The following is a 144,179-nucleotide window of genomic DNA, read 5'->3' as shown; positions in this document are numbered from 1 at the left end:
AAGACATTGTTAAATTCAGAAGCCTGTGGCCACAGTAAATAGGCAGGAGCTGTGCACTGGCAAAAGCCTCAGTCACTGAAACCCTTTGAATCCTTTCTTTGAGAAAGTCATACTGTGAAGAAGTTCCTTTAACCCTCACTGTATCAAGACTTTTTGAGCACATGAGATTACCAAGGAAAATCATTGGTAAGTGAAATAAGGCAGCAGGATGTTATCTCCAGCACAAACGTGCTACCTTTCTCATCTGGTGCCGATCAACCTTGGAGCACTACGTGTTAACTGGTTGCTGATGAGTGGGTAAGATTCAACATAGGACTGATCTGCTCATCTCCATAGCTAGCACTAACAACCTGAGAAGATCTCCTTTCTGTTCCTAACTGTATCAGAGGTGATGAAGATAATACCAAGGCCTGATGTAGCAGGTGCTACCTTTCTCTCCTGGATTTTGATCCTGAAAATAAGATCTCTCACCCATAATCTTGATGTAAAGAAAGGATAACCAAAGACACTTATGTGGCACTGAGAGATGTGGTTTAGTGGGCACAGTGGTGATGGGTTGATGGTTGCACCCGATGACGTTAGAGGTTTTTTCCAACCTTTATGATTTTATATCACATTTCCCTTTGAAGCACAGGTTAAGTGCACAAAAATCCAATGACAGATTATTGACTGAAATGATTGGTGAGCCACCTAGGGGAAGTGCTCTACTGGACCTTCTACTTGTGAACAAACTGACTGGGGATGTGAAGACTGAGAGAAACTTTGACTGTGTTGGACATGAGATAGTATAGTTTAAAATTCTCAGAGAAGTGAGCAAAGCAAACAGTTTAATTGGAAGCCTGGAATTCTTGGGAGCAAATTGCAGCTTGTTTGGAGATCCACTTGGTAGGATGACTGCCCTGGAGTCAAGGAGTTGTGGGACAATTTGACCTCTAAGAGCAGTCACTTCAGAACACAGAAGTGATCATTCCAAATCATAGAAAATTTAAGAAATTCAGTACGAAGCTGAACATGAACATGACGCTTGAATGACTTTAAACACAAAGGAGAACTGTATAGAAGGAAGAAGCAGAACGAAGACTATCTGAATGGAATATACAACTATTGCAAGACTCTGCAAGCTGGGAATTAGGAAAGCTAAAACTTAGCTGATGTTACAGTAGCAAGGGATGTGAAAGGCAACAGAAAGGGCTCAAATGATAACAAAAATTAAACCTAAGGAAAATAAGGGCCAAGTAATCTGTCAGAGGACCCAGAAATGAAAGGTACCAAGGTGGGTAAGATGTTCAATGCCTTTTCTGCCTATTTTTTCATTTCACTTCACTTCACTGCTAAGAATTAACCAGAATTCTGATGCTAACAGTAGAATCTGTGGAATTGAAGCTGTAACCACAGCAGAGAAGGGGTGAGCAATTAAGTCAGCTGGATATAAACAAGTAATGTGAATAAATGGAATGCATCCAAGGGTGCTGAAGAAGCTAGCCCATGCTTCTGTGAGTCTGCTGACCATCATCTTTGCCAATTATAGGGACTGAATTTGTCCCTGAGAGACAGAAGAAAAAAGGCCAACATAATACTCATCTTCAAGATGGTTGAGAGTGAGAATCCAAGAAACTGTAGTCTAAGCAGCTTAATCTCAGTCTCCTGGAAGATTTCCTCCTGAAAACCATTTCTGAGCTTGTGAAGGGCAAGAACATGATTAAATAGAGGCAGCATGGATTTGCAGAATGGCAGACTGTTCCTGATCAACCCAATTGACTTCCAAGGTAAGATGATCAAGGGGAGAATATTAGCATTTTTTGTCTTGAATCTAGCAGAGATTTTCCTGTGGACTTTGATAGTATTCTAACAGCCAAAATGTTGAGATATGGACAGGATGAGGGAATGATAAGTTGGAAGGAAAGCTGACTGAACTGCCAGTCTAAATGGTTGTGATCAGCAGTACAAAGTCCAGCTGACAGCTGGTTGCTAATGGCAGTCCCCCTCAGGAACCAATTCTGGGCTAATACTGTTTGATGCCTTCATTGTTAATGATCTGGATTATGGAAGAGAGTACACTGTCAGCAAATGTATGGATGATACTATCTTGTAGGGGAGCAATTGATGTGCTGGAGGGTACAGCTGTTGTCCATAGGGATGAAGACAAGTTAGAGGAATGGATTTCCAAGAAACTCACCAAGCTTAGCAAAGGCAAAAGTCTCATGTTGGGCATGGAGTAACCCTTTGCAGCTGCACAAGCAGGAGGTTAACTGACTCGAGAAGAAGTTAACCTGTCCTTCTGGACACAGAAAACACAAGTCAGCAGCTGGAGTAAACAAGGTGAAGCATACCCTACACAGTGTTAGCAAGATGTATAACAGCGGGTCTGTGGAAGTAATGACTCCCTTCTATTTGCTACTTGTGAAACAACTTCAGGACAAATGGTTTTGGCAAACCAGTCAGAGAAGACATTGATGTGCTTGTGTGGATGCTACACAGCATCACCAAGGTCACACAAGTGTATGAGGAGATGTGTTATGGGGGATATAGAGAAGAGACCCACACTTTTCTAGGAGGTGTATGATCTTAGGAAAAGAGTCAATGGAGGCAAGCTGCAACACTGGAAATTCTGCAGGAAAATATTTTCACTGTGAAGACAGTGACAGGTTTTCATTAGATGCGGAGCCTACATCCTTGGAACTATGCAAAACCTAGCCGAGCAACTCGCTTCAGTTGGAGGTACTTTGAATGAGAAGTTGGATTGGATGACCTCTTGATATCACTTCGAACCTGTCGATCAGATGGACAAATCAGAGAGCAGATGGCGACAGTTTGCCATTGCAGATCTGCTAGATGGTGAGGCACCTCCACATTTCATTGCCAAAAGATGAAAGCTGAAATTCGATATTGAAAACTTCATGTTTCAATGTAGAACCATAAAACCAGCCTGAATCTCATTTTGAATCTGGCTCATAATAATGGAATATGAAAAACATGGCTTTACATGCAAAGAGTTCATGTTTCTCAGCTGAAGACAAAACGACCTAAGATGGTTAATTGGGGTTAGTTTGAGGGAAGTTCTGCTTCCTGTTGCCTTCAGATGAGATTGCAGATAGTAGAAAGGGGCAGATAGTTTGGAGTAGCCCTGTTGTTGTTTTTGGGTCTGCAAATTGCTGTTTTCCTTTGTGGGTCTCTTATCTATGCAGTAGTTAACACGTAATTGTCTGTTGATAGCTAGTGTGCATGACTGCAGGTGACACCTATTTTGAGTAAGATCAGAGTTGTCTTCTAACTGGTATTAATTCCTGTATTACAAACACTCTACTTAACTTCAGCATTAGCAAAACTATATCAGAATGTGATACTGCTGCACAGAAAATGTTCTGCCAAGGTATATGGAGCTGTGCATTACAATAATTGCATAAAGTGAAAAGCTGACATATAGTAGTCAGCTTATTATAAATTTCTGTTATAAAGTGTGCACATCCTAAACAACGGTTTGAAAAAAATGCCAGCTATCTCCTTATGATTGCGAGCAAATAATTTTTATAAGAAACAGTATGAATCTATTTCATGTTCCACTAAAAATCTAATGAACATGAGACATTTTTGAATGGACTGTGTGACTTTTCTTTATCCTAGTATAATCATGGGCAGTTTAGCAAAATAGATACAGATCTCTAATGTGGCAACAGTTTCCACAGCTATAGATAACAGGATAAATACAGAGAAGTAGATAATTACAACCTTTATGATAAAGAAAAATGTCCAGCATATTTTTAACCTTTGATATCTAGAAAGCATTACTTGGATTTTGTCTTAAATTTAGCATTGCATCGGTAGTTTGATTAAAAACAGATTCTGTTTATGTGACAGAACAGACACAAACTCTCTTCTTTCCTCAGTAGTTTGTTTAACAGATCCACACACTAGCTTAAATTTGATTAGAGATATTGGGAAGGGGAAAATGGGATTTGCCAAGTGGGGAAAGAAGAAAATATTTATCAGCTTTCAACACTTGGATTAAATTATATTATGCTTGGTAAGAAAGAATCTGTGGCTGCTCAGTTTTGTTTTAGAAGAGTGTCTATGATCTAAAAAAAAACGTTTAAATGCATCTAGTAAAAGCGTTGCTCCTATGCTGATTGCAAGAATGTGCTTGTACAAAAGAAGATGTAACTAATGAGTTTCTTTTCTCATAGCTAAGAAAAATAAGTAAGTTTTGTTTAAATATCTTTGAAAATTCAACATCTGCATGTTTTTTAAGCTCTAATTTAAAGCCTATGATACAATCTGAAAACATTCGAACAGATGATCTTCCTCATGTGCCAGGGCTTTGACTGCATAAAAATACTTTGTTAGTTCATGTTGAATATTCATAAATGCCAAGTGTAAAAACATCATTGTAAAAAAAAAATAAAAAAAAAAAAATATATATATATATATATGTATGTATGTATGTATATAAAGCACTTACTGGATATTTTAAAAACCTTAATCATTCCTATCTTTCCTTTTTTCTGTTTTCACTTAATGCCTGTTTTGAGCACACTGTTTCGCTATAATTTCTGCCATGGTGATGTCTCTGTAGGTTCATCAATAGTTCCTCTACAGCGAGAACTGGAAGATAGTCTATATTTGCTACTAGTTTACTTGATCATGTCCTGGAATATCCCCAGCCTTCAGTCAAACCCATTGAATTTCTCTCCTGTTTTAGAGTGAGTAAAGGCAGCTGATAGGCCTGGAGTCATAGTCAATGAGGATCTAGTCAAAACCATCAATACTGTCCAGAAAATGAGTCAACTAATTTTAAAGCAGGCATGTACTTTTAGTCAGATGAATCACTCTCTAGACTCCATTGCTGTAGACATGTCAAGCTGGATGAGATGGATTCTACCATTACATTCCCTGGATGTTTGTGCTCATTTGTTTCAGAGTGAATTGAAGCAGTAAAAACAGGTTGGTATTATGGTTTGCATTGCAGTTGTGACCACTACAGTCTGGGCTTCATGGAGATAGCTGTAAATTACCGGCTTAGCATTGCCAGCTGCCTGCATGAACTCTTCCTACACAGGAACTCTTCATACTCCACACATGAGCGTCTGGTGCTTTCAGCATTTAAATGCAATGCATTCCTTTGGTGTTATTTTTTTTCTGAAAAACTGACTTTAATAAAAGGCATATTTACACTTTAGAAGGCTTCCTTTCTGAATAGCTCTAGAACTTTTAAATCGTATTGAATGTCTGTTTCTAAAACAAAGAAGCAAACAAACCAACCAAGCAATTAGACTAGATATACTTCCAGTTACTTAGGTCTGAATCATTCCACGTCTAATATGAGTATCCATAACTAACATCTAGCTATGCTATTTTAGGTTTGGTTTGGGTACTTTCTGAAGCTTTTCAGAATGCCATGCTTTTAAATGTTGTCAGAAGTGTACCATGTATGTACCAGATAAAAATTTGGATTCAACATAATTATATAATGCGTGCTGAATTCTGTCTAGGATGTGAACTTGTTTGCTGGTATATGTAAGGAGAGACATCTTACTGTCCTGGACCTCCTACCTTCATGCTTCTCGAGAAGAAAGAAACGTCTAACAGTTGGGTCAATGCTGTGAATGTGCTTTAGATAGAGGAAATATAAGTCCAATGGATCAATGTTCATAGGAGAGGGTGAAGCAATCCTGATCTTCTAAGACCTGTGGCTTATACTCTGTCATTTTCTCTAAACACTATGCCTTTTTTATGTGCTTGTCCCTCATCTCAACTGGACTAGTTTAATGCTCGATTCCACATCTTCTCTACTGGGCTGCTGGCAGCTGGGGGTGAATGGATGAAAGGCTGATGAAAAAATGCATGGCTCGTAGCATTGGTAGTTTGTAGGTCCTTATAAGCAACCACCAGTACCACTTTTCATCACAGATGGGGTAATCCTTAAAGGCTCTACTTTCAGACTGACAAAGTGCCATGAGTATGCAGAGGCAATATGAGCTGACATCCTCTACTGACTATTGTTTGCTTTGCATAAGTAGAGGAAGAAATTAGTAGCAGCATGAAATGTAGGGAATTGGTATTCTGTATTTTTTTTGTTTTTTTTGTTACTCAACTCTGAGCGTGACATCTGGATGGGAACTTCTATTTCCTTCTTGTGATGTCTCAAGTATCAGGTCATGACAGGAGTGCTGCCTCCCCCACTTACTCCAAGACTGAAATCCTCAAAGCCCAGGTTATTTCTTCCCTTGATCTGCATCCCTCCGCATAATTCTGGATGCCCTCTGCCTTAAGGAAGATGTGGCCCCACATGAGCTGCTGAGGTTTCCTTAGCGGTGTGGGAGGAGAAGTGGGAGTGAATTTCACAGAAACCTCTGATCAGGATGCTCCTTGAGCAAGCTGGTGGGGAATGGCTGCATTCCAGGGGAGTTTCCTAATTGCTGTGCCACTGAGGTGTGCGGGGGAGCATATCCTGGCTAGTGCCAAACACTCCAGCTGCCTTTGCCAAGGCACTGGCTGAGTGGTTGTTCTTGAGGAATGATTCGCCCCCGCAGATGAGGCAGGGAGGGAACGTCCTGTTGTGGGAATCTCATTCATGCTTAAAGGGTGAGCTATAAGATTTCAAAGCTGTGTCAAAATCATAAGGCCAGGACTCCTTGCCCTGTGGCAAAAGTTTAGGTTCGCAGAGATGCAAGGAATCTTGTGCCAAAACTTCTCTCAACTGGTGAGCCTCTGCAGTGCCTTTCAGCATCCAAGAACTGATGCCAAATAACAAAAATGTGTGGTATCTCAGCATTGTGCCCAGTATAACAGCCTCAAACAGTTTTTACACTTGCAGGGATTTTTTTTTCCCCACTGTGTGAATTCAGTAATCTGGTTTTGCACCTGCGATGAGCCCCTTCCCTGGCCATTAGCTAATTACAATTTGAAGAATGCTGCACAGTGCCCTTAAGTTGGGTTCTGTAATAAGTAAACATTCCATATTGCTTACGCTGTGTCATTCAGTACAACACAAATATTGATGATTTGCCCACGTTTTCTTGGGCTGCATTATATGTGCACAGTATATTAAAGATGATTTCAGTAAAACAATTTGTTCCCGTGATTTAAACAAAACTGCAGAGATTCTTTGTCCACAGCTTTGTTTACATTAGAGATTAGTTCCATTTTGAGAAATAAACATGAAATCCAGGAAAAAAATGTCGTGGAAGAGGAGATGCATCTCCATTGCTGACTGCTTGTCTATATCTTTAAGGAATTCATTTTATGAAGACAGCAGCTTGCTTAACACCAAGTGAATAATGTTATGGGGAAAACTGTTATAGAGGAAAAAAAGGCATTGCAAGTGCCAGTGTATAAAAACTGAAGTAAGATTCAAGCAGGAGAGCTGTAATCAATTTTAATTGTGACTACCAATGGTGCATCCATTATCAAATCAAGATGTCAAACAGAAATTATCACAGGTATTACTGAAAAAGATCCTCTAACTCCAGAAGCTTTGGCTGCACATCCAAAAAAGAGCCTTTGAAAGGAGAGGAATTCTCACAGCAAACTAGTTTTTCCTTGCTGTGCTGTCTGTGGCTACACCACAATCTTTCTAGCTGGACCTAATGGAATAAATAATGACAGCAGGATATTATCTTCACCTGGTGAGCTTCAGTTTTGGTGAGACACGCGTTTGCTGACAACAGATAAGTCTTGGGGCTGAGACAGCATTTATACCCTTTTCTGACTGTATGTTAATCTGTCCCATCTTTTTCCAGTCTGTTCTAATAGCTTTCTGTGTCCTCTGTCCTATTCACATCCTCAATTTGCCAATCCTTTTTTATTTTTCCAGGCTATTCATATGGACTCTAATCTCTCTCTTCCTCTCTTTCTGTTTTTCTCTTTCTTTTTTCCTCTCTCTTCCCTTCCATCTTCCTCTCTTTCTATAGTACATCCTTATCCTAGGAGCTGAAGGCTCCACTACTCTTTACAATCACTTCCATTTCCACTAGTATCATTCCAGTCTTTATCTCTGATCTTCTCAAGCCAAACCATGCTGACTTCCTCTTTTTTCCTTACCCATGTCCTTCTACCTGCTCCAATCTCATACCCTAGCAGCCTTGTTTCAGGTCTTTCATTATCAGCCAACTTGTCAGATCAGTCATCACTTGCTCCGTAGAGAATCTCTTCATGATATTTTGCCTCCTTTCCTCTGTCCTTCACTGATCAAGATACGTACTGTACTTTTAGTATCTAATTCAGCAGAGAGAGAAAGAAGGGGAGGCCATGTTAGGCACTCTGCGTTGTAGAGCTGTTGGTAGGAATAGCCTCTGGAGTTTCTGTATGATCACTTAAAATAAGCAGAGTCCTTTGAAGAAGCGATACATAATAATGAAGACAGATGCTTGAAACAGACCATGTCAGCACCCTTGGTATTGAACCTGTCAGAGTAACTATAAGCAAATAAGACATTTCCTTAATAAACTGAGGCAGCTTCTTAAGGCTCGGGTGCTGCTGAACTTTTTTGGTACTGTTCCGGAGATCTTCAGCATTCAGTTTAACCTGAATACCAGAGGAATGCATCTCCTCATTGTGATTGTATAAAATGTTCAATTTCAGGCAAATAGAAATACCAGTACCCTCTTATTTATTTATGACCGAAATCTTAGAGTCACATCATACCACTTTGCAGTGAAATTGGTATCGTCACTAGTGACACAAGCAGGAGTCCTCTAGGAATTAACAAACAGAGTGGCCTTGTGTCATGAATATGCTAAGCAGTTCTTGAGTGACTCCACCTAAGTATGATGGAATTTTGTTATTGAATCACTGTAAGAACTAAATAAGTGACAATGTGTTGAATGTCAGGATCCAGCTCTCAAAAGCATGTTTTCTCTTGGGGAAAGAGTAGAGCAGTTGAATAAAAGAGTATAAAAAAGAAGAAAGAACATTGACATGTTTTCACATGCACATCTCATTTAAAGCTTTAATATGCTTTAATTAAGCGGGAGATCTAAAATCAATATTGCGAGGTAGTATATAAAAAGGTGCTGTTTACACAGCTCACAAGTAGTGAGGAAACTATTTATCCCGCTCACTTAGAGAAGTAAGGGCTTGTGAAATCATGCTGTTCATACATCTGTATGTGTCCCACTCCCCCACTCCTCCAAAATAGCATCTGACCAGTTTCAACCATACACCACAAGTAAAGCTCTCACAGATGCTGCTTCTAGAGACTGTGTAGAGTAGCTGATATGGTGGGCTTATTCTGGGAGCTGTTTTCTCAGTTGCAGCAGAACTAGCCATAAAATCACAGTGCAACACTGAACCTGCTGTTAAAACCACACCAGCTTTACTTGGCCCAGCCTCTGTCCCCTCCTCTTCCTCCTTAGCTGTCTACTCCAGCTGTCATCCAGAAGCTCTTACTCAGGAAGCTTTCCTGCTCTTGTTTTAATGTGTTTGTGTAAATGCTTTTAAGCATGTAAACTCCACCGAGGGAAAGGCTTTGTATGGTTTTCTCTCCTATTGAACACCAGAAAATCCATATAAATACTATGACCAAAAGAAACCTGATTCGGAGCATGTGCTTCCTATGGTTTTAAATCAGTAAGTCTTAAGACACAATTCCAAAGGAAATCAAATTTCTTTAGATTGATATTCACTGAACTGTGTTTTAATTAATCTAACTCACACAACTTTTGTTTCCAGCAGGACAATTAGTATGTATGAGAATGACAGCTTTGGTATCCTTCTGGGAGATAATCAGCTTCATTATTTAAATAATCAGATGAAATCTGGGATAAGCAAATCTTAATTTTATAGTGAATTAGAATACCATGCCCAGTTTTAGATACTGCAGTAAGAAAGTGAATCAGCTGGAGACAGTTCAGAGGACAGTGACAAGAAAGATCAGAAGTGTAGAAATTATCACCTAAAAGAAAAAAAGAAAAAAAAAAAGAATATATTACGCTGGTTTAGTTTGACACGGGGAAGAAAGAGCAAAGACATTATAACACAAGAGGTTGCTACAAGGAGGAAGAGAGCAATCTATTTATCTTGCCCACATTTGATAGAACAAGAAGTAATAGGCTTAAATTACAGCCAGAAAGATTTATTTTAGAAAATTCAGAAAACTTTAATGGCAAGGATAGAGAATAGATTGCTTGGCAGGCTTTTGGGGTTTCTGTCTCCATTGGAGATCTGCAAGATCAGGGTACTTGAATAACTGCTTCCTGCAGGAAAAAGGATGGATTAGGTGGCTTACTAGATTCTTCCTAGCTCTACTGTGTATTTTAGTAGTAAGACTGTAGTTTAAAAGATAGGCTTCCTGTATTCTTCTTATGCTCTTATCGTCTTCAAGCACTGATAAAATCCTTCTGTGGAAAAGAGAGTAAACAATGCTATTAGTTCTGTGATCTTGTAATGAAAAATGGAAATACATCTTGGAATAAAGTACTTTTTGATATACCTTCATTTAGATAATTGTGCAGAAGCACTTGGAAAGTTGGCTATAATAGAGAAAAAACATATAATGTGATAAAATTCATTTGTTTAAAATTACTTTTTCAGCACCTGTTACTGTTGTACTGAATGATATCACTGTAGATCACTCATGTGGGAACTTCAGAAATCAATTGAATAAAATTGCCCTAATTGTATTCAGAATACTAAATATAGTTTTAGATTTTATATTATCATTTCTTCTGTTTCAAATATTTCACTTAACTGGAAGTATTAGAAGTAGCACTTCAGTTCTCAAAAATTGTATGTACCGTGCGAAATCCATTAAAAAAAAAAAAACAAAACTGAAGAGAGAAAATTTCAGAGATATTCCTATTGCAGCCTTTGTGTCTGAATCATCCAGAATCAAATGGCTGGGATGCAGAGGTTGGCTCCGGACTTGTAAAAATCCTGTCCTCCATCATTCGTTGGCTTTAGAATGTGGAGGTCAGAGTAGATGGTTTGTCCAGGTCCAAAGAAATCCAGAAAGATCACCCTTTTCCAAAAGACAGTGCACATCACTTCACCAGCTGAGGGCTGCAACTTGTTGGACTTGGAAACCTCTGCTTCTGCAGGTTTACATGTCCCATAGACTTCAGCACAGTATAGTTGTCTGAAGTTAATAAGGCTGGTCAGCTTTTGGAAGGAGTCTGGACCCTGTAATAGGGAGCTGTGTTCATTACCTTTAGCACTAAGATGCTCTGGCTTCTCAAAATTTTGTTGCTTCCACTGTATGAAGCTGATTGCTTAAAGCAAGCTTAATAGCACCTTGACACTGATATTTTTCAATCTGTGACCTGCAGATTTCTTGGAACATGTTTAAATACTGAGAGTTTAACAAGAGAAGAGTTCTTGGATAAAAAAAGGGTGAACTGTGGCCCTGCGTACTGAGGACAGGCGCCATTTAGCAACTTGTTGATGTAGTTAAGTTCATCGTGGATCTAAGTCTTAAGAGCACGTGTTTGTACAAAGAATACTTGAAAATGATGAGCTTAATAAACAGTCGGCTTTTTAATTGAGAAGCTCAAAATTAAGTAGTTGTAAGAAGCAAGAATCCTGACAGATTCTTGAAGTATTTTTTAAAACTAGCAGCTCTATTCTGGGCATTCATGTTCTCTAATGGTGATCAAGCACATATTCAAAGTGGTTTTATAGGTACATTTCCTTACATTGAATAGACACAATGGATTTTAAACAGTTTCATAGCAACGGATGGTTCATGATGGCCATTAACCTAGATAAGTGAATTTCAGTTTGTTGCATCCTTAATGGTCTGTGGGTAAAAAAATCTTTCTCTTCATCTGTTTCTAAGAATTTTATTGTAATTTTTCTTTCACAATTGTATTTTACAGAGCAGATTCATGTGAATTTTTGTAATCAGGAGTGGGGGAAAAAAAAGCATTCAAGAAAAGGGCTTTATGCTAAGAGCATTTACCACTGAAGAAATGTATGTTTCTCTGGAATTTAGTACTGATAGCACAGCCTAGCAGGTAATCAGAACTTTAAAAAAGTTGAGTACACACCTTGACATAAGCTTAAAATGCATTCCTAAGTCATAAAGATTTTCAGATGGCTGTTCCTATACCTGCTGAAACAGAGCCGGCTGGACTTTGGGAAGGTGGCCTGATGTTTGGTTTCTTGTATGTCACTCCTTTGTGCTGCTGGGACTCACCATATCTATTGCTTCTGGAAAAGAACATCCTGCTCACTACACACTGCTAGTGCCAGGGCAGGGGAGGAAAACCCCATGACACCTGATGGAGCTACTGCCAAGCCCTGGGAAGGGTAAGACCCAGGACCTGGGATTTGGGGATTAAGGCCGGGTACCATCACCCTGGGTCTGTGCTGTGCTGGCAGAGCCTCCCAGCGGAGCAGCAGCGCTGGCTGCAGGAGGACAGCTGTAAATCTCAGAGGAAGTTGCACCATCTCTCCTGGTGACAGAAGCTTGGCAGAAGTGCCTCACCCACCCTGCTAGCCAAGGCAGAACCGGCAGAGCCGTTGTGTCAGCACAGCCTGTGCACGGGGGGGCTGAGACCTCCCTGCCCTGCACACAGGCCTGGCACGGTGCAGGCATTTGGGAAGAACCCAGCAGAGCGTGCATGGGCTGAGGGCCATCCTCAGATTCTCCTAGATGATTAAAGAGCAGCATAGAGCTGTGTTTTGAAAGTACTGCTTCAGTATGCTGGGACGTACTACATGGTATCTCGGTCTGTCTGCACATGGTGCGTATTTGCATGAACCTTAACGAGACTGACAAAAGTAAGAGGCAAGTTTAGAGAAAATTGGATTAAATGACTTAATTCTCCACAGTTGAAGACTTTAAATTTTAATCAAATCTTGAGTCTGAGACTAATAACTTAGAGTGAATGTTTAAAATGACTAAAACTTAAAACTGAACATGTATATCTCATGCGCATTAGCATCAATGTGTTTGCATAGCTGCAGTTCCCAGAAGTAGGGAAGTAGCCTTCCCAAAGGCCAGCGTAGGCCTTGCCCAAAGCTCTGGGTTGGGCTTTGCTGTGTTTTGGCCCAGCTTTGCCTCAGCCATTAGCCTGTGCTCGTGCAAACCCCAAAGCCTGTGTGCTGTGCAGCACCTTAATGAAACACTTTTGTCCTTATGTTCACAGAGATGGGGTGCAGTGGCAACTCCAGCCATGATCAATGTGCAGGATGGACAAAAGGCTGTTAAATTCTCTGCTGTCCACCTGAAATACAATCTTTACAGGGAAACAAAAACAAAAACCCACCAACATGGGACAGGTGGTTTGGATTCCTGCCTGTTAGGCCTCTTGCCACAAGGCCTTCTGACCTCTTGAGTACTTGGGACTTGATAAATAATGTAAAGTCTCTGGATTTCAAGGCTTCTTTCATTTGGGGTTTCTTTTCCATGTGGCTCCTATATGTCCGAGGGCTTTTGCATTAGTCTAGAATAGACTGCTGATGGACATTGGAACTCGTGAACCCTGGATCCCTGATAGTTAAGATTCTTCTCACGCAGGGTTCTTCTTACAGGTATCTCACATGAAATATCTTCTCATACATCAGGTTATCTGCATGCCTGGGAAAGAATTTGTCTGTGAGGGCAGATGTTAGGCACTGGTTGTCCAGCTGCCTCCTGAATGAGTGAAAAGCTGAATCACAGATAATTCCCCACATGTACAGCGGTCTGTGCCTGGGGTTAATTCATTCTCCTGGTCGCTATTCATACCTGTTAACCACACAGCAGGTGCTGGCACCAGCAGCATGTACATGAAAGTGAGCAGGGCTGTTGGGAACTGCCTGTGCTGGACATTTTGTTTGTTGTCAGGAGATAATGAGGGATTGCCTTGGCCTCAGTGAAAGGTATTTGCATTTGTTAATTGGAGAAATGGCAATAAAACCTTGTAAACATTATTTTCTTGGATTTGCATATCTAAAAAGGGAGAATGCATTCGTGGTAAACAATAAGAAACTTCTAGTAGCACATTCTTGAATGTATGAAATCTAGGCTACAACTTTAATATTCTTAGTGAAGTCACCATAATTCTATAAGGACTGTGCATTTGCAAGTTTGTTGTGACCTTTAGACATGACTAATGTAGAACTGTGTAAATATAAATTAACTGATGTTTGACTAATAGAATAAAACATTCTAGAAGAGCTGTGCAGTACACAGATATAAAAGCTGAACAGGTTTGAGTTTTGGTAAGCTTAAGAAGTCATTTGGTATGCTAAAAGAAATGATCACCTTTCCCAAGACGACACCTTTACTTTGTGACAGCTTGTCCTGTCAGGGCAAAGATGCAGTGTCTTTAAGAGGGGTGATAAACCTCCAGCAATGTCTTGCTTTCAGTCTACTTTTGGAGTTCATTCATCTTAGAATCACAGAATCACAGAATGACCTGGGTTGGAAGGGACCTCAAGGATCATGTAGTTCCAACCTCCCTGCTTGGTAGGGCCACCAAACATACACAATTACTAGATCAGGTTGCCCAGGGCCCCATCCAACCTGGCCCTGAACACCTCCAAGGACGGGACAATGATCAGTGCGGTGTGAGGCCAGCAAAGGTAGCAAACGTCCATTAAATTTCATCCACTCTCATCTGAATCTGATGACCAAAAGTCTTCACTATCTCCATTTTATCCCTGTGCTATCATCTCCACTGTTGTAATTTTGGTTGAAATTGTCCAACGGATTGAAAAACCACCAGGGAAAGCGGGATAATAGTTAAGTGAGTTATGTGTTTGCATAAGCCTCATGTCTTTAGGACATTACAGGACAAAGTTAAGAGCCTGCTGGATGTTGGCATCTGCAATATTCAACAGCACAGATATTTTGTTTCACTGCTAATGTTACTGCTTGTTTGTGGAGGAAACAAAGCAGTTTGCTTAACCGCACAATTCTCATCAGTCTTCATCATGTGTGGCATTTTGTTTGGAAAACATGTAAAAGTTAAAGCAACTACAGTCTACCTCATGTTGTCAGTAGTTAGCATTTCTGATCAGAACATCCAGTTCTTTCTTCTCTCTTTCCTTTTAAAATTATGTTTTTATTTCAGCAGTACTTTCTACCAGCAGGCAAAGCTGCTGTTACACTCTACCCAGCTGTGAAATCAATATGATTTTCATTACAAAGATAACAGAAACTCTCTTAGAAAGACTGTGAATTGCCAAAGGTCAAATAACAGTCAGCGGCAGAGCTTAGAATGTAGATGTCCTAATTAAAAAATCTTGTGGTATAAATATATTAATGCAGCGCACCCTGAGAAATGTTTGCATTTAAGATGGCAACACTTCAACTACTGCGTTGTTCCTTTAATTACTGTGTGCACGTGAGTCCTATGAAAACGTTATAATTCTTTCTTCACAATATGACTATTTCTTATAAAATAGGCGCTCAGTTCTAGTTTCTCTTTCTTTTTAATTCACAGTTATTTCAGCATGATTGGATTAGGGAGTGTAACAGTGACAGAACAGAGAACGTCTCTAGTAAGATTTCTGTTGTGTTGGACTCTAAAAATTACACATAAACCGAATGAGTGAGTACATCAGTTATTTCTGATAGACGACTTCATTAAAAACAAGAGGAAGTGCACGGTAAAACTGAAAGCAGCACTTGAATCTTTCAGCCGGAGCAGCCACTTCTCTATAAATTAAAATCGGCTCTTAAAACAAATGTTAGTTGCCATCTAAAGATTGTAATCTTTTTTCTTGTTAAACCTTCCTTCTTCCATCTGAAACTTATATCTCCATTATTATCAATGAAAATTCCAGCAAAGCAATTATTTCATTGCTTCTGTTTGATTTCCTTCCCTCCTATTTTCTCTGTCTTTTTCTTCTTTTTCTTTTTTTTTCAATTTAAATTCTGTCTTTCTACTCTGTATGTTGAATCAGTAAAATCAGATTGCTAAATATTGTGGATTTTAATAGGAAAAGTTCTCCACCTTACAGCTGAAGGGTTTTTATGTTATTGTGCTCCCTCTGCTGGATAGTACCTATTAATTTTTTATTCCCTCAGCTGTACTAATATCTGTGTTGCATAAACAAAGCGATCATACTGCCTTAATGAAAGAGGTATAAAAAGTGGGAATGCCTCGCTTAGGTCTCAGATGACATGGAATGTGACAGTAGTAGGCCAGGAAAAAACCTGTTTTCTGGCAGCTAGAAGCAATCAAGACCCCTATGTGGATATCTGAAGAACAGTTATTTACTATCTCTTGAACAAAACCAGATGGATGCTAAATAACCTTCTCTCATTTGTTTAACTTAGAGAGGATGATGTTGATTCTCATGCTCTGGTAAGTACAACAGTGTCCTGAGATGTCCGCGTGATGTTATTTGAGTCTCAGTCTTAGTGGGGTGGTTCTCATAACTTGTTTCATCCCTTGTTAAATCTTAAAAAGTCACTGCTGTGCCAGCATTTCTTCCGTGGATAAAATGAGTATTCTTACACTCAGTGCAAGGCAGGCGGCAGATTGCAGATTTCCCATCACCACTGCAGTGACCCAAAGAAGAGGAATAGCAACACTCCAGGTTTTTTTGGAGAAGCTGTGTTCATCTGTGTTGCCTTTGACCTCACGTGGTGTTTTGGCCTTGTACTCCTGCTTTCTTCTTTCCTGCTGCTTTCACACAGTGAGCCTGGCTTCCTTCTGCTGTCCTATGGTGATCTGGTGGACACAGATCCCACCCCATAGCACTCCCTGTGGAGCCACCCAGCTCCACTCCCACAGGCATGGCCACCCTGGTCCTGCAGGCACCCTGCTCTCTCCCATCAGTTGTATGAAAAGGAGATGGAAACAAAACATGCACTTTGGATTTGCCAATCTGAGCTTCTGCCATGGTTTTACCAGGAAAGCTGGATGCTGTGTTCATTATCTTTGTAGTTTCCTCAAAATTTAATGTGGTACAGCAAATGCCATTGCATATTGCTAACACTGAACTGGAAGTTGTTTTCAGCTTAGCTTGGCTGACGTACAGATATTACTCCAGTATTTCCATATAGATTGGACTGATAGTGTATTTATGTTTTTATTTCTATATGTATATATATAAAGCAATATTAAAAGCTTTTCATGATCCCAAACAATCCAACAGTGAAATAATCTGCATAGTTATCTTCTCTATGAATAACCCTTGTAAATACAACCCTTAATATGCATGAACATTTTCATTTCCAAAAAAGAATTACTTTTACAAATCTATTTCTTAAAACCCAAACTGTTCAAAAGAGTAAATATCCAGTTCCTGCAGCCTTCAGTTCCTCCTATTTGGATGAAAAGATAGATGTTCAATGTATTTTACATTCACTAAAATAATAAGAGTATACGGTGCCATTGCACAAATATCCCACCTTAAACTAGAAGGGCCTAAACAGAATTGGTGTCACACATGGCAGAGCGTGTTGGCCTTGGATGCATCCTTCTCATGGAGGAAAATCAGGGCACCAAGGATTTCTGCAGGAGTGGAAGGGCCTCATGGTTCAGGTTGAAAATCGTTTGCCTCAGTTTTGGGACCCTGCTGAGTTACAGCCTCTAAAACACTTAGCAGTGCTTGTCTCAGCAACAGCACACACCATATGCTTTGGGAGCATTCCCAAGTGGAATATTATCCTCACTGCACTCCAGCATGCTCGTTAATGCTCCCATTATTCCATTCAGTGGGACTAATCCAAAGGCCCCTGAAGTTGTCAAAGCTGTCTTTAAGGTACTCTGGATAAAACCTGGGATTGGGTGATTTAAGTCACACTGACGGAATCATTCTCGAATCATAAATGATAGTTTATATGCTGGTTTCTTTATTCCGAGCTACCCGTTCTCCTCCGTCTTTTGAAAAATAGTGCTGTGAAATGGAAAAGGGAACAGAAAGATTTGAAACGCTGCTATTTTTCTCTCTTCCTTTTTTTTCTTTTTCCCCAGAGAAGAAGTGGGTTGAACATACAGAGGCATTCCATGCAATGGTAGTTCAAATCCAAATGTATGTATTGATCAAGACCTTTCCCCAAATGTATGATCAGTTCGTGGGAAAGACCAGAGATATTAAAGTCGATGTGAATAAAGGAAGTGCTGAATTAAGCTGCTGTTGTTCTCCATCAGTTCTGGTCACTCCTTATTGCTTTCTGGTCATAAAACATGTTTAATAGAAAAAATATATATATATTGCAAAATACCCTATTATATTTAAGAGGAGAAAAATTGGACTTTGCCAGGAAGAAACCCTCCTCAGATGCCAATATTTTACCAGATCATAGTATTTCTTTACTGGAAATTTTTCTTTTCATTCCCATTCATTTTAACAGCAGATTTTAATCTTTCTTTTGGAAAAAATAAAATAAAATGAAAAAGGATGAGACGTGTGGGGACTGAGGAATAATGGAACGGCAAACCAAGCAGACAGAAGACACTGTTTCAAGTGAGTGTGTTTCTGGCAGTGGGAGGGAGACTGAGACCAAACAAGGAAGAATGGCTGGGGAGGATCTACTCAGGATTCCAGTGATGTGCTAACAGCTGTTATTACAGTATCTGGGTTTTTGAATTAAATATTGATAGAAATAAATGAAAAAAGAGATTGAGTAAATGTGTGTTCTGCCTTCCTAAGAGTATCAGACTCAACACTCTTTTATACAATTAATAGTAATAAACACTGACATCAGCTGACAGGAAATAAGAAAGTTCCTATGGCAACTAAAAATAAGCACAGGAGGAAAAATGCATCAAGTGCTGTCAGCAGACAGCATAAAAAGCAAATATATGGAGATAACAGCACAAAAGAATATACAGAGACGTGTCTCGTAAACAACATACATGCTTGGATGTTTTCTTCCAAACTAGGAACACTGCACCTTATTTACAGAATCTACTTATCAGCAGTTAAATCACCTTGCAGAGTGAGGCTCCTGGTTTATGTGCTGTGTAATGTTGAGGCAGGACCCATGAGTTTGAAAGCAGAGGTAAGGTGAGTGCACAGCTGTACTGCTGAGGGTACAGCTTGGCCGTGTGTAAGTTGCCATCCCAGTGGGAGAATTAATTTTAAGACCGTATAACTCTTGGACTTCTTGGATTACCTGCTTTTCCTATCTATCTGCTTTCTCCTACTTCCACCTCTATCACAAGAAGCAAAGCTGAGCCTGCCCCGGACCTGTGTGGTCTCTCCACACTCTCAAGTTTCAATTGCTCCTGCAGACCCTTCTGGGCTCTCTCTCTTCTGATACGTTTTGGCTGTAAAGTACATCTACAGACAGAAAATCATTTTTTCTATGTGAAGATCTTGCTATTTTCACAGTAAAATACTCCTGCAGTGCAGCACCTCCAACAGAGACCCTTGTCACAGTGACTGTGTCCTTGTGGCTCCCCATGTCCTGGCCAGCTCAGGAAACTTGGCTGCTGAGTAGGAATAGGCAGCCCCACATATAGCAAAGGTAGGTATCATTTCTCCCTTGGTAGCTCTGCCCTGTTAAGTGATAAAAACCAGTTTATTAACGTGAACTATGGCATTGTGAGGTGATTGAGGAGAACATCAATGCAGGACCAAAAGCAAGGGATGGAAGAAATGTGGTCATACTGCTCCATTGCTGGTGGGGACCCTTATCTTTACTCAGGACTTCTGTTGCATCTGTGCTGAGTGATGCCCTAGCTTTGAAGTCACTGCTCCTGTTGAAGAAGATTATTCCATCGTTACAAGGAAAACTTCATTTTCTGTCTTAGGGCTGTAGGAGAGCTCCTCCTGTAACCTACTCCTCTGCTCTGGTGGACACATGTATTATCATTGCTTCCATATAACTCATCTGGACGTGTGTCTGTATTTTTACCCTCCCCATTCCTGTTGTGCCATGCTTATGATATGGTATCACAGATGTAACCCATCATTATGTGACTCACGCTGCAAGTCAATGCATGTAACCACAGGCATGCGGAGTGTGAATAGATATCAAGCACTGATACTATTATAGCTTACTCTGCAGTTTGCTCACGTACTGGCTGCTGGGAGCAGTAAATACCCTACCTCAGTGTGGGATATACTTTCACTGCCTACAGAGAACCACATGCACAACCCCGGGTAAGTTTAGGACCTGATCATGAGTAGTCCACAGCAAAGCATCAGAAACCAGGTGATGTCATCAGCCAAAGGGAACCGCTTTCTCAAACTGGCTGACAAGAACAAGCAGACACAAGCCATGTTTTGCTCTGATATAATAAGCACTGTGAAAATATTAGCTGTTTTCTGATTGAGCAGGGGTGTGTACTACACATAATACTCCAGCAAACCAAATTGTTCTGAAATTATCTAACTAGGATGTCACTGCAAAGGGAAATGGCATGTTATATTCCATTCAGGGGATGGCAGTTGAGCTCTTAATCCAATAACAGGCTCATCCTTATTTGTGCCTTTGCTACCTAAGCCCTGGAAGCAGAGTGCAGCACACATCTGTGCTTGAGATAGGTCTAGTGCTGTGGGACATTTGGAGTCATACAGATACAGTTGGCATAGCTGGTTCTGTCCTTCCCACCTGTCAGCAAGCCCACTGCTCTCCTCATGAGCCAAAGGAACTTGTTGGCCATTTCCCCAGTGCTTCTGCAGAGCTGGATAACTGCAGTAGTTACTGTGGTTAGATTGCAGTGTATTTTTCATGCTCTTCCTGTGAAATGGCGAAATGGTGCAGCTCGACCCACCTTTCTCTCCTGGCAGATGGTAGATATGTAGGCTATACAAATGGGTGCAGCAGGAGTGAACCACTGTTGTTTTTTTTTTTCTCCACAACTAGGTTATATTCTTCACCTCGTGTGAACCAGCAGGGCAGCAAAGTAGGCAGTGCGTCTGATACAATCAACTAATTTGTATGAGTCAGACTCAGCATTTAGTTTACCCTCTCATATTCAATAACATTCTCTGATTACTGCGTTGAAATAAACAAGAATCAATGACAAGCAAACAGAGCATCAGCGACCTTGTAATTTTTGTCTCTAGGGTGAGCAGATATTTTTTATTTGATACGAATCTTAAGGCAAATATTAAGAAAGAAACAGAAGGAACAAAATATATGCTTTACAGGATTTCTTTTTATAAGTAACTTTCTTAAAGTAGACAATTTCAATGTATTTCTTATAAAAACATGTTTAGTTATAACGCAAAATGAACTAAGGCACTGTACATAATGTGTAAGTCCTGTACCAAAGCCTGCTATTAGAGGTTCAAAGTATGACTGCCAGAAAGCAAACTGTCCAATATGCCAAACTTTGGGGAGATATAGATTAAAAAGTAAATAAATAAATAAATGAAAACTACAAAGAACAGAAATCAATTTTCATTTGAAAAGTGTGCTCTGAACAATGCCAAAGATCAAAAGAATTTCCAAAGTCTTGTTTGTAGAAGGGATAAATACATCCCTCTTCTCTCTGTTGTCACCTTTTGCTCTAACAAAGTCCAGCTCCACTCAACCTGGAAAACTTTCTGACAGAATTATTTGGCATTACCTGCTCTGATGCAAAAATTCACCATAGCGTCAACACCAACTGTTGCTGCAAGTGCCACTCACTCAGCATGGTCGACCCAGCCAGTAGTCAGACCCTGAGAGGGATTTTGTGTCAATCATCACAATTTCAGCAAGCTCAGCTGTTAGAATTTTCCTTTGTATAGCGGAAAGATGTGGTGGCACTCACACACTGGGTCTGAGGCTCAGGTAATTCCTGCTGATGAGGTACTTGAATAAGCTCCTAAAAGAAACCACCTTTCAGCTGGTATGTGGAAAGGAAACCAGAAGAATGAGAAAACAGGAATGACTTTGCAATATTGGTGTGTGGCGCAATGTTATTTTCCTTTATAAAGTGATCAGCATTCTACTGAGATCATTATTATAACAGAATCACAGAATTACAGAATCACAGGGGTTGGAAGGGACCTCTGGGAACCACCTGGCCCAAACCCCCTGAGGTTACATTACCAATGTAAGGTTACGTTTGTTGTTTATGGGTAGTCTAGTTGGAACACAGTACTTTACAGTGATTTTGTAAGCTCTCAGAACACTTCTGGAAGTACTATTAAGAAATGCTTAAGAGGCGTAGGAAACAAAACAAAACTGTCCAGTCTTTCTCTGTATGGGAGATTTCTCAGAAATGGAAAGAAATTCTGACAGCAGTGGGTCAAATGTTCTGTTGGCATGGCTGTACTTTTCTGTTGGAAATGACTTTCCTCATTAGAAACAAATGCAAAATTTCACATGAAGCTTTTTCTCAGCTAATTTAGAGCAGGCTCTTTAATGTGTTTATTCTCAAGGGATGCAAAACATTTCTATTGCAACCAAAGATGTAGTTGATGAGTACCTTGCAGGACTGGGTCATCACTACTTCAAGGCCGATCACACATTCTGGGGACCTCAGGAAGTGCACCAGTGCAGTCTGCTCAGTGACTTTCTAAATAAATAAGGATGAAATGATCTTTATAAATGTAGCAGTCTCATTGGAAGCTCCTTGTCCACGATTAATCTGAAAATAACCAGAAATATTTCATTGTATTAATAAATAAAAAATATCAGTTCATTGCAACTTCAAAATTGAGGGCACATTTCTTTTTGTACTGAGAACACAGTTTTGTTCCTTGTTCCATGCATTTCTATTTCTTCAGTAAGTGTAATTTGAAAGAGGAAGAGAAATATATGACTGATGCATTAAGATCAATCATGATAGCTAATTTAATACACAAAAGGTTCTTCAGATATTCCGGGGAAGAAAATGTAAGTGAAAAATGCAGTATTATGGCTAGTACTCACTTGCTGTATTACAGTCAGAAGTACACAGAATCTTCATTTTCCTCATGATTATAAATGGCTTTTAACTTTACTGGCAAGTCCAAGCTATACCACATAGTTAGTGATAACCAGGTTATCTTGCATGTGCAGCCTAGGTTCCATGTTAATGTTCTTCATGCACAGGCAAGCAGGGGTGTGTCATGCCCAGAAACCTCCTGGTTACAAAGGACACGGGATGGAGGGGAAGCTGCCAGACACCTCCTTTTTGTAGAAGGCTGTGGTGCTAAGAAGGATGAAATCCTTCCAGGTTTATGTCTGTAACACAGCTGTTGATGGTTTGAGCTTCAAGGATGTTGGTTTGCCAAGTGATGGGCATGGACCAGATGAAAGAAGCTAGGAAGCTTTCAGTGGGGCAGGCTGGTCACTCAGATGGGACCTGCACCTCGGGCTGCCCTCAACAGCTCACAAAGAGGGACCAAAGGGGCTGCCCATGTCCACTTGGTTCTCCCTCTTGGTATCCCCGCCTGTTGCCGTGGCCTTCCAGTTCACCAGGCTAGAGAAAACAAAGTGACTGCACAGAGGTTAGCCTGACTTTTTCTCAATTGTCAGCCTATGTGCACGCAAAAGATGCTATGAAGGGTGGATGCTTTGTGAAGATGCATCAAAGAGGAGTTTTTACAGTTTGTCATTGGATTTCATTTCGGTGCTAAATCACATCAACCTCTGCAAGAAGTCAGGAAGAAATGGAAAATGTGTCACTGCTGTCATCTCAAGTTTTGTTTGCATTTCTTTACATTAAAGCTCTTGTTTCTGTAGGGCTTTTGAGGCTGATCTTGTTCTTGTCTCTTCTGTGTTTCAATAATGTACTGTTAGGTACTACATCAAGTCTTGGTGTTGCTTGTATTACATCTACATACTGCAAAATCATGCGGTCTGAATTATGCTCCTAGAAAAGCATATTAGCATCCATGGCATCCAAAGCCATAAGTTTATAATTTTCAGCTTAGCCATCATGCATTTTAAATATATGTATATTATTAATTATTATTATTATTGTTTGCATGTGTTACCATTGTCTAACTAGAAGAAATGTCTGAAGGATGCAAAGCTTTGAAAGTCAATCAGTAAAACATGATTCTGGTGTTTTCTGGATATAATTTGTGCAATTTTTGCTTCCTTTGGGTTTGTGCATTGCAATCAGTCTTTAATTAAGAGAGCACATACTTTGTTTTTGTACTTGCTGATAGATCTCTTCTGCTGAAACTCTTTAAAGTCAGACACCTGGCATGGAAACATAGTTCGTATAGATGACACATTCATGAACCCAGTATTTGATTTTATCTTTGTGTTCATTGAGTGTCCAATGCTTTATTAATTTCACATTGTGCAAAATTGCTTTAATTCAGAACTATTTGTTTCCTTATGACCATTTCTTTTATGGTCGTCATTAGAGTATCCAGCTGTTTCACAAGCAGTAATGAACTTCTGTCATACTACTTTGCTGCAATTAGAAGAGTATTATTAGTCCATCTTTTTTTCAGACAATAAACTGAAGCAGAGGAATATAAATAAAGACTAACTACAAATTTTGGACACTAAGAAAAAAGAGAAACGCTATTCATCAGATTCTGGTACAGTCTTTTGTTCACAGCACACTTCTCACTGATGTAATGTGTGAGGACCCAGTGCTCCTGCAGGACATTGGGAGGGTCTTGATTCAAATGAAAAGAGCAAAAGTGAAGCAAATGGAGTTTTAAGTACTTTGCCTCACACAGAACCTCTATCAGTCAGTAGCAGATTTCAGGCCTCCATGGCAGCATTCAACTGTCTTAACTATGAAATCAATTTTTATTTTACTGCAGCTTGTTTTCTTGAGTGATACGTGCGTCCCGCATAGAGTTAGGGTGGAAAATGCTCTCCAGTTCCTTGCACATGTTCAGGGTTTTGGTGTCAGCTCAGCCTCACAGTGGGATGCTTGCTGAGGCCCTTCAAGGATATCCTGGGAGAACCAGAGCTGCTCAGCAGAGCCTGGGGTGAACTCACAGGATTACTGGCCTTCTGGAGCTTGATCTCTTCCATTCTGCTGCCTTGGCCAGCCTGCTTGCACTCTGTCTGGCCTACTGGAACACCTCTGTTTCATCTGAAGAAGAAAGGACTCCTCCAGCTGTGTCAGATCTGTCTCATGTCCCTGGCATGGGGCGATGAGAAAGGCTCATCAAAGGGGTGCTGCCCTGTGGGTGTCCCTAGTAAAAGGGGGCTGATGCCTTCCCCTCTGCTGCTCTGCTGCAGCTAGGGGTCAGATCCGCTCCATGCTTTTATGTCCAGCTCTGGAGTCAGAGCACCTGGGACCAGCAACTGCAGGAAAAGCCTTGTTTTTAGCCTCCTTTATCCTGGGGCTTAGCTTGGACAGAAAATGCTGTTGATCAACTGCTCCTAAGCAGGTGCAATCAGAATTTTTCTCAATTATTAACAACTTGGCTACATTTGGACATTATACCCCTCCACACACAAAAGGCTTATCCATCACACAAAGGCTATGCAGTGCCAAGTCTTACTTCCTTGCCTCAAGTTGTCATACTGCCAGAAATTCTTGTCAGAACTGTAGTAAACCTGTAGTAAATAGTGAGGTGAGAACCAGACAGACTATAAGATCATTAACACTGGTCCTGTCCTCTGTCTTCTTTGTGGAGAGAGGACAGAGGGAATATTGTGTTACTGTGGTACAACTGCAGTTTATTTGACTTCGCTCAAAGAAACACCAAGTGAAATGACACTAACTTATTTTGTAAGCTTATTATTATGGTAGAATTTGCTTTAAGTAGCCAAAGATCCCGATGATTGGAGGTGGTTCTTCAGATTCGGGTAAAGACAATACTTGGTAGAATCAGTGCAGGATTATTTTAGCAGCATGAGGTTAAAATGTGTGTATTTTTACATCTTTGGGGATTGTCAATCATTTTGTACCTGTTTATTTCACAGTCAGATTCCAATTATAGCCTACTGCTAGGAAACCTGGCAATAAAATTTGGAAAATACAGCATGGAAGAGGTTATTATGTACAGAGGTATCATCAGAATAGTTGGTGAGTCTTCAGGAGGGAACAGGGGAGAGCAACACAAGTAGGCTGTTTTTCATTTCACTTTCTAGGCATGACCCAATGAACTTCTCACAACTGGGAAGATGATGCCAGTGAATTGCAGAAAGCAGTTTTGCACTCTGAGCACATTCATGCCTTGACTGTGGGTGTTGTGGTGAAATAAAAAAAGAAACCAGATTGTTATGGTAATACCGAATTAACTGGACAAGACGTAACTAGAAGGGCCAACACCCTGAGGCACCTTTCAACAACTTAGAACTCAAAACTTTGATATAATAAGGTTCTTGTTCCTCTCTTCTTGTTTACAAGCAGAACCCCAAATAGACAAGAAAAAGCATCAGCTGAATCTGAAAGCTAAATAATACCTGGATGTCTTCACAGAGATAGTTTTGCACATATTGCTGCAGGTAAGTGCTTTTCAGAAGTGCCTCGCATCCTACTCTTACCAGTTTTAGTGGAGACACAGCAGCCAGCCTACTGAAACATCTCTAAAATCCCATACAGTAATGAACTGTTTCATTAGGCACCAAATTCTTTTGGAAATCAGGCCTATTCTGACCGGAAGCAATCTGTCATATCACTAACAAGAGTTATTATTTCTTTTGTGTAATACATTAGTTTTAAATACAAAGCATAGTTTAAAAACTTGTGTTGTTTTTTGTTTGTTTGTTTGTGGTTTTCATCTGTAAACAGCAGATAAAGGGTCATTGATGTTACCCTCTTCTCTCACATGAGTAGCAATAGGAAGAGAGGAAATGGCCTTGAGATGCACCAGGGAAGATTCAGTCTAGATATTAGGAAAAATTTCTTCTCTGAAAGGGTGGTCAGATGCTGGAATGGGCTACCCAGGGAGGTGGTTGAGTCAGTGTCCCTGGAGGTGTTTGAGAAATATTTAGATGTTATACTAAAGGTCCTGGTTTAGTGGGGAAATTTTGGTGGGGGGTAGATAGCTGGACTGGGTAGTCTTGGAGGACTTTTCCAACCTTGGTGATTCTGTGATTCTGTTACCTGCCATAGCTAAGTCTGCTATTTTATCACTGAGGAGCCTGCTGATGTGGGTACAGAAGCACTGGATCACACTGTTGGAGCCAGACCAAAACCCTGCAGAGCAAACAGAGTGAAACCAGCTGTGAAGTGGGACCCAAGGTGGGCCCTGAGATGGGAAGGTGCTAATTCCATGACACCACTGCAGGACTCATAGCCACTGAACATAATGACTTCAAACTTCAAGAGCCTTTTTATTCCTCAAATGTAATCTCCAATTTCATCTGTTATCCAGCACCATTTTATTTTTAAATGGACAGAGTGAAAGGGTCTCTATGCCCTGCATAATAACCCAAAATGCTATGAAGCATTGTTCTATGTGCCAGGTCATGACCTGCTTTCACTCAGTAATTTTAAACCAATCTTTCTCACAGTTTCCTCACAAGGGAGGGGCTCCTGCAATATCTTGGAAAAATAGATAGATAGATAGATAGATAGATAGATAGATAGATAGATAGATAGATGATGGATGGATTGATGGATGGATGGATGGATGGATGGATGGATGGATGGATGGATGGATGGATGGATGGATGACTGGCTTCCTTAGCAGAGAACAGACTTTTCCTAATACACAAATATATTTCCATGAATACAGAACAGTTTGTACATGCACGTCTGTAGTATGTGTGGACACATTGAATTTCTGGGCAATGTTCACTTTCTGTCTTCAATAGGGGCTTTCTGGGAGAGTTAAATCACAAGTAATTTCAGTAATTTATTCCTAGATATATCTTATGGGTGGCACAGAAATGCAAATCAGTTTGGTAAGAATCAAGAGACATTTACTATTTGTACAAATACTCCCTGCTTACTGCTCATAAGGAGCAATTTCAATGACAAATCACCATTCCGTAAGTTGGTTATAGACAGACAGCTTACTGGACTCCTTCCAAGATACACTGAGACATGCAACAAAATACCAGAGTGTAATTACTTTCATTATGTATTCCAATTAATCTGAAAACAACTGAGATGGTAAAGATCTCATCCTGCTAATTTTTATGGACATAAAACCCAATATTATTTATAGAGACGGTGCCCTCTGTTTACCTGATTAAACTATGCACTAATCAGGCACAGCTTTTCTGGAAGCAGAGCTGGAGCATGGTAATTTGCCATCTTCCATAATTTTCTTTACTCAGTCAAAACACGAGTGTATATTTAAATCATGGCAATATTTTAAACTCGTGTATGTTTTGGAATGAATGACTTAAAGAAAATACTGAACTAGAAGGCCAATTTAAATGTCTATTTCAGAGGCACTGTCTCGAACCTGGGTTCCACTTCTGATAGGCCTCAGCTGTGTCATCGTTTGACCACGGCCCTTTTCCAATAAACATAAGCAAATATTTCAAGTTGAGAACTATTTGTAAAATGAGCTTGTCTTTAGTTTTGACGTTACTTCAGTGGAAGAAAGGGTATCTTTGCACTTGTAGGTATGCGGCCATTTCTGACTGTTGTCAGCTTGCTTGGACACTGTCTCAGAAGGCTCTCAGTTCTCTGTCTTCATTCTTTCTTTCCAATGCTTCCTTCTTTCTTTAAGAAGGAGATTAATTTTTACCTATCTGGAGTTTCCTATGCAGGGAAAGGAACTACAAGGAATCTAAAAGTGTAATGAGATGTTAATAGCAGAAGGCAACTAGTTTTAATGCAGTTGCCTAAATCCTACTGTGTAGCATGTTTTAAAAGCCTTTAGTGCTCACAGATGATGAGCACCAAAGTTAAAGGGAAAATCTCAGTCACAGTCTCCTGGAAGGGCAACCCATGCTGTGAACAGATGGAGGAGAAACCTGTAGCAAAACCACAGTATGTGAAGCACTCCGGGTGTCTGCTGGGCCTCAGGGCTCTCAGTGCAGTAGGAGGCTTTTGCTGCCTGAGGCCATGAGATACATATGTGGTTTTAGGAGAGGGAGAGCAAGCCATCCATGAGACATATGGCATGCCATGCATCCACAGCCTAGGCCTTCCTCCCAGCTCCTGATGCTGTAGTGCTCTGGAGGACCTCCAGCTGCAGTGGCAACTAGGGACTCCTGATGCCTTCCTGGGGCAAATCAGATGCCTGGTCAGACTGTGGACTCCGCCTGTCCCTCCAGCAGCTCAGTGGATGCAGGCTTGCATGGGAGTTGAGCACAGGACCTGCACAGGTCCTGCCAGCACTCATCTTGCCTCTTGGTTCCTTCCAAGCAGGAGTTCATGCACAGAGAGGCCTGCTGGAAACCAGGGCTGAGGTGGGCAACTGCAGCAGACCCCAGACCTCTTTTGTGCAGAGAGGAAAAACATTGCTGTGCCTACTGCTAATCCCTCAGTATTGCAAAAACTGCATTAATTATGCCTGGAGTCCCTTCTTCTCGCCTCTTTTTTCCCTCCTGGCCCTTTTCTCATTGACAACATACTCTGTTCACAGAATAATTACTCCACCACAATTTGTGTTCCTAGTTTGAAAGCACTACTTTTTGTTTAGTCATTTCCTGGTTGTGTGAATTGTCCCCTTCCTTTGAAGGTATTTATATTCTGTCATCTTTTCTCCCCTGACCTCTTTCTTTGGCAGTTCATAGAAACTGAGTTTGCTCTGTTTAATCTAACTCACTGGATACCTTCTAATGTTGTTTTCCATGTGTGTATTTCTGTGCCTTCACAACACTTCACAGCTATGTGTAGCTGTGGATCCAAACTGAAGTTCCAATGTACTTACCCACATTGCATGCCCTATTGCCTGTATCACCTTTATGAAATAGCAACACAGTTGGTCATCCCTCCTGAACATTTTCTTCAACTCTTAACATGAAGAAAGGTATCTAGAAACTAGGATATCCATTAACCTATCAACAGACTGTGAGTGAAAAATCAGTGTTCCATCTAAAATCAGTAAGGCTATGATTCATCATGTAACACCATCCTGAGACCTGATTACTGAGTTGTTTGGGCTCAGACTGCTCGGGCTGAAGACATTGATTCTAATCAAGTTATTCATAGCTTGCACTGACTGATTTAAAGCTTTTGTTTTTCCCATTGGAAGGTGGATGTGAAGTCTCATGATTAGCTGCTATTTGTAGGAGGAAACACCCAGAAGCCTTCAGACCCCTTTGGGACATGTTTAGAGGGCATGGTGGGTATGGGTTGGGGTTGGACATGGGAATCTTGGAGATCTCCTCAAGCCTCTATGAGTGGGCATGGTGTGATGGGTTGACAGTTGGACTAGATGATCTTAGAGGTCTTTTCCAACCTTAATACTTTTATGACTCTGTGGATGGATCAATAAATAGATGGATGTGACCTATGCAGGAAAATGTCTCATGTTATTTAGTGAATATGTACCCTCTGGAAAAAATAAAATTAAAGCAATGTTTATTTAAAATCATTGTTTTTCACAGGGTATGTTCAGTACAACACCTTCTCTGCTTGAATACAGTAAGTTGTAATTGCACCCCTTGGGTGCCGTTTCCTAAAACACATCTGAAGCTGTTTTCTTATTATTATGAAAAACTACTTGTAATGAGAAGATACGAGCGGTTTCATAGCAGGTGCAAAAAATAAGCCGTCAGTCTACCTCCCCTATCCTTTTAGAGTGGTTAAGTGGTGAGATTATTAAATATTGCCTATAATTGGATTGGTGTCCAAGATACTATAGTCCCATTCTTTTGCATTAAAAAAAAAGGAGAAAATACAAAAATGATGGGTTTCATATATTCAGAAATCTCATATAGCACAAGTCATATCTCTGGTCTTGACCTAGCAGTACACAGAAGGTGTGCCCTGTGACGTACTAAAAAAAATACCCTTATGGAGTTTCCCAGAAAGCTGCTGGTACAAATAATGCTTAAGGGCTTCAGTGGAACTAGAAGTTCTCCCTTAGAAAGTTACTATTTCTTGACATAAAGGTAGTCGAAACCTAATAATAAAATTATATTGTGCTTTCTAGCAAAAATGATTCTATGTTTGGTAGACTTCTCCTTGCAAGGCAAGCAGCATAAATCTTGCTTAGTAATAGGGTGAGAGAAGGCCAGAGATTCCCACCAGGTGCAGCAAGAGGCCATGGCCAACCATTGGACGATCAGGAAGCCCCAGCAGACAAAATAGGAAGCACCGTCTGGTTGTTGCACTGGGCTTTAGGGAACAAGTGGAGAAAAAGTGAACAGAATGCATCTGGAAAAAAAAGTGATCATTCTTTGGGTCTGGATCTCATCTCAAAAGGCCGCATTGCTGCTCAGACTGTCCTAAAGCACCCACAGGCTTTGCACAGAAATGTGTTCAGTGTGAGGAATGTGCATTAAGGTGCACAAAGCAGTCATCATCCCCAGTCCCACCCTTCTGCAATTACAGACATTTCTATAGGACAGGGTGACAATATCTTTATATGCTTGTCATCATAAATTCAGATTTACTATGGAAAATGTACAGTAGCTTTTCCTTACATACAAGACCCCCATGAGTTCCAAGACAATGGCATCAGATTCCACAGCAGCGATCTTTTAATTTCAAGACAGCGTTAATTTATTTAAACATCTTGCAATGATCTTCCTTCCCATCCTTCTGGTCCAAGAAGAATCACATACAACCGTAATTTGCAGTTACATGTATTTGTTGACATGACATTTGTTAATGATTTTTCCGCTATCCTTCACACTGAAGACAGCTTTCTGTTACACTCCCTGCACTGCCTGGCTGTACTCCCTAATGCTCAGCTTTCTGGTGTTCAGGATACTGCCTCACTTGGCACCATGAGAAGGGCAGAGCTGTGGGGTCACAGGGCTGTGGTGGGGGGGAGCCTTCTGAGATATGGAGAAATGTAAAGTGACAATACGATTTTGTATTCTTTGAATTCCGGTTCTTAAAAGCAGTCTGAGCAAAATATCTACTGTTAGCTGCCCTGTCAAGAAGAATGGGAAATGGGCAGCTGAAACAAATGAAAAGGACAATGGTAAAAAAGCTAATTACTCTTATTTCCATATAATTCAGAAAGATAAAATTGCCTGAGCAAACATGAGAGAAGTAATTAACTTCATGAATAACTTAAGGCTTACATGTTTCCTTACTCGAGAAAGACTTGTATAAGGAAGTTGAAGCACTGAGCTCGTGGATGTTCCTCTCCACACCCTTAAAGGTGTGCACTGCTCTCCAGCCTGAGCAGGGATGGATCTCACCCAGAGAAGCATCCTTCCCTGCTGTCCCAAACACTCCTGGAAGGGTGTCTTTGTGCACAGTGCCTGACCATGGAGAAGCCATGGAAGGGACATGGGATGTCTGAGTGCAGAGGGTTTGTGATGCTCTGCACTGATCCTGCAGCTCAAATTGCTGTGTCTCTGGGCAGTGACCTGCCTTGGCAATAAGCTTCAACAACAGGGAGCTCTGATGTATCTGGAGGGAGGCCCACAGGATAATTTGGACTGGAAAGAACCTTGTGGTCTGAGTACAGGAAAGAAGACTGTGTAGAGATGGAAGACCTCTTTAGGAAGGAACACCCTCTGGTGCCCAGGGACACCACTTCAGCAGATTAGGTTTTGGATTGCCAGGGCCTGCAGATTGCACCTAATCCATCCTGCTGATGTCTTGTTAACACCACGCTGTACACACCCATCTAATTTCCTAAAGAGGTTATTTACAACTTTGGTAATGATAAATTATGTAAATAAATTATGCAGTATGTGGGAAAAATACTTCCTTTTGTTGGCATTAAGCACAGAGTCTAAGATGTCCCCTAGCTCCCGTGCAACACAAAACAGCACACAGTAATTCCCTATCACCCTCTTTCTACCTTATGCAGTTTTCGTAGATCTCCATCAAAGCAGCTCTCAAGATTTTCTTTCCCGATGAACTTTTCTTGGGATGCCTTTCCTATGTTTCTCTCCCACAAACACCAGCCTGAGAACTGTTTACAAAATAGTCCACAGATCTCCTGGCAGACTCCAAAGCAAAACACAGTCCCCAGCCAAAGTCTGTGTTTTGGAAACTGTTTCTTTGGTAAGTAGAACTTCATTTTTATTTGATTATCTCCATTTGCTAAATGTGGTTAGCTAGCAATTTACAACAGCTATATTTCATCAGCTGCAAACAGAGGAGGGATTCTAATGCTGCATTTAAAAATGGGAGCAGGAGAAAGATGTCAGGAGCAGCCTTCACTGTCATCTTTTGAGTTTTATATTTTATGTTTTCAGAGGGCTCTGTGCATCCCACGCTAAGGCAACTGCTCTGTGGCGGTCATCCCCACTTTGGGAATGGCACTTTTCGTCATTCAGTTCAGAGCTGTCAGTTGTCCGTATGAAACAAACTCCTGCCTCTCAGCCACCAAAGATACTGTTCTACATATAGCCGGAATGGGACAATGTCTTTTATTTTCTTTTTAGTGGCCAATAATGGTGATCAAGATTAAGATGGAAAGCATAGAATCATAGAATCGTAGAATCATAGAATGGCCTGGGTTGAAAAGGACCTTAAAGATTGTCTAGTTTCAAACCCCCTGCCATGGGCAGGGTTGCCAACCACCAGATCAGGATGCCCAGAGCCAAATCCAGCCTGGGTTTATCCATTATTTACTTAGTGAAAGTTGGTTTCAGTTTAGGCTTTGGAAGACCTAGGAGGGCTTCCTCGCGTCCATTGTATTTGATGCCTAATTACCTTTCTTTGCAGTTTTGAACTTCAGCAGAAACCCTGGCTGCCAGACATGTGTGAGTATTTTGTGGGTGGGTGGAACTGATGGGAAGCTGCCTCAGATGCAGCCTCTGGATTCTCATTTAAAAAAGAAAAAAAGAAAAAGAAGTCATGCCTTGTTTAACCTTTTTTTTCCCTTAGGAATTTAGTAAAGCAAATCAGTGTTCATGTTTTCTCTCCCAAGCCTTTAGTCCTTCATCAGCGCTGCCACTAGCACACACCACATGAACAGACTGTTGTTTTTCTATGTTCACATCCCAGTAAAAGGAGCAGCCTGGAGGCACTTATTAAAGCTGATGGGCCCTTCATCCAGCCATAGTGTTACTATTCTGAAGATTGTTCACTCTCCTTGGTTTAAGTACCCAGCATGCTTGTTGTAGTGTTATTTAGTACCATACTATAGTGCTAGACCTTTTATCTGCCCAGACTTCTTTGCTAATAGCTGCAAGCCTTAATCGTGTAAAGTTAAAAGAAGAAAAGCATAAAGCATGTATTGCAGGTACAGATAACACAGAGGAGATAATAACAGCATTTACCTATGACTTTGTTCAGCACAATCTCTTACAGAGCATGCCGAAAATATGCAGACAGTCAATCTGTGCATGGCTTGTGTGAGTGCTCTGGATAATATTTCTGACTTGATCCTCAGCTGATTTAAGTTGGCATTAGTGCACAGCCTACACTTTTAAAGGGTTTCAGCTACGTGCACTGAACTCGTGTTTATCTCAGATTTAAACAAAGTGTAAAGACGGCTGAAGATCACAAGCTCTTCCAACCAAGAGTCCATTTAGACCTGCCTGAGTGACAGAAACGTTAAACCTGCTTCTAACAGTTATGCAGCAGATTGTCTTCACTGGGCAAACTGAACTTCTGGCCCAGACAAGTTTCCAGCATACCCTGAAGTTGGATGACAGGTTGTTTGTTTAGTTTTTTGGGTTTTTTTTTGATGTTACTGAAATGTTCCAGAAGTTCCCAGGACAAGAATCATAGCACGGCTTGGGTTGGAAGGGACCCCAAGGATATTTATTCTCTATTTATTCCATGGAACTCATAAGGAAAAAAGCAGAAAAAAAAGAAATAAAAATAGTAAGTAGAATTTGATTTAAATCATTTTATTTTGTGAAAGAGTAAATTACAGATGTAGCAGATAAAGTCATTTTTGAAATGAGGTTTCTGTATTTCAGATTAATCTACTTCATTTCAGAATCTATCAGCACAGCTACAGTACCTATCTGTACTGTTAGTCCTTAGTACAATTCGGCATTATAGTGAACACTAATAGGAATACCATGTGTATTCTTGAAATAAAAGTCTTTGTAGTGTCTTTTTTTCCTGTAATTTAGCAAATTAGGTCTTCTGTTAAATACTGTTTCAGAGCCCTACAGATACTCTTTAGTTTTCATTTATTATTTAAAAATTTAATGGTTTCTCTTTTCAAAATTGTTGTTTTCAGGATAAACCAAACTCTGTGCCTCAGCTTATAGTACACCCTCATCTCTAATACTAATTTTATTAATCATTAATGAGATGCAAATAATGTATGTTTCTCACATACACTGTTTAATTGCAGTTTACACTATCCAAATTACATATACTTCTTGCTTGAGATATACAAACCATTTCATTTCCACTTCTTGTTTAGTTTTGGTTAGTGAGAAGCTATTACAGATGTTGATGCTTTTCCCCATGCTTTACCCCTCTGCTGTTTGTGAGGGCGTTTTCCTCTCAAAATCACATTCATACATTTTTCCAGACACAGCTGATGGTGGACCTCTACCTCTGGAGAAATCCAAGAAGTTGTGGTGTGCTCCATCATCGGCCAAATTGATGCACATACTGTGTAGGACTTGCAGGAAACGTGAGCATAATTGAATAGGAAATGTTTGGTTTAGGATTCCGACTTTCAGTTAAGACCTTGGAAAGAATTTAAGGAAACTAAAGTATTTCATCAAAATGCTTGAAGGTCTTATTTCCTAAAGCACGAGTTAAAAATAAAAATCAATATTTTATTAAATAAGCTGTAAACCACAAAGGTTGACATCATCTAGTATGAGTTTTTGAAGAAGGGAGAGCCCAACTGAAAGGGTGCAGTGGCTTTGTGCCTCGTGTCCCCATGGGCAATCTGGGCCGGTTCCTGACAATGTACTGAAGGTTTCAGTGCCAGCAGTGGTGCTGCGGGACTGGGGGGACTCAAGGGAAGCAGAAACACATCCACACTCCTTCCTGCATGGAGCTGTGGTATATCCACTGTGAAGGACATGAAAGATTTCTAGTTCTTTTTCATTTCTTTTCTGCCTTTCTTCATAGTGTTATCTTTGTGTTTGGAAGTTCTCCAAGGTAGAAACTGCTAATGCTCAATTTCTGTGGCACATTAGTGGATTTGCAGTTTTGGCAGTTTTTAAGAATCAATCTTCGAACAGCAGCTTAGACGTTTTTCCAAATGCCTGTATTCAGACTTAAACAAAAATATTATGTATTTATATCAAGTATGTTATGTATCAAATATAAAGATATATGGGTTGGCTTTGTAGGGTTCCACTGAAGTCCCTTGCTGTGGTCCCAAGTCAATCCGCTGGATCTGCCTGGGTTTCAGTATGTTCTATCACCTCCACAGTTCTGCCTGGCTGTGCCTTATTGGGACCCTTTTAAACTTTGCCAAAGAAAGGAATCCCTGACACATCACTTACTGGCCTTATGCTATACATGGGCAGCTCTGAATAATCTATCTAAACAAAGGGAACATCTTGTCTCTGATTTGTATCCGTCAGTGCAGTGAATATGCAATTTTTCTACTTAGACACTATGCTGTTAGAGGATTACAAAAGTTTTATGAAGCCACAGGTTTATTTGACTTATCTTCCACTATGCAGAGGGTGTCTCCTGGCTTTCTGTTCCTCTGCGTCCTTCACCCTCGCAGCCCCTCTGAGCTGTCCCGTCTCCCCAGCTATGCACTGTGTATATGATGGCCTTTCTTTTTGCACTATGTTCGCTCTTCCATCTATGGTTTCCTCTAGAGATTGCCCTTGTAGATCTCGTTTTTGGTCTTCCCACCCTACATGGAAATTTGCTGCAGAAGAATATCGTCTCAGTGCCTGCTCTGCCTTAGGTTCAGACTGATGGTGTTGTCTTGCCTGTGGCAAGTCAGTTCCAAGACTAAATTATTCCACCTTCCATTTATGTCTGTAGAATTATAAGAATGTTCTGTTACTCTTCACACAGCACATGATTTTACTGACCCTATGTGAATCATAGAATAATAGAATTGATTAGGTTGGAAGGGACCTTTAAAGGTCACTGAGTGCGACCCCTCTGCAATGAGCAGGGACCCTTACAGCTAGACCAGATTGCTCAGAGCCTGGTCTAAACTGACCTCCAGGGATAAGACACCTTTCTGGGCAACCTGTTCCAGTGCTTCACTATCCTTACCACAAAAAACTTCCTTATATGCAGTCGAAATCTTCTCTCTTTTAGTCTGAAACCATTTTCCCTTTCCCTGTCACAACAGACCATGCTGAGGAGTCTGTCCCCTTCTTTCTTACATCTCTCTTTACAAACTGAAAGGCTTCCATCTAGTCTCCCTAGAGTCTTCTCTTCACCAGGCTGAACATCCCCAGCTCTCTCAGCTCATCCTTGTAGGAGAGGTGTTTTGTCCCTTGAATCACTTCTGTGGCCCTTTTCCGGATGTGCTCCAACAGGGCTATGTCTCTCTTGTACTAAGCACTCTACATTTGGATGCAGTGCTCCAGGTGAGATCTCACCAGCACAGAGTAGCAGTATAACCTCCCTCACCCTGCCGGCCATGTTTCTTTTGATGCATACAGAGCATACAGGCTTTTTGGGCTGTGAGGGAACATTACTAGCTCATGTCCAGCTTGCCATCCTCCTGTACCCCCAGGTCCTTTTTGGCAGGGCTGTGCTCTATTCTTACATTCCCCAGCTTGTATTGATAGGCAGGGTTGTTATGACCTAGATGCAAGACCTTGCACTTGGCTTTGTTGAACATGGTGATGTTCTCCTGGGCCCACTGCTTGAGCTTTTCTAGGTCTCTCTGGATGGCATCCCATTCCTCAGCCGTGTAGACAACACCGCAAAGCTTGATGTTGTCTGCCAGCTTACTGAGGGTGCACTCAATCCACTGTTTATGACTTCCATGAAGATATTAAAAAGCATCAGTCCCAGTAATGATGAGTCCTCCTTGTTGTACTTTTCCCCATTCAAAAGGTGTTCCAATCCTCTTGCCTTTGTCCTACACCTGTGCCAATTTTACCATGATTTTTGAAATGATGGGGACTGAACTGTCCCCACTGAAACAGGAGGGATGCACCATCTTCACAGTGCCACCATTTAATTTCTGTTTTGATTTTAATGCTTCCCTAGTAACTTTTTGAGCACTGGTAACACTGAACTGAGAGCTTTCCACATAGAATTATCAGCAATGACTCCTAGTTCTCTTTTCTGAGTGGTAATAGCCAATTTAAAACCCATCAAATTATATGTATGTAGTTAAGGCTGTTTCCCTCTATGTTCACTGTTTTACATTTATTGACATTGAATTTTGTCTGCTATTTAACTGCCTGCTCATTCAGAGCAGGTCCATTGGGCTGAATGTAGATGAATGGCCTCAGCCATTCATTCACATTTCATTGTGAAAACTGAGAGAAAGGGACATTTCTAGAGTTGTGATTCCTCAAATTCTAATGTAACTGTCTTTTACAGTTAAGAGAAATCCAGCCTCAAAATGCCTGTTTCCACTGATTACTAACGAGCCTCAGGTGTCTGTTTCTCTAACAGCTACGTTGAAGATGTCCATAGTTAGGTGAGATTAATTCTGTGTGTTAGACTGAAAGCTGTTTCTGTAATACTCTGCAGTCAGCTTTAGTTCACGTTGTCCCAAACCAGTTCACAACATCAGTAACCTTTGCAATGCTGCTTGTAGGTGATGGTGGGACCCCCTTGGAAGTCACTCTTTTTGGAAAATAATAATTCTTTATTCCTACTCTTTCTTCTTGACTTGCTATGAGGTCTTTATTTATCTCCCCTCTCAATCTTGTCAAAACCTTTTTGCAAACACAGTCATCCTGTAGCACTAACACCACCACAACCTGTGATCACACTGACTCTTTCAAAGGAGCTCCGTGGATTTATGAGGCAAGATTTTCTCTCCACAGAAGCCACTGTATTTTCTTCCATTTGTATCATGTTCATCCTGTGTCTTTTAATGTTAAGCTTCATCAAAAATTTCCCAGGTTAGTGTTCCCAAGTCATCATTATGGATCTGTTCATCTCTGGACCTCTCCTAATTTTCCTCTCCAAAACTGGGATCACTTTTGCCACATCTTATTCCCTGAACACCTGTTAAGTAGTAGGTTGTGCACTGCAGCTTGCAGGTCTTTTACAGCCCTGGGGAAACACAATACAGTCCTGCTGATTAATTACTGCTTATTTTATTGATCTGTCCTAAATCTTTCTTTACTAAATTTGAGTTACTCCTATTTGCTTCTCACCAGGAAAGCCCATGCTATGGGAATCTCCCTGAAATGCTCTTTGGTATTTAGAGTCCACTTAGTTTTTCCCTTTCTGAAAGCCCCTTGGGCCTTATTGATTATCTTTCAGGCTGCTGGTTTCCAGTGTGTTTGGGAAAGGTTTGAGGATTTCTTTTTATTCCTTTAACTAGTCTCTCAAACAGTTTTTCTGTTTTCCTCATGATTTCACTGTTTCCTCACAAAAACGTACTCTTTATAGACCTCCTAGGGCATGGGTGTGCAACCTTTTGACTCACCTGGGCTGCACAGAGCAAAGAAAAATTGTGTTGGGTGTGCGTATATATGTAGGTTGTTCTGAAAGTAATGCCTCCAATTCGTTTCTGTGGAAACTATAATAGATACAAAAAGCACAGTAACACTGTTTGATAGAGCCAGTTCTCAGTAACACAATGCTATTCTTCAACATAATCACTACCAATAGCTTTGCATTTTTATTAGAGATGAACAAGCGCCTGCATGCCATGCTTGCAAAAATATGCACTGGTAGAAGGTGCCCCACTGATGTTTGGTCATTGCTGAGTGATGGGTGGCTACAGTATGAGGTGTGCCAGGCCACATGTGGCCCATGGGCTGCAGGTTGGACATGCCTGTCCAGTGATTCATTCGGTATGTTTTTATCAATTATTTTTTAATATTATTTTTCCTTTTTTATGTCACAGAAGTAGAACAATACACTGTTCACAGTGGATTAGAGGAAGCATACAAACGACCTAGGTTCAGTACACAGAGAGTAATTTCCATGAGCCTGAAGTGGTTGAGTATAGGCAGTTTGGTCACCCCTCCTTCCCTTCTAAGCCATTTTTAGACTGTTCTCTGCTCCACTAAAAAGAAAAAGAAAAAAGTAAGAAACACCTTCCATTTTTAAATTAATTGAGTTAATTCTGTTCTCTCAAGAGAGGAACTTCCTCGGAGAAAGGTCAATAACATCATTAGCAAAACATAATTAAGAAAGTGCAGCTGAAGAATCAAGTTAGTGGCCACATGCTTCCCCTGCTAGAGGGGAGGGAGCTATGGATGAAGTGGGGACATCACTGATCCCGTATGCTGAAACCTGCCTCTAGTGAGCACAGTGCTGGGAGGTAACAGGCAGTGTTTGTGCATTGATTTGGCTTGTGGAAAAATCAGAATTTGGGCAAAAAAGATCTCTAGGCCATATATCTCTGACATTTTAAATTCAACATGTACTATATTTGGGTTTTAAGCATTAGATCTTTCACAGCTTTGTGTGACAAGTGTGCATAAAAGGCACAGAATCATAAAATCACTGAATATCCAAGGTTGGAAAGGACCCATAAGGGTCATTGAGCCCAGATGCACTCAAAAAACTGACCATATGTCTGAGAGTGTTGTCTAGCGGATCCTTGAACTCCAGTAGCTTGGGGCTGTGACCTCTGCCCTGGGCAGCCTGTTCCATGCCCATCAGCTTTTGGTAAAGAATCTTTTCCTAACTGCCAACCTGACTCTTCCCTGATGCAGCTCCATTCCTTGGGCCCAGGGTCCCAGAGAGCTGTCACCAGAGAGCAGAGCTCTGCGCCTCCCCTTTGCTCCCCTTGTGAGGAGCTGCAGCCACCATGAGGCCCCTCCTCAGCCTCCTCTGCTCTGGGCTGAACAAACCTCAGCTGCTCCTCATACATCTTGCCCTCAAAGACCCTTCACCATCTGTGTAGCATACTTTGTGTTCCTTGGTTCAAAAATCAGTTTTTCATTACATATTCATTTGTAATACTCAATGTTTTCAATATGTGCTTTGATATTTATTTGCAGCTATGAGCTTGTCTGAAGTCTGAAACAACATAAAGCCTACTAATTCAGCGCACACTCTCCATTTACTTTATCTTAATGAACCCTCTAATCTCTGGGAGGGTTTTATAGAGGGAAGCACAACTAATTTGGAATAATAGCCATATTTTAAAGTTTGGAGCTGTGTGTGTGACAGCTCATAAATACAAAAATCAACAGTTATCTAATCAATTACTGGTGAATTACTGTTGATTTTGCTCTATCAAGTACCACAGGAACAGAAGAATTGCCGTATTTTAGCATAACACTAGACAGACAGATGGGCATATGACTGTTTCTTGCACAGTGGCCACTACCACATTTCAAAGAAAGGATCAACAAAATGATGTAGTAACCCACAGAGTTGGTAGCTCTTCTAAACTTCCAGCAACTGATACCTGATTTATGCCTTCAGTGTGGGCAATGAAAACCCCAAATGTCTTCACACATCTTGACTTTTGAGTATTTGACAGCCTGCAGACCAGCTTTGGAATAAACTCACATCTTGTGCTTTTGGTTTTGATTTTATTTTCTAAAGAAAAGTTAGTGGCGTTTCAGGTATTTACTTGGTTGCTTCAAGAGAAGGACACCTGTATTTATCTCCGTAACAGATACTGGAAAGGCATTTTCGTCACACTAGAGGAAAAAGGGATTTTACCTGAAGGGAAAAGAGATTTTCCTCACACTGATCTATACAGATAATTTAACCGCAGGATTGACAAGAGGGAATTAAGTCAAGTCCATCTCATCTCCCCATTTTGGCATCTCAAACTCCAGTCCTTATTCAATGGGCCCAGAGCACAACAGGGTTTAACGATACAGCTCCATTCTCACTTTTAGTAAATGGGTTAAGACTAACAGCTGATTTTATGTGCAGAAATGACATCTGACAATTGCTAAGCACCATTATTTTCAGTCATTACTATGCAGAATTGTCTTCATTAATCTTATGGGATTTTTAATTGCCCATGAATTTTTTTCCTCCTATGATTCAATTTTCACTTGAGTATTTAATACCGGTAAGACTGTAAACTCTATTAATTTGGTCATGAAGAGCATATCTTGAGATATTCAAGTGCTCTCAGTGAGGTTTTCCTGGTGCTCATTTACACTATTCCAGATTTTATTTAGTGGACCATGATTTTTTTTTCTATACTTTTTTTTTTTTTTTTTTTTTTAAATATGAATTGAATTTGTTTGGCAACACTACTTAGGCATGGATGGCTGATGGACCATTACAAGTCATTTACTAAGGAGAAGGTTAACCAGAGAAATATTCTCATTAACCTGAATCTGATTCTCCTCTTCATTACTGAAAGCTAGATTGTTTTCACTATGAAGGTAAATGTCATGGTTTTGTGGTGTTGCTGTCAATATTCTACATCATAACATGGACTACCTTATTATATGTTCATATGTATATATAATGTGACCCTCATATTATTTTGGATACCCAGTTTTTCACAAAACCCTTGTAGACTCACGAATGGTACACTGTTATCGCTTAACAGAGTGCTTATGTTTTTAAAACAGATCTTCTCATTGTGAGCTGTGTTTCTCAGACTATCAGGTAAAAACCTACTTATTTATTTATTCTGTCAAACACATGATGCCAATATTTCATGGTGAGCACTATGTGGATAGCAGATCAACTTGCTTCTGGAGTCATTAAAAAATGACACGGTTATTCGCCTCTTTTTTCAACTATTCATGAAAACAGACTTCATGCATACCTCCATTTATGTGTGAGGGAGAGATCAGGACTAAAGGAGACCAGGATGTCCTCTATTTGCAGCCACTGGACTTTCCTGCAAGATTCATGCTGTACAGAGAGCTGGAAGTAGTACCAACAATTTATCTGGAGAAACCAACAACACCACCCAGTTACAGGCATTTGACCACGTAAGGATCTAGGTTAAAATTACCTTGGCTGGAGAAGAGGGTAGAAGCAAGGTTACCTCAGCACCTGATGTGTCCTTGATACTCCTAGAAAGGGAGGAAAGCAAGAAGGCATCTGCAGCCTCTTAGGGCTGGGAAGGGACTTTCATCTCCACCCCTTTCGTATCTGTAAGGCAAGAGGGCTCCTCTGGTGGCTTCCCCAGATCCCATTCAAAGGCGTATGGGTTCATGTGTTCAACAGGGAGCCCAGGTACACAACCCAGGGCTGGGCATTTCAGCAACTGCCAAGATTGTGGCTTCATCCCATGTGACAGCCAGCCCGACTCGTTCTCCAGAGAACTCCAGTGACTTCAGAGGAGCAGAGCAAGGTTATGCTCCTGGCTAAGGTTCCCAAAGTCAGTGGGATGTAGCTGGATAAAAGTGCTAAAAGTTCAAAACTGCAACATTTGCTATTGCAACATCTAAAGCTTTTTGTGGACTGATCTGCTGGGGAAATTCTGGTTAGGTAAACGCAGTGGTGTTTTACAATTGACTCTAATGGCCCTAGAAGTCATTGAAAGAATTCTGTACAAAAGCTAATGCTGCTACTCTAGGTATTAACTGGCTCTGGTCCGATAATATTGAGAGATCAAAGCCACCCCTAAGTCTTGCTGTAATTAAAGATAGGTTTCAACTGTTCCTTAAAAGCAGTGAATCTTTTCAGTTCTTTTCTCTAAAAGCTCTTTCTATTAGATGTATTTTGATAGAGAGATGTATTTCTATTAGATGTATTTCAAAAATAGGAAATGTCCCTATTTTTTATTTTTTATTTTAACTAAATGCTCCTATCTATATGTTAAAAAAGAAACCTAACAGGCTTGCAGGCACTGAAAAAAAAAAAGAAAGCCCTCAAGGGGACAGCATTTTGAAATGGAACAGGATTTAAAGTGAGAATTCATGAATATCTCTTTTGCTGGACATGACTGCAAGTCTTGCAGAGATCTGTGGTGCACAGATCAGCACGGTACAGCTGAGAGCCAGCCATGACTGCACAGCCCTCTGCGCTCTACTGTGGTGGAGAAGGAGGGCAGCACTCAGAGTGGTGACTGTGAGCCCAGCCCAGCTCTGAGGTGAGGAAGATGAGGGTACTCCAGTACAGGTGGTGCATGTAAAGGTGCAGAGGGCTGAGGATGAAGAGCAGGTTGTCCACAGTGGTTCCTAAAACACAATCCTGCTCCATGAAACAGGGCCACTCTCAGCTTTTTGGCTTGGTTCTTGATGAAGCAATTCACAACTGTGGGAACCTCTCTGAGCTCAGCACTAACACATGTACCACTAGCCATCTGTTTTGCCTTTTGCTGGTTAGTTCTTTATTAATGTTGACTCTGCAGGTGTCTTCTGAATACAAATCACTGTACTGCACCGCGTATCCCTAGGACAAAAAGCAATTACAGTCACTGCCAAGTTGAAAACATCTATCCTAAAGAAGGTCTTGCAGGTCCAGGGCATGAAGTGTAGCTGTGTGACAGACCAATGAAGAGTTATTCCAGTGCTCCCCTGTAATGCACCTTGGTTCGGCTCTTTTCATCTGACCATACCTTCATCTCACTCTTTCTACACAGTATCCTTAAGCCAATGGATGACAAAAGTCCTAGGAGCTAGGAATTGCCAGCTGCCCTAGGTCCGTAGTCCAGCACAGCAATGACTATGGGGTGGTAGGAAGTATGGCACCACACAAGATACTGGTCTCAATTTGTCTCCCTGATTGAAAGCCACTAAGGCCCAAGAACATACAAAGAAAGAACTGATTGTTCTACTTAACAGAACTTTGGCTGTATCGTAATCGGGTTCATTTCTGCCACTGAGCAGCTGGACAGAGCAGAGACCTGCCACACAAACATACATCAGCTGAAAGCCTGGAAATACTTCTGTGTAGAGATGGAGGGAACACAGCTGCTTGATACAGAAAGCAGATGAAAAAGTAAATGTATGAATAGAGTTTATATGGAGCAGAAGAGGCACAAAATAATGAATGTCATAGAAAATCAAGGTCTCCTGTTTGTTCCTCTGCATAATGCCAAAACAACAGTTTTAAATGGAAGAGGAAAGCAGCACATCCTGAGTGGTGCATTATTAATTTACAATATTAACCGATGCATCAAAATGAAGGATTTAATAAAAATAAAAGTAAAGAAAAGTCTTTGTATGGAGAACAAGAAAAACCTAAACCCTATTGACAGCACCACATGACAAAAAACATGACCCTAACTAACTGCTAGTGGGTTTCATATCTCTTCACTTTAACAATGATCTGAACAAGAATGTAAGATGTGTTCATCAAGTGTCAGTGAATGTCAATGGGTGCCATTTTTTTTCCATATGGAGGAATTCAGTGACACCCCTCTGCTTCACACATGCTTCTATATCAGACAACGTTTCATCAGACTGCCCCTCTGCCGCCATCAGTGGCATGGAATGGAATATTCGTGGGAAGGTTCAGCCTCTCCTGCCGTACCACCATCATCCACCTCAGACATCATGGGCCAGCATAATAAAACAGGAGGCATTACTTCCATAGCAGCCATTGTATGTTTCACAAGACCTCAGTTGCATGCACTACTGTTGTTAATAACATGTTTCTTTTTTGTAGACTGAGCAACAGCAAGGAAACTGGATTTGGCTAGAAACCAAACTGAAGAGGAGTACATTCATTCCTGAGGTAACTCCACCAACCTCCCTAGAACTGCTCCAGAGTTCAGGCCAGCCTTGACCTGTTTTTCTGCAAATTGTATGGCTGGGGAAATGCTGTTCCATCCATCTTTGTTCAAAGTAATAACAAGAGAATTCCAAAGGGTTCAGGGAAGGGTGACAAACATGACTAGAGCAGAAGAAAGCTCTTGTCTGAAGGGAGATTGATAAGGTTGCAGATGTTTCTTTTAGAAATGAGACAAAAATAAGACATTGAAAGAAAAAAAAAAAAGGAGAGAGAGAGAGAGGAGATAATAAATAGTCTAGGAGGACTCATCCACACACTGTGTGTAGCTAAAGGGCCTCTAGAGATCCGTGGCAATGTAACCAAATTCAGGCCCTGCTACCTGTCTCCTCTCCCCTCTGGCTGGCTGCACTGCTGGGCTCTCAGCTTGAGCCTCTTTTAACAGTTGGGTTAAGCAGGCTAAAATACATTACATGTCTTGAGCTGTCCTAGCAGCTCATTGCTGCCACTGAATGAAGAAGCACTTTGCACTCTGCCATTCCTACCACTGGTATTTGCCTTGGGCTCTGCTGATGTGGCCACACTGTGGTCAGAAACATAACATGACAAAGAAACAGGAACAGTCATCTGCTTGGATGGTGACCTGAGCCAACTGACTGTCACTGCAGGAAGCGACAACTGGGTTCCACTTTTGGATACGAGACACTCAGCTTAATTTCTTTCTCTTTCATCTTTTTTATTTTTTTCCCTGCTTGATATAATAAAAAATATCACTCATATACCTGTCTTTAACAATGGCTTTGCTAAGAAGGCAGGTGATAGGACAGTGTGAGATGAAGCTTTTCCAGCTGAAATGAGTCCTATTTCTCTTTTTTAAATACGCATTGGTCCTAAAGGTCTGTAAGTATCCTGGTGCAGGTTGGCTGTACCAGCAGGGCTGGGGCACTGGCTACAGTTCCTGTGCCAGTGTTTTAGTATTATGCAGGCCACTTCTTTTTGGCTAAGAGATTTGATCATAGATTCACTGATTAAGAAGGGAGACAACAGCACAAGGGGAGAGAGCAAATGTGCATCCCTGGGAAAGGCCAGGATCGGGTACCATGCTTCAACCACTGCAGGGAGCCAGCTGCACGAGTGGAGCCCTCAGCACACACCACCTGAACTGAGCACCCTGTGTTCCTACCCAGTGGCCAGCATGAGAAACAGCATCTTGCAAAGTAGTGAAAATGAGTCAGAGCAAACACATTTCATCACACCTTTGCAGAGGGTTGGCAACGCACACGCACTACGTGTTACTGCAGTTCAGTTGGTATTTGGTCACTTGGTGCATGATAGTGAGATACTGCAGCCCCTGCTGGTGGGGACTGAGCCCTGCAGACGAGCATGTGTGCTGCAGGGGGGGCTCATAAGGCTTTTCCTTCTTTTCCTTCTTATGAGGGCATTTGAATTTTAGAAGCTTGTTCTTGTCTTAATGTGAAGGGGTTTGCCCTGATAATTCTTGATAACAGCTGCTAATGGGAACTTTATTCTTAAACTTCCTGTGTTTTGAAGTACCATTTAGTTTCCAAAGCAAACTCAAACTTGTAAGCAATCACAGGAAGAAAACCTACCAGAGTAGCCTCTGCACTGCCTGGCTGATGCAGAACTACTCTCTCTGATGAGCTTTGTAAGATTATTTGTAGCTGATGTGTGTAGCATGGAGACCCAGACACAGAGCTTTCAGTGCTTATCACTTCAAACAAGAAATAAACAACCTCCCCACCAGAAAGAACAGGCTGGAGGTGTGCGAGGCGCTCCCTTCCCTCCTCCTGCAGAGCCTTCACTTTTCATATCAAAGGACCCGGCAGCAGCGATTCCCTGACCGCTTCCCTGGCCCCAGCAATGCTGAGGCCTCCAAAGAAACTGGGGCACCCCAAGTTCAAAGGGAAGCAGCTGGATGGGACACGATCTGCAAACACAGCTCCTTTCATTGGGTTTTAAATTCCCCTTACCATGCCTTCTGCTATCTTTTTATTCTATTTTTTCTTCTCATGTTTCTCACCCAATTAATGTCACTTCACTTGAAATGGTTTGTACAGCTGTTAGAGGAGATCTGGAGAGAGAAACCTGCAAAGTGGGTGTTGAGGTGGTTTTATGGGATGGCCTTCTGCTCTCATGTTCTCAGAGGTCTGCAGGTGAGTTCATCTGAGGATCCCAGGCAGCCACATACATCCCATTTTATGGGAGCCTGACAGCATTTTGGGATGCTCACATGAAAACTGACTATGTGAGTGAACAAAATAATGAAATAGTAAATAGAGTAAAGATGTGTCCAGATCTCGAGTCCTCAGTACAGGAGAGATATAGAACTGTTGAAGTCGTCCAGGGAAGGGCCACAAAATGATCCATGGAAGGAACAGCTCCCCTATGAGGACAGGCTGAGAGCTGGGGCTGTTCAGTCTGGAGAAGGCTCTGAGGTGACCTGATAGCAGCCTTTCAGTATCTAAAGGGGAGCTACTGGAAAGAAGGGGACAGACTAAAAAGATACCCACACTGCTAAGAGCGAGGAGCGTCAGCCATGCTCCACTCCTGCACTATCAGCCCACCTCTGGAAGTGGGTCTGGCCCAAACAAAGGAAGGAAGACAAGTGTAACAGTATGCATTCATACTCTATTAATATTCATAGAACTTGCCTATTTAATGCTAATAGGCTTTTAATGATTTTGCATAGGAGAATGCCTTATTTAAGGAAAAGAGGAGACAACCCAAAAGTTAAAATACAAGGAAAATAATTTAATGTAACTGTGTAGTATGACATTGAAATTTATAATGTAACTTGCACTGACTCAGTTATGAAATGCTCTTGTCCTTATTCTGTTCAGTACAGTTTAGCTCTCAACTGAAAGACTGCTAATAACTGCTCTTCAACATTCTCATTAACAACATTATTTTGCAGCCAATTTTCAGTGCACACCTCAGCTCTGCAAGGGTATCTCATGGTGGCTGTGACCTCCTCATGTTTCCAAATGGCCATCACAGAGGGCGTTTGTGGGCTGGTGGCAACCATTTAATAAGAAATGCTATTGATGGTATGATTTTGAGGTTGTACCACCAGAAAATTCTTGAAAGGCTACTACTGAAATTGAGCTCTTGCAAACAGCCAGTTTTCCCCTGGATAATTGCATTCAACATATTAATATATGAGAAAATGTGGAGCAAAGACAGATCTTGTAGTGCTGTGGTGGTTCAATGCAGGAATACAGGTGTGACTGGGGAAACTGCAGCACTGAGATTGATGGTGTGGCGGGCCATTGTAGCAGCATCGCGTTCTTATCTGGCTGTAGAAATAACAGATCTCATTTGGATTCTGTGTGTTGGGGACTCAACCCCGGGCTGTTTCTGCCAGATGAGTTGCACAGATGTGGAGGTAATGGTTATTGCAGGTAAGGATGCTGCTCTGCAGGGCTGGGGCTTTCAGTCTCTCTGGACTAGAGCAGAAATTCCACTTTCTTGAAGGAAGATAATCTTTTTTTCCTTGTCTCGTCTCTCTCATTTTGCTCTCGACAGATTTCTGTTCTAAGTTCCCTTTTTCTGGCATTTTATTTTTTTGCTGAAAAGAATACGTGCTGTTGAAAACTTTCCAGTCAGCGATACCCGGGGTCATTTAAAAACTTCCAAAAGAGACAGCTCTGCTGGCAGCACAGCATGGGGTCACAAAACCCTCCATGACTGGAAGATGCTTTCAGAGGCCAGATGATGCTGCAGGGCTCCCACGGTGCCAGGAGCGGGCAGTGCACAGCAATTCCTGCAGCAGGAGCACAGCTCACCCCGGGGTTTCCTGAGGCACTGCACACTTGTGCTGGAGTGATTAAAACCGGTCTGGTTTTACAATGAGAAAAGGAGCTTTGAGAAGAAATCCAAAGCAGTGAGAGTTAGTGCTTTGACTCATGCAGCACCTTCTGCTCGTATCTGTAGTCTGAAATCATCACTAACAAACGTGAAATGCATATCAGAAAACTTTGCAGACCTTGCAAGTGAAGTAAATATCCAAAGTAAGTATCCAAAGTAAGTACTCAAGCATTGTCTGTTCGTGTTTAAGGCAACACATTACAGAATGTGCTTTTCTCCAGTTTACAATCTTGAAAATGTGTTAAGTCACATCTGGTACATACTTAAGAATTAGATCCAAAAGCACACACCTGTGATGACCTCAAAATCCCTCTAAACACTTAAATTTACAAGTGCAAAACAAAGAAACCACTTGGTGCCTACATAGGCTTTTTTTACTGATTGATACAAAAGCAACGAATCTTTCCAGCCTTCTATAAATTACTAAAAACAAAAACAGTCATATAAAGTGCTGACCAGGTTTTCCTCAAAGCTCCAGAGCAGCAAGGATAAAAACGAACCCACACTCTTGGAAGATATCAACACAAAAACCAGCTAAAAGGGAAACAAAAATCTTAAAATCAACTCTCTTTGATGGTTAAAGTTGTTAATCTCAGATGGTAACCCACTTCTGGACTATGAATAGACTCAGATTTTCAGTCAGACAGTGGTGATGCACTGGCACAGGTTGCCCAAGGAGGTTGTGGATGCCCCATCCCTGGAGGCATTCAAGGCCAGGCTGGATGTGGCTCTGGGCAGCCTGGTCTGGTGGTTGGTGACCCTGCACATAGCAAAGGGGTTGAAAATGGATGATCATTTCAATGCAGGCCATTCTAGGATTCAAACCACGTGATAGTGTCACTAATGGGAAAGGGTCACAGGACATCTGTATTTTTACTACTTTACTTTTAGATTTCAGCCAAACTATGAAACTGTGAAACTATGGCTTCTGGTGCTACCTCTTGTATGTTATGGACTTATATATTCTTCAGCAGCAATACTTCAGCAGCAGGGTCTTGTAGATTAATGCAAATTTTCACTCTGTTAAAATCCATAGATTGATATGAACATGTATTTATTTGTTCATGTATTTATATGGAAGGAACAATCTTACCTATTCAGATTCTTTTCATCTGTCTTTTTCATCAATAAATGCATTAATTTACACTGAGTTTGTTCATAATATTTTTTTTGTTATTATCACACTGAAATTCTTGCAGAAATGTTCCTGGCTAAACTATTGTATTTCTGCTCCAAGCTGGAAGGAAACAGGAGGAGGAGAAGGGAGAATGACTCTCCTCTTCCTCTTGCAGTGGGTGAGTGTCCATTACCCATCCTGGGATGCTGAAGATCTTGACGCAGATCAGACCTTCCTACTTTCTAACTCAGCAAGAGTGCATCCAACTACTGGACACTGGCTGAGAAGGACTCCTTGAATTTCCCCTAATAAAATCATTTTATATTGCCATTTTAGATAATTATACATTGACGTAAGTATCTCACTCCGCTTTTTCTGAGTCTCAGGTGAAAATGTTTTTCCTCCAGCTTTTCTCAGGCTTTTAAATCTATTTGTGGGAAACTTCTCAAGGTCTCGTGTTTCCCTGATTGTGCAAAATCAAACATCCTGAACTCCTAAACCTGGAGAGAGAGAATATTTTCCATTCAGCCTTGGAAATTATTATTATTATTATTATTATTATTATTATTATTATTATTATTATTATTATTATTACTATTTTGCTCAATTTTAAGTGCAGCTAAGAGTTAGATAATTCATTCCTGAAGGTTGTCTTCTCATGGAGTAATTGATGTACAAATGTTAGCACATTAAACAAACTCTGCTGCAGACAGCAGAACTGTAAATAGACTGGAAAGAAAAAAAAAAGCTGGGAAATGCCTGCCATGAAATTAATTATGTGTTTAAATAAGAGGAACTGATTTCTGCAAAACCATGAGTGCTTTTTAATCTTCCAGAGTAGATCGGAGATTCAGTCCTCAAGTGGAAGAAATCCTAGAGGGCAGCTCTAATGAGTCAGTAAGTAAAGCACATGGGCTGGTGAATAAGAAGGCAATATCTGTTTTACAAATACATAGAGACAGCTGTATGTCTGTAATGCATTCACCATGCAGCGGTATGGCACTCACACAGCAGCACTTTGGCCCCCTGTCTTGAAGGATATTCAAATTTCACTGTTATCGCAGCGTATTGCATGTCCTGCTTTGTGTTACTGCACACTCAAAATATCACCCAGGCTTGTAATTGGTGCGTGTCAGGGTATTTCTTTACACTCATACAAGCACAGGTCAGATTTTCAAAGTGTGTCAATATGTCAGGCTGGCTGCATATGAGTCAATGGGACTAAGTTCTTTTATACCAGCTAAGGATTTGGTCGTGCGTATTTAAAAATAGACTAATGAGGGAAGGACCCATCCACCTACTGAAAGGTTTTGTGACCTACTTCTGCAGCTCTCCTCTTCGTTGTTCAGGAAAGCTCTGCTGGGTTTCTGCTTCTTAATCTCCTTGGCCTCCCCTAAATCGCTCACAAAAGCAACTTCCACTGGAGAGAGAGACAGCTGTTTCTGCATATATTAATAATATGCAGCTCTATAAATTATTAATAAAAGTTACCAATGACTTTGAGTTATGGTGCAGTAATTCACGCTTAGCTATTTAGATGGATCTCAGCCTTCATCCTGGTGTTCCATTATGCACCTGGTATGAATGATTATGTTGGAATTGGGATTGTTGTTTCTAGTTGCTGAAATTTAGCACTGTGCATATTGGACTGGATCACAGAGATGATTATAGCATGCCAGTAAAGCTTTGCACACCTCATGGATGGATGCAATCAAAGCAATTGATTTTTCAGATCGGTCAGTGACAGCTCTGGGAATGCTGGTGGTCATGGACTGAAAGAGCTTAGTCCTCTGCCATGATAGGCTGGTCCAGAAAGGTGTTTACATGTATTTAAACACATGTGCAGACATTCTGGTGGATCCTATGAAGTATTCAGCATGGAGTTAGATCTGGCAGCTCCTCCTGTGATGGATATGGTCACTTTGTCATTTTTCCATGTGCTTGCTCCACTGGGAAGTCACCTTTCTCTCTCATGTGCCTGTCCAGTGTTTCGGTGACATTTGTGTTTGTGCGAGCTCTATCAATGAAAAGTACATTTGTGAAAAATAAGATTGTTGGAAGGAAGGGAGGAATGGAGGAAGGAAAGAGGGAATGAGGGAGGGAGGGAGAGAGAGGAGAGAAGGGGAAGGAGGAAGAAAGAATAAGAAAGAGGGAAAGAAAATTGAGAATCTGGGGGCTCAGTAAATTGCCCACGTGATAGAGAACTGAAGCAGAAATGCAATCTTGCTTAGTCATCTGCAGACAACAGAACATGTGTTTGTTTACCCCCAGGTGATTCACTGCATACCAACATCAGTCAAAATGGATCAGAAGGATCAGTCCTGAAAGGTGCCTATTTGTTAATTACAAAGGGATCCCAGTATGAATTTCTCAGACATTGCTGTCCGTGCTCTAAAGCTCAGGGAGATGAGGCCTAGCCTTTAAATACCAGGTTTCTCTGCCCTCTAATGTGCGGTGTTGGGGTGACCGTATATAGCAGACATTTTATGTGCTCTATCTTTGGGGCATGTGAAAGGCCAAAGCCATCACTAACTTCCACTTCATCTACAGATACTGAGTGTTAAACTCTATCCTCAAAAAGTGGCTGTGCGGTGCTGAGGTGTGCAGAGGTGTATAAGCATCAGAGCAGCCTTGGTCCTGGCGCTAAGGGGAGGTGGAGAGCGCTTGGGTTGTCCCAGGTGGAAGGAGAAGCTCCTGGTATTAAGATCTGCGCTGCTCCTCTTCGGAGGAGAAAATGGGGCCTCAGGAAGGGCTTGGTTCCTTTGTGCTGCTTTCTGAAAGCCGGAGTGAAACAAACCTTTCAGGGGAAACAATGCTAATAGAGTCATCGCTTTGGCACATGAGACCGGCTGGAAAGAAAGTCTGCTAATCCCCTCTATAGTCCCTCTATTTATACCCTTAGGCAGCACACAAACTGGCCAAGTACAAGAACAAAAGCTGACTAGAAATATCTCCTGTGACCGTTGTTCTCACGAACTATTATCCCCTTTATTAAGGATCAGGCTAAGAACAACCTCTGTTAAGGACAATGTTGTGCAAAGCAATGTGATTATCATGCTGATTTAGGTGAAACCCGGCCCTGTTGCTCTCCCTCGGCCCCCGCTGCTCCTTCCTCCTGAGGAGAAGACTGTGGGGAGACCTGTCGGTGCCTGAAGGGGCTGTGAGACAGGAGGGGACTGGTTCTTCAGCAGGGTCTGTGGTGGTAGGACAAGGGGAAATGGCCTCAGACATAAGGAGGGGAGGTTTGGGTTGGATATAAAGAAGTTTTTTTATAGTAATGTGAATGAAGCACTGGAACAAGTTGTCCAGAGATGTTGTGGATGTCCCATCCCTGGAGACATTCATGGTCGGGCTGGATCTGTTTAGCAACCTTGGCAGCCTGATCTAGCTGTGGTGTTCCTGCTCATTGCAGGGGAGTTGGACTAGATGACCTTTAAAGGTCCCTTAGAATCTAAGGATTCTATGATTCTCTGATCTTCTCTATTTCCTCTTCAGAATGATACTTCAGAAAGTGCCTAGGCCTACATCTGAGGCTGACCAGGGCCACATGTTGATGTAGTGGTGCTGTATTCTTACACGTCTATAGGATGTCATGCCTGAGGGAAACCACCAGAGTGGGGTGGTAAAGAACAGCTGCTGTGATGCTATTGTGTGCAATAGCTATAGAGTAAAAGTATAGTTGGCCCTCTTTCTTTGCAATACCAAGTAAAAACCAGAAGCAAAAGAGAAAGTAAAGGTTTGGGAATTTTTGCCAAATTGTCTCATTCAGGGATTTAGAAGTGGATGAAGCAGGTGGTTCTGATTCTTGTAAAAGCAAGACAAATCAGAGTAGGTTTATTAGATCATATGCACAAGTCAGGCAGTGCTGAGTCTGGAGGAAGGAAAAACAATCCACCTCAGAGCTCAGGCATACTTGTATCTCCTTTCTGGGTGAAGTATGTGGAAACTGGAGATCCTGCTTTACATTGTGCTGAAGCCTGTCTCTTTGGATCTATCTGTCTGAATCCACAGTTGGTCTCTTGCTCATCAGATGAGGAATGATCCTTTCGGAGGGTGTTGTACAGAGCCTCTAATGTCTGCGTAGGAGCTACAGGGAAGAGAACAACTGGGAATGTCCTGATATTTCTCTATTAAAATAATAATAATAATAATCAACTTAAGTATTGATTAATATTTCCTTTCTCTGAGAATTCAGCTTTCACTGAAGAGGGATACCTGGAGAGTGGAAATGGTCTTCACAAGCCCTACCTTCTGCCTGCATGTACCATCCCCTGGTACTGCTGCTGGTGCTGGTTGGGTCTGTAATGAGGCACTTTGACTCACTGATCCTGAATAAGACTGAATATATGAAAACAGAAGTAATTTTTAGCCAGGTTGGTGAGCTGCATCAACTTCAGAACACACAAATGTATACAACAGACTCCATTTGGATAACTGGTTTTGCAAAGATCTCGTTTTACCCACAGGATGCTGAGAGGAGTTTGCTAAAGGGAGACACTACCTAAAGAATAAGGGTACATTAATGACTTTAGTAAAGCCTTACACAGTAATGAAAAACAACAACCCAAATCACCAACTCAGTTCAGTCCTCAAAAATATCTGTAGCTTGTCTAATTCCTTGGGTTTAATACAAAATCAGCAAATGATATCTCAGTGAGCTGTGCATACCTGCTTTTGTATCTAAGAGCGCTAAAGGCCACTGGGGAACTAGAGCAGTCATTGTCTTTCATTCAGTAGCAAAACCTGTTTACTTTTCTTGGTCTCAGGTCCTTAGGACAGCCCAAATCCAGCTTTCAGTAAGACATTGTTTGCTCTGCTGTGCTGTCAATAAGATGTCATTACTTAGGGCTGCAAGGTAATAAAGGATTTGTTAATGGCTCCTCTTGAGGGTGGTGACATTTTTTCCCCCCCCCTTACTGACCACTGGGGGAACAAATTGGGAACAGACTGACAAGGATGACAAGGAAAGAAATTGGATTTTATTTATTAATTTCTTTAATTATTTTTAGTTAAAGCACAAGGTTTTAACAAGTGCAGGCCTTTTCTTCTTTATTATTAATATGTAGTAGGGTGTGAAAAGAGTTTTATAATATGCAGTGTGCTTTAGCATACATACCTGTTAAAGAGAATACAGTAGGTAAGTGTTGTGAGCTGCAGAAGGTCCGTCTGTTGCTAATTCTGAAGCATGGCAGAGGAGAGGCAGACCAGTGTTTGCCATTCCTGGATGTAAACAAGCAGTTACTAATTAACAGCAGATATGGAAAGAATTTCTTAGCTGTTGCTCTGAAGCATTTGACAGCACTGAAATGGGGTCTCTGTGGCTGGGGAAGGAGCTGCCCTTGCCCTGCGGCCTCAGCCTCCTACCACAGCCTCCTGCAGATCCTCCCTCTGACTTTGTTCCCGTCCCAGCTGCACGGCAGACATCTGTTGTTGCCACGCGTCCCAGTCTCCTTGCTTTTTTCAGATGCCAGGTCACAGTTTGCTTTGGCAAACCCGTAAGTAACAGTGCCATATTCTCTTCGAAACCATGCTTAATAGACAATAGTGAAGGGCCCGATTCTGCCAGTTTGTAGCTGCCTGTGTGATGTCCTGTGTAGTTAAAGTTATGAACAACCAGAGGGCTTGTCTGAACTTGAAAACTCATTTGGATCAAGGTGAAGCAAAAAGTCAAAGCACAATAGCTCTGCCTGAATAGGGACATTCACAAGGCCAAGACCAGGTGCCAAGACTAGCCCTGAAGTCATACAGAGCACTCTTAAAGGCACAGTGTGGCCCATTCCAGCTAACCTGAAGAGAAGATCTATCACGAGGCAAATAACTTTAACCCCTGGCTCACCACTTGGTGAGCTTTCAGCTGTATAAACTGCAAGAATCTGACAAACTCTAAAAGCCACGGATCCTTGGTGCTGTAGATGGACATTTGGGCTTCCCATTGAGTGGGAGGGATCAGTCACCACTTCCCACTCCAGCAGAGAACGGACCAAAAGCAAGGACCCTGCAGGGCCCTGGTCACAGAGGCTTAAGTGTAATTGTGCTCGTTCAGAGTAGGCAGACTGGTTTAGAGAATGACTGCATGAATGAGCACAGTGCGGCTGTAAGGGGAGACTTCTTACTTGGGTCCAAATGAGATCACACAAGAACAGGAAGGTAAGACGATAGCTGGCAGGTGCATGTGGCTGGAAGCACAGCTTTTTTATCCACTTGTCCTGCAATGTCTGCCCAGGAGCACAGAAATTGTTTGGGAGGCTTACATGAACATTAGATATATATATAAATCCTTGATATTGTGTTGTAATGCTGTCATCGTTGGATGTGATTTACTTATTGTTGCACAACTTAAGAATTTGCCTTTTTCCCTCCCTGTTTTCTCTTCACGTGCCAGAGGTGGATTTTTGGTGCCCTCCCCTCTGCTTGCTGTAACAATGAACTTAGTGGGATTTTCTCTGTGGTCTGATGGTCTGTGTTGTGTGCTTTTTAGTCCTCTACAGCATTAGGAGATCGGTGTGTCTTAACATGTTTACAGAGAATGGTCTACCTTCATATTGCTGGATGGGAGAGTTTCTTTGTTGTTACTGGAAATGAATGTCTTTCATAACGAGGCAGGTCATGAGTTATGTGCTTCACAGCTGGCAGAACACCCGTCAGTGTGTGCGTGTGTGTTTTGGAAAGAGGGCAGAAGGTATGTGCTCACACATGCACTTCTGTAACCCTACATAGTTACAGTGCTAGAGCAGCTTGGGATAAGTACAGAATCGATTAATATGTTCTAAAAGCAAGAGAAGAGATTTAATTTCTTTGCATCATTGCTGACTGATAAAATGTAAATGTAATCCCAGTTTTTAGCATTGCTTATACAGGATGACTATCAGAGGATGTAAAACAAAAGAACTTTTAAAGGCTCTTCTTTTGATGCACTTCCAGGTTGTAAGTATGAATGAATTTGTCACCTTTCCTGGCAAATGTTCATAACTTTTACCAGCCTATTAAGATACATTATTTTCTTGTGTCAAAAATATTGTCCCAAGCCATGTGGAGGACTAACTACATCTGTATCTTTACAATGCTTTTTTAAATCTGTTATTGATGCACAGTACAAATGGAAATGTAAAAGGGGGAAAAAAGCCAACAGTGCTCGGTGTAGATGGTGAACCTGCCTTGCTGATACCTTTGCTGAACTCTCCTGAGCTGTGCATAGTGAACAGGCAGGGTGTACCAGGTGGGGCAGAGCACAGTGTGCTTTGATCTGGCACGTACGCTTATCCACAATAAAAGCAGTTCATCTATTCTGGGACAGAAACAACTGAAACTAAGCAGGCAACATCAGAAGTAATGCGCTACTTTGGCTATCTGTCTAGCTATCAGCAAAATTCTAAGCTTGTTCTTTGAAGGGTTTTAAATGTATGTCAATAAGGATTTCAAAACACACTGTCATCATACAGATTTAGCCTGTGATTATGCTATATCCTTCTTCCTGTAGAAAAATAACTCTTTATTATCAGTCGTGATGAAGCAGCTTTTGGTTTTGGTCTGATTTAAAACCTAATTGATGCAGGGGTGTCTCTGTGGAAGAGGAGGAGTGGAATGGCTCGGACACTGGCATAGCAAAGAGGAAGAACTGGAGTGGAAGCAGAAGAGACGTGATGACAGTCTGGACAGATGAGACACAGAGAGTGAGATTTGGAAGTTGGTTTAGTTGCACTGTGCTGGTCGCCTCTGTTTCAGACCAAATGAAGTGGCTGCCACGCTGGAGGCTGCGCTGTCCTGTACCACCGCTTCCTTCCAAGGCTGCATAAGGAGCGCAGCATCTGACCTGCCTGGAGGTGGGAACATCTCACATACTTGATTCAGATGAAGGAATAAATGAAGACTCTGAAACACAACACAGGGCTTATCTTGACAGGAGTGAAAAGGTATAAAGGCCTAAACTGTTTATTTGTATGAGAACATAATGGTCCTTGTCATCGACTTGGGGTTGAAAGGAATGACTTCCATCCAGAGGATGGAGAAAAAATGGGAGATAAATTACAGCAGCAGTAACAGTTTAATGGCAAAAGATTGAAAAAGAGGGAGAATATGGAAATTAGACAGTGATGATGTTCTAAGAATTTAAATGTGGCTTTGGCAGCAGCAGTATCATTTGTACAAAAACAAACAAGGATAATCAACAACAAATGCATTATTATTTTAAAATAGATTTTATTTAATGACAATAAATATAAATTGCAACGTTCAGAAACTAATAGCAAACATTCTTAGAAAAAAATACAAAAAAATACATTCTTACATTCTGAATTTTATCAGCATACACAGCATCTAAAACAGTGGCAATGGCCTGCCATTTATGTTGCTCATATCTTACTTTAAGGTAATGAAATGGTGACTGACTCAAATTCATCCTGACTTCATCGGACCTGTACACAATGTAAAAATAGTAAAACTGATCTAAAGTTTAAAATCAACATTAATTTTCCCTTCAAGCAGATCTTTAAACATTATTAAGGTGACCTAGTCCTGAAAAAAACACCAGTATGTTGGCAATTGCCCCCACCCCACATTTGCACTTTGTTCCTATGCCTCCGCAGAGCTCACTGTCGGAGGTTTCAGCAGCTGGAGGTAGAGGCTTATTTACATTGCACAGATTAAGAGGTTTAGGCACTTTGTGCTGTCAAAAGCACTGCGTATATGGCAAAATGAACTGAATTCCTGATGCGGTGTTTTTTGACATTAGGTGTTATGGCTACATTAGCAAGTAGCATGGCACTTGGGAAGCAAATAACTGAGCAAAATGTTGATGCTGAGAAGCTGATGTCCATGAGTACTCACTGCTCTCTGCACACTAGCTCTGGTTTTAGAGCTGTGCACTAAAATGTTTGCCAGAGAAAGGTATACCATCATGTGCATACCTCGAGTCTATCGCCTGGTTTGGCTCAAGACATTAAGAATCCAGTTCATGAGCTCTGAGACCAAGCATGAGCCACCACCCAGAAAGTGGGGGACAGGTGGAAGACCAGTTTCGAGCACACTCCTGATCTAAACAAAATGGTAATATAGAAACTCACCAGCATTCCCCAGGTCGTGGCACCAAGTCTGATAGAGTTCAAGAGGTGTTTGAACCATACTCTCAGACACAGGGTTTGAATTCTGGGGGGTCGTGTGGGGGGACAGGTGCTGGAATTGATAAGATCCTTCCAACTCAGGACATTCCACGATTCTAGGTGGTTAGGAGTCTATTGCAGGAGACTAAGCCGTAGATAAATACACCTTGCTGTTATAGCGTGTTTTTATTTACTTTGTTTTTTCCGGGCCACCTCCCCTTCAAGCAGCGCTTGTTATAAGGCGCAAATGGGAGGCACAGGAAGAAAAAAAGGCTCAGAATACCGGGCACTCCTGAAAGTCTGTTTTAAGCTCTGCTGCTGTTCACATTGTATCCCTAGGCAAGGCATTTAATTCCTTTGTTTCTTTTTTTCTTGTCAAAGAGGGCAATCAAAGTTTCCGTAAGACCAAACAATTACCTGAGATGGCCCATTTCGTGATCGTTATTTTTTGCCTTCATCACACGAAACCTCTTTGCAAGCACCAGCCCTCCCAAACGGCACCTAAGAGTGTGTTTAAGGCACTTTGGCACCGTGATTCCCTACGGGGAGATGGAAATGGCACTTCCCAGCTGAACACTGCTGCTAATTGGAAAACACTAGTTTATATATGAGGAAATGCCAACTTGAAGCCAAAATCAGAAGCTCTGAGCTTGCATGGAGCTGAGTACTTCATCAAAGCTATTCCATGAAATGGTTTTCTGGACAAAATTTTGGTACAAAGCAAAGCTTGGTATACTGCCCAGTGACAGACAGGCAACAAGCACTAACTGAGACACAAGAAATTCCATCTGAGCATAAGAAAAAATCTTTCTGTATCTATGAGGGTGACAGAGCGCTGGCACAGGCTGCCCAGATCTGTGGGGTGCCCTCCTTGTCATTATGGAACAAGGTCATACCAGTATTGGAGTGATATATTTCAACAAGAAGTCCTGTCTTGTTTAGAAACTACTGAGTGTTTGTCCATCCATCTGCCAAATTTATACTTGGTTCCTCATAAATGTAAAGACTTGTTATGATTTTTGGCAACAAAAATAAATGTCAATGAGTGGAAAGGAGCACCAGTTTATCATGGCTCTTGTCAGTAGTTGTTTACGGTTATAATCTTGTTTTTCTGTCCTGCATCTTTTCATCTTCAGGTAATATCCAGCAGTGGGTTTTCTGGGCAGTTTTGAAAGCAAACTTCACTTCTTCACTGTCAGAAATGTAAGTCTTCCATGGAACCTCCAAGTTTCTGCCCTTCATCTTTCAACCTTTGTCTGATTTTTGAAGCACGCTTTCCTCCCATTTTCTTCTGTGCAATCATTTTGCAAAGTTGTGCTTAGTGAAAGCTTGTGTATCACATCTGCTGAAATAATTCCCTTCATGTGTTGCCTCTTCTGGTTCATATGTTGCCATTTCAAAGGCTGGGCCTGAGGTACACAGAGCAGTATTTCTTAGTTCTTCTACAAAATTCAGATGTTTGGCTCCTTCTGTTTATTAATGGGATAAAATACAACTTACCAATGCTACTTTGTTTCTGCAAACAAACTTCTTAATATGTAAAAAAGCTACGCAAATATCTGCCTAAGTATTGTGCATATGAATTACATTTAAGAGTACAAAACTACAAACCCAGCAGTAATCATCTGGCTTACAGACTGCAGACGTACTTTGGCCATTCTTTCAAGGTCTTGGTTTTCACAATTCATAGGGATTGGTGCAGTAGAACCATTTAAAAGGAAAGCAGGTTAATAATCTGGAACATCATTGCTACAGGAGCTCTACATACACGTTTACCCTGTAATTCCTGAACTCCTAGGATGCAACTGAATCCAAGACAGCCAAGCAGATCCGCAGCATAATGTGAAGATGATTGATGGCTCTGGCAAGTTCATCCACACTTGTAGCATCTTCCTGATTATTTAAAGTTTTGTAACACAGTAAGTGCATATTAAATGGTTTATTCCAATCTGCAGCTTCAATAGATTCATGGTCTTTTCCAAATTTAATTTATCATATAGCGTTGCACCAGAACAGGTCCGGCTGTGCATTCTTTCTGTGTTAAAATCAGGGAAGACAATGACTGTGGCACAGGCAAAACCACTACAATTATTCATTTAGTTTATGAAAATAATTTTAACAGTCATTACTTTTACAGCTGAGAGACCTTAAGAGTCTGTGCTTATTCAGAACAGAATGGCCAAGTGAGCTAGTGAAGGTACACTGGGAGAAGATAAAATAACTGAGTTTTCCACTTGCTCCGAGTACAGTAAAGTCAGTTTTTATGCACTGATTTTAATTCTCCTGTTAACGCAGAGGAAGACAAACAAGACAGGCTTACAGTCCTGCTGTTTCTTGTGATCCAAGCCCATGATTAACTGAAATATCTTGTTATCCATTTAAGTCTCAGTATGCACTTCTAAGTCAGCAAAGCACACAAGACTGTTCAGTAAGTCAATTGCAACAGCTTAACAGTATGGCTGCAAGTTGCATTTTCCTTCTCTTTCCTTCACGTTTTGGCTTTTTCTTCTTTTAGATGGGGTTTGCATCACCAAATAATCAAAGCTCCTTCAGAGAAAGTGGTGGTGTTCTTACAACAAGTAATTCTTGCTATTACAGTTTTTTTTTTTTTCAAGTTCAGATTTACTGGCTTGTACCTAAATAAAGAGGGAAGCACTCTGTACATTTCAGAGTTGATCTACATTGTTTTAAGATGATAATTCTTACTTTCAGATGTTCAAAAGCTAATAAAGCTGGCTTAAAAAAATGGGTGACTGTAAACTGAGTCTCAGTGGTTGCTTTTGCCTAAGGGAAACAGGCAACAGAGCAGGTGACAGCTGCAAGAAACCGCGTCTAGTAAGGCAAATTCATCCAACACATTTGATCAGCTATTGGTAATGCCTGGGCAGGTACTAGCTGGTTAAAAACTGCTCCTCCGTATAAAAAAGTCCTTATTCAGTTTTAGGCCGGAAAGTGCTGTCCACTCCTTCGATTATTTTGTCAGCAATTTTCCCTATGGTTTTTTTCACAACTTTGAGGTCGTTCTCATGCAGGATTTTCTGTGTCAGGTACTTCTCTCGTTTGACCTTGCTCTTGATCTCTTGTGACACATCCGGGATGATGTAGGAAATAATAAACTTCACAAAGTATATGACATGCTGGGGAAGGTGCAAATGAAAAGAAATGTCACTTGGGTTGAACAGGATGTTATTATAACTAGTATATTGAAATGCCTCCCTATTTCTTAAGGCTGTGAGCGGGCTTTGTACCAGTATCTACCACAGTGGAGCAGCATCCTAAAAAGCAGAGATGAATAGAATAACTGCCTGATAAACAAAACTTTCTGATTTTCTAATCCCGATGCTACTAATGACTTCTCTGCTTGCTCTGGGGGAACCCTGGTGCCCAGTGCTTCCTTTCCCCCCACCCTACTGTGGAAATATTGGTTACAGATCTTCTTAAATTGTTTCACGTTTGTCCAAATGCCTCCAGGGCTGCAGACATTCCTCTGCTATGGAACTGTGCTCTAGCAAGATGCACATTTCTGGTGACTTCAGAAGTCCCTGGATCAGGCACTAAGAGCATTTTATAATGAAAGAATATCTGGTATTCCTTTCCTTTGATCTTGGGCTGGCTCCCATCTTTCCTAACATCACATTGTTGCTGCACGGGAGAGAGCAGTTGCCCTTTAACCAGAGTCTCATCTGCAGGCTCACCTCTTGCAGTGTCTTACACAGGTCACTCAGTGCACATGTGCTGTGCTGTATGTATTCACAAGGCAAGGCACAAACCTCTAAAAACATAGATATGTTTGGTGCAACTATCCCTTCTATTTCTGATACCGACAGTTTTTGAGAAGAGAAACTGCAAACAGTGGGGCAATCCTCAATGGATGCCATCACTTCAGAGACTTTTTCTAACAGTGCTACACTTAATTTACCTCTCCTGAGCCCACGCCAGCACCACTGCACACTAAAAGCTCTGACAGCTGTGCCTGAACAGAATGTCTTCCAAGGATTTTCTGCAGGGAGGAAAGAGGAGTCTAAATCACTTATGCTGAAAACCCCTCCAGGCTTACCTCCATGACAATGATGAAAGCCAGCTTGGCTGCGATGACGTGCCAGTAGTATATGTTATGTTCATACTGATGCTGGTGCCCAGGAGGGTAGCGGAAATCACGGTACCTGAAGGCGAGGCAGAAAGTCAGGAGCCAGTGTCAGCAATCTGCAGTACGGCTCTGTGGCCAGAGGATGGAGCAAGCCGTGCCCCGGCTTAGTGCAGCCTGAACAGACTGCTGAATGCAACTGCTGCAGTGATAAACCTTCTTAAGTCACTTCTAAAGTGTTGTAAGGCTTTTATTTTACTTTATTTTTTAGACTGCGTAAGTTATGAGGAAAACAAAATGAAGTGAGTATTACTTCTAGGTGGATATTTCACTCAGTTCTGCCATTCAACGTACGCTACTTGCACTGCGTTATAACATTTCTTACTGGGTATTTTTAACGGATCTGGATTATTTAGATATTAAAACAGTGATATTTACCCTTGTCACTGGGAAAAGATGGTAATTTGACACTTGCCTGCATGTCGTGTAGTTCCCAAACAAGGGGGAAAGTGGCTTGCTTACATCCTTGAAGTCTGATATATTGAAGACAGAGAGTGTATTGTTTATATACCCCTTCATGGTGTAACTGCTGTGGCTCCCATAAGGAGGGACTGAAAAGGACCAGTAATAAACCAGACGAGGAATCATGTCAGATGTAAAAGCAATTATCATGGCCTGCATTTTAGAAAGAGGGGACAAAAAAGCAAGAGTAGCATTTAAGAAACAAGCCTTACATTTAAGAAACATAGCCTTGCCATATATTTAGTATCTCAAAATTTACAGTATGAGCTAAAAACAGCAAGTATGTGCTTTTCCAGTCAGCGGTTCCCTCTGTGAGCGAGGCTCTCACAGGCAGAAACAGTCTCCTTCTGGAATATGCAGTCCATCTAGTTTTTAAATTACACTGGCTCTGCTGGGTGCCTCAAACAAGTTGTGCTATGATCCACTTTTATGCTCCTGGGCACGGGGGTAGGTCAGCAACCAAACTCACCTTGCACCGTGCTAGGATAACCTTCAGCAAACACGCTTGCTAGCAGAGGTACGCGTGAGATGCTTGAAGAAATTCTGCCTGGTGTAACTTATGGAAACCACAGCAGAGTTCTTCAGCAACAGAAAATTAAATTCCACCAGGAAGCCTGAGGTTTGCATCCAGGAACTAAATAAATGACATATATAGCTGATCCGGCTCTGACCCGAGAAACATGGCACTCTTTCTGAGGTGACAGCCAGTCCAAATTAGTCCTGGCAGTTGTTGCCTCATGAGTTTCAGTGTCAGTACATGTGGAAACTGCTCCTGATGCCAAGATCACTTTTTTAGAAGCAGCTGCATAGTGCTGCTTTACATATGACGTGACCACTTGTTTTTATCGAGCTCCCAGGAGAGGCCCTGTCCTACTCAGTCTGCTAGTCACAAACTGGGCAGGAAATTGGATCTGTGGGTTTGTCGTAGGAAGTCTTTCCTAAATACACGAACTTCCCAAAACATCCTATTCTATTTACTATGTTTAATACAGTACCCTCCCCCGCTACTGCAAATTCAAAAGGTTTCCCCGTGAGGAAGACTTTCCACTGCAGTTGCGTGCCCAGCATGAGACTGCCCAGCCAAGTCAACACTACACAGGGCCCAGGAACTACGGGTTATTTGCATGCCATGGCTGGAGGAGAACTCTCCAATCCTGATGACATGAATGACAACAGCCCCTGTGGAGTGGGCTCCCAGCTGGGACCACCCCTGATCTGCTACACCGTTAAGACAAAGTTGCAGAAATAGGACTTAAGCATGAGGCTGTGGGTCAAAATCCTTTCATTCTCCAGAGTGATGTTGTGTTGAGGGACATGGTTTAGTGGGAGCTATTGGTAACAGGTGAATGGTTGGGCTGGATGATCTTTTAGGTCTTTTCCAACCTTGGTGATTCTATGATTCTACAATTTAGTTCAATTGAGAGAATGTTAATTTGGCCGCTGAGAAAGAAAAGAGAGGCATCCTACCACTAAAAGTGTTTAGAAGTTTCATGGATCAACACTTCAAAAAGATTTTTTTTGGTACCTTATTCTGGCTTAAGTAAAAAGTAGGTGGCATGCACTTCTAAAAACTGTTTTTAAGCAATACATGCCAGTGAGGAATGAAGTGAAAATTATGTGTTGTTTATATTTACATGCAGTGTAGGTGTTTTTGGCTGACAAGAAATATATATTACTGCGCCTTGTAGTTTCAGGAAGAAGACCTCACACCTAAATTACACTGTTTTTAACTGAAGTATAAGCACAGAAAGTTTTAGTTAAATATAATTTCTTACTGCTTATTAGCCCATAAGTTTTGCATCAAGTCAGACCATAAAAGAACTAAAAGCAACTGAACGGTAAGGCGAAAAACATCCTTCTCCCTTTGTACCAATTTGGTTTGATGCTGCTTCTATGTATCATTCAGCAAGATGCTAAAATACAGCATTTATACAACCTAATGTTTGCTCTGTATGATTTTCTTTGCAAGGCCCCAGGTCTCTCATCACCATAAATCCGAGCCCTGTCTCACTCTCCTCCCCCTCCCTGAATGATCTCCAGATGTGCTCCAGAGGGCTACAAGGACAGAAAAATGAAAGCTAATCCTACGGCATCCTCTCAAAGGAAAAGCTTTTCTTCCTTTTGAATTATGGGCTGTGTTTTAGAGTATTGTACTGGGGAACTACAAACAAACAGCACGCTCTCTACTTCCCAAGTTATACCATGCACAGATTTCCATTTATACCATAACTAATTAAAATCAGCCTTTAAATCAACAACAGATGCTTTGATATCACACTGTAGCAAGTCCACTGCCTGAGTGGCAAGTCTCAGAATGGGCATATTTTGGCAAAAGTTGCTTATACTTGTATAAGTACTTGATAATTGTAGGTGTTACAAAGCCAGTGCGGGAAGGAGAGGATGATGCTCTACCCAAGTCAATCAGCTGTAGGATTCACATAGTAAAAACACAGTTTCTGTGTTCTAATGAACGATAGTGATGGCAATTGGGTGGCAAAGGCAAGATTAATGGCCTATGCTAGATCTAGATCCTGGATGTCAAACAAGAAAAATACAGAAGACAACGGAAGAAAACTGTTTTCAGTATTTGCTGATCTCTAGTATATGGCTTTATAGACCACACTTCACTGGGAAGAAATATGGATCTCTGAGCTCCTTGCAACACCTGCAACAGGGACTTCTGAGTGTGGCCTCTACTGTTGTGCCCCTTGCATGCTAACAGCCTGCCTGGTGTCAGCGGCCAAGGCACTATGCTCATACTAAGATTAACTGCATCTGACACATGAGATCTCTGAACAGGGTTATGAAAAGAAACACGCCTGCCATTAGCAGTCACATAAGCACCGGGATTGAGTGCTTGGCAAGGAGGACAGGGAGCAAAACTGAACTGTAAATGCACTTGTGCACACTGAGTACTCTGAGTTTTCAGAGATGTCACTTCAGGGATGGAGCACATGAGGAATTTGGAATGGAAACACTGTAGAGCTTGCAGCAGCCTCAGATGGGCTGTGAATGGGTAGTGACAGACACCTAAAACTATTGTTGGGTCACTTTTCTGCAGGAGCTGAAGCAGGGTCATGTACACACTCCCAACAGAAGCCGGCACACCTGAGTCACCATAAGGTCGCCAACTTTAACTCTGCACTGAATATCATAAGGTCTTCGATTAAGGTACTCGTAACAATGTTTATAATAATCTTAAGATATATTCTTAATAATCTTAATAATTAATAATCTTAAGATATATTCTGTCTCATAGTTGTAGTGCAAGTCCTAGGTGGATTGATGAGGAAAGACAGGTTACCCAATAACATAATATATATATGTTATTTTCTAATGTAGGTAAAAAGTATATAGTATATATTTAATACAATATGTATAATATACACAATAAATACATGTTATCTATCAATATATCTACCTATTTCTTCCTTCTAGGACACCAGAAACTTTGTCTTGTGTTTTATAGGTTTTGTATTTTTATTTTTCTGCTTTTATGTTCTCCTAAGTCTCTTCTCTACATCCTATCTATGTTTACCAGGACTGTTAAATGTCTACAGTTTGAGATAAAGTTCCAGAAAGGAATTATAGGCAAATACCTGAAAATATATCTGATAGCTGAAGCTGACACATAAAATATTCCTAATCATTGAAATCCATCCTACACTCCTATTTCTGTATGGTCACAACTCCCAACTTCATTAACATTAATAGGCTGACAGGTCATGGGATCTCATCTTTCCCATTCCTTGAAAATATCCACTTCTTTCCAGGGCAAAATAAAGGCATTTTATAGTGGGGAAAAAGAGAGTGATATGCATGGGCACTTGTCTGGGTGTGGAGAGGGAAGGTACACGTATCTGTCTTGTGATTTCTGAAAAGCAGAATCCCTGTGGTGGAGACCCCATACAGGTCCTTGAGCACCCACTGACTGTAGAAGGTGCCTGAGACACAGGAAAGTAAGTTAGCGTCCTGGTTTAGATATGAATTGCTTTGTTCATTGAAATAAGTCCCCTTTAGTACTTATGGTAGAGTGCTCATTCTCATCTCTCTCCTCTTACCCAAATTCCACCATCCTCAAAATGGGCAGAGACTCCTATGGCAGCTTAGGCTGAGGTGAACTTCAGACTTCAAAGGCTTCTCCAGAAACTCCCAGTGAGTGCAACAAGGCACTGTTACTGCAAGGAGGAGGTCCTGGAGGAAGTGGCCACCTCTGAGTGTGTCAGAATGAATCCCTAATCTCAGTGGTAAGAGTAGGAAATGGTGACATTGTTGAAAAAGGCTGCAGATATGGACAGCTGCTGCCACTGCAGGGGAAACCTGTGGCCACTGCTCCTTTGAGAAAAGGAAACACCGGAAATTTAGAAACGTAATATACATATGAGTTACTGCTTAAGAATAACTCAAACAACTCAGAATGGTAAAGTCCAGTATATGGAGTATTTTTTTTCCCACTGTGCAGCCTGTATTTCATTGTTAAAGATAGATTCACGAAGAAAGAATGAAGTTTTCTAAATATGTTAAATAAATCCACTTCGAAATTAATTTTAACTTCAACTGGCAAATGGATTCATTTGCGTATCCTCAGAAATTCATTCCTACCTCAAGAGGTAAATACTGTAATCTTGAGCATGTATCGCAATTTTAAATACATAAAGAAGCTGAATTGCTGCTTTAAGCGCAAAATTGCTCAGACAAACTTAGATATGAAGGTATGACCGTAAGACATACAGTTATACAGTTCAACAGTTGTGAATGACAATGAATTAAGACTTACAGCTGAAATCTAACCAGAAAAAAGATGTGTGTCCTTATATGCATAACTTCTTATGAAGGCTGTAGTAACTCTGTCTTTCTAACTACAGTTTCTTTTATTGAGATTCAATATTTTAGATTGTAGCCATATTTCTAAACCATCTGAAAAGTATCTCAAAGCCTACACCACAGGGGTTAACATCTTAAGGGACTGAAACTCCTAAATTAATTTGGGATCATCTGCGTGCTTCATGTAGCCAGTCTGGTGTGACAAACACTGATACACACAGCATTCCACATTTAGATGCAACACTTGCAGTGAAGGCATTTTACCTTTTATAGTGGTTGGTACAGTACTTACATTGGTCACCACAGCCAGGATGGCTATGCCTTGCATGATGGGCTGCCATGCACCGATGTCTTGTGCCTTCTGTGGAACCATGCGCCTGAACTGGGTTGTCAGCTTCCATGCATCCAGCCTGATTTCCAACATGTTGTTGATAAGAGCAAGAAGAGGAGCCAGGGGGAATGACGCCACAAACAGGGTGACAAAGCCGAACTGTATAACTGGCAAAGGGAGAGGTCACATGCCTTGATGCTTTCTTTTACTGGGGATAAGCATAGACTTTGTATACTCAAACTGTGAGAAAGAGAGGCAAGAAAGAGTAGCAGAGTTCCTAGAGAATCTTATGAGCATGAGAATATATAGGCATAACAGTCCTGGAAATACCCTCCAGGTGGAGGGGACGGGACAATGTTCAAACAACACATCACAAGGAACAGTTAAAATATTTAAACATTCATTTATTCCTCATTTCTTCACCATGTAGACTAGAAAATCTAATGACTATGTCTCAGTGCTGTGTTGCAAAGCCTCAACTAACAATAGTGCTGTGACAAGTATGTTGCAATTCTATTGCAGAACAGATGGTGGCAAACAAGCCAGAGTTCTTAGAGACCAGGAAACCAGCAAGGCATAAGTGACTGCACACCCAGTGTTCTTGCTTCTGGGTATGTTTCTGGGAGGATGGGGTAAAGAAGCAGAAGTACACCCACAACCACTTACTCTGTTTCTTAGCTAGAAATTGAAGTGAGGTACACACTGCTTAATAAAAGCTCACAAAGCTATAATCGTTCATCAAAACCTGTATGGGATTTCTAAAAATTTCATATATCTCCTGTTTCTAAACAAATTAAATATTACTTGTATAACATTTTTCCTTAGAGCATATTTGTATCCAGCACAGACAAGAAATTGGAACTAAATGGCTACTCACCCATTTCAAGATACTCATAAAATAATCCAAGTTTTCCAATGGGCTGCAGATGATAGTCCTGTTCCCAGCGTGGAACGATCTTTTCTGATCTAGCATCTGCACAGTACCTTCCAATTAGATTCTTTACCCAACTGTCAGTCAGAGAGAAAAAGACCACAAAAATTGGTAAAACAGCCCGCAAAGGTTCCTGTCAGCCTTTTCCTCCAACCTCAGAAAGTCCCTTTGGATGGCAGCACAACCCTCAGGTGTATCTGCCATTTCTCCCAATTTTCTGCAGACTTTCTGAGGGTGCACTCTCCCTCTTTATCCAGATCATTAACGAAGATGTTAAATAGGACTGGATCTAGTATTGATCCTTGAGTTACACTGCTAATTACTGGCCCCGAACTAGACTTTGCGCTCCAGCTGTCCACTACTCTCTGAACATAGCTGATCCACCTTACTGTCTACAGTTTGTCTGTGGCGGTCTTATGGGGAACAATGTCAAAGACCTTACTGAAGCCAAAGCAGACAATATAGCTCTCCCCTCATCTACCAAGCCATCATAGAATAGTTGGTTAAGCACGGCTTCCCCCTGAGTGAATGCACGCTGACTACTCTTGATGACTTTTTTGTGCCTGGATTAGCTGCTACAAGGACTGGGGTGCAGCTGTAATTTGTGTCTAAAAGAGCTGCACACAAATTTAAGAAAACCAGTTGTAGCCATTTTCAGTGGTCAAAGGGCTATGTTCAAAAAAGGAAGGTGGAGGAATGCCTATCAACAGAGAATGAAAATGAAACACTTCTCTTTTACTTGCAGTAATGAAGTATGAGAGGTCAATTAAGACTTATATCCAGAAATGATTTTCAGCATTTCAGGACCTAAAAGTTACCTGTCATGTACGAAAGTGAATTCAAAATTCTGGTTAGGTGAATACGTTACCTATATACAGATGGTAGGAATCTGTTGTTTATGGATGTGACTGCCATCTGCAGGCATGCTCACTCTAGGGGACACTTTAACCAGCTAAAAGATGCTTGAAAAGAGGGATAGCTTTACAGTTCCATCCTGCAACTGGCATCGTTTGGGTCTGGAGAAACCATAACTCAGCAGAGCACACTAGCTACAAAGCATTTGTGACATGACTTGAAATTGCTTTGCTGCACAATTTGTGGATTTGGAAGAATCACAACCAATGTGGTGGACTGGTGCTTCTGGCAGTCTGGAGGGCATAAGCGAGCTGGGAGTCTCCTACTCCAAGTAGTGTAAGCAGTTATTGATCAGTTTAAAACAAAGAACAAGCTCTGAGAGCTGGAACAGAGTCCTAGACAGTAATTTCATCACAATTACATTGAGAGTATTCACTGTTAGCACTTTAAAAGACTAGTCGTGTTCTTTTAGAATGCAAAATGCGCCAATGAAATTTAGTGACCAAACACCTGGTTGAATCAAGCAAAAGTAGCATCTTTCCAATACAAAAGGACACATTACTTAATACGTTGAACTTACGGAAGAAGCACTTCTTGAATGTTATTCCATATTGCTTTACCTCCTACTATGATGGCAAGCTGGGTTGTGAGTTCAAGGAGACATCCTCCTGGATCACACTACAGATTGGGAGAGACACGAAAAATTTTTGAAGTTGAGAAACTTTTCAAGCACGAATGAAGCATTTAAAATAACAAATTCCTGATTTATTATTAATAACACTTCTTTAAGCATCAGAAGAAGACAATTCAGGCAAACCTTTATGCTCACTTATGCAAAGGTCAACTCTAGGCCAAACAAGTTCACATACAATAGGTTGACAGGGCACTACTGAAAGCACAGAATACCAAGTGAAGTCTTGCAGCTTTGTACTGTAGTGTCACCACATGAGGATCACCCAGCAGAACAGGAAGGCATCTACTCATGTTCATAGAATCGCTGAATATCCCAAGTTGGAAGGGATCCAGAAGGATCCTTGAGTCCAACTCCTTTCTCCACACAGGACCACCCAAAATTCAAACCCTTCATGTGAGAGTACTGTCCAAACACTCCTTGAACTCCAGCAGCTCAGTGTCATTCCCACTGCCCTGGGCAGCCTGTTCCATGCCCAGTGCCCTCTGGTGAAGAACCTTTTCTTACGCCCCTGCCCCTCCTCTGACACAGCTCCATGCTGTTCCCTTGGGTCCTGTTGGTGTCACACAGAGCAGAGCTCAAGCACTGCCTCTCCACTCCTTTGAGGAGCTGCAGCCACCATGAGGCCTCCTCTCAGCTCCTCTGCTCTGTGCTGAGCAAACCCATACCCCTTGCCTTCCAGAACCTTCACCATCTTTGTAGTCCTCCTCTAGAATCCCTGTAACATATAGTTATAGTGTGGTTATTATAGTGTGCCCTTATAGTGTGGTAACAATCTGCATACTGTGCTTGAGGTGAGGATGCACCAGCGCAGAGCAGAGTGGGATGTTTCTGCATCTACTGCCCTTCCTGTGTGTTGGACCATAGCAAAATTAGCTTTTTTGGGTACATAAAAAGCATTTCTAAGATCAACTAGTCTTGTGTCATACTCATTTATGCAATGGATTAACAAGCAGGCAAGTAGCTTGGGAGGCAGTCACTTTCCAAACTCCAAACTACAATGGTTCCACCATATCTCCAAACTCCATGGTATCACCATGTTGTACAACCCTAAATGCAGCAGGATACCTGGACTAATGGCTCTTGCATTTTAAAAACAAGAACTATGGTTTATTCTTACCTCTTCATTGCGATACTTTCCTAGCCAATAAACTGGATTTCCGGGGTAACCTACAAATTTACCCTTAAAGAAGGCTATGTAGAAGCATGAAGAATAGTAGTTGACGAACTGGAACAAGAACATCTTTGTGGTCAAACTGTTTTCGTATTCGGTTTGTGTCCTTGGGAGCTCTGCAATTACAGAAAAAAAAAAAAAAAAATAAGGAAAAGGCCAACCAGCAAGTACCTAAAAGCTGCTTTGGAGCCTGAGCTGGAAAAGTATGCATATGACTTGTATTCCTTAATGTGACTGAGGGTGTTATAAATTAGAGTGTACATAATCCCTATGTATATGGTAGCCACTATGCTAATTCTGAATCTGTATGGGTAGTAAAAAAGGAAAGAATTTGTTTTCTGACAATAAAGAAAAAGAGCAAGCAAAAAAATCTAATAACTTGGGAAAAAAAAAAATCTCCCAAATCTAGCACACTCAGGAAAGATGCAAATGTAATGCTTTGAACTGATGAAATGGTATTAAATGAAACTATATTAAAACACAACACTACTTCACACATCTAAAGTAAATAGCTACTTTAGAGCTGATGGCCCGAATATAAAGAATAATAATATCTGTGACTGTTTATCTATTTAATAACAAGGAAATGGCATCTAGCTTTGGAACAGTGACCCTATTTCATTTATTTACAAGAAAATCGCTATTCTCCCCATAAACAAAAGCTAATGTAATTGAATGCGTTATGCATTACTGATCTGTTTTCATAAAGCTTGGTTATTATAGTAATTTTCTTTGCTTTGCCTGTTTTACAAGCACAAAATTGTAAACAATTCATCTTTGATGCTGGCTGTACAAGGAGTTTCCAGGCAAAGAGCTGAATATCACATTCCTCTGATACTCAGAAAATCCGTATTTGAAAAATTCTAGATGGTATCATATGATTTGGTGGGAAAGTTCTGAAGAGCACGGTACAGATAATCATTTACTGGAGTTCTGGTTATAAATACAAATGCTATTTTTGCTTGTTGTTTTAGCCAAAGTTTCAGTCTGAGGCACAGCGATGACATACCGAAGTCAGTAATGAGGATCGCTACTTTTTCATAAATGATGTTCAGAACCATAATGACTATAAAGCTGATGATTGAAGCAGTTACTGAGGTGGCTGTCTGTGGAGTCAGGTACTTGCGGATTGCTTGCGTGCCATTAACGTGCCGTGGCAATGTGGCAGAAAACACCAGGAAAACCGAGAGTCTGTAGACAATGATTCCAATAACTGAAGCAATAATCAAAAGAATCTGCCAGGAGAACATAGGAAATATATTAATGGTGAACTACTGGATTTGGGAAGAAAGTTTGAAATTCATTTTACAATAGGCAAAAGGAAATTGGTTGTGTGCCTTTTATTCCATCCCACGAGTACATGAGGATGCGCAAATGGGATAGAAGGCAATAAATCTAGAATCCATTTAAGAAGCATTTTTCATGTATCATAGTGAATCTGCAGGAACAATAAAAGATGATCTGTTTTATGACTAATAACAAGCCTTGTTGCCATGTGAGCTAAGATAATAAGATGCGTAATCAAATCTCACGCCTGAAGGCATGTGACGGTTCCAGGAGGATGCTGGGCGAGTAGCAGGGTGGCAAATGTGCTAGCAGGTCCATGCTGACCCTGAAGGGGGCTGTCGCTTCTCTTTCACATGATGGCATTACAGACACATTTAAAGCCATGTCATGTGATCTGCAGGATGAGCTGTACTCATGCTCTGGGCACCTCACATTATTCTCCATCTCTTTCTGCTTTCTTGCTAGTTCTCCACCTATTATTCAGACTCAGATCCTCAGAGCTGTGCATTATTTCTTTACTATCTCTGCAAAATGCCATACATTCACCTCCCTCCACACTCCCAGCACAGAATATGAGAGCAACATGATGACAAAACTAGATCAAATCTCCTCCTTTCAACCTGAAGCATGCCTATCTAAATCCAGCAGCAAGCCAGTCTTCTCTTCTTTGTGTTTCAGCTGTTAAGAGATGCTTCTGGACTGCCAGCCACCATTCTGTCTCGGTGTTGTTGTGTCTCCTATTATCTAGGATGAGTTCTTGAGTTCTTTCCCAGCTGCTGCTCATGCTACATGTAAGGAGAACATACAGCATGCTGAAACACTGAGCTTTTTAAGGCAACATCTCAGGGTATGCTTACCATGTGATATGCTTTCATTGGTGGTTGGATTTCTTTCAAGTTTAAGTTTTACTTAAAGCAGCAGCTCTGGAAGATTAAAGAGCACTCAGCTTTGCTCTTCTAAGTGAAACAAAAAACCTGACAGAAGTCCAGAGCTGTGAGACATGATATTGAACCAAACAGCTGGAATGAGTAGGCCAGGAACTGGCAGGGAGGACAGCGCATAAAATAACCCACAACCCTCTTCCCTGCTCTCTTCATGAAAGTAAAGATCTTTAAATAATGAGGGAAAAAACAGTGGATTACATTTGCAAAGCTACAGCTGTGGGATATTTCAATGCATATATTCTCCTGCTTGAATGCTAATGAGTTATCTGGTGGCTACAGCGACCTTGTCCATGTAGATCCATACTTCAGGGGCTTGGTTAATGCATCAGATGGAAATCTAACTGAACTTATTCTTTTGATATCTCTTGATCAGGACAGGAGAATCTTTCTTTAGACGTTTAGTGAAGAAGTAATTTGATGAGGTGAAAGAATAAAAGGAGAACTTTACCCAGAATAAGACCGCACTTGTACATAAAGTTATCCGCATGCATTTCCCACAGGCAGTGTATGGCACGTGTTCTTCTTGCTGTAAAAGATTCAGAAACAGATCAAAGATGCACCCTGTCTTTTCTTCATCCATTTTTGTGTGCACCAGTTAAACCTCTGTGACATGACAGGACACTGAATGTCTTCTTCCTTTTTTATCCTGGAAACTCACATTTATTCATGATTTCAGAAGACTTACTTACCTGATTACAGTTGCCTCTTTTTACTACCTATTCTAAGACAAAAATGACTTCCACAGAGGCTGCATGTCTTCAGCTTTTATTAACTTCCACTACAATAAGGTGCATAGTCTTTTTGATTGGACCCATCGTTCTTGGCTGATCATAGTGTCCAAGATCACTGCCTTTCAAACCAGTTTATCTGGAATCATTTCAAGTATCCTCTAATAAGCATCAGTATAATGTGGATGCAATGTGAAAGCAATGCAAATAATCTGATAAATGCTAGAGTAATATATTGACAGTGAATACTAAAAACTGAAGATGGACTAGAGTGATCTACAGAAGCTGAAGCTACTCAAAATATATGAGTAGAAATCGAAACTAAGATCCTCATAAATATGAATCCCATTTCATTAACATGAGGATTATCCTTGTCCCTGTGAGTTTGCTGTTGTTAATTGCAATTGCATCTAGGTTCACTTGGCAACAATACCTATTTATACAGTTCAAAAAGGTTAGAAAACATATCTTGCCATTATACATAATGCAACATCCTTCCTTCTGTTTCACCTTTTTTTTTTTTTCTTTTTTTTTTTTCTTTTTCTTCTTTTCTTTTTTTCTTGCCTGACATCTTTTTAGGGAAAGATAGCAAATGCTCTGTGATCTCGGCCTCTGGCAGCAGCACAGGATCATTTATTGGGGGATTTAATAATGCAGACTTAGCCTCTCTCCTAAGCTAGGCACAATGTCTATTTCTGTGCCTTAATGACACAGAAGCTTCAGTAGCTCCTCCAACAGGCAACTAAGAGATGCCTGTGGTTACTACAATTTCCCTCCTACACATCTGGAATTTATAAGCTTGCTATCCTCCGGCCAGCTTATCAGCTCTCCTTGAAGCACTGCCAATTTATTCTGCTCCACTCCAGATTCATCATTTTCACAGCGCTCCCATAACATGCCTTTTGCAGCAGCTCTGACCAGTTACCAAAATAGTCCTTACCTGTGTGATTTCATTCACTACCACGTGAGTGCACTGAGCTTCATACTCTGGGCGAATTTGTTCTTCTTGCTCTAAGTACTCCACTGTGTCCCATTCGTACTCCAGCTCAGCCTGCCTTCTCTTCCAAAACTCCAAAAACAGTGTAACTGTCCAGAAGACAAACAGAAGGAGCAACAGTTGGGCACTGAACTGCTGGGCTGTATAACACACGGCTTCTATTCCATACAACTTTCCACAGGCATGGAACAAAACCCTTACTAGCAAATAGGACAATGTCAGGTGCCCATGTAGAAGAAAATAACTGATCTACTTCTTTAAGGAATTACTGCTTTGGACATTTAGGTACTTTAATAAAGAGAAACCTGGGCTAAGTGGTATCATTTGCACATCCTGAAGAATACACACGCATTTATCTGCTTTCCGTCCAAGGCTGGAATATAATCACTTTGGATTTCATACTCTGGACTGCTTTTGAAAAAGTTTACCATGGGATACATATGACAGCGAGTTGTTTGGATAGATGAAGAAAAATGTTGGAGAGCACAGGATTTCTCGCGAAGAAAATCTCAGTAAGCAAAAAATTGCCACAGGGTAAAGCTTGTGTTCATTCAATCTGCAGTTTTTGTGTGGAAAAATGATCTGTTTGCAGAGTACGTGAGCTGATGATGCTAGCTCAGGCAAAACTGCTTAACCACAGCTGCCTTTCCTCCTCTTCTGGCACAAATCTGAAGTCACTGCAGCTCTTTTTGCATGGCAAGGAGCTTTGAGACCCTCTGGGCCGAGTCAGCAGTTTCTCTGGACTGTGCTACTAGAGCTGGGAACACTAAGGGAAGCAGGCACATACATGCCTACACGGTGCTTGAAAGACTCCAGTCTAACCAAGCTCATGATCTTGACCTGAGGTGTGATGCAGGTAGGTCTGACAGCACAGGCAGTGTGTGGCTCAGCTGGGAAGGTTGGAGGAGCTCAGGACGTGGGTGTGAGTGCAGGGGATGCTGTACTGATAGTAGCTGCATGTCCATGAGTGGCATGGCTCTGCAGCACTGCCTCCAAGAGGAGTGAGTGTGCACCTTCTCTGTACTTCTCTCACAGCTCCCATTGTCTGGGAGTAATTAACCCCCCAAGGTTTATTATTTTGGCACCTCATCCTGAATGATGAAGCACTGATGGCATGCAGTTATAAGTCCAAACATTAAAGGTTATTTCCAAATTCAGGTGTGGTCAATAAACCTCATACTGAAGCATTTATAAGTGAATAAACTCCAAGGGCTGGGCTGTGAGATGACCTTGGCATCTGCATGCAGGCAGAACCCCTGGAAATCCTCCTCTCCGATTGCTCAAGGGCCTCTTTCAGTGGGATTTCTCCACTACCTCAGGCTCACTAGCATTAAGGCCACTCCAAGCAGTGGGCCAGGGAATCACATCTGCCTCTGCCTGCAGAGCCAGGAAATCAGCCTCTAACTGCATGCTGCAGCCCCAGCCCAAATGAGGGAAACTGCAGGCAATCCTGATTAGCTCCAGCTGCAAATCCAGCTGCTGCTGGGGAGGCCAGAAGTGTAGGGCCCACGTCTGTGCTGCCCTCTATGCAAACAGCAAAAGTAGGGCTCACAGCACAGGGCAGCATGCACAGTCCCAGGGCAAAGAAAACTTCTACTGGTAGGTAATTCAGCAGCCAAGTTGCTCTTTCTGAACTGGGAAGGAGCTGCTGCAATGGCAGCGAGAGAACTGGAAGCTGCTCCTTGTTCAGGAGCTTTGGCAACCTGCTCATGCCATCAGGGGAGAACTGGCAAAAGCCCTCATCCAGAGCACTAATGTACAGGGGGTTCATTCCTGAGGCCAATTTCCCTGATGTTTTATGGTGCTTTGAGATCCTTGAATGGAATAGTTAAAAAAAAAATCTATTAAAAATATATTTATGATAATGATGTGGTAAAGTATGTTAAAATCAGTCTTTTAATTACTTTGGACCAGGATGTCTACCAAAGTAACAGAGCAAGATAGAAATTACAGCTGGAATTGTACCAGGACCCTGGGTCACTTGGATTCAGTACAATTCTGTCCAAATTGTTGTAATACAATTCACCTCTTTCTGTAGTGGACTTACAATGAGAAGACTAATAGACCTCGCAGCCATCATTACAACCATGCAGCTTAACTTTCTAGTTATTACTCTTGGATTCTTCTTCAAAACAGGAAGCAGAGTTTTTAATTATAAAGCAAATTACAGGTAAATTAGGTATTTAAATGGTGGAAGATTACATCAGTGTCAAGCTTCTAATTCTTTTATTTTATTTTTATTTAATTTCCTGCTGGCATTTTGAATTTAACAAGTGTTTTGAAAGAAATATTCATTTTGAAATGGCTGCTCATTTTAAAATTCTTTAAAGAAGTAGTTATTCTAAAGCACTTTAGGTCTCATTAGGAAAATAAGAATACAGTGTGTTTTACAAAGAAAACTATGCATTCTTGTCAGCCTGCATATGAACTGTAAGTGTCAAGTGAGTTATTTTCTCTGCAGTACCCTTTATACCTCGAGTGTAAATTATTTTGACAATTTCTGGATAAGGCAGTGCAATAAAAAGCAGTTAAGAAAGTTGCTAATATGAACAAATAAAACTGTTTCTGTGGAAATAAACCTTGCCTAATCCACTGAAGCAAAGTGGTTTCACCCAAAGGAAATATCCTGGTTTCAGATATATTTTCTCTGATAAAAAATATCTCTACTGCTTGTAACTTCTACATTTTTTACAAAAAACTCTTTCTTAAATAAAGACAGGAGGAAAAAATGACTGGGAAATACAATAAATGACTTTTTTTTTCGATCACTTTGCACAGTCACATGGTTGTTAATAGGCACAGGCAGCTGCAAGGATTTTGGGGAAAAATCAGCTCCTTTGCTGGATGTAATTAAGCATGTGGCTCCTGCTGGATGAACATGAGGCAGCTCTCATCACTTCTCTCAGACTTTTCTCGAAGTTAAAATAAGCACAGGTAGGGATGACCAACATTTAAGTTCTACAGCTTTTTGTTCTCTTACACAATAAGCTCTTATTGCCTACCTGCCTTTCTATCCTTAACAGTGCAATAAGGGGAAAAATGGATGAACAGACATCTGTCAACCTTAGTATATGCCAGGTTGGATGGGGCTTTGGACAGCCTGATCTAGTGGAAGATGTCCTTGCCCATGGCAAGGGAATTGGAACTAGATGATCTTTAAGGACCTTTCCAATCCAAACTGCTCTATGATTCTATGCTACTAAAAAGATCTATTATGAATGTGTGTATCTTTTATGGAACTACCTACTGCTAAACTGCTGAATGCTAGAAAATTAAGCAGTTGTAAATTTATCCACTTTTTTGGCTAATGCTGTATGCTTGGACAAAATTACACCACTATCATGGTTTTGTAATGTTGCTATCAATATTCCACATTATAACATCATGTGCAATGTGGATCATCAGTTCTGTGGAATAACAACGTCCCAAATACTCAGCTTTCAGAAGAAAACTATGTATCCCAGAGGACTTCGTGGTCAAAGTCACAGGAGGAGGACATATGTATAATCTTGCTCCCAGGCTGGAGCTCTCTCTCTCTCGGACTCTCGGGGAGTGAGAAGCATTCCAGCCGTGTTGCCTAGAGTTCACAGTAGGCCTCTCAGTTTTCGGGGACTCTCTCTCTCTGTTTTGCTCGATTTATTAGCCTCAATCATATTGTATTACCTTGTATTCCAGTATCATATTTAGTAAAAGAAGTTTTCCTCCTTAAATTGCCACCACTGTTCTCTTTTTCCATTCCCCTTTTCCCTTCCCTTTTGGGCCGGGGACCCTACAGGGTGGCTGCCCCCTGTCACGGGCACAGGTAGATCTAGGTAACTTGTGACAACAACAAACCACAGCCATTGAAACTGACTTACCCCATATTCCCATAAACACTGCAAACACCAGTGTTCCAAAGCTATCAAATATACAGAGTTTCTGGAAAAAATGAACAGAAAAAAGGCCTTAAAACACAATCAAACAGTACATTCTTCTACACTGAAACAGAACTGAAGCTGCTCACTGGACAAGTTGATTTTTAGCTTTTGTGTTATTTAATAAGCAATCATTATTGTTAGAGTTTTCTCAACTTCTGTCAATGACACCTTCCAGTAAACTAAGGAAATTAACTGCAAGGCTTGGCATTAGAAGTGTAAATGAAATATGCAGCAAAAAAGATAATAGAGTTGTGTGCTGTTAAACTTCCTTCCACTTGTTGCACAGGAAGAGGAAAAGCAGTGCTTCTCACCTGGGAGCTGGGTATAAAACTATGTATTTTTAATACAGTCACAAAAAGTCAATGAACATTTCTGCTTCTCATAAGTGAAATGACAACAAATCAAGGTAGTTAGTAACATGCATTCTGAGGAAATACCTCTCTGGTATTTGCCTCTTCTTTCCATAATATCATTTTCCCTTTCTTCTTTCTTGTGCGTTACATGTTAAGTTCACTCAAGCAAGAATATTCATTAAAGCAGGGCAAAACACTTTTAATTAATAGCTAAATAATTGTAATTTTGCAGTGACTGAATCTATGGAAAGGAATAACAAAAGGCTAGCACTAGACTAGTGGCAAAAGTTAATGGAGAAAGAAAGATAGATTCTTCTGGACATGGATTGAGTGCAAGAGTGTGGCCATGCCATGCCGTGGTTAACGGGACACAAACAAACCACAGCACCTGTCATGGCTAATATTGGCCTCCCCATGTACCCATCGCTCCTTGACAGGTCATGTCAAATTCAAGGCACAGGCTCAGCTAATTTCTTTGGGGAGGCAGGGGGGAGTATTTAGAAATGTCATAACATGCTTTAAACGTTTCCTAAGCAAAACTGACTCAGAGTTACTCAATCAAGTCTTTAGTAATTGAATGTTTGTTTTGTTTTGCTTTGTTTACCAAAAAGGAAAGGAATACCCCAAAATGAAACCACAATGTTCCATTTTCAATCAGAAAATCTTTTAGTCTCTTGGGGCTATGTCAAATTAAAAAGTCTTATTTTGTTTTCTTTTTAGGTCAAAATGAAACATTTTTAATTGTTAATTTTACATAGTTCAGTCATTGTATCAAAATGCACAACTATTTGCACAGCTCTAGCAATTATGCAGGATGTTAGTGGAGAACAGCATTGTTTTATATGCAGTCCTAGGTAAAGTGCAACTAAAAGTTAATAGCATGTCTATAAGTGTAAGTGTAAGTGTAAGTATAGTTAGTATATAAGTATATAAGTATATATATATATATATGTATGTATATATAAGTATATATAAGTATAGTATAAGTGTAAGTGTAGTTACCTTGGATGATTCACAAGTGATGTTGAGGTTCCAGTAGGTACATACTTTATCACACTGAGGGCACATTATGATATTACCTCCTATGCTGGGATCACATACTTCTTGGCTAAAAACAAAACTAGTCAGTCACTCACCAACACTAAATTCTTAGTCCTTATGTGCACAAAGGGTGCAGTCATGTCAGGGAAATGAGAAGTAATTCACCAGTGGTCTGCTCTTAAGTATCCTCCCTCCTCCCTCAAAACATCCCCAGTGACATTTTTTAGCTCTCATCTCTAAAATGGATGATCTGGAGAGAAAATGTTCCCTCCCTGACTGGGGCTGTACAGTGTGATGTCTTGCAGGTGATCTGGCACCCAGGTGTCCTTTCCTTAGTCCTTGTGTCATGGTTCAATCTGACCATGCTCTGATGAGACAATATGTGTCACTGCTATGCTCTTCCCAGTGTATCCTGGGCAGCTGAGGCCCCATGTGCTCTTGCATCAGGGCCTTTGGATACATCCTCTAAAGATTACCACTCTGAAAATGATGTTACAGAAATTTATACTGACTTCTGATTATTGTTCTTTTTATTTCTACACAACATGTGGTGACGTAGTGTGATGTATGAAGACAATACTGTGGTAACAGGCTCACATGTCTAGTGCTCCAATGGCACAGGGACATCTATTACTTATCTATCCTATATTTTATACCATCTCTTTCAAACCCAGAAGTTGCACTCTTTCATTTTGCCTCCTACAATGCTATGTAATATTAAAATAGACCTGATCAGGTACCTCCAAGTGCAGTTATCCTTCATGAAGAATCCATACAGAAAGCAACCAACTCCAACAACTGCAGCCACAATCAGCATATTAGTATAAAAGCCCAGCCACGCAAAATAGATTCCAATTTTCTCTCCGTAGTATTTCCTGTGGGGAGGAATGTATTTTTTTATTTTAATGAAATGCAAGTATATTCAAATTTCTCTTTCAAATATGGCAGCTTCCATTGCCAGATTCCTCTATTTTGAACACTGGGAAGGAAAAGAAAATGAAAAAAGATAGATTATACCTAGCAAGGAAAAAAAATTAAGAGGATGTTTTTCATGAATTGATTCATCCAGACCCTCCCCTGACACAGCCCAATGCTGCTCATTCACATCCACCAACCTGATGAAATCCAGGGGTTGCAGTTTCAAAATGTTTTTCGGATGAGCCCATTCTCTGTAGAGAAGATAACGTTCACTTGGGCACTCAGGATCAGTTGACAGGTGCCTAAAACTAGACTGCAAAACAGAAAGGGTGGAAAGAAGGTAATTAGTGTAACCATTAATGTAACCAGCATGAGTCAACTCTCATCTCCACAGATCTTGGGGCATGAATCCAGACAGTGGAATAGCTTTTTTGCCACCACAATCCAGGAAAACACCTGGGAAGTAGCTCTGAAATTGCATCAGGATTCATGCTGGAAGGCTGTCAGAAAGACTCTGAATACTAAAGCAAACACTTTACATGCGTGAGTAACCGACCCTCCCCATGAACTTAAATCCTCAGCCCATGTCAGCGTCTTGGCACTTAGAAAAACAAAACAGAAAAGGATCCATTCTGATTTGATAACAGGACTGCTTTAATATGGATTGTAAGCAGCTTTCACATGGTAACACTCTTTGTTCTAAAGCAATATTGTTCTGGAATGAGGATCGGAAAGTCCAAGGGATGAATCCAGGGAGTCTAGTCTCTGTTTTGTATTTATATTTAAAAGACAGTTGACTTGGAGGTAATCCTTATGTTTTTTACCAAGTTATTTGAAGACCTATTTCAGTAAAGCCTGCTTTCTTTGATGGAATTTTTCATTCTGTATCTGTAATATGACAAGAAAAATCACTTTTGCAGAAATCAATAGGCTACTTCTGATTTTCAGAGTAGCTCTGATATATAATTTTGATTGCATAAAAAGACTGTCATTAATTATTAGGCATGCTGAGCCCAGATTCCCCATGCAATGTCAGAAATAGTCTGCAAGGCAGGTTTTAAATCTTTAAAAGACAACCTTAAAAATAGATATTCACGAATGATATTAATTCTATCCTATAAAGCTTTGAGTTACTTCCAAGAAACATGATTTGTCTTGATTCTGACTTAAAAATTTTCTTTAAATCCTTGGAGACCTCTCAAATATATTCAGCGGAGTCCAACCATCTCACGTAGTTACCATTCCTGACCTCCTATTGTCTCAATTTCTTCTCAGCAGAACACACCTCAGACATAGAAGAGTGGTTTGGATGGGGGAGGAGGTGTGTGGGTGTAGATACAATCGTATCTTTGTCTTTGCTCACAAGATGAGACTTGTGTTCTACATCTCGATTAAATTGCTGACATTTGGTATGGATTTTTATACTGAAAAATGAAGTAGTGCAAAAACATGAACACTTATTTAGAAATGACGATAGAGTGCATCATGGGAACCATCACTCTCATGCTCTCAGGTTCCTCTGTTAGCCAGGCACTTTACTGACCCACATCTCCCAGAGAATACAAGATTAACATATCCTAAATCAAATATATCATGTTTCAGTCTTGGAGCTACATTTTTAACAAACACCATTTTAGAGATAATCCTCTTAAGCCAGACTATGTCATGGGCTACCATGTGGATAAAAACACCAGTAAATAAGGCTTGTAAATTTTACTATCTTCTACACACTCTTGATCTGCAGGCTTCTATTTCTAAATATGCTGTTACTGCAAATTCAGGACTTACGTCATGAAGGGGAAATGCTGCTTTGTAGATTCCAGTGTCCAGTAACTTGTTAATGCCAAACTTCTTTACATTCTTGGTTGCGTATTTCACACGGGACAGGATAAAATGAACCTAAAATTTACAAAATATTTTGTGTTTCTTGCAACCTGAAAGTAATCATAAGTGGCTGTACCTGTTTCAACATACTGATGAGTTATGAAAAGGTAAGCAGCGCAGAAGAATTTAATTGCATAGGGCATAGGAACCACTGACACCCCCACCCCCCCTTTAAATTCTAGTGAAACAGAAATGGGACAGATATGCACTGTTGTCCTTTGAGATTCCCCAGTCTCTTTCCTAAATGACACAGAACTGTTGAATCCCAAATGTTTAACAGTTTTTCAAGATGCTTCCATGAATGCAATTGAACTGATTTGATTTAAATGGTGGTTTTTTTGTTTTTTTTTCCCTTTTAAGACTAAAGGCTAGAAATACTCCAGGGACTTACAATTCGGCTTCTTGTCGCTGGATTGAAAAATGTGTCTTTGTCCTGAATATAAAAGTTGGATAAATGTTCCCTTTTAAAAGGAGCAGTGAAAAACTCTTGCTCGGGTTTGATGATATTTTCATTCACCCTGAAGAGTCTGGTAAACCAGTTGAAAGCTGACTCCCGAGTTTTCAGATCATTGGGCTGCAGAGGCAATTTGATGTGCATGACCTCAGCATATGTGCATAGCACTTCCCAAGGTGCATGCACTTTCACAAAAATAGTTTTCTCATCCAAAACCTAGAATTGAAGAAGAGGAGAAAAATGTAACAGTCAGTTCATATATCCAGTTCCTTATCCACACAGGGGCAGCTTCTGCTCTCAGGCACAGCACAAAAAGGAAAGAGCACTCACCGATCGTGTTGCTTCAAGTTGTAGGCCGTTGTTTATCAGGTTCGACTCATATACTTGTCTCTTCCTCTGTTAAAAGGCATTGAAATTGTAAAGCATCTGTTCCAAAAGTGTATGCATAAAATATCAGAATTTCATCCCAAAATGAAGACTTGTTGGGTCATTATCTCCATAACCCACTTGGCAGCTACTGTGGTAGGTGCAGCTTTCCCTACTAATCTAGATCAGGGATTTTTCTGTCTGATGAGTAATACTGCACTCCAGTGCGACTGTGGAGAATTCACACTCTTAGTCTATAGTACTTTATAGAGGTAAAACCTGACCCAAATTTTGACAGTCAACAATTCCCACTGAAACATGTGACCTCATCTACCTTTATGCACTAAGTGAACTACTGAGGGCAGCCTCCCTTCCCCCATTAATCTGCATGTTAAACAATTTTTTTTTCTCTCAAGGATGTCCCATGAAAATCAATAACCACTTTCCTTCTCATTATATCTCTTCCTATTCTTCTTTCACAGTAATCGTATGTGCTCACAGAGTAGTTCAAACTGTAGGATCCCTCTACACTAGCCTATAGATAAGCAGCCCTAAAGGAAGAAACTAATTGCACTTATGGAATCAGTGGTGCTTTCTTATGAGCACTCAGTGTCCCTTGAAGGATATGACAAGTTTCCCCCAGTAATGTTGAAATATGTAGATCATTTTAATTTCAACTCACAGCACCAGCACTTGGCTGGTAGTTAGGAGCAATCCCAAATGGCTGATATTTCAAACCTGAAATGAATTTGATTATTCACAAACACAACTCCCCTCCCTCAAAAAGCCCAAATCAGCCTCTCTCCCCCAGAATAAAAAATACAGAACTCCATAAAGTGATATAGGAAAAAAAATTGAAAATTCATGTAGAGCATTCCACTTTGAAGACTCTGTATCAACCAGGCAGTTCCCTAGTGAGCTACTTGTTTACAAAGTTAAGGGTGGCCAGCCCTTCTTGGCCTACACACTGCCTATCTAAGTATCAGTGTTGATAAAAGGGTGGGGCTGTAGACAGCTGCTAGAGATGAGAGGCATCTGAGCGCTTCAGCAGAAGTTGATAACATTTACAGACTGGGACTCAATGCTTTATTCTTGAATTGGGCAATGGCAGGTATGCAATGCAGTCCTCAAAGTAACTTCCATATGTTACTCCTTTGCTCCATAGATGTCCTCATGCCACTGGACAATATTTTTTTGATTGCTAATATGCTCTGTGCTTAAGGGATTCAATGCTCCCATTACAGCAACTTTGATTTTCTTGAAGACAGAATGGTCCAATGGCTTCTATAACCTGGTTCTCTACATCCACAATAGCAGCTTTAAGATCTGTGCTTAAATTCAGTCTTGTTGCAAAGGACCACAGTCAATAAATAATCAGTTAGAGTCTTTGAAACTGTGATAGCTATGTGCAAACTGGTCTTCAGGGCCAGGATGAAGACCCATCTAATACAGGGGGCAAAAATGAGACACTTCAGCAAAAGGGCAAAAGTCTTCAGGAGTTCCACAGGAATGGGTTGGTTTTATCTCCACATAATTTTCATCCTGTTCTTTAATGTTTAAAGACTGTTGAAAATCTTTGAAGGAAAAAACAAACAAACAACATTTTCCCTAAACTCTAACAATTATTGAAATTAATAATCTATATCTTGTTTGTTCTCAACTGCAGCATCTGCCTGTAGCAGTGGCTATAATGGACTAATACTACTAATAGTACATTTTATAAGAAGGTACTTCTTTCATGTTTTAGATTTTTTTTTCTGCATTTTTATTCATTTCTTCGTGCATTAGGAACAGTGAGAGCCAAATCTTTCAATCCACGCTTTCCACAGAAGTATTTCTCCATATCCTATTCATTTGCTTCTTTATTAATGACATAATGATCTTTATGCTTTTTTCCTACGTATCTAATATTGTATATACACAGTGCATATTTATAGTTCATTATACATATGTAAATATATAAAATAGTATCAGTGTACCTTAACATATATGTTTCCCATGAAGTCTAAGTCTTTTTTCTTCTATTAAGCGTGCTCAATTAAATAAGAATGAGGCTTTTCCTCACAGCAGTCTTTGCATTTGTCAACATTTCATGGGTAATAGTGTTCTCCATTCTTCCTCAAAGCTAAAGGTTCATGTCATCTTGGCTTCTGAGCAAACTACATAATGATTTCCTCTCAGTCCTTTTGCCTGATCACTGAAATATGTACCACAGCGGAGTTATTTGTCATTCTATTATTAACTCTTCCACCATGCTGAAAATTATTCATTTAATTCTACCTTTTTGTATCTTCCTTATTGACATTGTTCTTTTTAAAGTGAATAATACCGAATCATGAAAGCATTTCAACCTGAGTTCTGCTTCATTTTTACTGATAAAGAAGGCACAGGGCAAGCTACTTATTTCACATCTTCCAAAACAAAGAGATGCTGAGTGATTTACATTTGTATAAATCTAATGCTTTCTTCTTTTTTTCTTTTTAAATCTTACCACTGAGGTTGCTTTAATAATTGATTACGGTGAGGAGTCCCCCAAATTAATTTTGCCCTCAAAATCTTAGAGGAATGTTGACAATATTAAGATTTCTAATAATGCATTAATGTAAGCAGCAGGAAATAAAGCCCCTGGGAACTTCTGCTAATTAGGGGCTTTGCTATTTTATATAAATGATTGAATTATGTGTGTGATTATCTATGGAGAAACTAGACTTTTACCCAAAGGAGTCTACAGTGGTTTTACACTGACTGGGGAATGCAGTGTAAAGATATAATATCTTATTTGGCTACATTATGGAGACTATTCCAACTTTATTTTGGTTTCTGGTATTTTGCTCAGCTACTTGCAAGATTAAGCTGTAATAACAACATAACTGTGGTAGTGCTGCCAACATAAAACTGACATAGATTTTGATGATTGAATGGCAAGACGACAGATACAATATGGGATATATAATCAGACATAATTTTAAGGAAGGGAAAGCGTAGTGTAAATGCATATCAGCAATTGGGAGCTGCTTTCTCACCACGGTGTTTTCAATGTCTGACCATTGTCTTTCCAAGCTGCAGAGACTAGCAAGATGGAGAGTCTGGAAATTAGTAATAGACCACTAAGGGGGCTTTCTCTGTTTTGTGAACTGTAGGGAGCACTTGCTTTGACTTCAGTGATAGAACAGTGTCACCTCATATTTTTCTTCAATTTATTTTGAGCAAAGTTTCCTATAACAATATCAGTGTTCAAAGGTCTTTTTCACCTTTGCTATCAAACTTCCTGGGTAGGCTGGCTGGGCACACCACAGGTGTATACAGCCTGCCATCCTTCACTGCATCAAATTACAACATAAAACAGCTTCGAGCTACTGCTCTTTGTGTAACCCCAAACATTGTTCTTTCTCCATGGGTGTGACACACGCCAGACAACAGGGAGAAGTGCAATTGGTTTTCTGAAAGTTATTCATGCCTTTTGTTTCTGGCTATCTAATCCAAACAGATTGTGAGGTAGGAACTGCTTATTGTTTGCTTAAGAAGACAAACTTATCCAGCCTTGCCCACACTGTCTACATTCCTACTTAAGTTACTGACAGCTTTTCAGTTTATTTCTGCTAGGGGAAAGCAGATGGACTAGAATGACATTCCACACCAATTTATTTTGAGTTTGTCTGTCTGGATTGACCTCTTAACTTTCACCGTGAGTTACTTCAGGATCCCGACAGATAAAAGTGGTATTTTGGAGCATTCTGAAAGAGACTATTGATATTTAATTTCTCTTCTGATGGCAACCTATCTTGACAAATAGAGTACATAAAATTGTGAGGTTTAAAAAACATGCTTTGGGCTGGAATCTTAATCGCTTGCTAGGCAGAGTTTCTGGAATCTACTCCTGATAGTTTGCTTTTCTTGTGCTTGCTAAAGTAATTGTAAAATAATATAAAAGGATTTGGAGTTTAAATTGAGCTGCATATATGAACCTCATCTGCTAACCTTTGAATCTGTAGATTATGTTAGAAGCTTCCATGAAGACGTGATTTCAGTAGTTCAGTTTTGCCTCCTTTTCAGAAGCACATGAGTAGGAGGGAATCACACCACCACTCGCTTACCCCAAAATACAAAAACACACAAGCAAATAATATTGTCAGCGGACATAAGCCATCAAATTGCTTTTATGCTTATGTGGATGAAACCTGTACATATCTTGAGCAACATCACCTCTACAACTTTCTGGGAACTGTCATAGGCCAAAATGTTTATTCTCTCAAGGGAATACAGTTTTCTCCACTTGCACAGCAATAGACTTCAAGTGAGAATAAATACCTCTGTATTTCTGACGTACTTGCATGGTTGGAGCTGTCTTGCACCTGTCCATGCTGAGAATTTAGGAAATCTCTACTTATTTAAGACTTTAAAGATTGTTCCTTCAACAATGGATAATTGAAATGCTTTCTAAACTAATGACACTTGTATGTGAAGCACTGGAGGGTGAGAAGGAGTCAGTGTTTCTGATCTGTATCACAAGCATTTAGTCACGACTAGGTGACTCATTTCAATCTTTATAGGGTTAACGAACAAAATCATTTATTTACTTCCTTTTTCCTTTAAGTGGCCTCAGGTACCTGAATTTGTGTACTGTTTTATCTGTTCCGTGATCAGCTTTGGATTCCTTCATTAGTTCTCCAGCTTGGTGTCATCATACTTGTATCTATTCTTTTAGGAAACCCTCTATGATTGCCATGTCTTCATCCCAGTTGAGCTTTCATCACTTATATGTGTTTCCAGTATCAAAATTCTTGCCCATGCCTTCCTCATTTCCCCTCTGACTTCAGGTTCTCACTGTTCATGTCTATCCCAGCTGCAACAATTGCTATCACCTCTCTGTTTGTCTTCCGACACATTTTCACCATCCCTTGCAATATCACAGACTCACAATGGCAGAGTTGTAAGTAAATGAAAATAGACTTCGGTATCACCAAAATGTAAACAAAAGCACAATCAAATGAAGAGTCCTGTTACCAAGAGACATGATGAAAATAGAGAGCAGCCTTGGTTATGTGTTGGCTGTACCTTAGGGTCAGACGATCACACAGAAAGTCAGGCTGGAAGTGACCTCAGGAAGTCACCAGCCCAGCCTATTAATCTAAGCAGGGCTGATTCTGAGCTCAGACAACATTGCTTAGGAACATGTGGTCAGGTGTTGAAAAGCTCAGAGGATGGGGACTGCACAACTTGTTCTACCATCTTCATAGTTCATCCAGTGTGAACCTCTCTTGCTTCAGTCTATGCCTGCTGTCTTTTGTCCTTCACCTATGCACCACTGTAGAGAATTGACTCTGTCTTCCTGGATAGCTCCGCAGATACCAGATAGCTGCTGTTAGATCCTTCTGAAATCCTCTGCTCTCCAGGCTGAATAAGCACAGCTTCCTCAGCCTCTTCTCACAAGACGAGTGCTCCAGCTCCTAACCACTGTGACTTCCCACCACTGAACTTGCCCTAGACCTTTGAAAGCAGCCTCTTTCTGCATGCACTCAGTGCATTTGCCCACAATCTTCTGGTCTAATTTTTCACAGTTTTCATTCGGCTACTGTTCTAACATTCATACAGCACTAAAAATATTTATCCACTGTTCACATTTAATTTCCATTACTGTTTAGAAAATACATTCACATTTCAGCATACATCTGGGTAATGGCTAAATATTACATACAAATTTAAAATGCTTATTGATAAAAAATAGTTGTTTCCAAGGGGGCAGATTTTGTTGCTAATTACCTCTTTCAATTCATTTTTATCATTTTACTTGTGAACGTGTGTAATTCAACATCCACCCACTGCAGGACTCTCTAGAGCCCTACTAACCACATTTCTTACAGCTGCCCTCACAGTGCCAATGACAGCACTGTGTAAGGAGTATCAACCAGCTTAGCTATGGCCTTTTCACTCTTACTCTTCCCCAGTGGCAAATCAGTCAGCTGGCTCTTCCATGCTTATCCTGAATACTCTTTGGTTTTAATACCAAAGTCCATTGGGGGCCTAATTCAAGCACTGTAGATAAAGAAAGTTGCCATAGTCTGAAGGTTTTTGCGTCTATCTCTAACTATGATCCTGGTTCCAGTATTTTTCTGCTCACACCTCTGGAAGGGTTCCCTCCAAGGAGCATGCTTGGATGTCCCTCAGCACATGCTGATGGACACGGTGCTTGGTTTGTGAGCCTGTCTTACAGCTCTCAGGAGTACTCCCACAACAGGACAATGCAACTGCCATTCTGGTTAAGGGCACTGTCCTTTATGTTCACTGCTCTAGCACCCAACAGATGATCAAATTTATACAAAAAATAACTTACCTTTTGCTTTTTATGATTACTCCTCTTATGAGTCATTTTTGTTTCATCTTCATACACCAAAACAAAGTCAATTCTTCGCTGCCCATCGCTGAAGAACAAGGAGTCAGGCTTATTATCAAAATCAGCCTGTAAGGCAGATAGGTTAGGTTAATTCAAAGAATTTTATTCATTGCTTCCTTCCTTCCTTCCTGTTACACAGTATTTCAGTAAAAAGAGAAATTCTTTATTCATTATTATGTATTAAGGCACGCATAGTAAGAAGTCCAAAGTGAATCACAATTAGTATGGTGTAAATTGGAGAAAAAAAATCATCCTGACGAATTTGGCAGATCTCTTCATGACATAAAGACAGCAAAACTTTAACCTAATTTTTTTCTTTAAAATAGCATAAAAGCTTTTGGCAATGGGAGGAGCATTGGGATGTAGCACTACATCTGAATAACGCATCTGTCAAGTAATTTGCATGCTGTCATGATACAATATTCTGTCTACAAGATATGTTGTCTCCTGATGGGAGTCTCAGAATTAGCATGTTCCCATCTGTCCCTGTACCTGCTGGAAGTTTAAGCATCTCTGCAATTAAAAAACCAACAACAGCAACAAAAAACAGTCACTTAATGCATGCTAATGTTCAAAACAATAATTACCCTGAGAATAAAGAACATGGTCAGGCTGCAGATGTGCTCTCAAAATGGACACCTCCTCTGTGAATTTATTTTCCCCTTTTTGTTAACAAAATCTCAGCAAGTAGAAAATATTGTTGAATACCACACATCCATCATGTTAAAATATATGCCCAATTCAAAAGTACTAATATATCTATAAGCCATTATCTGGTCCTCAGAGACAAGTAGAAAAGATTGTCATATCCACTAAAAACATCTTAATGTGTGTAATGATACAGACACATTGATGATGGCGTAACTTGACTGTTCAAGAATGTTTTTGTAGTAATGGTTTTGGAGTTTATTGGAATACTCTGTGGGCACTATCACATGTTACAACCCCTCCTCTCAGTTAATATATAATTGTAATGTTATTAGTATTTGTCATGTTGTGCACTGAGTAGCAAACTCCAAGATACCTGGCCAGATCCTTACGTTATATTACTATGGGTAGTGCCACTAATGTTAGTGGATGTCATATGTCTGAAAGTGGACTCAACATTGCATTAGAGGTGGTAAAATTCAAAAGCTGACTTCTATGCAGAACTGTTGAGAAGCCCTTTCAGATGGCTGGACAAGCACAGTGGCCTTCAATAAGTTCAGACGAGCAAAATGCCCCAAAATAATTTCAAGAACATACTGTGCCTTTGGGTTCACTGAAAAGATTCCTAGATTTAATCTCCCTGAAATCTCTGTACCAATGAAGACCAAACTGTATTAGGGGTGCCAGGCATATCAGCCACCCAGCATACAGTTTGGGGAACTCTGGGTTGCCTGGTCCACAGATAAAAATCAGGGAAATGTGGTTGAGGTCTCAGAGGCTCCCACCTGCAGCTTGAATTGTTTTCTCTTTGATGCTGGTAAAATGAACAAGAATGGTAACAGTCTGTCAGGAGCATCCCAGTTCCAAGGGGCAAATGGCATTTTAGCAACAATATAACAGTTTTTCCAAAACAAATTTTCCCTATGAGTTTTATTCTAGACCTCTCTCTGTAGACTATTTTGTTACTCTTTATTGGCTCTGTCAAAACAGTTGACCAAAATGCATCTCTCCATAATTAAAACAAAAATTATGTATTTCAAATGAACTGAGGGGAGTTTAGACTCAGTTTTTCTTGTTGTATATACAAAGACGTTCTGTTAACTTATTTGCTTCATCAGTTTGAACAGATTCTTGGTTCCAACAGTTCCCTTTGAATCCTACATCTGCTAAGAGGTTTGAGACTGCACACAGATACATCACGAATTAGTTTCACAGCCTGGCCTAGCACTCAGGAAGCATCCATACAGAGCCACCAAATCAACAGACAGATGCACACTGTAATGGGTTAGGAGGAATGGTTTAAACTGTCAGATGGCATTGATGGACCACAACGGCACTGAGCATCTCTACTGCCCAAAGCAAATCACAGATGCAGATTTTTCTATTCACTAGAAGTAGAACTGCAGCAGTCCCACTGAATAAGCAGGCTTGATTCTCATGAGACTTCTTCCAACTAAGGACTAGCGAAAGGTGTAACATTTAGCTTGCTGCTACCGTTTTCAGTCTCATTTAAAACACAACCAAGATGAAAGAGTGGTTAGGCATTGGAAGAGACTGCCTGGAGAAATGGTGGCATCACTGTGCCTGGAGGTGTTTAAGGTAAGGGGAGATGTAGTACTTATGACTATGATTTACTGGGCAATATTGGTGGTAGGTGGATGGTTGGACTAGATGATCTTAGAGGTCTCTTCCAGCTTCAATAATTCTATGAACTTTCTTTATGTTTATCTGCTAGGGCTGACAAAAAGACCAGACCATGTCCAAAGCACGAAAAAAAAAATTACAACTGGGAAATTACAGAACAGTTAACTCAGTACCCAGTATCTACAAATAATTCATAGTAATGGGACAATACAGATGATTATATTTGATTAGAATTATTATGCCCTAGACTCTGGTGACTACAGGCTAATGTAAAGGCAGTGTAAAGCTGCACTACATACCAGTGCTTGGACACTCTAGATCTGTCTGCAGTGAGAGCTTAAGACATGTAGCTCCCAGGTGGGCACTTCTGTATGTCTCCCATCTGGAGTTACCTCCCACTCCTAGTAGTCTGAGCATGAGCATCACACGCTGTGCTCAGAAGAGATGCAGTCAGGAAAAATGTGATGTCCTGATGCCCTGTTACACACAGAGCTGCTGACCTGCTTGGCTGCAGGGCTGATGCTTCTCATTAGCTTCAGGGCTGAAAATGGAGCTGGACACTGATAAGCCCGAGATAAACCTATGTGCTGCACTGTGAGCACACAGAGCCCAGGCATCACTGTCTGAATGTGGTATGAACTGGGGTAAAAAAATCACAAGGTAAAAAGGCACAAGGGCTGAAGCCAGCTGGCCCCCAAACACATCCCCTACATCCCCCATGCTCTGCTGGGAACCCAGAAGGCTCTGTTCCTGGCTGAAACTGCCCTGTGTTGCAATGCTGTAAATACAGAGCCCAGACTTATGACAGTGACTAAGAAGAGGAAGCATTACCAGCTACTAAACCAGAAAGATATTCAAAAGAGGAAGAGGTCCGAGTAAATTTTAGAAACAGACATCTTCTAACTTTTGTCTAAAGAGAAAGAGTCTAGCTGTGAAATTTAAGCACTTTAAAGCACAGAAGTAGTAAGAGATTTTAAGTTCTTTTGTTACATCTTTAGGTCATTCTTCCTATATGACCTGTGCTCAGGATAGAAAAGAACAAAACAGCAAATAGCAAATGTAAGATCAAGCTTTTCCTAATTTGTGATTATGTAACCTCACCGAGTGTTTTTCCCTTACACCTAGTCACTTTCAGGCATTTACAGCCAGTTTGTAACTCAGCAATAACTGGCTTAACTGGAATGGCAATAACCAGCTGCAGAGAATTCCCATTAATCAGTATCCTGACCCATGAATTGGCTTACATATGTGTTTTTGTGGACATAAGTTTATACATGTTTCCATATATGTACTTTTCTACATATATCAAACTACAGGTATATATTATTGAATAGAGCTGAAAGATTACTCAATACTGGACTGCACAAACCTGGACAGACTTGGGTTCATACCCATGAAACTAACTTCTTAGATGTAATTTCCACTGTCCCATCAGCCTATCAATAAATGCTTCATATAACAACAAAGTAATAAAGAATTGACTCATTAAGTCTGAATACTTAAGAGATAAGATTAAGACCCATACAAATCAATTGTAACATAAAATTTAATGTGCTGCAATTAAAAGTAAGAAGTAAAACACGAAAGGGAATGCAATGGTTAAAGTTCTGACAGTTACATTAACTCAGATGTGTGGTATGTCTTATAATCCCTACTGGATAGTTTGTAATGAAAAATCATATATTATTCAACGTGATTACTGGGGGAAAAACAGGGCTGGAAACTAAAAAGATGTGCTATACACTGAAGTTAATAATTCCTTGGAGACAGTGGGTTGTGTTTTCTTTTCTCAAATATGTAATATTATTTGACAACCTTACAAATGTTATTATCAGGTGAATACACAACTTTGTGCACACACACACACAAGTTAATGGAGGCTGAAATTCCAATCCATAATTTTCCTTAAGTATCAGCAGCACATTATCTCTGAAAATAATGAACAGGTCCATTGATACCTCTTTGTTCTGGAAGAAGCAAACATGGGGTCTATTTACAGCACTTTCTAATTTTCTTAGCCTCAGTCTAATCATTTTAAGTACTGAGGGAGACAACTGGTTGTGCACCTTAATGTTATAATGATACCCAAGTGGATAGCAGGTTAATATTGATTAACAACATTAATAAATACACAAAAAATACCTTTAGCTGTAAAGTACTAATTATATTTAGTACTTTGCAGAGTGCTGTACAATCATTGCCACCAGAGAGACAGGGAGCCACTTGCTGCTTTATTAGCAGGAGGAAGCTGAAACACTTTGGGTACCTCTGTGGGAGCTCACCTAGAGGCAGTGAGGCCTGCAAAGTGAGGGAAATGCATTTCTGTGCTTCAGGTCACATCAGGATATGGATCAGTGGATAATGAGTGCAGCAACAAAAAGCACAGAAATGTGTATAGTGAAGGCACTGCTTTTAACATCAAAAGTGCTGTTCCACAGCCATGGTGCCTTGGTGTTCCCAACCAGCACAGGGGGATGCAGGGTGTGAGGCACCACACAGACTAATGTGCAAGGGCCATGAAGGCACAGGCCCAGCCCAGCCAGCCCTGGCACACGCGTGTGCTTGGCCCAGAACTCCTCGCCCCTGGCTCCCAGCAGCTTGGTGCTTCAGTCCGAGGGACCAAACCCTGGTGGTGGAACCAACACTAAGCCCCTGAGCTCCTCAGGATTCCTCGCATGTTACCAGGATGGCTTTCTAACAGGGCCTTCACTAACAGGCATCTATGGGGATCCAGTCCCAGCACAGAGCCCTGCAGCACACAACCTACCTGGCACAGCACCACAGGCTGCATGGTAGCAGCGGGTTTGGCCTTGGTGGGAATGTCATGGTGCTACTCAATGGCATGATTATTTCTCCCTGCAGGCCTCAGGATACTTCTCTTCCAATCATGTATTTAAAAAGATAACACAGAATATGACGAGGATATTGTGAAACATCATTATTTGTACAGTGCTTTGAGCTCCTCTGGTGAAAATGTTACAGAAATGTGAAGTCTTAATTATTATTACTGCTACATAATATGATGTTTAATTACTTTCTATTCTGAGTGACCACTAGAGACATCTGCTCTGACACCAGGACCAATGTAAGCATTTGCTTCTGCAGGTTATAAGTTCATTTGCATGCCATGAGAAACTAATATTGGTGTGTGCCTTCATAGGGCAATAACTGCTGTGCACTCAGCATTCTCCCTCATGACTCATATTTGCTAATAACAACAAAGGACTGTTTCAGTTCTGTTCTTAGCAACAATGAGATTATTAGCAAGTTCTGAATCAGAAGATACTTTTCTCAGTGCCTTTATGTATAAAGACATTTTTGGCATCTAATAAATTGAAACAAGCTGAGAGTAAAGATTTTTTACAAGTAAAAATACACACGGCATCACTACTGCCATGTATTTCTACCAGCTGGTAACTGGGCAGGCACTGGGGAGCCTCACCCCTAGATCTAATTTTAGATAAGACACCCACTGGACTTCCTGCCTGAGCCCACATACAGCTGCTGGCTGCGGGAGGAATCCCAGCTCGTCCTGCCTGCAAACAGACCACATGCCCTCATTTCTCAATTAAGGCGAAGACAGTACTCCCCGAAAACACATTTTTCAGCACCTTTCCTTCTTTTCCAAATGCAGAAGCATCCAGAGCTTCAGAATTCTCTGAAGCCTTTCTGCTGCAGAAATCATGTCTGAGGAACAGCATTAACACAACTGGAAGCCAGTTAATGGCAAAGAATTTCCTCTGCAGATGCTGAATCTCAGAACTGTGTTTACTATCAAATCCAAATTCAAGCTATCCACTGATGGAGCAGCTAAGGATGACTAGCAAAACATCCAAGAGCTGGGAAGTGCTTGGATGAAGGCTGTCTATGTAACTCTGTTGTCCTTATATGCTGTGCATGATGCATGGTTTGGTTGCACAGCCATATATTACAACATTTTTTGTCTTCTTTATTCAATGCCCATTTTGTTAAGTAGTCTGAACACCTACAATGAGGATTTCCTTCTATTTCTATGGCATTCTCCTTGTATAATCTCAATATTCTACTCATACAAATGTAAAGAAATTAAATTTCACAAGATCTCCCTGGAGAGAAAGCAACAGTTAAATTATAATCTGAATTCAACAGTGATTACATGGATCACTGAGGAATCTTAGTCAAAACTGTTGCCTGGCTCCCAAATCTGGAATTCTAGTCTAAGACACTGGGTTTTCTGGAGTGCTTGGCAAAGGCTCTCTCTTAGGAGAGCAATACCCTAGGGCCCATATATAACTACATTGTGCTAATGCAAACAGGACGTAGGCACTCCCCTTTGACACTGCAAATAGACAAAAAGCTGGATGTATACAATCTCATAAGTCTTGCACAGAAGCTCTATAGTACAAACAAGTTAAAATCCAGTCACTTGGGACTACATTCAGTTTCTCTGCATAAGACCTCTAATACTTTTCCTGCAATTTTCTGCCACATGTACAACCTTGCTGAATCAGTTTCTCAAAGCACACCCAGCTAGACAGCATAATCTAAATTTAGACAATTGGTAGAGCACTTCCTTCTACGCAATACCTTAAGGCTAGGCTTCTTATTTAGTTTCCATTTCTAGCTACACCTGTGTGAAGCAGTGCATATCTACTTCATGGGCAGGCTAGGTAGAACTGAATTTTATTCAACCATTTTGGCCACTGAAAGTACCCTGGATGTTCTAACATGGAGTGGACACTGTGGAAAAGCTGACTGAGAACCAGCTCTAGATGTCGTTACTTTATGGCATCATTACTGCAATTTCTTGAATGGATGTGAAAACCATGACCAGCTTTTAGGTGCTCAAAATTAATTGGTAGAGCTTGTTAGGGTCAGTAGGCAAGACCTTAAAGATAAATGGGAACTGAAGCAGGAGATCTTCAGCTGGGGCCAGAAGCCTGATAACTGTAGAAAACCTTAGATTTGTTGGGGAAATTGAACTTTGGTTAAAGGGAAGAGTGACCTCCAGTTCTTTCTCCTTTTTTTGACAGCTCAGTCTCTGCTGCTTTCCAACTTTCTCTGATAAAAACCCTGAACTCACACTGGCCAGCTAATATCTGGGTGTGTCTGAATTTACAGGGTAGGTGTGTTTATACGTAGGGTGTATGCATGTATTTATCCTTGTACAAGCACACAGAAATCCTGTACATGCAGACACAAAACCATATACAGAAAGGAAGTGCGTGTGTGTCTACTAGTTTATAGTGAATATATATGTGTAACTGATTTAGTCACTTTCAGTTGTGATTAGTGACTGTCTCAACCTGCACTCTTACACCTGAGCCAAAGACTTCAGGTATCTTTAGGGAAACAGAGATATAGCATAGTCACACAAATGAAGTCAGTGCTGCAAATGCAATGGCATGCTATTCTGTTGGAATCTGTTGTTGAAGACCTACACAAGAGGAAAGTGATTGGTAGTTATAGTTAAAGTAAAGAAGTACCCACCCATTCTGGAGTATGAAGGTTTTGCTGATCTGGCACAGTTCCGTAAGTGGGAATAATCACTTGGTTCAATTCCAAGACTGAAAATAATCAGAACAAAGAAACAAAAAATGAAATACTTTAGCATTTTGTGTATTATCAATTCTTCCTCCTCTTCTGAAATCCTGGAATGGGTATAATACAGGTAGTGATGCCGTGACATTTACTAAATAACAGGAATGATTTTCACATAACCTAATATCACACCTGCGGGTTCACTGTGTACTGATGCCCTGATGAATTCTCACCTGTTTCCCCAGTAACAACTGTTAGTAGGAAAAAAAAACCAAAAAACAAACAAACAAAAAAACATGCAAACTAATTTGCCTTCTTGAAAATACAGTAAAATGTAGAAATGATCCTGTGAAGTATGGTACTTTGTGATACCATTATCAAGCACACCGTGAAAGCTGGCCACTAGATAACCCTGTCAATAACCCACAAATTCATACACAAATAGCTCTCAGAAATGAATTATGAGAATGTCTACAATATTTTTATTTTAGTTTAAGTGTTTTGGGGGTGTCTTAAGAAGTCAGCTCACATCCTGAAGCTGAAGATAAAGAGGGTGATGGAGAAGGCTGCTTTCTGCCCTAATATAGTGAAGTATTTTAGCAAATTCTGCCCTACACAGAGGTGCTGGATGTAAATGGTACCATGATGACAGTATTGCCTGGAAAGGTTAACCTCCACTTATCAAGAACAGCTCAAAACTCTAAAACATAAGTAAATAAAAAATACTCTAAAAAAAAAAAAAATCAAATCTACAGTACATTTAGAAGGATAACTAAATGCTCATTAGTTACAGTGTTAGGACCAACAAAACTGATATGCCTGAATTTCTTTTTGGTTTTGGCTTAAAAACTTCATTGATAAGTATCCAAATTCTCTAGCATTTTTAAAAAGCTTTTTTTCATTGACGATGCTCACTTAAACCATCTGAAGATATGTCAAAACACTTAAAAATAGAGCATTGCAAGATCGCTGTTGTTGAGCTCTACAAGTCAACAGAACTCTCTCATGGTTTCTAAGTGGCTAAATGTGGTTTAAATACAGTTTCCTGGAGTGTGGTAGGGATATTGTTCCAGATGTTGAACTGTCAGTTTCCAGATCTCTACTGTGGTGATAATGTATACTCTAGGGAAGAGATCCATGTTTTTTTCCATCAACATATCTTCAGAATCATCTGAATCACAACCTCAAGGCTGGCCCAGTTGACTATCCAATGACCAGGAGCTCTTAAAAGCATTAACATCTTTATAAATGTTTCCCAGCTTTAAAAAAGAGAACAGGAAAATGTGGAGTAGTGTAGTATACATGCTAAGACTGTAGTAGGAGAACATGGACATTACCACAGTTTAATGAGTTCAACTTAGTCTAATGTGAGAAAGACAAATATGTACCCCTGATGTCAGTGTAAAGAGCATCACCGTATTTTCCTTGGGTACTGGTTTTCTGACATGAAGATATCCAGATACAAAGTGCTTCAGAAAACCCACAAAGAGGGATGCTTCTTCTCATACATAACGGGCATGGTGAAGGAGTAAGATAAGCATGCTGTTTTGAAACACAAGCATGTGTTCTGAAACCCTTTGTGTTATTACACAAGGCAAACAGATGTGTACACCAGTATATCCAGACGTGAAGATTTATGGCAGCCACTGAACTACAGTGACAAGAATTGTGCAGTGAAAAGCCTTATTGCTGACATCTTCATGGTGTGTAACCACACATCCTTCAAAAATGCTGTCTAAGAATCCCTTCAGCCAGAGCTGAAGAGAAGGAAACATGGCATTCACAGTAGGAAGAATAACTCCAGATCTCCTAAATACTGATGGATCTGGGCCTGGCCAGGAATATCCTCTTGAGAAATTTATATGTGAGTACAATTTACTTCTGCCTCATTGCCTGTGGCCAGCAATGTCATGCACACTTTATCATTTTTCCAATATTTATCATATGAACACATATTTACTTGAAATATCATCCAGTAAATTCCTCGGGCATTGGTACAATCAAAGGAGTCAAGCAAAAGGAATCTGCCACTCTCACTTGTTCTGGGACATTAACCCAGAACTTCTCTGAAATTAAATGCATGTTAATGTCTGTGTGGAGCAAAGAATGTAGCGCCTTGACATTACATGAGCATGTGCTTAGGTCAGATATTTTCTAATGGTGTTTTGCTGAGACAGCTATGCCAATTTGGACACTTGTGCTTTTGGCTGGAAGAGATGATTCCAGTCTCTCAGACTGAAGTGGTAGCTGCAAAAACTCGGCTTTGCCAGAAAGGGCCTCAACCAAACAAAGTGTTTTTTTTCTACCACCAAAATAACTTCATATATTTCTTCAACCTTCCCTCTTATAATAGAATCAGTTTGAAGAATAGAGGACATGAAAAACAATTGCACAAAGAAAGTCCGGGACTTTCTAGCTGTGAGAATAGAGGAACAGACTGCCTGGGGAAGCTGATGAGGTCATGCGAGGTCTATAATATCAGATTTTTCATCACAGATTAATTAAATATGCTGGAACAATCTAAGCCAAGTTGAATCTGGCACACATCTTAGGAGGATGGCCTGGATCAGCTTTTTAGGTCCTTTCCAGACCCCATAGTGTTCTCGTGGTCATGGTCAACAAAGACTGTTCTGTTGAGACTTTATATTAAAATAGTATTTCTGCTGATCTTTTCTTCATCAGAAACATTGTCACTTCTGTTAATGTTTGGGTCAGAGCACATCAAGTGCAGATGCTTATGAATTTTTAACACGTAGTCATGTAAAACACAGTTAGCCAACATTTGTGACTGGATTGAATAAAGATCCTAAAATTCTTTGAGAGGCAGAGTAAAAAGTCTAGTTAATTAGTTAATTGATTTTGACTGTGAATTGTTCAGGAAGTTCAGTGACCTTCCTGTTTAATGATGTAATTTCCAAAGCTTTCACAAACATTACTACTAGTAATTTCCACCCATTGCTCTGGCACAAGTGAGACTCTATGGCACACAGATAGGCATGGAAGCTGCTCTCCCTTTGAAATAAATGTAAAGAAGAATTAAAACTTTCCTTAGAGTCTGAATAGTGAACTAATAGGAGCAATGCAAGGTACAGGCAATGGGGGTGAAATGGCTTTATGGAATTTTAAACTATGAGGCCTGAAAATGGGGGGAAAAACAATATCCAGAGAGAAAAGAAAGATGTCAGAAAAAAAAAAACCAACAAACAAAAATAGAAATGCAAAACAGAAATGACAAGAAAACCTCAAAGATATTGGATAAGATGGTGTTTGATAAAGACCACTGGGCTTAGCTTTGTAAGCAAGGACATTACCAAACATGCCTAAGGCTGCCAAACTGTCAGAGTAGTCCCTGACTCCCAAGTGGGGACTGAAGTGAAGCCACCACCCTTCAAGGGACTTGATGTGGATGTCAGCTTTCTTCAGGAGAACATCCAGCTCTCTGTCTCTTGGTCCTGACACTATAAAATGATTATGCTGAAGTAGAAGCTCCTGCCTTAGCTTTTGAGGGGACAAAGGGAAGAAAAAGGAGAGACAAATTTATGCCATGCTGTTTTAAATGTCCTGGAAGATCAGGAAGAGGAAAATTGACACCACTACCAAAGATTTTCCCCAGTGAAGAAAGATTTTGCTTTTCCACATGTTAACATTTACTCAGAAAGTGAAGGTATTCTGTGACACGACTATGAGCTCCTAAGCTATGGACAAAACAAGGTCTGAAATGTGCTATTCATAGTAGACAAACCTGCCTTCCCTCCTCTCAATTTATATCAGATTTTATATCTCTCCCCATATAAATTAATCTAATAGCTGTTATTAAAAAAAAAAGCCTCTCAGAACTGATCACAACCTGCATAAATTGTTTTTGCAGATGAGTGTAAAATATTGAAGCCATATGAAATACTTGCTGAATTTTTATGTGAAGTAAAACCATTGCACAAACGAAATTGCTCTGGAAGGAATCAGTTTTAAACAGCTATTCTTGATGGTCTTAATCCTTAATGCCAACCCATGCATACAGTTTGATCACCCAGACAACTTCAAACAAAAAATCTCCCAACCATCAAGCCCTCCTTAGCAAGGATAATATGCTAATCTCATTTCCTTCATCTCACAGCTTAGCTGGGTAAACAGAAATAATAAAGAAAATAATTTCCTAGGTTATCCTTCCAAAATGTAGATCTGATCTTTGAATGATACTCCTTGCCAAGAGGAGACCTTACTGCCAGGATCTGGTTGACAGTCAGAGCTGTACCTGGGTTCAAGTGACTGCTGCAGATGGGCTGTTCTCTGGAATGCTGCCTTTCCCCCTCACACACAAGGGCAGAGCTGTCATCACCTATTAAAATGGTTTCATTTCATCCCACTCCTGGCTTGCAATCAGTAGTATCTATTCTTTAAACTTCAGATAATTCACTGGAATATGTTTAAATCAGCTCTACTTCATACCCATAGGCCTTATTTGAAGAAAACATGCTACTAAACTCTTGTTCTTCACTTCAGACAAATATATGTTTTTAAAGTACAACTGAATAATTTTTATTACAAACTATACATCCTATTGTTTAGAGATGATAAGAGATCTACACAGCTGCCTTCAATGTGAAATTCTTGTTCTCCTCCTACGGTTGCCTACAGAAAACTTATGACAATAAGTAACACCAAAATGGCTTTTCAAGCTGTCACTAAATTACATTTTTGTGCAGTCACACAGAGCAGATCTGCAGGTGTTGTCAATGTCAAACCTTTTCTATGCTGCATAATAAGAAAAACATTGATTTTAATTTCTGACACACAAGCATGTCCAATATGAACCTACACCCACACTATTGTGCTACAAAGGAAGTGAAATGGCCATCTTGGAAGACAGTTCTTTCTTGTTTGAGAGACTATTCTTCCCATTAAATTATCTTTTCTTACAGCTGTGCAAACAAAGCATTAGGAACATGTGGTATAACTTTCAAAAACAAATACTCTTCCATGACTAGCCCTAAACAGAGAGCATGTTCCCCAGCTAATATAATAGGAAGAGAACTGCGAATGGAACAGCCCACTTCCTGAAACTGCTAGCACATAGCTGAGGTATCTCACTAAAAATCTGTGTAATTAGCAAGCACTTACAGAACCAAATATTGGACTCTGTGGAAATGATTCCGCTGATAGCAATACCTAAACATTTAGCAGGCACATAGTTGGAATGTTTAAGGGCTCAGTAATGTTAAAACAGCTCTTGTGTGTCCAGAGCTCAAAGGAACAAAAAGATTCCACCAAAAGTGGGTCACTTGCCCCAAATCTGTGACAAAAAATATCCTACTTTATTTCCATGAGACCAGGATGGGCCCCAGCTTCAGTTCAGAAAGCAGATGCTTGGAGCGTTCCTCTGTCACCTGTACAGCAGACAGCAGCTGACTGTAAATCAGTGCTGGAGCGTTGCTCATAAGAGTATTTGTTTGAGGCTAAGCAATTTCCATTCATCCACTTTCAGCTGAAATGTCTGTCCATGAGAATTATTTTGGCTGTCATCTATCAGTATAGGAAAAGAAATTCTTTGTGCTTGTAGAACGTGCAAATACACCTCGCCTGCTATAATTTTAAACATTTGCTATACATTCCCTGTGTACTGGATGTAGATGTCACACAGCTAATATTGTCATGGTATAAAGTAATGGTCAGACAGCTGCAGAGTGATAATCTTTTCAGGAATTACTCTCAGGTTGGAACATGGGCTTGGATCATCTTTTCTTCTCCATTTCTTTCTTCTATTAACTAACTCAAGTATATTAAAATGATGCAATAAATTATTCCTTTTTTTTTTTTTTTTTTTTTTTTTTTTTTCCCAGTTAGCAGCTGCTTTGTTTTAATGATATAGGGAATTCGGTAGGAAGCTGCTGCAGTGCTGACTGTCAAATGAACCCATTTCATGCTGGATTCCTGCTATGTCATGCTGTCATATACCAAGACACCCATACACACAAGCTTTATTTCCTTATTTTCTTAATAACAGTGCGAACACTGTGACTCTAGTTGTCAGTACTGCAGACTCTTCCAGTCTCTAGGGTTAAGAAAAACGACGACCTCAGCTCCATTAGGAACACAGCGCACAAGGGATCACCCAGGTCACAGAGCACACCAGCTCCACCTTACAGACATTTCTGGTTTTCAGTTGCATTCATTAAGTTCTGAGAGTGCTTTTTCTTTACTTGGAATAACCTCTTTAAGGCTGAAAATGAGAATGGAATCCAGTTGGTGGACAATGAGATCTACTAATTCTAATAATGCAAAGAGCATTAGGAGAGGTTTACAGTAGGTGCTGGCATGTAAAGCTCCAGATAAATTCCTGGAGAGAGATTCAAGAGTGTCCAAGTGCAATGGCAGGTTTCATGCCTGATGCATTAATCACATTACAGAATGCAGCATGTGGCTCTCAGCAGAATCAATCAATCAATTTCATTAATTAATCCTTCAATTTAATTAACCACCATTAATATTTCTCTTGCTTAATAAACTACTTCAAATGCAACATGTTTTGCAGATGCACTTTTTTTTTTTTTTTTAATGTACACAGCATATTTGGGACAATGAATTAGCATGTTTCAATGTTGCTTTTCTCTGTGGTTTATTAACTCTACTTGCCGACAAAACATATCTTAATGAATATTGTGAGTAAACAGTAATTATCTAAAAGATAAGGAAAAAGTTATTTAACAGCAAATTAAAAAACCAACTGTGCACTAAACCATATACCTTTTTTCAGAAGTTGGTTGGGGTATAGAGACAGTTGGAAGGCAGAAATATCATCAGATTGACAAAGAATCTGCATGCATCCTACGTCCTGGCTTAAGCATGTGGAGCAAGCTACTTAAGCTGGGGTTTGCCTAGCTTTTCTCAGCAAAATGTTCAAGCTAACTGGCCTGGCTTCTACAACACCTCAGCACCTTTACAAAGTTCAGCACCTTTACAGGAGAGCTGAGCATTTGTGCCTAAGTACATCAGAGAGGTATGGAGCAGGAATACTTGTAACAGCAACCCTGGGAAATGCTACTTCATAAAAATCAATGATTTAACAAGTGATTGGCAGCTTCATATGAAAAAACACACACACAGCCATTGAACAACTAAGACACAGAATGATGATGCTATTAGGTTGTACAGAAGTGCTTGAGAATGAATTCTTTTCTTGTGGACCTGCACACATGTGTTTCAGAGAAGCCTGATGATGGTACAAGCATTTCAGTCCAATAACTCCTTCACAGATCCAGTTAAAAAATGCTTAGCATTCCTTGGTTCTTATCACTTAAGTAGCCTGCATTCTTATCACAGGAGTCTGGGTTGTTAAACTCCAGCCCTGTCTCAATGGGAAGTTAGGCAACTTGACACTCACACACACACCCCTTTTGGATATAGTGCTCAGATACAGACAGAGCATCATAGAAACACAGAGGAAGAGATGAATAAAAATGAATCCTATGTAAGGCTGGAATAATCTGAATTAAACAAGGCTCAGAGGCATGCTCCTAATGAGGAAGATAAAAAGAAATCTTTGCTTATTACTAGTTTACTGAATGAGGCAGTGGACTTAAGAAGAAAAAAAACCAGCATGATTGTGCAATTAAAAAGTGTAACACACATGCAAGCAAATGGATGGAAAATGGAAGTTGCCTGGGCAACGTTCATTCTGACATTGCCCAAGTTGTAAGTGCTTGAGTTCACAACCATAATGTTAACATTTTTTCAACATAATACATAATTAGCCACAGCCAATTATTCTATGGCTCCTGTTGTTAACTGGTAACATTTACATTTAAATTTGAGGAAAGATTACTGCTGGCTATACTGTATTATTTAATTACACAGTCAGTTTAGAAATGAAATTATATCTGAAGCAGTTGAGAGATTCCTTGAGCAGAAGTGATGGAAAAATTATTATTGCAAATTGGCACGAGGAAACTGCTGAATGACTAGAATTTCACCTAATCAGACAATTTGATTAGTGGTCCTCATGTAGGAGCACTCTGCACTGCTGATGAGTAATTTCAAAGTGTACTGTAAGAAAAGTAATCATAATAACGATGGACTCTTTTCCTTAGCAACTCATCTATCAAATTTATTGAGTTTTAAAAGTCAGTTCAGAATAATGTAATTAATGTGAATTCAGTGCCATAATGGAAAAACAAAACTGTGTGTTGTAGCTTATTGCAGTCACTATCGATACAAAACTCTGGATTCTGATGACAATTCTGTGTGTGATGCCCACCAACTACAGCCAGGCAAGTGCTGACAGCTCTGTGCTGAACAGCTGCAGCTTCCAAGACACCGAGGTTTATAAATTACTGAGAAAAGAGGCGTTAACAGGAAGGATGCCTGATGGTCACATAACCTTGAAAGACTGGTAACATCATCAGCCCTTATTGGGACTGCTTGTGAACCTGATCGGCGTTTGCTACATAAAAAGGTAATTTGCTACTTGCTGGTGGGTGTTCAGCTGCAGGTCTTATCCTGAGCCTGTTCGCATTCTTGTGTGGCATTTTGGCTATAAGGCTGTCCACCAGCTTTGCGCAAGGCCAGTGCTTTTTAAGAAACAATGTGTATGTGCAACAAAAGGGTATCAAGAGTACAAAGGAACACAAGAAGGTACTTACTGATCCACCTAAAGGTATCTAGCCCAGTCTCCTGTCCACAAGACTGGCCAGAGGGTCTCTGGGTCAAAACAGCCATCCTTTGTGCCAAAGCACAAAGTGTGGCAGCTGAGATAGTCAAACTCCCAGAAGACATATCAGAGAGCAGCAGTATCGTTCTGTTTTAAATGTGGCTTTTTAACTCATGTAGTTGTATCTGTTAAACCTGCAACTGATTCTTACACTTGTTGGCAATAGGAAGAGTGAGGACAAGTAACTTTTGATTCCTCCCCAGTTCATAAGGTGGCACAGCAATGTTCTCACATGTATTACCTACTGCTACACCCTCTGAAGCAGATGCCATAGGAAAGGATCATCAATGCTTCCCAATGCTTGGCGAGCACTTTTTGAGGGCTTGGTGTGCAGTGATGTTATTCATGTATGGAGTATATACACATTATAAGGACCATAGAATCACAAAGGTTGGAACAGACCTCTAAGGTCATCCACTCCAACCATTCACCTATTACCAATATTTCCCACTAAACCACGTCCCTCTGTACAACATCTGAACACTTCTTGAACACTTACAGGGATGGTGACTCCACCACCTCACTGGGCAGCTTGTTCCAGCTTCTGTCTTGGAGAAGTAATATTTCCTAATGTCCAACCTGAATCTCCCTTGGCACAACTTGAGGCCATTCCCTCTAGTCCTATCACTAGTTACATGGAGAAGGGGTTGACTCCCACCTCACCCTTCCCTTTACCCTTCAGGTAGCTGCAGAGATTTTACATTGACACATATAATAAATACATATAGTAAATCATTTCCTGGGTAGTGTCATATATCAGATTTCAGCATGGACCTTCCTGAAAAGGTCTTTCAGAGCTGGAACAGTGGAGGCAGCTTTAGACCAAACCAAAGTAAGCATGTGATATTATGTGATGTAAAGTGCTTTTTGTATACTTTTTCTAACAACTGTTGCACCTTCCCAGAAGACCAGCCAGTGATTAAATTCAATTTTAGAACTCATCAGGAATGAAAGCAGATGAATTTAAAAGCTCAAATTTCCTTTAGATTGGCAGGTAGCATAAAAACATGGAAAGTACGTATTTTGATAACTTATCTCAGGAGGAAGCAGAAAGAAGTCACACTATACACTAATGACAGTGATGAAAAATGAGTGGCTTTGAATCTTACATGCCATTCAGCAGTAACAAAGCCAAGAAGTAAAGCTAAGAAGGAGTAAAATGCCAAAGAGAAATGCTTTCCTTTCCCCCCAGGCTCACCTGTACCACTGTGTAATTTCACAAAATCTTTTAAAATATATTTTTTTTAACAATGAGGGGGAGGGAGGGGATGAAGCCTTTTCTTTGCAGAGCATGGAAAGACAATTTACTTTGGTGTCTACAGAGCGCATGGTCTAGGAACCATTGGGCTTGCTCTTTCTATATGGCATTAGAGACTTTCATGAACCTACAACCAGTGCTGAGAGATCCAGACAACAAATGCAGTTCTACAAAGACTTTAATCCACTTATTTAGAACTGTGGAGGTGAGAGGATGAAAAAAATAAAATAAATTAAAAACAAAGCATCGTCCTACAGAGTTACCTTTCATTTACACTTAGGTTGGCTATGTATCGCAACGTACCAACAGGCTTAAAGCGAGTGTGGTGGGCTGTGAAGAGGATGGTCATAATCCCTCTATACTGGCTATGATAAGTATTGTTTTAAGAAGAAACCACAGTGGATTTACTGCAGATTCTACTTTCTGTATGAAGAGAAATGCGAATGAACTTTTGAAGTGCAAGAATGCAGCTCATAGACAAACAGGCAGTGAGGCAGCAGTGAGGTCATCCATCCTGACCCCTATAACACAAGCCAGAGGATTGCATCTCCTATCTCTTGTGTCAACTTCAAATTCTGGCTGAAGGAAAATAAACTTCTCCATTCCAGAAATTCAATGAATTGCGGTCTGATATCAGGAAGAAGATCTCTAGAAACTGACAGCAAATTAGGATCCAATAAATTAACTCTCCTGTCTGTTTGCTGCAGGCTGGCGCTTTGCAGGCTGGATGCTGGGAGCATCTCCTGTCACTTCTGACCTATGGCTGAGTGACATATCTGTTCTGCGAGATCTGCTCCTTTGGAGTTGCACTTGGCACTCCAAAGCCAAGAGAATCACCGGTGCTAAGCTGCCAGAAGATAGAGGTGAAAAAGAATAGTGCAGGGGATGAAAGGGAACTGTGAGACTTCCTGAAAGGAAAAAGGATTTCTCTGGAGTTTATTTCTGTATGCAGAAAGTTGCTCAAGAAAATCTAATTGAGCAGAAGGGTCACTAGGTTTGTTCAGTGACACACAATGACAGATATGGAAACACCTCTGATGGACACATTCGGTCCTATGTTGAAGGATAAACATTTATCCCTAAAACGTTTAACTAAATTATCATCCATTCAGAGGAAACGAGCACTCCCAGATCCAGTGACCACAACTAAAACACGGAGTACCGTTGTTTAGACAAATATTTATCCTTCTATCATGAATATGTGTGGAAAAACAGAAAACAAAACCGAGCCCCCACCAAACCCCCACCACTCTGCACAGCAGTGCACAGTCTCTGGGGCCTGAGCCTGCGGCACTTACATACTTAAATAATTTTATGGATGTTCACAATGCCACTTAACTCAAAAGTGTTTTTCTCATGCTGTGTAACAGCCATGCAGCAGGTCTCTAAACAGGCGGACATGCAGGCATAACAGCAGCCCACTCCTCCAGAACTTCTTGCTGCTGTGTGAGCAAACTTCAGGTAACCCTGTAAAAATCAGGATTCCTTCCATGGACCAAGCAAGGGAAATTTTGGCAATGAAACAGCTATCAGTAGCACTGCTTGGCTCCAAACACCATGAAAGACCATATCAGTGATCACCTGTGTTTTCTTTCCCCGAGAAATTTCAGATTGGCTATTTGTGAGATCTAACTTAACTCAGCTAAGTTAAACAAAAACATTGGTATTCATGCCAAAGCAATCGTAGAATCATAGAATCACTGAATCACTCAGATTGGAAAAGACCTCAAAGATCATCAAGTCCAACCTCAGTCTAACCATAGTACCCGAACTCTAACAACCCTCTGCTAAATCATATCTCTGAGCACCACATCCAAACGGCTCTTAAACACATCCAGGGATGGTGACTCAACCACCTCCCTGGGGAGCCTATTCCAGTGCTTAACTACCCTTTCTGTAAAACAGTGTTTCCTAATGTCCAACCTAAATTTACTGTGGCACAACTTGAGGCCATTTCCCCTCGTCCTGTCACCAGTGAGAAGAGACCAACCCTACTCTCGCTGTAAGCACCTTTCAGATATTGGAAGAGAGCAATAACATCTCCCCAGGCTAAACAGTCCCAGTTCCTCCAGTTCCTTCAGTTGTTCCTGATAGGATTAAATAGGTAAACACAAAATAGATCAATTTTAAGAAGTACAAAGGATAAAAGCAAGAAGTGAAAGCTATTCACCATTTTGACGTGAGCATGCTGCCTGCCCCTCTCTAGACCACATGCATGCCCAGGACCTAGTCTAAGAAACCTGTATATTCCTGAATGCTGATCTGCTGAAGGATTGTGGTTTGGTACTTCAGCAGTAACCATATAATTAACCCTCTGGTCAACCGTATTATAAGCTGTTTTTCACCTGCTCCAGAGCTGAAGTACATTCTTCCACAAACACACCAGCATTTCTGCCAGCATACCTTCGTCAGCTGAAGGCTTTTTCTTCATTGCCTGAAATAATGTGAATACTTTCTTTTTTCTTTTTGTTAATCCCAGAGCAACCAAACCAGTTGTCCTTAGGCAGGAAACATAAAGAAGACAAGACACTTCTGCCATCCAACAAGCTTGCCAAGATCAATCTCAAGCTTCCTATCAAAGCAACTGCACAGTGACATGGAAAAGCAGTGCATGTTGCCTTCAGCGTGTTCTACAGGAGATGCCCTGAGCTACAAATACAGCTGTTTTTAGCAGCAGAGCTGATCCCATGGTGCTCATCAGGAATGTGAAGCCTCCAGGCAGCTGTGGGATCTCCTCAGGAGGAACGGCGATGATTAACCAAACTGTAATTGCAAATGGCTGTTTGGTTAGAGTTCAGTGCCTGTGGACCAATGATTTGCTTTATGTGACATTTGAAGTTTGAGGTATGTTTATAAAATTATACCTCTCGCTCTCAAATTTACATGCCTAAAAAGAGATATAATTGAATTTCAGTAATGAGTTTGTCAGAATGTTTGCTTTAATTTTTTTCTTACAGTCAGCTGTTATACACTACGAGGGTGCCCAAAAGATACTTTTAATGACTTTGACTGTGAAAATAGTAAGTTGAAAGTCTGAACCTATGTGAATTTTTGAGCTTTGCATGTGTAGGTGCAAAGACTCATATCCATAAGCACTCCCAGTGGTGGAAATGGAGCTTGGAAAGAAACTGCATACTTTGGTTTCCTAATCAAGAAATACTTTGTAGTTTCAGCAATTGAGGGAGTCTTCCGATTTTATTTCTAACCAGTTTCTGCATGCTTAATAACCATCTTCTATCCAAAACCTTCAGCAAAGGAGAGGTCTAATGAAGCTTCATTTGGCTGGACCGTGCTGCCTTTGAAGCTTATATGTAAAAATTCAGCATTCACTCCCTCCTTCGGTCATACTGATTTTGCTTCTATTTTTAAATACATTGCATGTTTAAGCAATCCAATCTTTGCTTGCCCTTTTATTTTCTTAAACGTTGACATCAGTTTTTAAACTGTCCATTGTGTAAATTCTTGCTTGTCTTTTAAAACAGATGAAGTGGATGAATTTAACCATTTTCCCTAGAATGGATCAGTATATGCTGAAACGATGAAATATTTAATAAGGATATCTCCTTCATTAGGGACTAGTTCTGCATTCTCTGCTAAGAACAGCATTTACAAAAATGATGCTATTCACACTCTTGTCAATGGGACAGCTCACAAGGGTAAAGAGTGCATTGTTTGACCTGATCTCTGTTCATTGATGCCTATACAAACTCCATTACACAACTTAAGAAAAAACATACAGATGGAGAGATCAAAGCAATTTAGCAACATTATGTGCAAATTAATACAACTCTCTGGAAACAATAGAGCCCTCTGGATCATCAACTCATCCTTATTTTGTGAAATGTGATGATCTCCAACTGCTAAACCTACAGCAGCAGATATATGTATATATATATATTTGCAAATAATAAATTGTATAAACATAGTATTTTCACTACTGGATAAATTACCTACAGACACATTATTATTTTTAGTATATGTATAATATATATTAAAAACATGCCACAAATGAATTATTTCAGTTCACAGTTATATCACCTTAGCCCCATGCTGTAGCTTGTTTTCCTGATGAACTGACCTGGAGCAATCTTTACGTCATTGCTTGTCATATACATACATGAACGGTTGCATTAGTAGGTTTTACTCTTATTAATACATTGTTTTTCCTGTCTCACATTTTCTTTTCAATTATTTATTTATTTATTTATGGCCAGTCTGTACTCGGGTCTCAGTGGATGAGTAGCCTTTACTTCCTCCTCCTTAGTCAGAACTACCTTTTTCCATCTCTTTGATACTCCTTATTTTACCAGACTCTTCAGCAAAGGACCTGGCTGTGCTCCAGTATTTTTACCACTGATACTAACCCTGGTTTTTGGTGCTTAGAGGAGGCCCCTTCCACTGACACAACACAGCCCAGCTTCTCTGTGGGCAGGGAATGGTTCTTCTATTTCTTCACTTCTGCTAAGGACCCACGCAAGCTATGAGCCCGCAGGACACTGCTCTTCTCAGTCACATAACCTGCTGCAGCAGCAGCTCCCAGTTGGCACCTGGACACAAAAGCACTTGCGTAGCAGTTCCTTCTGACTACAGTGAGCACTCTCCTGTGCAAATATTTAATGACCTGTGAGAAACCACACTGAAAAAATGCTGAAGGACCTGACTGTCCAGATTAAGGGGACCAGGGGGAATCCACGAACAAAAATCAGGAAGGAGGGTTACTCTAAAAGAAAAGCAAAAAGTGGTAGCAGCTACCACAAAATGTTGATTTTTGGCTGTGCCTAAGGAATACTGATGATTAGTGGCTTAGTTGGAAGTTATATATTGTAAATACTGAATTGAAGGGATCAGGTCTTATTTAGCTTCTATCCAACACTTTGTAACTAAGCTGCAACTTCTACTACATGAGGCATGAAATCAATTAAAGAAGAATGTTTATGCTCCAGCAGATTTGTAACTGCACTGCTTAAAGTTCAGATGCCTTGTGTTTTAATATGTCTTTGTTAATTTTCCAGTCTGAATCTTGTATTAATTAAAAATGTTTAAATGTATCTCTTTCCAAAATCATGTGGTCTTCCTGGTTCTTCCTGTGAGCAGCGCCTGTACTGGTCTGAATCTTATCATGTTACAAGCATACAACATACAATTCAATAGTATGTCTATTTGCACTGACAAAACTAACAAGACTCTGGCTGTTATGATCTTCAGCAGGTCAATCACTGCGTAGGAAATAGGCCATCTATTCTGATATGGTTTGGAACTGGAAGACTTGTGAAGAGGAAGCTGCTCTGACAAAGCAGGTACGAGGCTGCTTGATGCTAGTGGAAGAAGTAAGTCTTCTCCTTTCCCTGCCCCTTGCCATTCAGCAGCCCATCCCTGATAAACTAACAGTCACTGTAGATGAGAGATCTCACAGCATAGGTGAGCAATAGGAAGTTAAAGGGTACTGTGTAGCTCTCTGCAGTCTCCAGTTTCCACTGTGCTGCCAATAATGTACCCCAGTGAATAAGAAGGCCAAAAGGTCGCAAACACTGCAGTTATTAATTTGAGGTGGCTAGGAAGGATACTATGACACCAAGCCAATGTATGCTGGCTTGACATGTTTATGATGTCACATCCTAAGGCTTTAATTTCAACTCCAGACTGATGAAAAATAATGAACCCCGCATTCTAACACAAAATGTTAACTGTGTCATTGTGGGCTTTCATCTTAGCTTGTTCAGTGCATGGAAACATACTCCATCCAGTGGCAAAACTGCTCTACCTTTGTTCTCAGCAAGGCCTGGATTTTAATCAGAAGTCCAATAAAAAGTCACAAGTGATATTAAGCCCATGAATTGCAGTGTTGGTGTTTGTTTTTTGTTTTTAATTTCAAATTAAAAATATAAATCAAATATCAGTCAATTAACATCAATTCTGCAGAGCAATACTTCAGATTTCTAGGGAGGACTGTGCCAGAGGCATGCACTAAAGCCGTATGATAGATCAGCAGTAGGAAGGCGCTTCTTTTCTATTCAATAGGATACAGAGCTCAGCACTTGCATTCTATTTCATTTCCTTCCCCACTTTTGTTTTCTGAATATAAATACTACAAATAGTCCAAACCTATGGCCCCATTCTTTTCTGCCTCTCCACCTTGATAGTTACTCTCTGTTAAACACTTGCTATGTGTACACCTACAGGGGCTGTACGTGTTTCATGCCTGCAGCACCTTTTCCAAAGCTCTTCTCATGACAAGAAGAGGATATTCTGTCACACTACAAGCTGTTTTTCTTAGACAAAATCACCCTTGTGGGCTTTTTTTTCCCCCCTTACCATAGCAGAAAACACCAGTTCTAGCACCAGTTCCCCTTGGGTCTCACCACATGACTCGTGGCAAAGCAGACCTTAATCCCTCAGCATGCAAGCCATCCTTTCCAAGGAAGTGACAGGTACTAAGAAATACTAAGATGAAATTATTTAAATGATAACAATTGTGTTGAAATTTCCATGCATATAATAGAAGTTCAACTTCATAATCCACATTTAATCACATTGAAAACACCTATCTGTGTGACCCATAGACTGACATGATGTCTGTTACACCACAGATAGATCACCCCTTCATGTCTCTGGTCTCCTGAAACTCAAGATCTCTACACGGAATCTGATAGACTGCACAAGTGGCAAATCATTTGACACATGGACATTCCTCATGAGTATCAGATTGCGTTGCTTCCAATAACCATAGCACTGTGGAACTGCTAACCACAATCCTGTACCATGTAACACAAGCCCATCACAAAAAGTGTATTTTATCAGTTTAATAAGCTGTAATAAGTTTAATAATGTTTTCTTTTTTTGCATAAACGATAACGTTTGAAAAAATTAAAATTAAATACCTAATGTGTTTAGCATAAGTATGCACAAGTTGTTTTTACTTCTAAAAAGCTCATGAACAGCTGCGTGAATAAAAGCTTATATCACCTGTGATACATATCTGGCAAAGTTAATGACTTAATGAGCAGGAAAGCACAACTGTTACTATCCCAGTTGTGTGAATGGCCCAAGCTGGCGCAATGGCAGACAGCAAGTTTGTCCTACTTCCTGACTGCAGACTTATTCATCAGACTTATCCATCAGCTGCACTCAAAACTGAAATGTGGGATCTCTTAAAAATACTCTCAACATACAGGAAGTTTCTAATGGACAACTGGGAATTCTGTTATGGCAGAATAAACTTGAAAAGGAGTGTATCTGGTGAACATGTTAATCTTATCAGACTCCTAATTTCCTGTCTTTATCTCAAAATATTTTAATCTCCTCCAGAGTTTATGAATTATAAATAGGTACAAAACAGTAATTATATTGTAGTTAAATATTTATACTCTTACTGTGTTTTTTTCAGTAGTTTTGTAGAAAAATCATTACATCAAAATTTAAAAGTGTAAACCATTGGGTAACAGATGATAGATGAGAGGGAAGGGAAGCATGAAAAGCAGTTTACATTGTGGCCAGTATTACAATCTGGTAGAACTGTGCCCCAGTTCATGATGAAGATCCTTTTGCTGCCTCAATACTGAATCACAGCAACTGAGATCAAACATTCAAGAGCCTGCACCCCATGGGGATGAGGTTCCTGCTTACTCATGTTCTTCACCTGCTGGATGCGCATGTACAAGAAGGGAAAAGTGAAATCAAACTTGTGTGCACAGAGTTGCTCACCTTCACATGTCTACCAGAGTAGAGCCATAATCAGAGCACAGAACCGGGGAGCAGAAATCCCAGATTCTCCACTCATCAGACATATTCTTTCCACTGCCTTCTTCAGGAGGGTGGAAGACTGAATGATGCCCCAGTAACTCTTAGTTTGGTTACAAAACAGAGAAGAAAGACAAGTGTGAAAGGGTAGAGAGGGGCAGGCCTACTTAAAGCAGTAAGTAGAATGAAGGGGAGAATACTGCCCATTTCTTTTTAAAAGGAATCTACTCAAAAAACTTAGCATGTTGTTATCAGATCTGACTCCTGCACCTACTCCTGGGTACACAGATTTCCAACTATGTGAGAATTACAATCAGTAAATTGCACAATGAAGCCACTTATTTCAGTCGACAAATTCAACAGACTTTCTGTTGCCTTTAGGACACTTCTGTACCTAATTGACCACTTTTCAGAAAAGGAAGGCAAATATTGGAGTTACTTAGTGTGGAGTATGTTCATTTTGAAGTATCAATAATATTTGCAAGGTGGAAATGAGAAGCGGGTCAAGTTAATGAAACTACTGAGTAGGAAAATTTAGAGGGTCTAAGCAGGCAATGTGGATTTGATTAGTGGACTGTTCAGTGGATGAGAAACTGGCTGTGGGATCATACCCAGAGAGTGGTGGTCAATGGCTCAATGTCCAAATAATCAGTGACAAGTGGTGTCCCTCAGGGGTCAGTACTGGAATCCCTGTTATTTAATATCTTCATCAGCTACATCAACGATGGGATTGAGTGAGCCTCAGCAAGTTTACGGATGACACAAAGCTGTGTGGTGCTGTTGAAAAGCTCAAGGGAGGGGATGCCATCCAGAGAGACCTAGACAGATTTGAGCAGTGGGGCCCAGGAGAGCCTCATGAGCTTCATTAGGTGCAAGGTCTTGCACCTGGGCCACAGCAACACCCACTATCAATGCAAGCTGGGGGATGTAAGGATAGAGCACAGCCCTGCCAAAAAGGACTTGGGGGTAGAGGTGGATGGGAAGCTGGACATTAGCATCAGTGTGCCCTCACAGCCCAGAAAGCCAACAATAAAAGAAAGAAGGGGACAGACTCATTAGTAGGATCCATTATGTTAGGAGAAGGAGAGATGATTTCAAACTAAAAGAGGGGAATTTCAGATAGGATGTAAGGAAGAAGTTTTTTACAGTGATGGTAATGAAACACTGGAACATGTTATCCAAAGATGTGGTAGATGCTCCACCTATGGAGGCATTCAGAATCAGGCTGGGCCAGGCTCCGGGCATCCTGATCTAGCTGTAGATGTTCCTGTTCATTTTAGGGGTGTTGGACTAAATGACCTTTAAGAGTCCTTTCCATCCCATTCCATCTATGATAAAACTCAGTTTACACCATGAGGAACTAAGCTGAGAAGAGAACAGTGAGTGGAAGCAATGGGGTAAAGAGTAGCTGTGTCTACTCTTCACTATTTGTGTTAGACACCCTCCACTAGGATGGGATTTCCATTGTACAGCAGCTGTACAAAACTGGAAGGAAACAGGCTGCAAAAGAATGCCTCCTTATGGATGATTTGAAGCTGTAATTCCACAAATGGGATCAGCCAAATGCTATGCATCTCTATTGTAGATGATAAAATCTTGTTCTGAACATTGGCATGAAATACGTTTCATAAAGAACTGGAATCCTCATCAGCAGCATATCCAGGCTGCGTGACCAGGAAAAGGTTTCTTGGCCAGCTATAAAACGTGTCTTGAGTACTGTAGCAGCTTCAAAAGGCAGGAAAAGTCATACACACAAGGTTCAAGGAACTGCTAGGAGTTATTTGTGGGGAAAAAAAGATGAAAAAGAGCGAGGAAGATGCTCATGTAACAGAACAGAGAGGAAAGTATTTTGCACAGAATGGTCGGATGGAGTGAACACCCCTGGTATTGTCCCAGAAGTTGGTTTTCTGGAAAGCACACTCAGTTATTCTATAAATCCCCAAACACAAAGAAACTCATCTAGACATTGCATGAAGTTTGGCACCGGGGAAAGACAAACTTCACAGCTTATGAAACTGGCTGACAGTTTCTAGGCAGAAAATAATGGGCTTGGGGAACACTAATTCTGTGGCAACCACAGCTCCATGTCCTTCCCACCATTCCCACCCATAAGAGGAGATCTCAGAAACAAGTGGATGTCAATAATGTAGCACTCCCCTTGAAAACAGACTGCCTCCAAGACAAAAAGTTTAAGCACTGAGGAAAAAAAAGCTTTTCAGCTTGTCAGAAAAGCCCACTTTTGAGACAAGACTTCCTTCCCTAAACAAAAAGGTACCTGAACAATGGGTTCCAATGCAACATGTGCAGACAGCGTGGTCACAGTGCTCTGCAGCGGATTCAGGCTCTTGAGTTCTGCTCCAACTCTGGGCTCCCGCCCACATCTGCTCTGGCAGGAGTGCTCTGCTCGTCATCTGCACGCAGAGTCCAAACTAGCTGCATTTCAGCACCAGCCAGAGAGCTCCTTTATGTGCCAGGACTTGATAATGCTCACATGATGAGCAATGCGTGCTTTGGGCTGATCATGAATGAACTGGAAAGGACTCAGAAGTCCTGCATCCTACCAAGGCAAGGCTGACTTCCTTGGTAAAGATGCAGGCAGTACTGTACAACTGGAGACTAAGGGGCGATCAGTGAGCTTCTCAGCCTTATAAACCAGCTCTCCTTTGATTATACCTAACATAAAACCCTCAGGACTATTATCCATACATTTTGCAAGGAAGAATAGCAACTGAGCCATGCATTGGAATTTCTTTGCATAGCAACAGATGAAATTGTCCCACTCCTTTTGTATTTGATTTTATCACACGTTGCATTGCTCCAAACTGCCACATCCTGCAAGCAGAGCGAGCAGCTCACACTTGCTGGCTCTGGGAGCTGAACTAACCCCACGCTTGAGTCATGAGTAGGAAACAATTTTGTTGTTCTCTGGGGTGAAGAATGGAAAGGAAAAGGCACACGTTGATTCACGCATTATGGTGCTGATCCACCCTTTCTAGAGAAGTGGAGGCAAACAATCCCTCTGCTGCACTTCACATGGAAAACTACATCTGTCTTTGGACTGTTACTATACAGCAGAGGATACTCCTCCCACAGCATCTGGAGCAGAGGCAAACAGTGCTGAACAGGCATAGCCCTGATTTCCAGAGACCCCGGGTGAGGCTCCAGCTCTGCACAATGCTGGCCCGAGCTGATCGAATCACTGAGGCAAACAGCATTGGCCATTGCTGAGGATCAGTACGTGGAGGCAGCAGGAGCGTCAGAGTTGGCGTCAGTACAGCTTTGTACAAATGAAGAAACTCGGTTCAGTAGTCAAACATTATCAGAATCGGGCACTTGTCAGAAAAAAATAACCACAACAGTTTGGAGAACAGCACGAAGGAGCCCTTCGTTTGTGATAACATTTCTACATACAAATCTATCGCCTGTGTGCTCATCTGACATTTGCCCGCATTCCTTCTCTGCTGGACCTATTTCAACGAGCGGAAAGAAAACACTTCAGAATACGTCGGGTACTGCAGCTGAGAACAGCTTCTGAACTGAGGTCAGTCAGCACGAAACAAACAGCCCTCCGGTCTGAACTGCTGAGATCCTGCCCCTCTGGGGGCTGTTTGCTGCACTACTTTAATAGAATTCATTCCCACAGCAATTACAAAAGTAATTGTCCTCGGCTGCTGCTGTCAGGACCAGACTAACACCCGGCCTTGGAGTATAAAACTCTGCGGTCATTTTATTGCCTGCATCCCTCAGCGAAATGACCGTCTTCCCTTGCTTTCCCACTTACCCCCAGTCATTATCTCTTTTTTTCCCGTCACTGACGCTGCAGCGGAGTCGCGCTGCTCAGGAGCTGCTTCCAGCAGCGGGGTCAGGCTCGGGGGATGCCGAGTGCCGGGGGCGGCAGCGAAAGCGACATTCTGCATCCAGAAAGCGCCGCTGCCGAGCCCTCCCCCCGCGGGAGAGAAGCCGACAGGTACGCACCGTCAGCGCCCTGCAGGCTGCCGGCTGCCGATGCCGTGCGGAGGGACGGAGCAGCACGGACCCCACCGAGTCTCCCACCCCCGCCCCGCAACTTTTCCCTTCGCGCCCCATGGAGAGCCCCGTACTCACCGCTCTCCCCATCCTCCTCGTCCACCTCTTCGTCCACCTCTTCGTCCCCCTCCCCCTCCTCTTCCAGATCCAGGAGCACGTCGGGGTTGTCCGCCTGCATCGCTCCGTACCCCCCTCCCGCCGCCGCCCCGAGCGCTCCCCTTCTGCCCCGGGAGCCCCGCACGGAGCCAGGCGGCGGCGCGGCCCCGGCTACGGGGCGGGGCGGGGCGGCGGGGGCGGCTCGGCACCTGACTTGCGGAATAAAACTCTATAATCCAGAGATGGGTTATAAAGCAAGTATGTTTATTCCAGCGCCGGGTGTAAGGGGGATAGCTCCTCCAAACTTGCACCCCGACTTGTAAAATCGTGACACAGATATAGGTACATCTAATACATAGTCAATGATTTCTCGGAATTCTAATACATAGTCAATGATTTCTCGGAATTCTAATACATAGTCAATAGTTCTTTAGCATGCAGACCCCCTCTTGTCTTTAGCATGAAGACCCCCTCTTGTTCTTATCATGGGGATGAAACTCCTCTTCTGGTATTTTACAATATCTATTCTCCTCCTTGCCTGATGTTGCCCGTGAAGTCTCACTCCTTATCTGCATCCTCCCTGCTCTCCCAGGCCCCTTGTTTCCTTTACTTGTTACCTTTAAGTTTCCTTTACTTATTTCTATTAACTACCTATAAGTTTCCTTTACTTGTTTCTATAAACTACCTTTAACTATCCCCCTTTTAGCCTTTTAGCCCCCCTTTATTCCGAATTCCAACAGCGCATCTGTTTCCTGCTTCACTGTTCACACCTTCCCGACGGCGCTGGGCGGGATCGGCCCTTCCATGCCCAGTGCCCGAAGCCGTTCCGCTGTGGGAAGGCTTTGTGTGTCACCGCTGCGCTCCTGTTTGGCTCCAGCCCTAAGTTGCCCCGAGTGAGGTTCAGGTTTGGTATTAATAAAATTTCTTCTCAGAAGGAGTGATAATGCATTGGAATGAGCTGCCCAGGGGAGTGAAGGACTCACCGTCACTGGATGTGTTCCAGAACCAAGCAAACTTGTCACTGAGTGTCATGGATAGTGGGCATGGTGGTACTGGGTTGGGATTGGTGAGTCACTGAACTCAACATTGCTTGATACTTCTTAACACTGAGGCCCATGCATGTGGAAAAAAATGGAGCATAAATCAATGTGTATTAGCAGAGTTAGTTGGAGAAGGTTGTGGAAGTTGGAAGAGGAAGGCTCAAGGACTGCATAGGATGAAATGCCCACCTCTAGTGCATTATGGACATATTCAACCTGCAGACGTGAGGTTATCCTCATCCCCATCATGGTCTGCAGATACAATATAGAATTCTTCAGCATGCCCTGCTCATTTTGGTCACCGTCAGAGAAAGAGAAGACAAACATCTTCCTATACCTGCACTGTGCAATATGAAGCTGTTCTCTTTCCCTGTGGGCCCTCCCCAGGTGGTTTCTCTTGTAGGATCTTCTTTCATAAGTGATGGGTGGAGAGCAGGGTCTGTGACAGAAGACACAGCTTGTCTTAGAACTGATGTGGGATTTAGCACTCAGATACATGGTAAAGACACCACTGTTGTATCAATTACATGCCTACTATTTTTGTATTTCATGAATAGAAATGGAATTTAAGGCTGCAAGATGCATAAAGATGCACAGAAAAAAGGAACATTTCAAAACCAGGCTACAAGGTGAATTTTTAACTCAGCCCTGCCAAATATACAGGTAGAGTGCAAAGCATCTCCCAGCAGCTACAGAACATAAAGATGGTGCAGGTTTCACCCAGCTCTCAGTCCATGGTGCTGCATTTCATAGACAGCTCTAAGGCAGAGCATTGCTGTTATTGGGAAGGACAATGGGAGCAGTGTGCCTGACATTTCCATACAAGTTTTTGCAAACACAGAGCTGTTTGTTTCTCTTTTTAAACTTCATAACCAATGCGAATATTTCCATGTGTCCTTCTGGCAAAGTCTCAGTGCTTCAGAAACTTGTTTTTGATACTCCTGAAAAATAGGGATATATATATATATATATAGGAAAAAAAGAAAAGCAAATGAAGAGGAAAAAGCAACAGCACCACCCTGCTGCCACCTCCTTGCCAATCGTATAACAACCAAAGATTGCTCAGAGAGATGCACTTACAAAACCTCCAGCCAACTAATAGGTTTGTTCCAAAAGTGAGCAGAAATGAAGGAAAATAGGATAAAGCACGTTGTTCTTCTTTTGCCTTTGGTTCAAGGATGGCTCTTTTCAGTTTTGTTGAAAAAGAATGGGGAGAACAATAAGAATGCTTTAACATTCCTGATAGTGAGATACAGAACTGGAGTCTGTGGAGCCAGTGGAAAAATCGCTTCCACAAGTGATGGTTTGTCTCATGGCAACTGTCCAAACAAGGTCAGGAGGGACTTGGAGAGATTGTTCAGCCCAGTGATGACAAAACCTTGGCACAGCCACCAGGTCTGTAACTGACAGATTTGGTCTGGCACCGGGACCTCTGAGTCACAATGGCAATAAATTTGGCACTAAGCACCAAAAATACATCCTTGGTCCCCAGGCCAGTCTGAATGCATGCAAACATCTGGTGACAAATACTTGCCGTCACGCTCTGCACAGTCCCGGTGAGGATCCTGTAACAGCCTCAGACGAGCTGTTACCAGGGTTTCACTCCTGTCCATACTCTGCCAAAGTCCTTTTGCTGCAGTTGAAGCTCTTTTCTTTTTTCCTTCTCCCAGCATCCATCAAGAACAGCTGGTTGTTGTCCTCCTAGTGATAACATATTCCATATGGGAAACTATCACCTTAATTCCCCTGTAGCTTTTCTCATGTAGGTTACAAAACACTGATGCATGTGCTTTACTCTCTGTAAGAAAGTTGCTGTAAATGTCTCGTATGAGTCTTTATGAAAGGAGAAGGTGACGTTAGTTTAAAACATCTCTGAGTACATTGGCTTTATCCCTCACAATCAATGTCACCGTGATTTCATTCCCTTACACTCCCACTCCCGCATGCTCTCAGGAGCCAAGATGTGTTCAGGCAGTCTGTTTGCAGTCACTTACGTGTAACAGAGGACAAGGTGGTTGTGGAGTCCCCTCCTTGGAAATCTTCAGCTGCTGAGTGACAGAACACTGGAACAGGCTGCCCAGGGGGGTGGTGGAGTCTCCTTCTCTGGAGATATTCAAGACCCACCTGGACGCCGACCTGTGCAACGTGGTGTAGGGAACCTGCTTTGGCAGGGGGGTTGGACTTGATGATCTCTAGAGGTCCCTTCCAACCCCTACAATTCTATGATTCTGTGAGTGGGTGTGGGCCTGGGTGCCCTGCTCTGGGCATCCCTGCTGAGCAGAGTTTGGGACTGGTGGACCCAGAAGTCCCATCTCAACCATTCTGGAAAGGGATACGAGATATCAAGCGCTCGTCACATCTCTTGGGCAATGACAAACTGGTTTTCACACAGGTCTCATACTCTCCAAGTGCCAAAAGTTATTTTGCATCTGAAATTTGCTGACTTGCTTCTCCACAGATTCTGCCTAATGGCCACAGGCTGACAGGGCTGAAAGGAACAGGAATGGCATACATCATGTGCTGTAACCTTGTTTCTATCTTCCTGTTATCAGAGTGCAGGGTCTCCTGCTGAGAAGTGCCCTTTGCTTTGATTTTACAGTAGTGTGGGCCTTCTGGGCTTAACACAGACAGCATTCCTCAATTTTACTGCTGTGGAATATGCCCTTCTTTATGAATATAGCCCTTTTTCACATTGTTCTTCCATTCCTTTTTGCGCTCACACAGCTGTACCCACTCACATTTCTATCATCTTAATATTCCTGTTACAAGCTCGTATCTCTGTACCTCATCTGTTGCCTAGCCCTTTCCCATAAGGTACAGTGCCCAGCAGCAATTGCAGACCAGGTAAGAACTCATACACAGAGAATACAATCGTACCATTTTCAATGTGGTGCTCCTTCTAATATATCACAGAGTGACAATGGTTTTGCAGCTGTATCACCTCATCAACTCATCTTTATATTGCTCTCCACATCAAGTTTTAGACTGAATTCTACAGTGCAGTTGTCAGGTTATTTCCCTGTTTGTACTTTGGCATTTGATTTGCTCCTGAGTCGACACTTGTTGCCCTTACTTTTGCTGTACTTCCTTTGATCAACTCTTTCTCATCTGCGAGGATAACATGGAATTCAGATGTTGCCTTTCACTGTGCCTGCAAAATGCTGAGGGACAAAATGCACTCTGCTTCAACCACAGCCATAGCAGAATAAAGGCCAGGAGCAATAGGAAGGCATACAGGCAGCAAATTTGGAGGACTGGAAAGTTAATTATACTTAAGAAAAAACTTGGAAAGATATCAATGATTGAAATATATTTTATTAAAGCCACTACAGCAAATCCCTGTAAGGTCTTATCTGGAGTACTGTGTCCAGTTCTGGGCTCAGCAGTACAAAAAAGACAGGGATCTCTTGGGAAGAGTCCGTCAGAGAGCCATGAAGATGGCAAAGGGCCTGGAGCATCTCCCCTGAGAAGAAAGGCTAAGTGAACTGGGTCTGTTTAGCCTTGAGAAAAGACTGAGAGGGGACCTGATCCAGGTCTATAAATATCTGAGGTGTGGGGGGCAAAGTGGCAAGGCCAGGCTCTTTTCAGTAGTCTGTAGAGACAGGACAAGGGGAAATGGCCAGAAACTGGAGCATAGGAAGTTCCACACGAATGTGCGCAAGAACTTCTTTACAGTGAGGGTGATGGAACACTGAAACAGGATGCCCAGATATTTGAGACCTGCCAGGATGCCTACCTGTGCGACCTGGCGTAGGGAGCCTGCTTTGGCAGGGGAGTTGGACTCGATGATCTCTAGAGGTCCCTTCCAACCCCTACAATTTTGTGATTCTGTGATTCTGTGAAATCATAACAGAGCAGGCAAAGTATAGGAAAAAAAGCAGCAGACAAATATTGTTGCATGAGTTGTTCTTTTAAGAGATGAAGATCCCAGTAGTCCATCACTGTGGGGTTCATCACAGAATGGAGAATGTAGTGGTCTTCCCATTTTGTATTCTGAGGTAGAATGGAAGAAGTAATTATCCTAGAGACCAAACAAATGATTATTTTGTATTTAATCAAACATGGCACTTTTCAATAACTGCTGGGATATGGTACTTTTGTGCCTGGCAGTGGGTGCATTTTAAAGCATTGCTGAAACAGTTTGCAACTCAGAAACAGAAAAGGAAGTGTTTGAAATGTGTTCTTGGACAGCTTGCAAAGCCTCTGCTCTGCGGTAGAAATAAAATCAAAGAGAAATAACACAGAACAAAACAATATAAAATAAAGCATCCATTCACTGCAAGAAATCCCCATGGGTACAGGAAGTTTTTCAGGAATTTTCTGCATTAAAAGCCAGTTAAAGGAGCACGTACTTTCAGTTCACCAACCCCTGTGTTTCCCAGTACTGTTCAGTTGGTGCTGACAACGTTTTCCAGCCTCAAAAAAGAGGTACTGTGGAGAGCTCTGAGTTCATCTTGTTTCATCAGGTCCTTGTGTTTGTTTCGTTGTGATTCAAAGATAGGCAGAGCAATGAGGCATTACGGGAAATTAAACTTATCCAGGCCCTGTACAGCTGCAGGTTTTCTCTTTAATTTGGTCATGTTTCCAATTGTATGTAATCCCACCAATCTTCTTATTTCACTCTCTTGCACACAGCCTTCAGTCTGAGATGACAACTTCAGTCTCTCTTGCCCTCTATTGAAGTGAATTGGTAATAACAGTTGCCAATAAAATGTGAGCTGTAATGCATATAAGAGGATATAAATAATTGATCTCAGCCCACTGATGTGTGTAATTACTTTATATGGAAGGCTCGTAAGTGTTGCCAAATCTTCTGCTGGCTCCTACCTATGTGTTCATGCTACCTTCTTTCACAGGCTGTCCACAGAATGGTAATTATATGGAAAACAGTCTGATGTTTTTGACGTGTTTAATACAAAGCTTTTAGTTCTTAGGAAACATCTATCCATGACCAATGTGTATCTTGGAATAACAGACCGAGAGTTCAGATAGTTGTATTTTTACAAAGAAATGTCTGAACTCCAACAGTTCAGGATATTTAAGCTTCATGGAGTTCATGAGGTTGTTTAACCAAGTGAATTATGAACAATTAAATACATCCATTTTGTTTGCAATTTACTGTACTAGTTTTATAGCATTTTAATGGCACTTACAAAACACAGGTTAGTCCCATGTCTGCGTAGATATCCCAAAGTTATAAGAAGTGACTCCAGTAAATCTTACTCATCAATCAGAAGAGAACACATTCTCCATTATCCTGGCTTACCCCACGAGCCTTCACTACACCATAAACTTCACTACAGGTGGGTGGTGTGCAAGTACAGATATTCCATTAAAAACTGAAGGGAGGGGAAGGAAGAAGAATTCTGAAATCAGCCCCTTCAGTTAGATAAAGGAAGAGCCAATTTCAAAATAGTTCACAGTACTTTTAAGGATAATTTGGCTCTATGCTGTGGCCATGAAACAATCTTAAAATTACTTGTCAACAATGGTATCCTGCAGAGATAGAATAGGACCTTCTGGCTTTAATGAAAAACCTGGCAATCAAGCTTCCTATGTCTTTACTTGTAGCTGGAAGCATGAATATAAATGCACAAGTGAATGCTTAGTAACAGTTTGATTCGTGTTTGTGATGCTGATGCTCAGTAGTTCCTCCCGTCAGGTGCTGTAGGTGGCCTTTTGTAGAGAGGGGCTCCAAGCTCCTTTGGCTCTTTCTGCTATTTCTGGGGGGTTCTGCTGCAGCTGCTCTTAATTTGCAGTGGTTCTTAATCTAACCTGCAGCAACATCCACATCACTGGGTTGTTCTGCTGTTAGGTGCTCCTTGCCTGTGATCATGTAACCGCGTACATCAGTAGACTCCACAGTTCATGATACGAGAGTATTCTGTGACAGCTGGGTTTAAATGCTTGTCCAAGACCTGCAGGAGCATGTGTCTGTATGAACTCTCCTTCCTCTGTTCTGCAAAATAAACGATCTTGTCAGTCCTTCCTCTTCCACTCTGCTGTGGTTGAACCCCAGTGCTCTTCCCCTTTATTCCAGAAGTGATTTTGACAGGCAGGTGAGGAGAGACCTGAAAGAGATGGAAGGAGGGGTACTTCTGGAAATGCTGGCTTTGAGCCCTAGTAGAGATATGCTCAGCAAAGCCTCTGTATTCCACTTGAAAGAGAAATTGATCCTTTTTTATGTATCTTCCATGCCCTAGAAAATGTAAAATAGATAAACATTCTTTCTTAGTACTGTGAAGCATTTCAAAAATATCTAAGTACACTCATGTAAATACTCTCTGTATATACATATATACAGAGTGAGATTTTCTTAACATCAAGGTATCAGTCAGCTTTAAGGAGCTGTTTTCTGTTTTCTTTGTGTCTCTTTTGTAATTTATTTTCCATCAAAAAGTAGATTCTGTGAGCCTTAAGATGTTAGGTAGGATTGATACCACAGAATCACAGAATGGCAGGGACCTCAAGGTCCATGAGCACATCCTCTGCTCAGCAGGGACACCCAGAGCAGGGTGTCCAGGCCCACATCCAGGCAGCTGCTAAAGATTTCTGCAAGAGACTCCAAAACATCTCTGGGCAACCTGTGCCAGTGCTCTGTCACCTGCACAGCACAGTCCCTGGTGCTCAGAGGGATCGTCCCTCATTCCTGTTTGTGCCCAGTGCCTCCTGTCCTGGCATTGAGCACTACTGACAAGAGCTCATTTCCCTCTCTGTATCTGCCCTTCATGTATTTATGAACACTGATGAGATCCCTCTGAGCCTCCTTTTCTCTAGGCTGAGCAACAAGCTCTCTCAGCCTCTCCTTTCCTTTTTCCTCCTGTCCTTTGTCATTTTGGCTCTGACTTGGACTCTCCCCACTGTGTCCAGGTTTCTCATGCTGGAAGGTCCCAGAACTGGGTCCAGCTCTCCACTGACAGCCTCATGGTACAAGGGAAGGGTGATCTCCCTTGACCTGCTGCTGATGCTTTCCTTGTGCAGCCCAAGTCATCGTCATCCTCCTGTGCAGCAGGGGCACCTGACTGGCTCTCTTTCATATCAGACACAAGTAGGAACGTACCCAGTTTACTAATTTCTCAAGGTAAGATAGGACCACAGACTTAATTAACCTTCCTTTTTCCTTGTGTTTGACAAGTACTCTGATTTTAAAGCAAGGATTTGGATATGTTTCTTTCTGCATCTTGTCACTTCGGGTTCCTCAGCACAGGCAGGAACTCAGCGCTTTTGGCGCCTGGGATCTGATTTTGTTACAGTTTCCTCCTTTGGCCACTTTCCAGAAAATCACCTAGGAAACCCAAGTATCAGTTTCCATGGTCACTTCTATTGCATAGCGTATTGGTACCAGGAAACACACAAGCTTTTTGCCTGAGTAAGTTAAGTATGATGAGACTCAAAGAGCTGAATTCTGACCTTTCTTCATCTCTGAAATCCCCAGTGAGATCACTGGAGCTGCAGAGTGTGAACAAGGGCAGGATGTGGCTTTCCATGAATATGCTCACACCAGAATGATGAAATGACACCTACAAATGCATTGCTTTTGCTATACTACCGACCCAGAGAAACTCAAGAGTGAGCTAAACAAGAATAAAATGGAATCAATGGAATCCTGTTCTCTCCCCAACCCAGGTGCATAAGAATTGATGAGCAAGAAAGCATTCACCTGGTGTTTGATGTGAAAAGCACACACTGGAACACAAAAGCAGCGACAGCAGGTTAAATGGTAAGTATGACTGCATCAGCATCTTGTATTTAGAGGTGGCTTGGAGATGGCTGTGGAAAAAGTATAGGCAATAATGTGCGTTATTATTCCTGGCTGTCAGGTTCCTGATGGCCAGTGGGGGATCAAAGGCCAATCATCTGGATGGGGAGCCAGCTGACTTCCTCTGAGAGGCAAAAAAATGTTCCAGAGAGATATGTGAAGACCTGAAGTTCCTTCTATTTACCATTGTAAACACTGCAACCAAAGCATCTTCATGTCAGATATTGTATTCAGTCTGGGAGGAATATAGCACATCCATAAAGCTTTTAAGTAGATCGATCTTTTCCAGATGAAGGTTATCACCTTTTCCCTTCCATCTCAAAGCTACTGTCTTTCTCGAAAGTGCCATACTCACAAAGTTTGTTACAGAAACAAGGTAACTAACCCAAGATACTGATGAACCAATACATCATAAAATGATCGAGGACATACCGTGATCCTGCAAAGTATCAGAAAATCTATTTCATTTACAGGTGAGACCAGTCATAAGTGAATCTTTTACACCAAATCACTACAGCTCTTTCTTCCTCATTTCTACTTTTCTTAACCTTCCATTCTGAAGCAAAATTCTTAGAGGAACAGTAGATCCAAAGTCAAATACCACAAGAACATTTTCCAACAGATTTGGTGTTTCAGTAGTGGGATGTGAATGGAGCCAGGCCACTGCCAAAGCACAGAAGGCTATGAACAGATTTGAGCTATTTTTTCCCATTTTTCTGATGCATACAGAAACTAAGTTGTATAATTCCTTGGCCACTTCAAAAACATTCTAAATCATAGCACTCAGGCAATAACATTCAGATTGTTTGGGGGTATGCTCTATTCATGCTGGACAGCCCATTAAACGTGCTAAGTCTTACAGCAGTGCATTCATGGAAGTTGACGTTCCTTGATTAGTCAGTTTCCCATTACATGATACCCTTACAGAGCACCTAAGGTAATTTTACAATCTTCTTACTGCCATCAGGGGCTTTCTTTCTCTTGAAAGCAGATGATGGTGCTCAGTAACTACAGCTCAAGTGAAGTGCTCACTTCTGCATTGATCACTTTTGTGTGTACCCCACAGAGCTTTGGATAGAGTTACAGCATTTTACTGTTAACAGGCAAGGGGAAAATCAACTTTGCTTACATTGAAATACAGGCTCCCTTCAGAACCTTCTGTCTACACCTTCATAACCTGCATTTTTTTGCAATGCCACCAGCATAGCTCAGTACTATATAAATTATGAAGTTTAGTTACTGATACAGTCAACTCTATGGACATAATGGCATAGCCTTCATCCTACCATGTTTGCAGTAAGGGCTGGATGTGCCTCTGGACTTCCAAGAGTTTGTGTCGCTCATAGTGATTTTATTTTGAGGAGTGATGCACTCTGATTGCCCTATGCATTAAATATCCCAGCAAAGTTTGATACTGGGCCAGGCTCCTTTATTTACTTTGCTGGGAGATTAACTTCTTTCTAATTATACAGCCCTATGCTGCAAACATCTGTTTCTCTTAACTAGACAAGACTAATATTCATTCTGTTAAAGAAGTAAATTTCTGCTAAATTTCTTTCTAATAATCCTCTATTTTCTGGTGGAGGAACTTGGCTTGGCTGTAGTACTGTGCCCTATTAAACTATTTGTTACTCTTTGTAAAAAGACATTAAAAATAATTGAACAACTAGAAATGCATGCAATACTGATTAAGAAGAACTTAGGAGATGCCAGAAGGTTGGCTGTCTGCACATTTTTGATGGGTTTACCTGGTACAGATACCTTAGTTTCACATGGAACAGCATTACATTACTTTTTTTCCCCATTGATTGTATCCAATCCACATTTGGTCAGGAATCAAGCCTTAGCTAGCTACAAGAGAACTCTAAATCTCCATAAAGGAAACCTTATGAATAAGTGCTTGTGACAGAGCTTCTTTGGAGGAGTGTTAGAGTTGAACCCAAAAGAACCTTGGGTAAAACCATTCCTGCACAACAGTCATGGTACACGCAGGACAGCAGAGCTACAGCAGAGCACTGAGAAGTTTCTTATCTGAGTAACTCTTTCATTCTGTTTGGTGAAGGAAGGGAGAGACCCTTGGAGAAAATGGGATTTTATAACATGACAGTAGGTTGGGCCATAATGAGCTGCAAAGGACTTTTCAATCTTGAGATCCCTGACCTTACCATTTATAAGTCTTTTTTTCAACAGTTACCCTTTTGTGTCTATTATACAAACCAGTTTTGATTATCCATACAGCATTCACATCATTTACAATACAGAAGGAGACTTCTATAAGGAGTTAGACTTGATGATAGTTATGAGTCCCTTCTAACTCAGAATGTTCTGTGATTCTACAAAAGAATTTCCCTGTTTCTGTGAGTGATGGATCTCACTTGCTGGAATACCACAGAATACACTGTAACCACTTCTATTCTCAGCCACTGAAAACTGATGTCTTGCTCCACTTCCCACTTGGGAACAGTCCTATCTGGTAAATGGGGAAGAGCCTCGTATCAGATAAAGGTCTCCTCTGGTCAGAAAGGGAACTAACTGACTTGCAGAGCCACGTCCAGCTCCACGCCTGGCATTCCCAAGCTGGCTGTAATTTCTGCCTTTCAGTAACATGATATAATATTTTGTTCTGGTTTTACATTTCTTTTTGTTGAAGGAGAATATTTCTGGCTTTGTCGTTTGACCTTTCAACTTTGATATATTCAGTCAGTACAAGAAGTTTTCTCTAGGAACCTCAGACCTTTGTAAAGATCAAATCTTGAAGTCAGAATTTCATTCTGTAAAAGAAGGATTCAGCAGGGGTTAGGTTGCATTAGCCCAGGGCTTGTACAAAATATCCTTGTAGCTGCTGGCCATAACAGCTGTCTTTCATTTGAAGTTAAATGTAAGAAACAGAAAAGCTCCTTCATGGAATTAGATAGCTGAAACAGAACCAGCCATTGCCAGGAACATAGTAATAGACACCATTATAACACTCCAAGATAAAAGAGAATGCTTTATTTGGGCTGATTACAAAGGCGTGGGCAGTGTGGTGAGCCCAGGCTGGAAGAAAAGCAGTGAAACCATCACTGGTTAACAGAGAAAGCAAAGGGATAACCAGACTAAGCATGAGGCATGTGGTCTTATAGGAAGCCCACAGATAGAGATGTCTTTCTGTGTAATCTCTGGTGAAACAATTTTGAAACCGAAAGTGTTTGCATTTATCTGATGGCTTCTTTATTTAGTCCTTGAATGCTAATAGTATGGAAGTCAGAAAACAAAGATGACTTCAGCATCGATTTTTCTGCTTGGTTGGAAGCAATTATTGGAATTGAAAATTCCAATAAGGCCCCAAACACTGAATAACAGTTTGTATCCCAAAAGAAAACACTGCTCTTGGCAGAAGCCTGTTGTAACCCCGGTGGGTTGGGTGGGCCATGGAAGCATCATGGTAGGCCAGTCAGTCCAAGGTTAGATTCTCCTTTTAGACTGCTAGATTTCATTCCTGTACAGCATCTCAAGCTCCCCTGAGGAAAGCATCTTCCTGTATATTCTGCAAAGCTTCCTTCTGTTTTCCCTAGATGAGAAAAATCTTCTTTTCCTGAGAGGTCAAGGGGCCAGCATCTGTGGAGCAGCCTTTTGGCTGCACTGGTCAAAGTTTACAGAGATTCTGCACACTGCAATGAATAAGAAAGGAAACAGCAATTGCAGCAGAAGGCCTTCAGCCATTTGTGCAGATAAAATGAGTCACCAGGGGAAAGTGTATATTAAAGTAAAAGAAGGTAGGAAGCTTAAGCCTGGAAGCAGAGACCAGCAGCTCCTGTGAAGTTTGTTTGTGCATTCATTAGCCTGATCGTTGTGGGACTGGTTAGTTCTTCAGTGAATTTCCATTTCCTAGAGCTCTTTGAAATATTCTGTAGTTGCATCCATGCCTGGAAATTCAGGCTGGACTTAGTATTTTAAATGTATTTGTTGTATCTGGAGTACAGAAAATGGAAAGAAGATGCTGACACCGCAGGGTACAGATGGAAAGCAAAGCAAAAAGATAATTTTCTAAACATATGTTTTCATTAAGAATGAATTACCAGATGGTTCTGGCTGCTTTAGTTCGGGCCAGTGGTAGGACACCCTCAGAAATTCAGAGGAGAGATCCTACTTCTTGTGAATAGAAAGATAAGAGCTTAGTAAATCACAGATCACATAATGACCCAGGTTGGAAGGGACCTCAAGGATCACAAAGCTCCAAGCCCCCTGCCCGGTAGGGCCACCGAACTTCCACGTTTACTAGATCAGGTTGCCCAGGGCCCCATCCAACCTGGCCTTGAACACCTCCAGGGACGGGGCACCCACAACTTCCCTGGGCAGCCTGTTCCAGGGCCTAACCACTCTCCTAGTAAAGAACTTCCCCCTAACATCCGACCTAAATCTTCCCTCTTTCAACTTAAAACCATTTCCCCTTGTCCTGCTATTATCAGCCCTTTCAAAGTGTTTACTCCCCTCCTGATTATTGGTACCCTTCAGGTACTGAAAGGCTGCAATGAGGTCACCCCACAGTCTTCTTTTCTCCAGGCTGAACAAGCCCAGCTCCCTCAGCCTGTCCTCGTAGGGCAGGTGCTCCAGCCCCCTGACCATCTTCGTGGCCCTCCTCTGTACCCTTTCCAACAGCTCTTTGTCTTTCTTGTACTGAGGGCTCCATACCTGGACACAGCACTCCAGATGGGGCCTCACAAGAGCCGAGTAGAGAGGGACATTCACCTCCCTACCCCTGCTCACCTGACATACATGGAGGTAGCTGCCCTATCTCTGGATTTGTTGGGAAAGTTACAGCTGCTCAGTATGTACACATGTATCTGTAATCTAGGAATAAACTTAAATTGCTACTGTGAGTAACTAAAAAGACCAACCTAATACAAATATAACGTTTTAGCAATAAAATTAATAGTACCAAGTTGACTTGAACACAATACAAGAAAGAGTGCGCTGTTATTTTGTCTGGCACTTCTTAGTTTCCTGGTTCTGTTGTGCAGGAGCCAGGCTAGCAGGGCCTGATTTTCACTGCTGTATTTAGCAATACGTGGCTGTCATGCTAGTTCCATTAAACACACAGTCACTCATGCGTGCCCAGCACAGGCACTAATAGCCACTTAACTAAAGTCACTTTTAGCCGTAATTTATAGGTAGCCCTAGGGTAGCTCATTAGTTCTCTCTCACTGCTATTTATACACACAGCAGCTCAGTGAAAGATCTGGGGATTGTTTCCAGCTACCTGGAAGTAGAGTTCGAGCAAGGCAGAACGAAGGGCTCAGCCGGCGGGTGGCAGCACGGGCTCGGGCTGATAAAGCAGGCAGGCGAAAGCACCGAGAGCTTGTGATACTAACGGGCTGCTCTTGGAAACGCTACGGAACGCAGCCGGCCGTGCGGTCTTTCTCTAGGAAAATATATATTTAATCTCCGTTTTAAAACTCCGGGGGCTTTTTGACAGTTCAGCAACATCACACATCTGTTGGCACTGATGTAAATTTGACCACACAGCATCAAACATCTTATATGGTTTACAACCTCATGCATGCATGCTGTACTGGAACATACTGATTTAGATCTCTTGTATGTAAGTCTTTTTTCTGGAAATAACATTGAACTCAGAATGAAAAATGATATTTTTTCCCCCGTGAAGAACAAGAATGGAACACAAAAGTGCCAGTCACATTTTGGCTCCCAAATATTATTCCAGTGCTTCGTACGTGATTTTCAAAGGAAAGGAAAGCATTCACTGGCACAAATGATCTTACAGTACAGAAAATACAGGTTTGCTGAGCCAGCTGGTGGGGTGACACACTCAGCAATAGTGTTGTCCACCTCCTGAGTATCTGACAAACAGATTCGTGGAGAATTGTCCCTAAATAGGACATGGGGAATCCTCTCCTGACATGTGTGCTGGAAGCAGACTTACCACAAGGAGAAGCTGGCCTGGTGCTGTGGACTGTTGGGCCACTGTGAATTTCAGTACAGCTGAGGAGGAACAGGTGGGTAAAGAAGAGGCTGCCAGGGAGCGTATGGTAATTTCTTGAGTTTCATTCACTGTTAGAAACCCCCATTCCGACACAGGCATCCTGCTGAAGCAAAGTCTTTCTGCATTCCTCTGGGCAGAAAAACAGAAGCCATGAAGCCTCAGTTTGCCATACCCACCACCACCAGTCCCTGGAAGTCTCCCTCCTGTTCTCTGCCACGCCAGTTTTTGCCCCTTTAGGAAGGAGGGGTTGGAGCTTCATGATACTTGAGGACCCTCCCAATCCAGGTCATTCTGTGATTCTGTGAGACCTCAGGTTCAGACAGAAAAGTGGCTGCTTGCAGTGCTGGTAGGTAGGTAGGTAGGTAGGTAGGTAGGTAGGTAGGTAGGTAGGCAGTGTAGGTGGATTTCACAGAGCCACAGGGAACTTCCAGAGCATAGTCACCAAGTTGATGTAATGAGATGAACCGCTGTAGAAACTTACCCTCAGCAGAGGCAAGGGAAGTAGGTCTAAGCAATAGCATTTGGAGACTTTACTCATTTGTTTGCTTCCAAATGCAAAAGCTGAGTTTTGACCATGAATCCAGTGTCTAGGTTGATGTTCTTTGTGCTTACCAAACACCTCAGTACAAGCAGTTACCTTAATTAGGAGAAGATATAGGGTCCATGTTGCCGATCATAGCACTTTGGAAATAATCTCCAAGAGTCCTGAGTGCTGAAGTGAAGTAACCATATTCAGTGTTTTATATTTCACAGTCTTCCTCCTCAGCTACACGAAGAAATGTTATCTCTGTCTTCACTGGGACAGACTGGCACTTAATCTGACTCACTTGTCTGCAAATCCGTTTGTAAATAAAATGAATTCAGACAGCATGCAAGCATTATGCAGGAGCAATTCAGATCTTTGTTTATGTCTACAGGGGAAATTATGTTTCAAGAGCTATAAAAGAAGAGTTAGTGATGTTCCACTTTCTCATGTTGTCCTTCAGAACCCAAGTAAGGCTTCCCTTGAACACAGTAAAAAACAGATTAGATATTGGCATGATTTTGCTTAGAGTGTGGAAGTAAGGCACCCTCCTTGCACTTAACCAGATGGGAAGGTATCTATTGTTACATATTTCACACTAGGAATAGAAGATCAATTTCCAATCATTCTAGAGTAAAGTTCTGAGGATCTTTACAGGCCTGATGCTGGAGTATTTATTCTTCACCTTTCCATTGCTTTTACTTCAGTTCTATCCAAACAAATAACTCTTGGTCGCCTCTATTCTTGGTAACATTTGTGGGCAGAGCTCTTGCTAACACTGCTGTATTGAAAAACTGCTGTTAGTAAGGATGCCCATGCACTATTTTTGAGAAATCACCTTCTTCCTGTAACAAATCAAGCTATTAGAAGACAAGGAGGGCATTGGTGATTTCATCAATTACACTGTAACCTTCTGCAGACACAAGGTTTGGGTTACACTTGTATCCTTTGGCGGATGCAAGGTTTGGGTCACACTTGTATCTTTGATTATTAAGAGTCAAGTTTAAGTTGAGACAGCCTTGCAGTACCCACTCTTCACCAATCAACGAATGCAGCCCAGGATTTCGGTGGCAGCTGGGAGACAAACCTGGCTGCAACCTCGAATGGTTCCTTGCCAGCTGACTTGTCTGTTGGCACCAGTTTGCAGCCTTGTGCGAAGGCTATTGCTGGAAACACATTTACTGTGCTCTGTCATTGCAAAAGTATGTAACAGGATAATGGGTTATCAGTCTATTTTTCTTCTGTCATCTTTGTCAGGTAGAAGATAGTACCATGTCTGCTGTTGAACTATTGTAAAATGGCATGTGTTATTAATCTAAGTATAGTACTATGAAAATGTACATTAGACACTACATCATTCACAAAGAAGGCTTCCTACAGAGCCGGGCTTTTGTGTGCTTCTGGCTTTTGCATCCCTTTTCAGTTCTCTATATCACCAGAAGTGAGACACGCCACCTCTGATCAGATCTGTTTTGGACTTTGAGAGCAGTGACAGTACTGCTTTGACTGCAGCGACTGAGAAACATTTCAGCTAAAAGCTGAGTGATACATGAAGTAATACATTCTTGGTATTAATATTCACAGAGTAAAAGCTTCAAGATCCAAGATATACAGTAATGTATGTTCTCCAGAGTGTGCTCTGGTTGCACACTTTGCTAGATCTCTCTCACTTATTTGCATCAGTGTAAATCCAGGTAAGCTATGTTTTTGGGATTTACAGTAAAGCAAGATAGAATAACATCCAGCTAGGTGAGTTTTATTAGCAGTAGTAGCAGTATAAACACATCCAGGAGTTATTCATTTCCAGAGAGAGAAAACACACAATAAGAAATGAAGTTGGCTGATCAGAGCTCTATCCATCATATTCAGAGGATCCAAAGATTCATCATTTTCAGAATAACCTGAAGATGTTATCTTTTCCTATAACTACTGCATGATTTGCACTAAGCATCAGGAGATATGCAGTCTGATCCAGACGGCCAAAAATGAGAGCACAGATTCCTATTGAATTGATGTATCTCAAATCTGTTACCTGAAATCACACCTGAAAAGTGATCTAGAAAAGTTCAGTGATGAAGCATAAAGCAGTCTAAGACTAATTGGTGAAAAACATGGAAAAGACAGCCCTTTACTTGCCTCTTGAAATAAGGCATACATATTTTGTTCAGTATCTCATAATCTCATATACCACTCATTTAAGAACTGAGAGAAGGTTTCAGGTCTTCCTTTTAGTTTATGTTAAACCAATTCATGATTTAATGCACAGTGTTTCCTTGATTATTTCACTTGTTGATCAAAATTACTTGTGACTTCTAAGCATTTTATTTATACAATAATTGCTTTGATTTTCATTAAGCTTGATTCATGGATGGACTGTTTCATTGTAGTTAGTTTGCCTAAAGTTGGATTTATTTCATTCAGATTTTAAATGATTTTGAACTGCTGGCTTAATAATGTTCAATAAAAAGACTCAAATCCTACAGTATTGTTTCCTTTCATGGTTACAACATTCGTTCACCAGCTATGGATGACCTGAAAGAATCTCTGATGATGAACTTGAAAGTCCTGTTTTTCTTCAGATCTGGTTGTTGCTGGGCACTTGGCTCACACTGTGGTGGGAAACAGGCACCTGTCCTGGCTGTCAGAGCATTGTCCTCTTTCACAGATGAAGGAAGTTGGTCTTCCAAGCACCTGAGTCAAATTAAAAAGTGGAACACATTCCTAAGTCAGGGAATCTGTTCTGAAAATATTACATTCCTTTCACTCAGTGCTGACAAAATAAACTCTCTGAAGTCAGGCATATATTTCCCCAGATTTTGTTCCTGCAATAGATCTACATTTCTGCCCAAGAAGGTGGTTTAGCAGAGCCTCTCCTTGCTAGCTTCATAGCCCTGGTGGATGTGTTGAGGCAGCCTGCTGGTGCACTGGTACTGGAACATGCCAGGTTCAGACATGCAGGGATTCTCTGTGCAAAGCTGTGAGCAACACCAGACTGGGAAATCAGAGTATTTGAGTTTTATGAGCTTTCCTTCTCTACTAATGAACACTGAAGATTTAAAACACAGAGAACCAAAAAGAAAAGAAAAAAATCATTTAACATTAATAGTTTATATTTAAAATGTTATTATATTTTATGATATTTTAATGATTAATGATTAAATGAAATGTTCTATTTCTAACTTTAAAAAATGGAGAACGATCACAGAAGTCTTCTTTCATAGGCAGAAAATAAGAAAGTCAGGAACGTTCACCCTTTTTCATTCTATAGCGGTTACCAGTTGTCCAGGCCTGGCAGGCCATGAAATGTGGACAAGTTCACTGCTCATCCTTAGAAACACAACTGCCATGAGCTCCGTGCAATGTTGCTTTTTGTGCTGGACAGGGAGGTCTCCACCTTACCCCTCCTGTCCCTCTGCAGCCCTTGTGCATGCTGGGGCAGTCTCCCTCACCATAAGCAGCAGCAGCAGTGAGTGGTGATGGTGGTCAGCTTAGGGCTAGGGCAGGCAGCCAGACATGGGGCATAGGCTTTTGCTCCATAGCCAAAGGTTTTTTTTTTAATCTTTGTCCTGTTGCACATTATTACTGCTCAAAAAAAAGTTTTATTTTAGGAGTGTCCCTTTGCTTCTTTCAGAAAGCTCACCAAATCACTATGTGCATCTACGTTTTACTTCTCCTAACAATACAAAATGGAGATGATAACATAAGATCCTTATCCAGAAATAGAATCCAATACAGGGCAATTTCAAATAGAGTGTTAAGCACTTCTGGGCTTACACTTGTATAACCACAAAAAGAAGTTGAATAAATATTAAATAAGCTATTGAGCTGCTGATCTCTGTTGCTCCTAAACAATATTTATGCACTTACTTTCCTTAGAGCTTTCATATTAAAAGGAATGTTGGAGTCAAGAAGGCTCAGTCTCACACCGGTTCATGGTTTAGCATGTGTTATCACTTAGCTTCAGGAATCAGATGTAACATCATTTGCAAAAACAAGCATCTCAGGGCAAAACTGGAAGTGAGAAATCTCATTCACCTTCCAATAAGACTGTCATGAACTGATCTGCCAGTGCTGGAATCACAGCCACTGAATGCATAAACTGTTTGCTTCTCATATGCAAATATTCTCTTGCTTGATCTGAGAGATTAAGAGAGGCTCTCTACATGTAGGTTTTTCAAGGTCCAAGATTAATGAGAAATTCTGATTAATATTATTGGCTAGCTATGACATTTAACACACATTAATGTAATTGATCATTTAGGGCATGTAGGTAAATTATGGTGATTATAACACAAGGACGCATTGCAAAGTTATTTCATACATGGGGGATTTTCAAAGTCCCACATGATGACATTGATATAGTGCTACTACTCTGTTATAATCTTTGTATATTATTTAAGTGTAACAAATACTTCATTCATTGCCTGCCCTAAACTTTGCATTTGGTGACATTCTTGCTGCTGTGTTAATATCGGGTCTATTAAGCTGGACCTCATGGTCCATTACCCTTTCTTTAGGCCTGACCCCATGAAGTTTAAGGGTCTTGAGCACAGTGTGAAAAAGCAAAAGGTTTCACTCTCACCCAAGGAGCTCATTAGGACTTTATAGAAACACAAAAAATACTCACACAGTACCAACATTTGCACTGAGGGATACTCACCAGACAAACAGCCTGGTGTCAGGAGGAGCTCATTGTTCTCTTTTTCCAGGCCTGCACACCAATTTAGCAAGCTAGCTAAAGGGATCGCTCATTTGTAATCCAGCATTTCAGTCTTTGTAGGAGAGATTCATTTGCCAGCATCTTTTAACTTTGCTTCCTTGAAATTCCATTTCCACTCAGAATGGTACTTTTGAAAGCACTGAAATCCATCGGGTAGGATGGCACTTACAAAACACTATAGCAACATTCGGAGGCTGTCATTGTTTGTCGTTGCTATTTCAAGGCAAGTAAACAGTAATTCAGAGGATGCTCTTAAAAGGCTTCTCTGCAAATCCCTTATTGACTAAGGGCCAGGCTTTGCGCTGCATACCTGCCTTGAATACTGCTTCCTGAATTTCAGCTGAGTTGCTGAAGGAACAGGATACTACAAAAGATGTGTAAGGCTGTCGGAATCCAACCCTAACTACTGTAAGAATAAACTGCGCTCCCACCATTGATCAAGAAATTTTCTCTGCTTGGGCCACAGTCCATCTGTTACTCTACCTGTCTCTACAAAGTTTCAGCATCCTGGAAAAGGCCCCAGGAATCCTTACAGGACAATAACAGCTCATCATGGGTTCGAGTTCAGAATAAAACATCTCCCTCTATAAGACACTGGGTTGCTAAGGCTTTTGCAGTACTCAGCCTCTGAGCATAACAATATATGTAGTGATTCAATCATATTTTGAAATGATTTTTGAATCATGGTGTTTTCTTTGAAAGCCAGTGCTCATGGCCTTGGGCAGTAGCAGGCAGCTCAGTGGGTGGCAGCCTTTAGCATCATATTTAGAATGTAGATACTTTTTTAAAGAGAGTTATAAAAAGCCAGAGACTCACTCTGCATCAAATCCAATGGGATTTTTATATTTCATGGAAATGGGAAAGTTCTGTAGGTAATTTTGCCTGGCATATATTGGTTTTAATACTTTGTCATAAGGCATCTTTCCATCAGGAGAACTTTGGATTCCTGGTGACTGCCCATATTCAGGGTGTAAGAAAAGGACAGTTGGCACTAAGATAGCTTACAAATTTGCTGCTGGCCAGATGTGGGAAACCAAAGTAAGGGAATTGTACAGAGATGGCATCTGGGTGGAGTATTCCTCCCATTCCCTGATGCTGAGTACATTATACTATGAAATCAGTAGAGAAACACATTTATTACTCTGTTTTAATATATCTGTGACACACAAACAGCCCTGCACTACAGCTGTGGATCTTCACAGTGAGCAAAACCAGTTCTGTTGGTCAGTTGGAAGGTTCCTTCTCTAAAGTGACAGTATGTGAGTTAATTTGGTCCCAGTAAAGCATGTAAAATAAATACAAACAAAGAAGTATGTGGAGAAAATGACATTTCTCTCCAGGTCCTTCAAAGTGAGTTTGGGGTCACTAGCAGAAAACAGGGATGTTGCATGTTTGCTGACATATACATTCATAATCAGCTATTGGTCAGTGAACCCTGCCTGGAAATCCAGGTATGATTTCTTGATGGTCATTGTAAAACATACAAAAAGCTGTCTGAGAATCACTGAAAACCAAAATCCTGGGGCCTCCATAGCTACTGATTGGTAATTTTCTAGCTACTGTGCCATCTCCATTTAATCACCACTTGCATATAACTGCCTCCTCTCACAGACAGCAACTCTCAGAATTCCCAGAACCAATCCCAATTGTTTAATCTCAGCTTATGTTTGCTAAGCCAAAGTATTTAAGATAACTTTGAAAGGAATTACGGGGGGAAGAAAATTATAGGCTAAAGGAAAAATTACATGCTTCACCCAGAGGCAATTAGAAGAGTGAAGAGAAGTGCTAAGAAAGGTACAGTGAAGTGAGTTGATAGAAGAGGGAATAAACCACTGGTTGACTGGGCCACAGTCAGGATGAATGGGAAGTTCTGAAGACAACAGCCACCTACAGCTTCATGGCATCTAACGCAAGGAGGAGGGCCAAGAAGCCAAATAAGATTTGCTACAGCAATTTCAAAGCAGCCCCAAACAGCAGCAGGTCCAAAATTTCCCCCTTGAGGACTTGTTTTATCATGTGATGTCATGGGGTTTATGTGGCAGAGCTTTTCACGGCAGATGATGTTAACCTGGTATTGCTGACAGTTGGATTGGGAAAGACGCAGAGCATGTACACAATCTACTTTGGCATCTCTACTTTGAGGTTGCAGAGGAAGAGGGCAGAGTGAAAAGAAGCACTTTTAGCAAGCACTGCTACTTCTGCAGCGAATGCCAGGTTGTGGTGTAGGATTTGGCCTTTGGCTTCCAAATCTATTTAATCAAAAATATGGTCACACCACTGTAACCACAAAGGCTCCTCGAGCTTTCACATCAGTAACATCAGATTTTTACTTTGTTCTCTCAGAAGTGGTGC

The 144,179-nt window shown here is 41.1% G+C and overlaps 1 protein-coding gene and 3 long non-coding RNA genes across 4 annotated transcripts; 3 read left to right on the top strand and 1 right to left on the bottom strand.

Annotated features, from left to right (window-relative positions):
* Window positions 1-41,978: 41,978 nt before the first annotated feature.
* LOC116653108 lies at window positions 41,979-50,415 on the top strand. Its single transcript, XR_004306471.1, has 2 exons — window positions 41,979-45,383; window positions 48,924-50,415. It is a non-coding gene; the product is annotated as an uncharacterized LOC116653108 (long non-coding RNA).
* Window positions 50,416-53,672: 3,257 nt separating this feature from the next.
* On the top strand, window positions 53,673-60,532 carry LOC107309827. Its single transcript, XR_001553348.2, has 2 exons — window positions 53,673-56,529; window positions 57,935-60,532. It is a non-coding gene; the product is annotated as an uncharacterized LOC107309827 (long non-coding RNA).
* On the bottom strand, window positions 58,562-121,945 carry ANO6 (anoctamin 6). Its single transcript, XM_015854917.2, has 20 exons — window positions 121,785-121,945; window positions 99,931-100,007; window positions 92,110-92,235; window positions 85,743-85,808; window positions 85,350-85,628; window positions 84,863-84,973; window positions 83,272-83,387; window positions 82,897-83,031; window positions 82,118-82,223; window positions 80,703-80,763; window positions 76,789-76,934; window positions 75,569-75,646; window positions 73,899-74,124; window positions 72,836-73,005; window positions 71,605-71,702; window positions 70,116-70,246; window positions 69,200-69,405; window positions 64,037-64,236; window positions 63,535-63,640; window positions 58,562-62,614 (listed from the first exon to the last, which is right to left on the bottom strand). Exons 1-20 carry the CDS (start codon window positions 121,882-121,884, stop codon window positions 62,408-62,410), a joined length of 2,745 nt encoding a protein of 914 aa, XP_015710403.1. The 5' UTR covers window positions 121,885-121,945; the 3' UTR covers window positions 58,562-62,407.
* A 7,863-nt stretch (window positions 121,946-129,808) lies between these two features.
* LOC107309806 lies at window positions 129,809-133,252 on the top strand. The gene is made up of 3 exons (XR_001553337.2): window positions 129,809-130,211; window positions 130,469-130,562; window positions 130,663-133,252. It is a non-coding gene; the product is annotated as an uncharacterized LOC107309806 (long non-coding RNA).
* Window positions 133,253-144,179: the final 10,927 nt, after the last annotated feature.

This window comes from Coturnix japonica, chromosome 1, assembly GCF_001577835.2.
Source record: "Coturnix japonica isolate 7356 chromosome 1, Coturnix japonica 2.1, whole genome shotgun sequence".
NCBI lineage: Eukaryota > Metazoa > Chordata > Aves > Galliformes > Phasianidae > Coturnix > Coturnix japonica.
This window is presented reverse-complemented; position numbering and strand designations above follow the sequence as displayed.

What these genes read in the sequence shown, in the direction of transcription:
- ANO6 (XM_015854917.2), bottom strand. Translation starts at nt 121,884, where the DNA reads ATGCAGGCGGACAACCCCGACGTGCTCCTGGATCTGGAAGAGGAGGGG. An exon ending in GGGAACTACACGACATGCAG is followed by an intron (nt 63,641 to 64,036) that starts GCAAGTGTCAAA and finishes CCTCGCCTTCAG; the next exon opens with GTACCGTGATTTCCGCTACC. An exon ending in CTTTCATCATTGTCATGGAG is followed by an intron (nt 62,615 to 63,534) that starts GTAAGCCTGGAG and finishes CACCTTCCCCAG; the next exon opens with CATGTCATATACTTTGTGAA.